Source organism: Mustela lutreola, chromosome 6, assembly GCF_030435805.1.
Source record: "Mustela lutreola isolate mMusLut2 chromosome 6, mMusLut2.pri, whole genome shotgun sequence".
Taxonomy (NCBI): Eukaryota; Metazoa; Chordata; class Mammalia; order Carnivora; family Mustelidae; genus Mustela; species Mustela lutreola.
The window spans coordinates 9443201-9564158 of NC_081295.1; the positions used below are offsets into that span (position 1 = coordinate 9443201).

The following is a 120958-nucleotide window of genomic DNA, read 5'->3' on the forward strand; positions in this document are numbered from 1 at the left end:
GTTCAAACGCCGGTGGAGGTGTCCCACGGGCGGTGGGCTACACAGGCCTGTAGTCCGAGGGCGGGGGCGGGGCGGAGATGGAAATATAGAGGCTATGGGCATCCGATGGCATTTGAAGCCTGGGCCCTGGATGGGTTCCCCAGGGGCTGGGTGCTGGCCTGGGTGGGGGGATGCCCGCCAGGTGGGGGGGCACCCAGCAGGGACGGGGTCCTGGAGTCCCAGGGAAGGAAGCATCTCAAGGAGCAGACGGCAAAGTCTGCGATGGGTCTGGTAGGACAAAGACCGGTCTTTGGGGTCCTGTGGGGTGCCGGTCACGGCCAGCCCGATGGGAGCACTTGCCGAACACAGATGAGCTGACGGTGGTTCTTCTTTACATCTCGATTCTTCCTGCTTCACCCTCGCTGTGCCTGAAGGTCTAGTTACCGACTTCAGAGGATGAAAAGCACACAGGAAACTCGGCGGCAGGGACTCTGAACCCCCTTAGCTTCCCTGGCGAAACCTCCAGGCTCCTGGGGCTGTTCCGCATGCCTCCTGGTCTGCTCCGGTACACTCACTGCTCCCCTGGGCTGGCTTCCAGGGCCCCCACTCCTAGAAGCCCCGTGAACACTCCGGACACCCTTCTCCAGCGAGGCTCTCGACGGCGTGGAGCGTCATCAAGGGGAAGACGGGACTCCGCTGAGTGTGGTCGCTGGGGTTGTTTGCCCTCTGTGCGATCTGTGGCCCGGGGGTGGGGGCGTGAGAGACAGAAGCTCGAGCAGATTCCGACTCGTGGCTGGGGTGTGCGCCTCCCATCAGGAAGCATATGTCTGGTTTCTCCTCGTTGTGACGCAGGGCCCCCACCCCTCCATGCTGTAACCCCTGTCAACAGTTCGGTTCGATTCTCTCATTCCTTCTTCATTTGTAGCCAAGATTCCTCCAGAAATGGGAAATTCCCACAACCGTGTTACCCAGTGGGCGCGCCAACACAACAGGCAGAGTGGGATGCTTCTCCTTTGTTTACCAGCGTTCAGCTCTTGACCGTGAATTACTCCACTGACATCCTCCAATGGTGACCAGCACATAGGAGTCAAAGGCAGCTCTGCAGCCTGATGGCCTGATCTACCCTTTCCCAGCTGGGCAGTCTTGAGCAATTTGCTTACCTGCTTGGGGCTTCACATGCTTTTGCATGGATTTGTGAGAAGGAAGATGCATGGAAAGGGTCTGGGACAGAGCTGGGCTGGAGGGGGCCCTAGGGAGGTGCTAGCCATCACTCCGAGCATCCCCCAACCCCGTCCTGCTGCTCCATAAAGCGAGGGCTGCATCTGTTCGGCTGCCATAGGACACCCGGTGCCTGGTGTTCCAGGGGTCCTTGTTGAACAAAGAGATGAGACCCCGCTGGGCTCTCAGGTCTCCCTGGGAGAGCTGGCCTGGCTCCGTTGGCCTTTACGCGGTGGGCTGGGTGTCCAGGAGGCCTTCGTAGGAGGGTGGTCAGAAGTTCATTATCATGTTTGTGAAAAAGGAGTAAATGCCTCCGAATCTCACACACCCCTGCACGCACACCTGCACACACAGGGCTGCACCTACGACCTGAGCTCCAGGGAATGGGGGAGGGCTTGCTTTGGTTTTTCTCACGGCGCCCCTCCAGCAGCCTGGCCTCCCCGGGGGACTGTCTCAGAGCACGGGAGGGTGCCGGGCGCTGAGCTTCGCAGATCCAGGTGCGGGTGACTCAGAGGCTCTCCCACGAGTTTGTGCGCCGCCTGCCCTCTCTGCCCGGAGGGCCCTGGGCGGCTTCCTTCCCTCCCGGTCTCCGAGTGAAGGTCAACAAAACCTGCTGCTTGGATGGGCTGAAAGGAAGCCTGCCTGCATGGGCGCCTGTGGGCTCTGGGGCCCCGGGGCGCTTTCTTCACTTCTGAGGCCAAGACCAAGCCCCGCACACAGGCAGAGCAGCTGCCCGTCAGGCCTGCATCCCGCATCACAGCTAACGACCCACACAAAGCCCACCGGTCCCAGGTCGGGGTGTGGGGCCAGATGCCACGGACAGCTCGCGTCTGGCTGCCTGCGTGCTCGATTCCACACTCGGGGGGCACCTCCCATGGCGGACGATTATCTGGCCTGGGTTTGGCCGGCTCAGGGGTTGTCGGCTCAAGTGGTTCTGACAACGAAGGTCTTTCTCCCGCACCCCTCCTATGCCCGGAGCTAGAGCCAGGCAGCTAGCTGGGGGGCGGGGCGGGGAGGAAGAGGGCAGGGCCACATTCCCGCTCAGGAGGAGGCTCAGGCCTCTGGAATGTGCTCCCACTTCAGCCTGTTTCCGCCGCATCCTCGACCCTCCTCCCAAATACCTCCTTTCTGAGCGGGTTCCAAGATGCAGAGACAGAGAAATGCCACAAGGGGTTTTGTAATAAGGTCTGCACATCATCACCCCAGAGAGCAGTTTTAATTCAATGTTCAGAAGACTTTTCTAGCAATGAGGGGTCAAAAAAGAAAAAAGGCTGCCCTGTGTAGAGCTAAGTTCCCCATTTCTGGAGGAAGGCAGGCTGGGAGGCTGGGGGATGACCCCTTCTGTGGTTGTGTGAGAAAGGAAACACTTTCTGGGTGCGTGTGTTTTTCTGCATGTTTGAAAACTTTCAGAAAATAAATTTGTAATGGAATTAAAAATAAAATAAAAAATTTAAAAAGATAAATTATATAAAGTATGCATCTACAACCATGCATTTTTCTGTATGTTTAGAAGTTATTGAAATAGAAATTCTCATTTTTTAGATTTATTTGTTTGAGAAAGTGAGTGGGAGCAGGGGAAGAGGCAGAGGGAGAGGGACAAGCAGACTCCCTGCTGAGCAGCGAGCCTAACATGGGGCTCTATCTTCAGACCCTGACATCACGACCTAAGCTGAAACCAAGTGTAAGACACTTACCCCACTGAGCCACTCAGGTGCCCCAAAATATAAATTCTCTTTTTTCTTTTAAGATTTTATTTATTTATTTGACAGAGAGACGGAGAGAGCACAAGCAGGCAGAACGGCAGGCAGAGGGAGAGGGAGAAGCAGGCTTCCCTGGGTCCAGCCCCAGGACCTTGAGATCACGACCTGAGCTGAAGGCAGACACTTATTTGATTGAACCCCCAGGTGCCCCAAATTCTTAAAAAAAATTTCTCTTCAATTTTGCTTCATAATACTGTTTTGAAAAGGACAGTGAAATTTTGGATCATTACATGGTCATTCCCTTCTGGACAAAATTAGTAAAATCTTTCAGTAATAACATATTGTAGCCGGTGTATCAGGAGTACTTTGGAAGGCTTTGGCTGGAAGCAATAGAAAACTCAACTCTAAAAGTCTCAGATGAACCAGGACTCTCGAGCTAGGTCAGCTGGAGGGAAGGTAGCAGCTCTCAGCTCTTTCTTTCTGCACCATAATTCTTGGTGAGGTAGAGAAGCTGAAGGGACTCCGTGTTAGGAAGTTTCCATCTTTGCTGTTTTCTCATGAGGCCCTATTTTCTCATGTTCTAGATGTATATTTTTATTTTTATTTTTAAAAATATTTTATTTATTCATTTGACAGAGAGAGACCACAAGTAGGCAGAGCAACAGACAGAGAGAGAGGGGGAAGCAGGCTCCCTGCTGAGCAGAGAGCCCGATGTGGGGCTCGATCCCAGGATCCTGGGATCATGACCTGAGCTGAAGGCAGAGGCTTAACCCACTGAGCCACCCAGGCACCCCTAGATGTATATTTTTAAATATTTTAGGGCACCTGGGTAGCTCAGTTGTTAGGCATCTGCCTTCAGCTCAGGTCATGATCCCAGGATCCTGGGATCAAGCACCACGTCGAGAAGCCTGCTTCTTCCTCCATCCCCCTCAACCCCATGTTCATGCTCTCGCTCTGTCTCTTTCTGTCAAATAAAGATATAAAATCTTTAAAAAACAAAAAGATTTTATATATTTATTTGCGAAAGAGTGGAAGAGCACACAAGCAGAGGGAGGGACAGAGAAAGAGGGAGAAGCAGATTTCCTGCTGAACAGGGAGCCCGATGTGGGGCTTGATCCCAGGATCCTGGGATGGTGACCTGAGCCAAAGGCAGACGCTTAACAAACTGAGCCACCCAGGCACCCCCTATATTTCTGTCTGAAAACCCAAGAAGCTATGTTCCCACTCCAACAGGGAAGCACATTATTGTCCTAGGCACCCAATACCTCATCACGTCCAGGGAAAGCCGGAACCCAAACGTGTTTTAGAACATTAGCTTTGAAAAACTTCAGCCCACACTGGAATCAACACCCTCTACCTTCCATTATTTATAAAATAACACCTATTACTCAGTCATTCACCTTTGGTCAGACCCTATCAAAGATTTCTGAAGGAACATGTATCCTAGAGCCCCTTTCCAACATACGCCCCTATCCCCAAATAACAAAGAGACTCATTTTCATATCCTCTCCAAGTCTCCCAGACACTCTGTCTGCTATTTTCTACCTGTCACTTATGCTATTCAATAAACTCTGCTTCCACTTTCTTGGCTTTCATTTGATTTCTATCCTGCATAAAATTGAGGACCACCTTTGCGGGTCCTGCTGGGCCCCTTCTGGGTCCTCAGACCCAACCTACTACATCATTAGCATGTTGGCCTGTTGTCCTGATGATCACGAAATGGCTGCTTCAGCTCCAGCCATTACATTGATATTTGAAGTAGAAAGAAGAGAGGGATCTCAAGCAGCTCTGTCTCTTTTGTAAGAAAAAGGCAAAAGGCTTTCTCCGGAAGCCCCCACAAATTTCCACTGAAGTCTCCTTGGCTAGAACTGTGTCACATGCCTGGCATTAGCTATAAAAGGGACTTTTCCCAACTCTTTGGTTGAGATGGACAAGAGAGAAAAAGGAATGGGAAAGAATGGGTTTGTGGTTGGCTGACCAACAGTGTCTCCTGTGTCTAGAACAGCCAGCATAAGATAATCTCTCTTGCTGTTTTTGTGGCATAAGGCTTAGTGCTGTCTTAGAAACAGTTATGTTATTTTAATTTTTTCCAAATGTCATTTCTTTCCTCCCAAAGCAATCCTGAAGTGGAAAGGACAGGAATGATTTCTGATTTGCTATAAGACACTGAAGCCCTGAGAAGACTTGCTATTAGATATCACTCTCCGGACTTCTCACCCTGTGTTTTTTCCTGTTGGCTACATGGTCTCTGATTTCATATTTTCTCTCTTTGAGAAAACTTGGTTTTTCCATGGTGCTGATGATGATTTCAGGCCAGAGTGTTTGTCCTCTTTTGCTGAGGAAGGCACGGATCATGGGTATTTTCTGCACAGCTCTAGAAGCAGGAGGTCACCTTGTCCTGTATTCACAGACGTGTCCCCGCAGGGAGCATGAAAGACAAAGCAGACCACAAGTGAATAAACACGACAGCCTTTCTCAGATCAACCTTGGGGACTGTTTTAACCACAAAACTGAACACAAATCCACCTAAGCTGGAACAAAAATGAGAACTAAGAAAGGGTCTGTCACAGCACTGTGAGCCAGACGGAAAGTAAAAGGGAACTGTGACCTCCTAAGGCCACTTAGCTCCTATCCCTCTTAGGTCCTTATTTCTGCAGTTTCCCAAAGGATTCCTTGTTAAAAGAGGTATTCTGCTTGTTTCTCATTAAGGATGTGGCCTTTTTAAAAAAGATGTATTTATTTATTTATTGGAGCGACAGAGAGCATGGGCGCATGAGTGGGAGCAGAGGGAGAGAGAGAGAATCTCAAGCAGACTCCATGCTGAGTGCAGAGCCCGACTCCGACTCCGGGCTCGATCCCACCACCCTGAGATCATGACTTGAACCGAAACCAAGAGTCAGATGCTCAGCTGACTGTGCCCCCCCAGGAACCCCAAGACATGGCTTTTGACCTATAAAAATGCCCCAGAGTTTGTGCTTCTAAGCCTACTTACATTAGAAATTAGGGGTGACTCCACATCCAGGCTGAGCGCAGTGTCTGCAGTGAGAGTCTCCAAGCTCCGCCCGCTTCCCCGCTTCTGCCCAGCCCCCACCCCCCATCCCCCAGCCTGCACGGATTTATTTAGATCATTACAGGGACAGAGACAGCCGCCAGCCGGGGGTCTTTGCACTCTCCTTACTGCCTTCTCTTTTCCCTTCTCTGCCATAACTTTCTCTCCTTTCCAAAACCCATCCTACAAAAATCTCACACCTTACTTGGAGCCACACAGGGCCACTGGCTCTGAAGCAGAACGAGCCTCTCTTTTCTCCTCCGGCTCAGCTCCTTTCCCGTTCACCTCCCCTTTGGCCAGAGGTGGAGAGCAGATCTCCGCTCTGCCGTCCGTGACCTCTTACCACGAGGTTCTGGGCGTCCGGAGCCCTGGTGCTCTCCACAGTGACCCCACGGACTGAAATACTGGGTCTCGCTCAGACAGCTGACTGGGGGAAACTGCTGGAAGCTTTGAGGGCCAAGAGGGAACTACCTCCTGTCCACTTGCGAGGTGACCCATCTCTCTCTTCGCAGCGCTCCGTCAGTCCGCGCGTGATAAGGAAAGGGAAGGAGGAAGGAGACCGGGATGCGGCGGACGGGACGGGAGCTGGACTCTGTCTGGAAAGCTCCAGCTCTGAATCCTTAGCCGAGTCACCCGTCCCTTTCAAAAGATAATGCAAGGTATAAAGCCCTTTCCCAGAAATGTTAGCATCAGTGGGGGCTCCCCATCTGAGAAAAATGCAAGGCATGCACACGAATAGGAACCCTATAATCGTCTGTGGTTCTGAAGAAGGTTTTCGGCCGCCTCCTTTTGGACCTCAAACTTTCCAGCTGGTCTCTCCGCTCAGACGGAAGACCCTATCTGTGGGCGAAGCCTCCCCGTGATGGGAACCGAAATCCACCCTCGCTCCCCACCCCCAAGTAACTTGGCCTGCCCTGAGCCAGCAAGACCATCCTTGGCCATGACGGACTCCATGCCAGGGACGCACATGGCCTTCACAGCCCACCTGCACGTGCCCACCCACCTTTGCTCCATGTTCTCCTTGGATAAACCTGGAATTACTTTCAGGACTTCAGAGACTGTCTTTGAGATGCTCGTCCACTGTCTTCCCAGCACTGGCCTCACTGGAGTAAATCCCTTTCCTGTTCCACGACCCACTTGTTTCTCTGCCTTTGGGTTTTAGCTGCGGTGAGTGGCTGACCCTGGTCCGTCTGGGACCCCTGCACCCCTACACCCCAGCTACAACTCACTGATGCACACACCTGATATTACGGGGACCACAAGGCCAAGAATTCCTATTTTAGAAGCAAGTTAGAAAAAGCTGCTCACACAAGTACCTCTAAAGATGGTGGGAAGTAGATCTTTCTTTTTTTTTTTTTTCCCCCAAAGACTTTATGTATTTACTTCACAGAAACACAGCGAAAGAGGGAACAGGAGCAGGGGGAGTGGGAGAGGGAGAAGCAGGCTTCCTGCTGAGCAGAGAGCCCGATGTGGGGCTTGATCCCAGGACCCCGGGATCATGATCTGAGCCAAAGGCAGACGCTTAACAACTGAGCCACCCAGGCACCCCAGGGGAAGTAGATGTTAACTACGAAGACATTTCCAAGGTACAAGAAAATGCAGTTAACGTTATCAGAAGAAGAGGGTCAAGCATACAGGGCTCCTCAAGAAAAACCTTAATTCCCCGGGGAGGGGGAAGGCGTCCGTGCTTCCTCTCTTGTAGGTATCTGGCTACGGTTCATGGGAACTCACTGTCCCTTCTGTTTAGAGGTGTGCCGCGGGAACACCAGGCCCATCTGCCCTGCAACAGATCCATCTGTCTGGGGTGACTTAAACACATCAACCGAAGAACTCAATCTCCCCAAAGTGCTTTATTGGCTTTTGTAAATTTTTGTTTTGTTTTGCTTCTTTCTGCTCTTTATTTGGAGGAGGATGGAGAGTTTTCCAAATGGTTCATTTTCAACTATGTCTGCTTCATTGAGCCAACATGTTTCCAGACTCCTGCTTTAGGGTCAGGGTGAGTTCATACGCTGGCGCCATCATGAGCGGCTACACTGGCCTGGAGAGGGGGGGTGGGTGCGGTGTAGCCCGTGCTACGTTAAGACACAACTCCGGTTCAGTGGCTCAACGTGGCAGGGGTTACTTCTAGCTCCTGAAAATTCTGTGGTGTGGTGGTGGGGGGGCAGCCGCTCCCCGGGCCACCTCCCCTCTGTGTGTTCCTCTGCCATCCGTGCACCCTTCAGCGCCCCCTCCCCTTGTCCCTGTGGGCCACGGAGAAGAGTTGGGAGACGCGCTCCCGCCATCCCGTGCGTCCACGAGCAAGGGTGCACAATGCTCTCTGGCTGGCACAGGGACCACAGGGACGCCTGACTTTGTGGAGACGGGGAAGCGGGGTGCCTCAGTGGGCCCAGAGAAGGTGAGAGCCATGACATATTAAACTTGTACTGCCTCCCGCAGGTGTTGTCCAAAATCCACCTCCGGGCCTCGCCCCTGAGCCAGAACTTGAAGACGGAATTCGGAAGAGGAACGCGCTGGCTTTACTGCTTCGCCGGGCAAAGGAGGCCGAAGCAGGTGAAGGCCTTCAAAACTACCACCCCCACCCTGGCCCAGAAAGGGACCGGGGTTTTACAGGCAGATACAGGATCTAGCCGGTTTCGATAGGAATTGTGCACTTGCCGTCAGCCTCGTATGTTTTGGGAGAGGGTGGGGATCCTGGGATCCTGAAACAGAAGGCCAAGGAAGGAGGGGAGGTGTGCAGACGAGAGCGAGAAAAATGGTTACTCAGTTTAAAACTGAGCCCAGGGGCGCCTGGGTGGCTCAGTCAGTTGGGTGTCTGCCTTCGGCTCAGGTCCTGATCTCAGGGTCCTGGGATGGAGCCCCACATTGGGTTCCCTGCGAGGTGGGGAGCCTGCCTCTCCCTCTGCCCCTCCTCCTGCTCATGCTCTCTCTCTCTCTCAAATACATAAATAAAACCTTTAAAAAAATGAAAATTAGGGGCACCTGGGTGGCTCACTGGGTTAAAGCCTCTGCCTTTGGCTAGGGTCATGATCTCAGGGTCCTGGGATGGAGCCCCGCTGCAGGCTCTCTGCTCAGTGGGGAGCCTGCTTCCTCCCCCCTCTCTCTGCCTGCCTCTCTGCCTACTTGTGATCTGTCAAATAAATAAATAAAAATCTTTTAAAAAAATGAAAATTAAAAGAAAACTTAAACAGAGCCCCGCCAAAGCATTCATGCAGCTATTTTGATTTTTGTTCAACTTTATGCTTTTAAGTGGTTTCACAGGGACAGCTGGAACCGGCTTCAAAGTAGAAGAGATCGTGAGGGGTGCACGCGCCAAGTGCTCTCTGTGAGCAGGAAAGCTACCCGGGCCTTAGATTTTAAAAATAAACAATATCCTTTCCATTTTTAGCAACGGTGGTGGAGGAGAGGCCAGCTACCCCTCCTTAAATGAAGAGAAAAATGGAGAGAATACGTGAAAAATGGGTTCAGATATTGGACACCAGGCGGTGCAGGACTTTGATCCCTGACAGAAGAGAAAGAAGCAGGGTGAGCCCCATGTTGGCCCCGAATTCCTGCCTGAACACGGATGCCAGGCCCGGAACGGGGAGGGGGAGACTGGATTGAGTTTTGTGGTCTCGCGGAGTAGGGGAGCCAGAGAATCCACGTTCGGTGGGGGGTGGCGCCCAGGCAGCCAGGATGGGAAAGGCAGCCGGAGGAGAGGATTGGACAGAGATGGGGGGCATGGGGGCGCTGCCCGTGTGCGGCCCCCAGAAAGCCACAGCTGGCCATGGAGGGTGGCCCACGTCTATGCGAGGAGACTGAGCAGATTGTGACGCTGTCGCCAGACCTGCTTGTGCCTCCTCTGCTCCCCCATTCACGCATGTGCGCCTTCTCCCTCTCTGATAAAAAAAATAAAATCTTAAAAAAAAAAAAAAAAAGGCAGGGCGCCTGGGTGGCTCAGTGGTTAAGCCGCTGCCTTCGGCTCAGGTCATGATCTCGGGGTCCTGGGATCAAGTCCCGCGTCGGGCTCTCTGCTCAGCGGGGAGCCTGCTTCCTCCTCTCTCTCTCTCTGCCTGCCTCTCTGCCTACTTGTGATTTCTCTCTGTCAAATAAATAAATAAAATCTTAAAAAAAAAAAAAAAAGGCAACACAGAAAGTAGGAAGGTAACGACCCAGACTCGCAAGTCCCTCTGTGGGCCCGTAGCCGGGACGAGGCCCCCGTCCCGGCCGGGTCAGCTGGCGGCCCTTCGTGTTTGTTGTGTTCAAGCCGTGAAGGAAGGATCTCGGTTCTGTTCCGTGACCGATGGGGCAGAACCTCCTGGGGCCACTGCCTTTTTTTAAGTGACCAGGGTCTGAAGGGTCTGACGGCTGCAAAACCCTCCCTTTGCAAAGGGACCGAGTCAGTCTGGGGCCCGCACAGACCTCCTCTGCTTCTGCTCCTTCTCGGTTGTGGGGCGCTGTCAGCGGGCGCTGGTCCCTGTGATCTGTGGGAGCTGCGGTCCTCTGCGGCCCCCATCATTGCTGGACCCAGGACCCTGCCTGACACAGTGACTCCGGCTTGCTCTTGGCAGCGTCCGGCCTGCTGGCTGTCCCTTCCGTGGACCGTGGCTCTCATGCCTGACACGGGTGAGTCCATAATCCAGCCAGACTACGTCCCATGACCCTGGACTGAAAGTCCAGACAGTAAGCCCAAAGGGCCTCAGCCGATGTGGATGCCCCCCAGGGGGACCGTGGTGTTGCGGGTGCGGCTGGGAAGGCACAGGTGGGCACGCCCACAAGCCTTGGGGAGAAGCAGTCTCCCTCCCTGTAACTCAGCCAACACCAACTCTGGGAAGAGGGAAGGTTCTGGAGCTCCGCTGGCTTTCGTGAAGCATCAGGGTCTGCCAAGGCAAAGGGAATCAGGGAATGCGCTCCAGATGTGGGAGGGGCCGGAGAGGCCTGGGGCAGAGGCGTGCCCCTCCTGGACTCGGACGCCCCCCTGTGTGAAAACAGGCAGTGACTATTCTAGAAGACAGCGTGGGCAGCCACGCCTCACCTCATTACTGCTATGGAGTGAGTTCGTGCTTGCTGACCGCTTTGATATCAAGAAGGTTGGGAACAGAAAGAGGGTGTCCCGACACTCAGCCCAGACGGCACCTGCTCGGAAGGCCCCCTTTGTCTCCTGCTCGGTGACATGTGTCTGGAGCGGCTGGTGCAACTGGCGGCAGGGGTGACAGGTGATGAGAGAAGGTTCTGGGACACACGCCACCCTGCCCTGAAGCCCATTGGGACTGTGTTCCAGAGGTCCCTTGGGGTGGCTGTCCCAAAGAGGTGCTGGCCCCAGCTGAAGCCAGGAGGCCGTGGTCCTCAGGCCCCCAGCCTCCTCCTCTCTAAGCGACTCAGGGAGATTCCCAGAGCCGGGAGGGGCTCTGGGACAAGCCCACGCCCGTCTGGGCTCTCCGCAGAGGAGGGGACTGAGGGCAGAGAACCTGTGAGACTTGTTCAAGGTGACAGACGTTGTTGTCAGACTTGACGCTCCACCTCACAATTCAGGTCTGCAGGGGAAGGCCAGTCTTCGCACTTCGGGGGGCTCCTCGGTGCCGGGGCTGAACTCAGCAGCGTGCGCTGAGGTCTGTGTGGTGTAGAGGGAGTCTGTCCAGCGCTCGGCTCTGCTCCCTGGTCCCAGTGCTGCGGTTTTAGCCTCACCGAATCTCCTGCTGCCTCTATTCCCCATCACCCTGGGCTCTTTTATATTTTATCGATGACCGTGTGCATTTATTGAGCATTACATTCATCCTCATCCACGTGCATTTACTGAGCACCTTCTGTATGGACCCGGGACCATCTATTAGCCCCCAGGCAAAGAGTAATTGTCTGTTTGCTTTATATATTTTTTAAAAGATTTATTTGGGAGAGAGGATGCATCTGAGTTGGGGAGAGGGACTGGGGGAGAGAGCCTTCAAGCAGATTCCCTGCTGAGCGTAGAGCCCAATTTGGGGCTCGAACCCACCACCCATGAGATCATGACCTGAGCTGAAACCAAGACCCAGACGCTGAACCGGCTAAGTCCCCCAGGTGCCCCTTGTCTGTTTGCTTTAAAGTAGGGCTTCCCAGTTTGGGTACTCCGGACATCCTGGGTGGATAATTTTTTATGGTGAGGGCTGTTCTCTACATTGGAGGACGTTTAAGGCCTCTCGGACTTCTACCCACCAGACCAGAGGACCAGCCTCAGGAAATGCATTCTGGAGACACCGTGACCTCAGGCTGAGAAGACTTGCAGGAGAGCCGAGGGGGCTGTGTCCCCGCTCCCTGCCACATGCTGTGACGTCACTTTATCCCCAGGGAGGAGCACATGACTCCGGAATGCTGGTAAACTTAACATTACTTTCAGGAAGTCAGTGGCTTTTCTCCAGAATGAATGACTCACCACCAACCCCACTGCGCGGGCTTCCCCAACTCTGCTCCATGCACTCCCTCTGCAGTGGAACTCCCCAGAACACTACCTTTGCAACTTCAAGCCGCTGGTCTGGCCTGGCCCAAACGACACCCCTTGCTGGTCTCTCTACCCCCCCCACAGAGCTCTGCCAATCCCAAAGACCGATTACTTCCTTCAACTTCCTGTTTTGGTCTAAGATGCGGCCCGTACTTCCACCTCCGGACCTTTGGACGTACTGTTGACTGCCAAGCGGAACAGTCTTCTCCCCAGAGGTTCCACGGCCTTTAGACAGACTGGCTCATCGTCCCCTGCTCCGTCTGGGCCCTTTGCCTGCTGCAGGAGAGGCGTGTGCGGACGGCCTTGGCAAGGAGACTGGCGCCATTCTTTCACTGTGCCTTCACCTCTCCTCTCCAAATACTGATTTTTACAGCGTCGAGGTTTGTAAAGATTATAAATTATTCTGTAATTATTGCTCTTCTGTGATAAAGATTGGTACAAATAAAAATCAAAAGTCAACATATCCTATAGGAACCACAAAATGCACCCTAGGTCATTAAATTTTTGCATCTTGAAGGAGCATTTTCCAAGCATCAATGTTGCAATGGGTAATTTTTTCACTTTCAACTTCCTGTTACTTCCCTGGCTCACAGCCAGCTATAATTTTTCTGAGTATCTCCTGCCATCCTTTTTCCTTAGGTGCCTTTTTCATTTTCCTGGCGCCTTCCTCAGGCCAACAGGGCCACCAATAGGGCCATCTGTATAGGGTGTACAGATACTTGATGTGGGGCCCAGAAAAGAGACGGCTTCCCAGCAGGTCCAGGCCGCCAACACAGGCTGCTCTGCTCCCAGGCTGGGGCCATGGGATCCAGCACCGCCAGTGGCACCTGGAATGTCAGAGCAGTCAGGGATGCCATCTGGAGCCTTTGGCAGGGCCCTAGAGGTGAGTAATAAAGCAAGCCCTTAGGATTTTGGAGCCAAGCCTTGCTATTAACCCCACCCACCCAGATAATGATTCCCCTTGTGAGAAACAGCTCTGGGTTTGCTACTGGGCCTCAGTAGAGACTGAACGCCTACCCATGGGCCCCCCAAACTACCCATCGCGACTGGAGCTGCCATCGTGAACTGGGTGCTATCTGTCCCATCAGGCCATGAAGTTGGGCACACAGGGCAGCACCCCATCAGCAAAGGGAAGTGGAGCGTATGTGAATAGGCCCTGTGGGGACGAGTGGCCCACAGGCCCACGGTCCGCACTCCGCTACACCATCCTCCTCTCCCGGCCTGACCTGTGGCTGCCTGGGGAGTTGCCGAAGGTCAGCCAAGGGACGAAGCGAAGCCTCAGGCCTGGTTTACAGATGGTTCTGCACAGGATGTAGACGCCACTTGAAAGCAGACAGCTACGGCACCATCTTCCCGGGACACCCCTGAAGCACACGGTGAAGGGACAGCCTCCCCGTGGCCAGAACTTCGAGCAGTGCGCCCGGCTGCTCACGCAGCTCGGAAGGACAGATGGCCTCATGGGTAACTGATTTCCTGTCCATTCTTGGGCTGTGGCCATGGTCGGGCTGATGGATGGCAGATACCTGAAAGGAACAGGACTGGACAACTGGTGAGAAAGACATTTGGGGAAGAGGAATGTGGACAGACCTGTCCTCAAAAAAGTGAAGATCTCTGAGTCCCAAAAATGCCCATGAAAGATGGCCTCAGAGAAGAAGATTTTAATCTTCAAGTTGCTAGGATGACCCAGTCTGTGGACACCAGTCCACCTCCTTCCCCAGCTGCCCCGGTCATGTCCCAGTGGGTTCCTGAACAAAGTCCCATGGTGGCAGGGACCGAGGTTATGCGTGGGCTCGGCAACGTCCACTTCGCTCACCAAGGTGGACCCGGCCACAGCCACTGCTGTGTGCCCATGAAAGGATTTTAACTGTCAAATTTCCTTATTTTGTTTGAATACGGTGTGCGTGTATGTAGAGCAAGTATTTGATTTCTTTCCCCTCTTACTCTCTTATCTTGTGACATGAGATTTTTACATCACAGGATTAGGTTACAGCACATGGAGACAAGCCAACATCACTTCTCTCTCTCTCACACACACACACACACACACGCACACCCCCGTCGGCTGCTTCTCTACGGATCGCTAATATGCTCGGTCGGCATCAGGATCTGTGCTTACAGCTCTTTAGTGATTAAGACGTGCTTCTAAGACTGGTGACTCTGACTTAAGGAATTAAAATATTAATTCATATCAGGAGAATTAGGTTTTGGGGAAAAATTCATTATCTGGACTATTTTTAGGAGCTGGAAGCAAGAAGCAATTATCCAAAAAAAAAAAAAAAAAAAAGAAAGAAAAAAAGGAGGAAAATAAATCACACAAACACCAAAAATGTTTTTGAAAAAGTGCTTTCAGAATTTACTGTACAGTCTTTTTTTTTAAACAATTTACTTATATGTTGGCTTCTACATGCTCTTACATTTGTGTAAAACATTTATACATATTCTTTACAATTTGTACATATATTAAATGGCTGTATCATAAACATTGTTCTATGAGATTTTATAAAAGAAAAATCAAGTAGGGAAAATTACTTATAAAACATTAACAAAACCCGTGATATTAAAGAGCAAGAAATTCTCATACTCATGTTCATTCGATTTCCTCTGCTACTTATTTTTTGGTTTCATTTTATTTGTGCTGGCCCAAACCTTCCATCGTCTACACTGTCATCGCTAGGTCAGGAGAATGAAAGCAGTGGGGAGAGGTCATAAGGCAAGTGTGGGGGATGGGCTCACTGGGCTTTGGGGGGGGGCGGTGTGTGTATCTGAGTGCTCGGGTTTAAAGCTGACAGTCGGCCACCATTAGCTTTCGCTGTGTGCCTCCGTCTGGAGGCTGGTGATCAGAAAAATCCCCTCGCAAGTTCCAGATGCGGTCAGGAACACATCACTGACCATCACGCTGTCCTTACAGAGACCAAAAGCTCCAGGGACCGCTGTGCACGACTCAGCCTGTGACCCTTATCAGTCCCTAAGCGCTTCCACCTGGGGGACGGAGAGGCCTACCACGCTGTGGTTTCCACGTTTTCAGGTAAAACCCCCGTTCACTTGTCTACCCTCCAAAGTAAGTGGCAAATCATGGCCTTGGAAACAGGTCTCAGTACCTCTGACTCAACAGCTGAAGACACCAATGCAGGGCGAAGCTCTGTGGGGAGGACGTCTGTTCCCCCGAGCAGAGGCCCCAGCGCAGCAGCTCCAGCCCTGGGAGCAGAGTCAGAGCCCTGTAGACATGTGCCCACCCCTGTCAATGTATTCCTTCTGGCAAGAACCATGCCTTCACCAGGCCTGGGGAGGAAGCCCCCCCCACCCCTGTGGAAGGGGACAGTCAGCAGTGTTCCTGAGGGAAGTGCGGGCAGTGAATGGGATCCTGGGCTTTTGCTGCACTGCTCGCTCTGAGGGGACACGTGAGCCCCCCTCTCCTGCCCTGAGCCTCCTGGGAGGGCGCCGGCAGCCCCCAGGGCCCCTCCCGGCTTCCTCCCTCCTGGAAACAGAAGCACTGGAGTCATAAATATGTCAGTGAAAGGCATGTAGAGCTTCCTAAGTAGATAGGAATCCCATGGGACTGAAAAGAGTTATAAAAATATACAAACATATATATTTTTTATTCTGGTATATTTCATATTTTTAAGAAAGCAATTAGTAATTATCTGACATTGGGTAAGACCCAGAAGATCATGGACGACGTACAAATTACAATTTTATGTAAAATATCAGTGGGGGAACCCCTAATTTTCCATTCAAAATTCTGATAACTTTAAGTACTTTCCAAAAATAGAGACAATTTCCATTGTTTTCAGTAATGGATATGGAAACGAACCAAATAAGACTAACCCCACGAACTTGGTTAATAAAATAGACACAGTTTTTTGCAACTCTTTCTTTTTGGTTTTCGGTCTTTCGTTCCTTTTTGCTTTTGATGAAGGGGTGAAGGGGGAAGAAATAAAATTGCATTGCCCAAAGTCAGAAAGAAGCACTTCGGAGTTCTCTTGGTGTTCTGTTGTGTTCTACATAACCGGGAAGCGGCCGAGGGCCTGCCTCAGCTTTTCTGCGATCTGGTGAAGAAACGAGACAACCTTGAGACGCCCAGTCCCACCAGGGCCCGACAGCATTCGACCCCTCCCACCTCCTCCTACCAGTTAGACACTGCAAACATTTCAAAGGCTTCAACTGGGCTAAGCTTCAAGTCTCCTCTAGCACCAACCAGCCACGGAGCCCTCCCCAACCCCAGATGGTGCCCCCAGCTTGCAGGAGGCCCCCCCTTCTTTCCGGCACAGCCCTGGTCTCTCTCAGGAGCAGCATCTCCAGACCAGGGGTCCGGCGGGCGTGGGTGTCCTACTTGCACGATTGCCCTGTCTTGTCGGACACCCGTGGACTCCCGGGCTCCCGCTGCCGGGCACGCCTCCCAGACCGTCGGCGCCCCCATGACAGAGCCGGCGCGGGACCGCAGCCATGGCTACGTGCCAAGGCCTCCCCCAGGGAGAACACACACTCCCCAAGGACACGGATGTCGCGGCCGTTCTTGGAGCCCAAGGATCTGTGCTTAGTGCTTAGTATATACTACGTGCTTAATACAAGTTTGCTCCACCGAAAAGCAAGTGAACTTTAGCATTCAAGCACTTTCTCCTAAAACTGTTACATCCGACAAGGACACTGATTAAGTGTCATCAAGTCACAGTGTCCTTGATAATTAAACCTCACTTGGGCTTGAGATTATCTAACAAATCAACATGATTGGAGTTTCAAGAGGTGCCCTTCAAGGCTCTTCTACTGCAGAACAGCAGCAACCTGGATTCCAGTATGCGAAGGCAACCGTGGGGCAGCGCTAGTTAACACAGAGAGCCCAGGAACTGCACGCTGGAAGGGACAAGTGTGCTTAAGGGAATTCCTTCTGGAAGCTCAGCTCCCAAACCAGCTGCTTCCCACACACGATTCACACTCTGCGGCAAGCACCCTGGTCACAGCTGCCGTTCAAGGATCTGCTGCGGGAGCCCCACACTTCCCGCACTGTCTCGCCCGAAGGGGACACGTGCATGGACGCTGAGTGTGGGGCTGGTCTGCCATCGCCCTCAACACTCGCGGAGCAGAGCATGGCGCAAGTGGCACACTGAGCATGGTGACCCGCACGGGGTCAGCGATACGGTTCGGGAACTTGCCTTCAGGTGCTGGAGCTTCGGCTTACACGCTACCGCTCTGTTCTCTGCACACGCCAGTAAACAACAAAATTATGCAGGCACAAAAGCTTACATCTCAGTGATGGTTCCCTAACTGAAAATATGTGAGCTTTCTCTCCCTCTCGTTTTCTCTCTGAGGCTCCTCTGATGCACAACGAAAGCTCCTTTGCGAAGTCTGCCCACGGTGCCAGCTCCATCCCCACGGAGGGCCTGCCGAGCCGGGGGCCCTCCTGTCCTGCACTGTCCCCAGGCACAGAGAGGCTGGGGCTGGGGACCTCCCCGTAGGACTTCTAGGGGCCTCACAACTAGCATCCACTACCCCTTCTTCCTTACGAGAAAACTTTTTGAACTCAGTGGGATTCAAAAAGGAAAAGGCAGATATAATTCAAAGGGATTTAAAAACCCCTACTCCATAACTAACCTCCTTTCGTTTATTACGTAGGATTAAAAAATACAGGCAGACTAACTTTATATATGGTCAAAGTTACGTGAGCACGAGTCCTCCATGTGCGTGCGTGTGTGCAAAGGGCCCGGGGCGGGCGGCCGACTTACTGTTTCATAGAACTGCACCTGCTGCTCCAGGTACAGGCGGATGACGCTGTTGTAGTCGTAGATGCGGTTGCTGTGGAAGTGATTCATCTCAGCTACAACAGAAACCAAGGCATCAGTCAGTCCCCCTGGCCTTCCACAGGCCCGCGGGCTTGCTCCGCTGCGTTGCCCCGGTTGGCCTGGGGCAGTCCCTGACATTTCACTTTGCAAAGAGGCTACAAATATCATCTGCATCGCTGAGGGCAACGTACTTCCCCGCAGAGGGATGATTCCTGTTGACGTGCACTGCGCAACCCAACACACACAACCACCCCGTGTGGACTCTGCTTTCCCAGGAGAGACTGAGCAGGAGGCCGGCGTGGGGCTCCCTCTCTGCAGACTGTCGGTGACACAGGACCCAGTGAGGCCCCCAGCGGGTCCCACCCCGTCCCCTCTTACAGCTGCCTGGACAGGTTTCTCGGGGCCCCCTTGAAAGGCTGTAGGGATGGGGGAGATGCAGGGGGACCCTCTTCTGAATGGACTTGGCTGCTCGGAGTATCAGGGCTCCCAGAACCCAACCTCTTGCCAGGTGAGAGGCTCTGGACCCCTGTTCTCCAGCTCTGCTGAATTTATGTCCTCACAGATGGCTCCCTTACCGCCTCTTTCCCTCGGGACCAGCCCCGAGCCCCCCACCACCTCAGCAGAGGCCTCGTCACACCTCCACCTGCCTCTTCCCTCATTCTGTGCACCTAGCAAGCCAGCTGCTGGCACACACGCCCACCGTAAGGGCGCTGTTTTGAGTCTCGTATTATCTGAAGTCATACAAAGCTTATCCTTTATCTGTTCGGAAAACTTCACACACAAGTTCAAAGCCAAATCCCCCGTTTCGACCCCTTCAGAAGCCAGATCTTCTCTCATTTTTTTCCATTCCCGCCCCTAGCTGCCTCGGCTCTGGAACCCGTTCAGACACAGACACTCTTGCCTCTGTCCCACGCACTCCCTAGTCCTGAGGGCTGTTCCTTGGGCAAGTCTGCAAACGCGCTTCCTTCTCTCCCCGAGCACCATGTCTTCTTCGTGCCTGCGACTCTCAGACCACAGAGGCAGCGGTGTCCTGCGTGGGCTTTCTGAAGACTGCCTGCCAACCTCTCCTACCCTCTCCCTGAGCTGTGTACCTCCCTGCCCCTCACCATAGAGCCTTCCAGTGGCCTCTTAATGCCCCCAGTAAGACCAGGCTCTTCTGCCAGCTCTCAAGGCCCGCCACCATCACTGACACTTATCCCCCAACAGCCTGTAAGCTGGTCTTCAGGAGGAAGAACCCTATTTTGTGTGGGTTTGTTCAAACTAGAATATCCTTCCCCTTTCTCCTTTGCCCGTGCCTGCTCTGTCTACCGAAACAGGAAAAACCCGTTCGTGGCTCCGGTGTGCCGGAAAGCACTCAAATATATAAAAATTATTTAGTATCTTTTTACTAACACTCAAATTTTGCTGAAAAAGCCATGTCCAAACTCCCTTCACATTCTCTGGTCCTGAGGGACAGAGGTTACAAACTGCTGAAAGCTGAACTCTGGAACCTAACACAGCATCGCGCAGGAGCAGAGATGAAGGAAGGATCTTCACTGTCTCTGAGACCTGATGCAGAAGTATGGGCTTCGTTAGGCTGGCACTCCCGGCTCTCTCAATCGGGTCCATCTGCATCAACGCTGGGACCCTGCAAACAATGGGCTTGGGAGGAATCTCTAAATCAGCTCTTGTCGGCTTAGCTGTGGTCCACAGAGGGCCTTCTCTCCAGCCAGGGAAACGACAAGGATTGAAACCGTCTGTGTGAGCGACACCCAAACCCGGGCCTTACCTTGCAATGCGTAAGACATGGTGCCAACTCGCTTCACCATGTTCTGTTTGTCCTGGGGGGTGATTTTACTGGTGGCCACCAGCTTATCACTTTCTTTCACTTTCTCTATCGCTCCCTGTGAGATATGAACACAAGAGTGTTAACAGAATGACGTGCAAAGGACCAGCCTTTCATTTCACATGCGACGGCGCCGACGTCTTCTACAACTGACCGGCCACCAAGTGAGAACGCAGGCGAGCGCCTGAATGTAACTTCCTGCAAGTCACTTGGAAGCAAAAGGGTTGCTATTCTTGAAAAACAGAGCTAAGCCAAAATGGACAGTTTTCTGCTACAGCAGCATGAAAAGCAAACAGCACTCTGTTTCTGTAATATCCGAGCCCGTGCCAGGACCAGAGGTGTGCAGGAGATGGACACAGGCATCGGGGTTTAGAATGATGAGGGACAGAGGGCACCTGGCTGGCTCAGAGGGTTAAGCCTCTGCCTTTGGCTTGGGTCATGATCTCAGGGTCCTGGGATCGAGCCCTGCATCGGGCTCTCTGCTCAGTGGGGAGCCTGCTTCCTCCTCTCTCTCTGCCTGCCCCTCTGCCTACTTGTGATCTCTGTCTGTCAAACAAATAAATAAAATCTTAAAAAAAAAAAGAATGATGAGGGACAGTCTGTGCTCGCACCTGTGCGCTCTCTCTCTGTTCGGGGCGTGCTGGCTGGGGGTGCTGGTACAGGTGGGCTGTCACCTTTACTTTGGTTTCTGGGAGGAGCGCTGCCCTGATTTCAAATTGATACTCAGGCGGAAGGAGTGAGAGCACTGCTGAACGTTTCCCACTCCAGGACCATCACAGTGCTCATGAGAGCGGTCTGGGAAGAAAAACTTTATGCTCGTGCATAAGCCAGCCGCCCTGCCCAAAACTCTCAATTGCTGGCCTCAGTCCCTATGACAAGCTGACTATTCTGAGTTGGCTTTTTTAACTAAGATTTTTACTTGTGTTATATTTACTTATGTTAATTCCCCCTAGTTTTATTGAGCTGTAACTGACATTCAGCACTGTGTGAGTTCAAGGTGAGTGCAACCACAATGGCCTGGCGTCTGGACCCTGGACAGCGACCACAGCGACCACAGCGACTGCTGCTCACGTCCGTCACCTCCCACAAGGATGAGTCTGTCTGATGTTTCCTTTGTGGAGACACTTTTTGAGATCTGTGCTCTCTATACCTCTGAGAGACCCTGTGCTCCCAGGCTCACTGCAGCCTTACGCACAACAGCCTTGGTGTGGAAATGCCTTTGAGTGTCCACTGGTGGACGGTTTGGTAAAGAGAATGCTCTTAGTTTTATATTAAAGTATCTGAAGTTGCACACTTCCCCTTCCTGACGCTCGGATCATTAAGCTGAACGCTAAAACGGCCACATGCCAGGACTACCAGGGCTGCAGACCAGCCCTCTGTAGAGATTTTCCTAATAAATCCAAGTACATCACAGTCCCCTGGAGTATGACAGTTGATAAAATGCCCCTATTCTGAACTAATACATAGAGTCTGAAACAAACAAGCCAGAGCTGAAATGCATGGACACCCAAAACATTTCGAAATTCAGTTTAAAAATACCTTTATAGTGGGAATTATATAGTTTTCTTAATAGTACAAAAATATAAAATCTATGTTGATCGTTTAAATTTTTATTAGGAAACCCTTTGTCAGGCCCAGGGGGACAGAATATCTGACTTTGTCTCGACGGGGAAGGGTCTTTGGGGACCTGCCCCAGCAGCTTACAGGGGTCTCATTAATAAGGTCAAACTGTATTCCCAATCTTATCTTGAATTTGCAACAGCGTGATTATTTTGTTTGCTACCTGGCCTAAGTATAGGCATAAAGGAATCTTTTTTCCACACTTTTGTTTCCTCAAAGTAATCTCTTTACAGAATAGAAGAAACCAGAAACTATGCATAGTGTTTCAACAACCCAAGGGGCTCTAGTCGGTTTCAGAAAGCCCCCTCCCCCTGCCCCCCACGCAGGGCCATGCTGAGTGACAGGGCCCACGCGGTGGCCGTGGGCCGTGGCCCTGGCTCTCCATATCATCTTGTCCGCACTTCTGTGATCAAATTACCTTGTGGGCACCGATAATATCAGGGAAGCAGCCGAGGAAACCTTTATATTCATGATTACATTCCATGAGGAAATGGAGATCTTTCTTTGGCTACAACGAGACACAGGTTAGTTATTACTGGCAGAGAAATCTAGACCGTTGAGGATAAGAAAAGGGTCATACTGGAGGACAGTATGGGCCAAGCCCTTGGTACGAGTTACTGTCTATCAAGGGCTAAGGCATTCAGCATAGTTTTCCTGCAAGAAAACAACCCTCAAGGCTATTACATTCTCAATCGTAGTTTAGAGGGAAAATAAAATATCAGATGATTTTTAGGCTGGCTGGTCAAGTTAGTTACTTTGAGGTGGTTTAAAATATGACACTGTATGGGCAAAAAACTATTTATATATAAGCAAATAAGACATAATCATTTAATGTCTACATTTTAACAGAGAATATAAATTATTATTAAAATCTGGTAGTCATCTTAAGTGGCAACTTAAAATTTTTCTATTTTTCTGAATTATAATTTTTAATAGCTATGTTAGGCACAGTTCTAAAAATTCATCTTTTCTTCCAAGCAGCGGTAGTCCGTGACCAACATGAAGGTGTGTGTGCGTGTGTGTGCAGAAGTATGTTATTTCAGGAGGTCACCTGAGAAACTTTAATTCGGGGACTTGGAACAACATCAATGTCTATTCCCCTTAAGGGAATCTATTATCGGTTATCGGTAAAATAAAAAAAAAAACTGGGAACTGGACCACTGAAGGTGCCAGTAAAAGTCACGTGGCTGGAACAAAGACCCGTCCCTTGCCAGGGCCCTCATGGGTCCCTTCTCCTTAGTGGCTGCCGAAGGCGGAGAGCCTGTCACGGCGGGTTCCACGACCACCATTACCAGCCGAGTAAGCAAGCCTCAGACAGGCTACGGGTCCAGACCGGGGGTGGGGGGTGACCGCAGCTCTGCTCTAACATCCCAACACCCCCAAGGTGGTGGAGGGTAGGTCTCAGCCACTGACAGCGGAAGGCATTCGTGTCCACTTCTCCGGGTCAGTGCATCCACCGTCCACCACCGCGGCTTACCCGGAGAAACACGACGGCCATACACAATGAACAAAGAGAAAAGAGGAGATCTATCTGCAAAGTTTGTTCCACCAATCGGCTAACTGAACACGTGGGTCCGACAGCCTACAGTCCGCTCGGGGAGGCCGTGTGCGCGGGGATACCTGCTCCGCCACGAGACCGGCGATTTCTTCGTAAGTCTTTCCTGCTTCTGTTATCGCAGCGTTGAGATCTGTTTCGCCTGGGAATCAGTAGATCTACGTCAGTGCTCAAGAGTATTTTCACTTGGTTGATTTTATTGAAAAATTTCATTACAGCAAACACTGCACTTTTCAAAACTAGAGGCCAGTGTCATGGTCCCCCTCTAGCGACCCCCGGGCTTCCCAACGAACGGCGCGTGGCCAGTATCTCTGCACCTGCACCATCCACCCCTCACGGCCCCCTTCGCTGGCCACAGAGCAACGCACCCATAAACTCTATGTCAAAGATAAGCACCTTCAAAAAACAAGGACGGTACACCACCACCCTGGGGAAGCCAGAACGGCTCCTGACAGGAATGTCGGGTCAGTGAGAGGCTCCTGGTCTCTGGAATCAAGCAGGCTGCTTTCCGGCACAGAGAAAGCCCACGTGGCAGAGCTGAAGTGCTTCTTCCATCTATCTTCCATCTCCTCCCTCCCTCTTTTCCCACAAATTTCTTTTGGGGGCGTTGAAGAAACCAGGCCCTTGCCTTGGTGCCCACAGCCTGGGTTCTGTTGAGGGTGTCTGTGCTGAGAACACAGTCCTTTGTCCCCCGTACCATCCAGATCTTTCATCTTAGGAAAGGTCTGCAAAGTGCTGCTGTTCTACTCCTGGTTTTCCTTCTTGATCTGAAGCGCTTCTATAAAGAGAAACTCTCCTTTATTGACTATCTGGTTACCTTGGGTTATTGGCAGAGAAAAAGCACATGAAGTGTTTTCTTTCTCTTTACCGTTTCAGAATAATGAGCTGATTCTCTAACCATTCCCCGGAGGTAACAGATTAACTTTTTAAAAAAGTATCACTGCAAGTTTGGACTTAAACGTACTTGATAAGCTTCACTGCAGAGAAAGTATTATTTTCACTAATGCTCTAATTTTCTCTTTATTGGAAGGCTTTTCAAATCAGCATCTCGGTTCAGCTAGGAGCTCCGGGTGGAACGCAGTGCTGAGGACTCCCCCTGTCGTGGGCGCTAGAGGGGCTTCTTGCGACTGGCTTGGGTATTTCAGGGACTTTTCAATGAACAGAGCAAGGCAAATTGTATTTTTTTAAAAAGAGGAGAACTATAATGAGCTCATATGGATATTTCCAATTCATATTTAGGACTTGAGGATTTTTCATAATGTATTTTAAAACTCATTTTTATGTTTAGCTCTTTCATTTAAAAAACTTAGTTCCTAAACAACGGAAAGTTCCTAAACAACGGAAATTTAATTACGTTTGCTTTACCGTACAATATGTAAAATAGTTTTTCTTTTAAGATTTTACTTATTTATTTGACAGAGAGAGAGATCACAAGTAGGCAGAGAGGCAGGCAGAGAGAGAGAGGAGGAAGCAGGCTCCCTGCCAAGCAGAGAGCCCGATGCGGGACTGGATTCCAGGACCCTGAGATCATGACCTGAGCCAAAGGCTGAGGCTTAACCCACTGAGCCACCCAGGTGCCCTGTAAAATAGTTTTAGAAGGCTCTAGAATAACAATATTAACATTTTATTGCTAACTATATGATGATTGAAAACAAAAGATTTTTTGAAGTCTTTTTGACTTTTAAGGCATCTGCTGGGATGTATAATCAAAAGCCAGTGTTTTATGGTGATGTGAAATAATTCTCCCCACGTGGCTATGCCTTCACCCTGATGTATCAAGTGATTTATTTTGCTTTTGCTTTTTAGGGATTTTTCTTTACATTCTAATTTAAAATTTTTTCCTAGTAATAAATGTAGAATAGACAAGTAAAACATGCCCATGGTTCTAAAGTCAAGTCTATAAAACAAGCTAAAACCAGAGGTCTTGCTTTTTTTATTTATTTATTTATTTATTTATTTATTTGCCAGTGATAGAGGGAGAGAAAGCGAGCAAGCACAGGCAGACAGAGAGGCAGGCAGAGGCAGAGGGAGAAGCAGGCTCCCTGCCGAGCAAGGAGCCCGATGTGGGACTCGATCCCAGGATGCTGGGATCATGACCTGAGCCGAAGGCAGCCGCTTAACCAACTGAGCCACCCAGGCGTCCCAGAGGTCTTGCTTCTAAACTTGTTCCTCTCCTCTGCTACAGTTAACCACTTAAATATTTTTATCAAATATTTTCCATGATAACCCGTGAGGATTAGTGCCTCATGGATCTGTGCAAAGGCCATGCGCACGGTCTCCGCATGCCTCTGCGTGTGTCTGCACTCCCAGAGGGAGCGTGGAAATTTAACATAATCCGAGACTTTTTCAGGCTGGAGCCCTCCGAATTACTGCAAGATCAAGCATGCAGCGCTGCCGCACGTCACCAGCGCGTCTGAGCAAAGGAGGACGTGGTAAGACACAGCGCTCGGCTCTGCTGACCTTCATCTGCCTTGAGACGTGAAAAGTGAGTCCAGGGGGACTAGTGAGTCTAGGAGAAGTTCTTTGAAAACAAGATCTCTAGGAAGCTGAAGGACAGTCCCCGCACAGCACACTGCGCTGACTTAATACTGTTCACACTTGACCCAGGGCCCCGGGCAGCGTGGATGCTGGATACGCACCGACTGACAGCCCGAAGCAGGGCCAGCCGTAAGGAAGCGAACGGTGCCTCTGTGCGGCTCGCACGGGTGGGTGCGGCCGAGAAGGCGCAGCGCCTTCAGGGTCATCTCTCACTCCACCCCCCACCCCAGGATGTCCCCATCCTGCAGGGGTCTCCCCCCACTGCAGGGAGCAGCCCTATCTATCCTTTCTGCCGGGGTGCTCTGCGTTGAAATTACGGACAGGAAACTCCAGAGAAGCTGACTGTTCTGAAGGTCTGCGGATTCTACGGAAGTTCACCGAATGACAAATTAATGGGAAGATTTATGTAGAGTACGAGGTACCAAAGAACATCTTCAGAACCCATTTCCCAGATTACCAACTGCCTTCTCCTGCCCCCTTTCCAAGACTTCCGGTTCAATTATCTGCACCCTCTACCCACGCCACACTTAGTGAAGGGTGAGTGTTTGTCTCTGCTGGCATCGAGCAGGAGAACAAGTGAATCACTACGAGGTAGCTCTGAATGATTTTTACGTTTTTCTGTCTGACTTCAAGGAATGGAGTCCTCAAGTCTGGGTCCACGCTACCGGAAGGACCTAACAATGGCTACACAGCTCATCTTGGAGTGGTTCCATTTCTAGTTAGGATGGGGACAACTGCAGGACTCTTGCTCTCGGTGTCATAATACCAAATAAGCTAAAACATCAGCCTTCTCCGTCAAGTCTCCTTCATCGTGTGGGGATGAAGAAATCCAAAGGAACTCAATTCAGAAAGGCCTGAGTCTGCGCCCTAGGCAAGCTCCGCAGAGTCTGGAGGCCCCAGGGGAGGAGGAGGGAGCCTTCCACCGGCAGAAGGGCTCTGTTGGGACCAGGAGGCTCTGCTCTGCCTTTACCAGATGGGTGGGGGCTGGTGTGAGGAACCAGCACCTGGGGGAGCCCCAAATGCAGAGCCAATCTGCCCACAGGAGTTTTGGACACTAAGGGGTGATGGCAGGAAGTGGGGGCAGGGCTGGATGGAGAGCCCCCGGGGGAGGCTTAAGGAAGATGAGATTCAGGTGGGCTCCGACATGGACATGATGGGGCCCTGCATCTTCACTCCGGTCGAGATGCCAGAGAAGCACAAAGCCAAGAGCACTCTGGGGGTCCTGCCAGCACCTAAGTGATTGGTGGGGCCCGACACCTGGCTCCTCCATCACCCCCGGCGGCATGGTGGCCGGAGGGCTGGTCATTCCAGGCCCACGTTCCTCACCTTCAACATGAGGGGCCAGACGGACCAAGCCTCAGAGCTCCCGTCTGATCCGAAAGTTGGGATGGTGAGGCACGATTCAGCCAGGACTTACGTGGGAGCCCCGGCTCTTCTGGCCAGAGACTCATTTCTTGTTCCTGAAAATACTCAGACACTCACGTCCACAGACCCATGTCCCCTGAGCATCAGAATAAATACCGAGTCCAAGGTACCAATTCCACCATTTCTGTAAGCGACCGGACACACTCAAATTCAGCCAGTGCCGCTCACCTGACAAATAATACTTTTACTTGCTACCCGCTCCACAGAGCAAACTAAGCAAAAGTTCACCAAAATGTGCTTGTTCTCACGAGTGCTGTCAATGTAAAGAACAATGAATTCCAGACACCATGGGTCAGACAGACGGCACGGGACACGCCAAAAGTAACTCTAGGTCGCGGAGAGGCCTCAGGCAACGTAAATTTGTTACTTAGTCAGAATGTTCCCTCCCAATGGCCTTGACGAGCTCCGGCCTTCGCAGCAGAAAAACCGGCCTCCGAGGTTGGCAGAAATGAAAGCCAGGGCCGGGGGTGACGGGTCACCGCTGCCTGTTCCAACAAAACACAAGAGCCGCCTCCGAGCGCAGAGAAAGGCCAAGAACGAGCAAGAAACATGGACGTAAGCAGCCTCCGCCTCCACTTTCCCAGAAGCAGCGGGGGAGGTCGCAGGAGCACTGGGGGAGCAGCCCAGCCCAGTCAAGGGTCAGTGACAAGGGTCCCCAGCTGTAGCATCCCTGCGGGGGCGCAGGTCCCGAGGGGGGCTGGTCAGCACTGGACGCTACGGGCCCGAAGGATAAGAAAATACGCACGCACCTTGGTACCCGCTGGAGCTGAACACCGTCGCTAAGCTCTGCAAGGCCTTCCCTATCTTCTGGTACTCCTTGGGTAAGGCTGAAAGAGAAGAAGGAAGACGCTGGCGATGGGTCCCCCGAGCGAAGGGCAACAGCATCTATTTCCCCAAAGTGATCACTTCCATCATAAAAGAAATCTTTAGCAAAACTGTCGGCTTTTTAAATTAATGAAATTTTTTTCAGTAAAATTGGCTATTAACCGGTTGTTCAGTTCACGGTGGATGCGCTTATTACGAACGACCACCCCGGTGCACCGCTCACTGCGTGAAGCCGGAGCCGCCGGGGGCTCATCTGGAGGAGAGTTTCTAGCGGCCAGAGTCCTCCCGCACGCCTTGTCTTAGGACCACCACGACAGCCCCTCTACCGGGGGCAGGCACACTGTCTCTGTCCCGCGGGCTAGGAGAACAAGGCTTCGCTAAGTAAATGGGCTTGCTGAGGGTCGCATGGGTAACAGGTGGTGGATGTGGCCTTTGAGACACCTGCTTTCCCTGAAGTTATGTACGCCGGACTGATTATCTGCGAGATAAGACTGAAGGCAACAAAGTGTGCGGAAAAATGCGGCAGAAGGTCCCACAGGGCCAGGAAGGACGGATTTGAGTTTTTTCATCTGTGTAACACTGTGACATGATGAATGAAATGATTTCTGAGGGTCCTTCTAGTGCTAAAATTCTAGGATTCTAGGATCATTCTGGAGAACTTTCTAGAAGAGTCTCTGTATTTTAGGCTATTTTTTGTTTGCATCTATAAATAGTCCCCTTATACACATCTACTGCTTTTCAGCAGAATGCCTTATTTGCATTTGAAGACTTGAAGTGCAGTATTAAGAAGAAAAATTCAAACGTTTCTTTTACAAAATCTAGTTCAGAGAAATCTGAAACATGGTCTTTAAGTTGCAATAATCAGGAGACACGATTTTAAACTCCATTAGCTTAACTTCAATAAATTGTTTGCCTTTTTCTAACTATATACGTGAGGTTAAAGACATTTGCTATGTGTTTCACCGTACTATGTGCTAGATTTCTCACTTTACAGATAAGGAATCTTAAGAAACTCTATTTTGAAAGAAAGGGGGAAAGAATATATGCTTACCTCAAATCCTAAACCAAGTGCTTCAAACTCCTCTCCTCCCAAAAAGGGAGTAGCCTTAAGCCAACATCCTCTATTTCATAGATTTGACCTGATGGGTTATATGGGACATGAAGCTGACCGGATGTTGTCAGACACAGGGATTTAACTCTTTTTTTTCTTTTCTTTTTTTTTTTAAAGTAGGCTCCATGCTCAACGTGGAACCCAATGCAGGGCTCAAACCCAGGACCCCAAGATCAGGACCTGAGCTGAGACGGAGAGTCAGACACTTAACCCAATGAGCCACCCAGGCATCCCACAGATGGAAAGAAATCGTAGGTCCAGATTTCTGTGAGATCCTTTAAATTCTGATTGTTAAGATTTATACTCAAAATATTTCTAAAAATAGAGCACAACATTCAAAGAATATGCAGATTTCAACGAATAACTACTATTATGGCCTCTTAAGAGCTTACAGCTCAAATTTATTATTTTATAACGAAATCACTGTTTGAGAGAAGCACCACTCCCCTTGTTGTTCATGAGTTGACCCTGTGTGACCACAGGTTGGCGGTGGGTTTTGTTCTCTAGCGTTGCATTTGTGTACATTACTGTTTTGGGCCTAATTAGTGCCGCACCGAGGACATGGCATCGCATTTCTGCGCCATGAGAAAGGAGCCACCGTCCTCGAGCGGGAACAGCTGTCCTGCCCCAGCACGCGGTTCTGCTGTATCAAGGCTTATGGGAATGGCACAGGGTCATGCACTGAGAAACAGGGCCTTTTCTCCCCACAGCAGAGGGCCAGACAGTAAATATTTTGGGCTCTGTGGAGCCGCAGGTTTGTGCTGAAAGTACTCGACTCGGCCGCTGTAACAGGAAAGGAGACACAGCTGGCATGTAGGGAAGCAGGCCAGGCTGGGTTCCACCTTACAGAAACAGGCAGGAGGGCGCATCTGGCTGCCAGGCCACGGTCGACCAACTTCTGGTAAGGCTTAGATTTTATTACTATTAACTGTGCCCTGCTATCTTAGTTCAGCCACAAGTCACCCCACATTCAGCTTCCTGTTCACTGAAATTCTTTTCTGACTTCAAATTTTGTTCTTTTCCCCTTCTTTAGAAGAAAAATATCACCTGTTAAAAAATCTTTACAAAACATAAAATCAAATTCCTTCCTATGCTGAGGATCACGGTTTAATAGTGGGTATGTAGGATTTTCATTATTCAAAGTAGAAGCCATTTTTAAGAGAAAGACAAACAGAACTGAATATAAACAGTATTCTTGTAGGGTGTCTGTGTGGAAGGCCAGAACGTTCTCAGATACAGGTCTCACGGTCGGCCTGCTGGCCTCCCCATAACCAGAGCTCAGTTTCCTCTCTGGGACTCAGATGTCTGTGCTGCTGCTAAGGACGGGTTGGGAGAACAGGGGAGGAAACTCTGCAAAGTCAGTGGCCCTCGAAGACAGTGTGAACGCTACGCAGTGGTGACCCGGTCTCCGGAGCCCGTGGGGCCTCCAAGGTGGGAGTGCAGCTGGCTGGTGTGACCCCCGTGGCTGACAGGGCTGGTTTTCAGTCTACGCTATGTGACATGAGGGGCCGGAGAATGTGGGACATCATGGGCCAGCAGAGTGATGGTCTAGACACAAAGGGAAGGGGGGTGTGGCAGGCTGAGGGTCAGGATAAGAAGTCCTCGAGGGTGGAAAGGCATGGCTGGCGGAACCACCAGGGTTCACACTTTCCTAGTCTTACCCAGCTCATGCTCTCCACAGCCAATAAAACCAGCCTTTCCTAAAAATTAGGTTGTAGTGGTTGCCTGGGTGGCTCAGGAGGTTCAGCGTCTGCCTTCAGAGCAGGTCATGATCCCAGGGTCTTGATCGAGCCTTGCGCCAGGCTCCCTGCTCAGTGGGGAGTCTGCTTCCCCTCTTGCTCTGCCTGCTGCTCCCCCTGCTTGTGCTCGCACTCTGTCAAATAAATAAGTTCTTTAAAAAAAAATTAGGGCCGTAGCCAATCCAGACGGCCCCTGACTTAGCAATTTATAGACTTTATAACGGTGTGCGAGATCAGAACGTGCACTCGCGGGAAATTGTACTTGGAATTCAGAATCTGATTCCTGCCTAGGGCTGCTGATCTGCGGGAGGACCCTCTCTGCAATGCAGGGCCGTGGCAGCCCCACCAGCTGGAGACTGTCCTGCACCCAGACAGCCGTCCTGTGCCCCACTTTCAGTATAGGACATGCTCGACACCGGACTATAAAACAGGCGTTGTGCGAGATGACTTTGCCCACGTGCAGGCTGACTTCCGAGTGTCCCGAACACAATGAAGGGGGCCAGGCTGAGCCCTGGCTTGTGTGAGATCAGGCATACTGAATGCATTTTCGACTTGGGCTGTTTTCCACTTAGGATGGGCTTACTGGGCTGCAGACCCCGCGTAAGCTTGGGAAGAGTCTGTATACAACATCTTACCGAGTAAAGACTATGCAGTACCGTCCTGAGAGTACAAACAACAAACACTCTCAAAACACACAGAAAGATGAATCACCCATATGTTACAAACCCCAACTAACTAGAAACGTTTAAGGCAACATGGTGTTTCATGCGGGTTCTAGAACGGGCTTTGTTGGAGACAATTCTCTGCTGTCTGAGGAGGGCTGATAAGCGAGGTTCACCCCCGGGCTGTGGCTGTGACCTGACTTGCGTTCACCATAGGCGTCTCTGAGAGAAGGCTCCTCAGTGCGGTCAAGGTCACAACACCAGTCAAGGTCACAACACCGAGCCCGGACCATCACATGTGGAGCCCGTAGCCCCGAGCCGGCCCGAGGACGGCACTTACGTCCTGTGCACCGCTTCCAGTGCTCCTGCCCCACGGTCAGCAGCTCCTTCACGCCGTCGTCCATGGCTTTGGTGAATTTACCAACGGCATCGCACTTCTGTTCTCTGTGGGGCAAAAACACAAGAACGTGTGTCCTTCACTCTGCTACCAAATGGTCAAACAGTGTGACGTGTAGGAAGAGAAAAACCAATACAGTCAGGGGAGACTTACACCAAACCTGATATGGGGGGACTTGTTTTCTTGCATTGTAATAATTGCTCTTAAACCAGGCTTGATTCGAATTTTTAAAAAAGAGGTGCCTGGGTGGCTCAGGCGGTTATGCATCTGCCTTCTGCTCAGGTCATGATGCCTGGGTCCTAGGATCGAGCCCCTCATTGGGCTCCCCACTCAGTGGGAGGTCTGCTTCTCCCTCTTCCTCTACCCTTCTCTCCCAGTCACGCTCACACTCTCTAATAAATAAAATCTTAAAAAAAAAAAAAAACCCAGCATATTTTTGAAGAATTACTTAAAAACCTACCATTTAAATTTTAACTGTTCCCCTTCACCCCTCAAATCCCTGTGAATTTAAACTAAATTATTCTAAAGTACACCAAATTTCCAGACTATCTGATTGAGCGGAATTCTATCAGTGGTAGTACTGAGTGGGTCTTCATGTGTTCCAGCAGGTACGTTAGTGAATCGCAGGTAACCTCAATACCAACCAGGTCAGGGACACTGAACATCTTAGTTCTTAGAAGATGTAAAAAGTACTAACCTGAAAAACTCATTCCCAAATCACATTAAATGGAAAAAGAAAAACAAAAACAAAAAGAAACCCCAAACAGATTATAAGAAAGAATGCACAGTGTGAGGTCTTTCCTATTTCAACAATTTTTCCCTTAGATACATATGTGCAGAGGACATTTCAGAAGACTACAGAACCAGGCCAATATATTAACATTATTTTTCTCTCTGCATAGTTGCAAGATGGTATCTGTTTTTCTTTTTTCTTCTCTTCTTATGTTTGGTAACAAGTGGTAATTGTATAAGAAAAAATACTTCTTAAAAAACAAACAAACAAACCCAAGATTTCTTGTTAGCCTTTACAAAGAAAAGGAACTACTTTTCAAAGAAAAATAAATTTTTTTAAAAAAAATTACATAATTAAAAACAACAATTGAAAAATAGCACAAAAAAGCAGGCTGACATTTGCTTCTTTCAAGGTGATGTTCAGAGACTTCTGCTTTGTTCACAATTATGTGGGTGTGCGCTGACTCTGGGCTACTTTTATCGTGCTTTATTAAAAATGACTAGAAACCCTGTTGTCTGCTAGGAAACCACAGACTTCAAGGTAAAAAGGAAGCGGATTTTAATCTGATGCTACAGCTAAAAACACCGTGCTTTCCTGTGCAAGGGAAGTTTTCCCGGTCACCCGACTGCGGGCCCCACGCGTTGCCACAGACACCCCCCCGCACTCCAGCTGCCCTCGGTCACACCTGCGGAAGCCTGCGCGCACAGGAGGGCCCGGGCTGGGAAGAAGGCAAGTAGGACCACAGCGCTCACATTTCTATCAAGTCCAAGTCGGGTGCCTCTGGTTCCATGGTGGAAAATATCATAACTCCCACAAGCTCATCTTTCTCGGCCTTCCTCTTCCCACTTTTCCACTCCTGCAAAGAAGAACATCATAATGTCACAGTGGAGATCAGAGTCAAACCGATCTTCAACTCCCTCAGGCAATCAGCTCACTGACGGACTAGCTCTAATTTTCAGCAGCAGCTCCACGCCACTGTCCTCTGTACCGTGGGACATCTGTACGTCCCAAATGCAATCTCGGTATGCGAACAGTGCCGAGGTGCGAGGGGTCCTGGTGAGCTGAAGTTCCATCACTTTCTTTCCCCGTGCACAGCAATGGAACACAGCAAACACGAGCACCCTTACAAACCCTGAACAAGGGCCTCAAAGTTGCAGGTTAAATGTTTTCTGAAAAAGACAAAAACTTTTTAAAACACAAGATAGGAACCAACAGCATAAGCTATTTAAAAAAAAACAAACTATTTTTGCAAGATACACCTATAAATATATAACTCTATATATACATAGAAAATTGCCCCCAAATAAAATCTTTTTAAAAAAAGGGAGGGTGCCTGGGTGGGTCAGTGGGTTGGGCCTCTGCCTTCGGCTCAGGTCATGATCCCAGGGTCCTGGGATCAAGCCCCGCATCGGGCTCTCTGCTCAGTGGGGAGCCTGCTTCTTCCTCTCTCTCTGCCTGCCTCTCTGCCTACTTGTGATCTCTTCTGTCAAATAAATAAATAAAATCTTAAAAAAAAAAAGTGCCCCAAACACTAGTGCACAGCAACCAATTCTTACAAAGTGAGTATGTGTGTAAACTACCCCAAGGCCAAGAGAAAAATGCGAGCATTCCAGAAGCCCCCCTTGTGTCCCTTCCCAATCACCACCCCTTCCCTCCTGGCCTGAGGCGACCAGTTATCTTCTCTTTAATGCCTCCCAGTTCCTCACGTTCCTTCCAAGTCGCATGATCTAAGTGCGTGTCCCTCATCTGGGTCTGCTGGTTTTTCTGAACAAAGACCACTCTGGAGGTGTTCACGGGTGTCCTGGGCTCAGGCCATGCTTAGGAGTCAGGGCCACAGTGCTGTCAGGGCGCCGTCTCTGGACGCCACCGGGGCACGACACTCCATTCTGGGCACATTCCCCAGTTTATTTATCCATCCTCCTACTGGGACCCCCCCCAGCCTGGGCCCCCCACGTGACGAGCACAGCTGCTATTTGCAGGTCTCCCGGGACACACGTGCACCCATTTGCCAGGTGGGTGGAAAACATTCAACTGTGGCAGGTAATGCCGGCCGCTTTCCCGAACTGGTCTGGCCCACTCGCACGCCCGCCAGCCCTGTGGGAAAGCCGCTAAGCCCGCCAGGAGCTTGGTCTCTCGGTCTTTCTCACGTCCGCCGTCCCAGGGGTCCCGCGGGCCCAGGGGTTCCCACTGGAGGTTTCCCTTGCCTGTGCGTGATGACTGAGGAGGTTAAGCTGTTTCCTACCTTTGTGGATGACCCAGACCCTTTCTTTTACCAAAGCTACCTCACCAAACCTCTTCTTCTTCTGGCTTATCTTATGGATCTGTATGGGTTTTCTTATGTTCCAAAACACCGCCCTTTGTTGGTGATAGAAGTTCAGATCTTTAGCTTGTTTTAGCTTTAGAGTCTTCTTCTGACACACAGCGGTTCTTCATCGGAATGTAGTCTAATTTATCAGCCTCTTCTTTTCCGTGTGACCAGTCATTTCTGTGCCAGATTTCAGAAATCCTTCCCTACCTTAGGGGCATGAAGATATCCCCCCACACCCTGTGCTACCTTCTCACAGCTTTATTATGCTGCCTTTCACATTAGACCTTCAAACCACCTAGAACTGATCTTTTTTTTCAAGTTATACAATGGAAACATTCAAAGACGTTTAAAAGTACAGAGAAAAGTCTAATCCTGCCCAGACTCAGCTGTCATAGGTATCAACATTTTGCTGGTCCTGGGTTTTCTATTTTCCTCCATTCTACCTTTTATTTTCTTCTTGCGGGTTTTTTTTTTTTATTGGAACTTCCAGATTTTACTGGAGGTCCCAGACATCGTATCATTTCACCTGCAAGCACCTTTAATAGATAAGGCCATGTTTTAGCAACAGAACCACGATTCCAGGGTCAACCCTAACAAAATCAACAAGATCGTTATGAGGTAGGGACTGAATTTCACTTTTCCCCAATGATGCCATCCAGCTGACCTGGCACCATGCCCTGGACAGGCTGTCCTATCCCCCTTGTACTTAGTCCCATCTTTGCCATAAATCAAGTGTCCATTCTATTCTGTTGCACCGGTCTGTTAGTCTACCCTCATACCAATACCATGCCTTTACCATTAGTTCAGCTTTGTACTGAGTCTTCGGATCTAGGAAAGCCCTCCTCCCTCCCCCTTCATTCTTTTTCAAGAGTACCTTGGCTATTTTTAGTGCTCTGATTTGTCACACGTGTATAACATCGTTTCTGTTCCTCAATCCATGAAACAGTACTGGCACACTTAGCTAGGTCTTATTTCTCTCAAAATGTTTCATAGTTTTTTATGTAGCGTTTCTTTGTACATTTTCTTATACTTATTCCTAGATACATTTTTATGCTGTGATAGTTTTTTCAGACTTTCATTTCGTTTTCATTTATTGTGGGTATGTAAATATGTAATGTCTTCCATCCAGCTACCTTACTAAACATTTATTTCTAGTAACAGAAAAATTATTATCCATCCATCTATATAAGCTACTTCTGGCCAAAGAGTCACAGTTTTTAGTGATTATCTAGTTTTACACAGTCATTTAGCAGGTGAGGAAACTGTGACCAGGGATTCAGTGCCATGGCCAAGATCACAGAAGGAGTAGAAGCAGAGTCCTGACTCCAAGTTCTTTCATTTTCCTATTCTATCAAATCCACCCAAAATCCCAGTGTCTTGATGTATTATTATTATTTTTTTAAAAAATATTTTTCTTATTTATTTATGAGAGAGAGAGAGATAGGTCAGCAGGAGAAGCAGACGCCCTGCTAGGCAGGGAGCATGATGTGGGATTCGATCCAGGTATGACCTGAGCCGAAGGCATTCGCCCAACCAACTGAGCTACCCAGGCACCCTAGATGTATTATTTTTAATAATAATATTTTGTACAAAACACAACTTTCAGAAGTGCTTTCTGAATCAAATCTTCAGAAAATCAGGACTTTTGTTCAAGGCCATCAACTTGGGAGGGGACTGCATGGAGTTTTTTGTCTACAAAGTAACAAAACAGATTGACAGAACTCTCTTGAAAGAACCCAGTTTCACTACTCTGTGATTACAGGACATACTGTGACTAATAATGACAGCTCACCAGAGAAATCACAGTTATCCTGGGCCCCTTGCAAGGCTAGAGCTATGACTAGACAAGAAAGGACGAAGCACCTCCACGTTTCCCATTCCTGGCCTGGTTACATGCAACCCACTCGAGTGAGCCTGCCGAGTATAGAAATCAGCAGCAACTGGAGATGAGGCCCAATTAGTCATACTATGTTACGTGTGTGCCTACGTCTGTAAACACACACAGAGCCCTTACTACACCTAACACATAAATGTGCTCACATGAACAAGGATAAGGAACTACAAAGCAGTTTAGCAAGTAAATCTGTCTGAAAGTTCCAACAAAGTATATAATATTCTGGTATTTGGTTAAACATGAAACTAATCTCATGACTTTCTTAGGATTGTAATGTATTTTGTATCTGCTACTGGCATCTGAGCTAACTTACACTTTTTTACTCTTTGCATTGTTTTCTAAGATATGTGATATTTGTTATGAGAGAAATACGGAGAAAACATCTCTACAAAATAAAAAGATAGACTATAGAGTAAAAGCTTATTGAGAGAGGAAAAGCTATCTCCAAAGCAGACAATAATGAGATGTCAAACAGCCAATGTTTTCTTGATTCTCAACAAAGAACTCACAGCCATTGGCAGAATGAATATCCATGGGGACAAAGACAGAGCAGCATTATTTACTCTGAATGGGCAACTACAGTTCTGGACAAATGACTTGGTTTTGAGAAGGATGGTCCACTTCTGAGCCTTTTTTTTTCATGACGTTATTATACCGCGAGGTCAAAACAGGATCTGAAGGAATCATTCACTCTATCTCCCTCACTTTATGTGGATAATATCCTGCATAGTTTGGGGCCTCTCCTATTTTTAGAACCATCTAGGGAAAAAATTCCTCACCCTATCATATCTTTTACCTCCTGCCCACTCTGGGCCATTCCCAGTTTATGGAAACCACTTGGGCAAGCATTCTTCCTCATAGCGTGACTAACTTCCCACAGTGAGGACTAAGGTTTCGGTCCCCTCTTATCTTTGGAGGAAATGTGAAATAGCTAACCAACATAGTTTTAACTTTCAGACATAAAATTGATGTGAATGTGACGATTCTGAATATGATCTAAGACTATCATAAGAGGGCTTACCTTTTCATCTCGGAAATTAAGAAACTGCTGGAAAAGCTCGCTTTCTGAGATCACTGGGTGCCGACACATCCTGGTCATCCACGCCTGGAGCCTCTCCATGCGCATTTTGATGAACTCTTCTTCGAAGCGACCTGGAAGGGGCACAGCAAGAGTGACTCGGAGCACGCTGTAAAGCAAATTACTGTCACACAAAGGAAAAGCCATTTGTATCTACTGGGTACTTGGTAGAAAGTAATGTAGTAACAGGTAAAGACCATGGCAATTTTTCACTAACTTAAAAACAAGCTGTAACACAGCGAATGCTCAGAGAGACATGGGAAAGGTATGACAGGCATTTTAGTTTTTAAGAAGGAGATTCTGATTAAAAAATTAAGAAACTTTTTAATTGTGACAAGAAAAATCACAGCCACAAAGTGCGATTTTCTTCAAGGATCCATTAAGTACTCAAACTCAAAAGCAAATCTTATCTAGGTATGAAAAGCTTTGTCTGATGAATGAAGAGTATCTCAGTTCTGTGTGACCACATGAAGCTCTATAGGCAGGAAAGGGGGTGAGGAAACGAAATTTAATAGGTAATTATTACAAAGGGCATAAAATTTCTGTATTTATAAAAATATGTCCCAACACAATATAATTTCAGATACACAAGCTTAAATTTAGTATTTATGAAAAGTAACTCAGGACTGTAGCTCTTTATTCTGTTTGGTTTTTAAAAATTACTTAAGCCAAAACCAGAAAAAGACATTTTTCATGAATGCAGTAGTGCAAGCTATCATCTACCATCTCAGAACTTATGACCATTCTAAAACATAGCTTAATGAGAGATATTTCTGTTTTAAGAGCAGAAAGTCAGCTTAACAAGCCTGACACAGCAGTCATTGTGTGAACACTGAACATATTTATAAGCCTTCCAAACAAAAGCACTATTAGGTAAAAGGCTAGCTACAGTCGAGTGAGGCAATCAGCTATCCCCATCCCCCTAAAACAATTCTAAAGCTGGACAGAACCCACCAAAAGTTAAGTGTTCTGGAAATCAACCAAAGGCCAACAGCCATCTGAGAAGTGTTTATATTTGCAAATCTGCTGAACTTTACGCAAGAAGCGTGGAAATCCGTGGCACTCTGAAGTGGGGCGGCTACTATCTCCCTCCGGCTGTCCCTGGGGCTCCCACCCTCTCCTCGGTGGACAAGGAAGGTCTGCCAGTCAAGGCAGGCCGTGAAGGTTATGGCAGGTCCCCCGGTGAGGTGAGAGGTTGGCCTGACGTGGAGTGGGGGGACATGCCCGTGCTCGGTAGTGGTGGCAGGGACAATCCAGAGGCCGGTGAACGGAAGGGGCCAGTGACTCCACTAGCCAAGGTTGCACAACTGGGCCAACCATATTCCAGGCTGAGGCTGTGTGCAGAAACAGTGGAGGCCAGATGGGATCCAAGCCAGCCACACACTCCTGGCCAACTCTGAGGTTGCACACACTTGTAAAGGAGACACAAGAAGGCCCACAAAAAAGTGAAAGCCAGGACAGCCAACTTGAAAATTATCTGAGCTCTGAATGCAGTCTCCTCCCCACACGGAGATCCATCAGCAGAGGACAGAAGTCTTAGTGGCTTGAGGCAGGCTTACCACTAATCTACACAGACACAAGGGTGAACCCCAGGAAGCCAAACTTAACAGAAAAAAAAAAAAAAAAACCCCACAAAGATCATTGAACTTCAGGGAAGAGAGATTTCAGAGACTTGGCCTGAGCAAGTTACTTACCAAATAAACCAATAAACATAAATTAGAAACAGCAACTTTTAGAGACGAAAAATCAGAATCGAGAACTGCTAAAATATATTCTTTGAACTGTTCCGTTTTCAACAAAATATTAAGAGATATGCAAAGAACCAGCAAGGCATGACCCATACTGTCAAAAATGTAGTCAACAGAAACTGTCTCTAAATGCCTCTGGATGTTAAATTTAGCAGACAAAGCAGCTTCTAGAAATACACTCAAAGAACTAAAGGAAGTCATGTTAAAAAATGTGAAGAGGGGGCGCCTGGGTGGCTCAGTGGGTTAAAGCCTCTGCCTTCAGCTCAGTTCATGATCTCAGGATCCTGGGATCGAGCCCTGCATCGGGCTTTCTGCTCAAGCAAGGAGCCTTTAAAAAAAAAAAAAATGCAAAGAGACATATGACATAAAATCACAACAAAGATTCTTAGGAAAAAGAACTTATAAAAAATTAAAATGAAAAGTTGGGGAGTTGAAAATATAATAACTGAAATTAAGAAATCACTCTAGGGCTCAAATGCAGATTTAAGATGACAGAAGAAAGAATGTGGGAACCTGCAGATCATTGGAAGTTACCTAGTCTGAAGAACAGAGAGGAAACAAAAACAAAAACAAAAAAGGAAGCACAATGAACAGGCCTCAGAAAACATAAAGCAGGGCACCTGGGTGGCTCAGTGGGTTAAGCTTCTGCCTTCTGCTCAGGTCATGATCTCACAGTCTTGGGATCAAGTCCTGCATTGGGCTCTATGCTCAGCAGGGAGCCTACTTCCTCCTCTGTCTCTGCCTACTTGTGATCTCTGTCTGTCAAATAAATAAATAAAATTAAAAAAAAAAAAAGAAGAAAACATAAAGCACACCAAGGAACTGGTAATGGAAATCCCCAAAGGAGAAGTGAGAAATAAGAAGAAAAAAATATCTTAAGAAGTAACAGGGGAAAGTTTCCTAAATTTGATGGAAAACTTTAACTGTACTTCTAAGACGCTCAACAAACCTGGATAGGATGAATATGAAGATAACCACACAAAGATACAGCAGAATCAAACTGCTGAAAGGCAGAAACAAAATCTTGGCAGAAACGAATAAAAAATGCCTCATGATGTATGGTGTGTGTGTGCGTGTGTGTGTGGTCAGCAGAAATCTGTCAGTAGTCATCTGACTGACACCATGGGGGTCAGAAGCAAGGGAAAGATAAATTCATCATGCTGAAAGGAAAACTGTCAGCCATGAATTCTACAACCAGTACACCTACCCTTCCGAAATAAAGGCAAAACAAAGACATCCCCAGATAAACAAAGATGTGAGAATTAACTCATAGCAGACCTGTGTTAAAGAAATATTACAGGAAGTCCTTCAGGCTAAAAAAATACTACTTCAGGCTAAAAGGAAATTACCCAAATTCAACAGAGAGAAATGAAGAGCACCAGAAATACATCAATTAACATAAAAGATGAATTTTTTTTCTAATTTCTTCTCTTAACTTCTTTAAAAGACATAAGGCTATAGAAAGCAGAAATTATTATACCATATTGTTCAATTTATAATATATTGTTATAAAATATGCAATGGTAAGAGCATAAAAAGAGAGGAAAACAGAGCTATACTGGAGAGAAGTTTCTAGGAATTCTACTAGATTGAATATGAAGTGCATTTTGACATTCCAGAAAGATGCGTATTGCATCCACTGAGGCAACCACTAAGAAAATAATTTTGAAAATTTAGTAGAAAAATTAGAGGAATTAAAACAGCACAACAGAAAATATTTAACACAAAATAAAGGCAGTAAAGAAGACCAGAGGAATACATAAGACACACAGAAAATATCAAAATGGCAAATGTAAGTCTAAATGGGTCAATAATCATTAAATATGAATGGCCCAAAAACTCTTATCAAAATGTAGAGGTTGCCAAACTTGCGAAAAAAGCAAGCTCCAACAATGTCGTTAATAAGAGACACAGACTCAAAGACACTAACAGACTGAAAGTGAAAGATGGGAAAAGATACTTGCACACAGTAACCGTAACAGAACCAGAGTGACTATATTAATAAATACCAGACAAAACAGATTTTAAGACAGGAAATTTTACTAGAGACAAAAGGATGCATTTCATAATTACAGAAGAGTTACTACATCAGGAAGATCATAACAGTCACAAACTGTATGTACACCCATCAAATAGAGATATACAGATATCTACAAATTGACTCAAATTTATATGGAAAGGCAGATGAAAAAACAGTCCAAAATTATTTTGAAAAAGAACCAAGCTAGAGCATTTACACTACCTGATTTAAAGATTTACTAATCAAGACAGTGTGGTATTGGCATAAGGATGGATACATAAATCAGTAAAACAGAATACAGTCCAGAAATAAAACCACACAAATGTTCAATTGATTTTTGACAAAATGCAAAGGAAATTCAACAGAGAGCATACTCTCTCCAACAGATAGTGCTAGAACTACTGGATACCCCAATGCGTGACATAAACCTCTGCCTTATGATACTTCACATCTTACACACTCACTCACTCAAAACGTATCCAAAACTACAGAACTCTCTGGAGAAAATATCACCAGGAACTTGGGTTAGGCAAAGAGGTTTACATCATGATACCTGAAACACAATCCATAAAAGAAACAACTGGTACTTTGAACTTCATTCAAATAAAAAGCTTTTGTTATGCAAAAGACACTGTTGTGAGAAAGACAAGACCAGACAAATTATTTGCAAATCACATTACATGACAGAGGAGTTGTTTCCAGAATATAAAGATTTCTCAAAATTCAGTAATAAGAAAACAACCTAAAGAGAAATGGGCAAAAGATTTAAACAGATACTTCACCAGAGAAATATGGAAGGGAAAGGATACTCATGAAAAATACTCATGAAAAGATGTTCAGCACGGTTAGTTACAAGAGAAAGGCAAATTAAAACAATGATGTCTAATAGACTTGTTAGAAAAGAGAAAAACTGACACTATCAAAAAGTACAAGTTAGGATGTGGAGCCCCCAAAACCCTCACTCACTGCTGGTGGGGGTTCCAAAATGGTAGAGCCACTCTGGAAGACAGTCTGGCAATTTCTTAAACATGAAACATATACTTGCCAAATGACCCTGTCATTCTACCCTTAGGTATTCACCCAAGAGAAGTGGTAACTTATGTTCATACAAAAACTTGTATGTAAGTGCTTCCAGCAGCTTTGTTTATAAAAGCCCCAAACTGGAAACCCAAGTGTCTTCCAGTGAGTGAATGGATAAACAGATACACACAAGATGCGTGAACCTCAAAGGCATGATTGCCAACTGAAAGAAGCCACCACCAGAACACTACATACAAGATGCTGCCATTTTCCTTTTTTTTTTTTTTTTTTTCCGGAACCAGGGTCTAGTTTCATCGATATGGTCTTTTTTTTTTTTTTTTTTAAAGTTTCTATTTCATTTATTTTTGCTCTGTATTATTTTCTTTTTTCTACTGGTTTTGGCCTTTGTTCTTTTCTAACTCATTAGGTGTACGGTTAGGTTGTTTGAGATTTTTTCTGGCTTCCTGAGATAGGTCTATATGCTTGGATTTATAATAATACTCTGGAAAAGGCAAATTACAGAGACGAAAAGCACATCACAAGTTAGATCTAGGGGGAGGGGCTGAATATAAAGGGGCAGCTCGAGGGAATTGGGGGCAGTGATGGCTGCATATAGTGATGTGTGTTATATAGTGCATATAGTGCATATAGTGCATATAGTGGTAGTTGTCAAAACTCAACACTATACACCAAAAGGAATGCATTTACTCTATAGAAGTTTACAGATTTTTAAATTTGGTCTTTCCTTTAGAAATTACAAGTACAAGTAAGCACAGATTTCTTTTAGAGAGAAGAGCACTACAGATCCACACAGCAAAAACTCATTACTTAAAAGGTATCACATGAACAACATGCTGAGTCTGGTCACTCCTATATACTCAAACACTTCAATTTCTGCACTTCCTAGGGAGAGAGATCAAGTGCTACAGAAGATTAAAACTATCAAGAAGCAAAGTTTCGCCCCCTCGGAAAGAAGACAACCCTCCTCCTGGGCAGAGAAGACCCAGTAAGTTAGCACGAACCTGGGTCACATTCAATTCTCCAATCAGAAGAAAGTGAAGAGTTTATAACCTACTCATCAACTGAAATTAACTAATTCATTGATGATGCTCAGTATTCCTGAAAAATTTTCTGACATTGTTGGTTTGCTTCCAAACTCTGATTTCAGATAGTTATTTTGTGCTCGTTAGGATTTTCCTATCAGGTTCCAGAGAACTAGAAAGAAGGTCGGGAGAAGAGAGGGATTTCTGATTCCCCATTTCCAACTCATTTTAGGTTTTCACCAAATCTGTGTGTATACCAGATTTGCACCCAGGAATAAAACCAGATTCATTCAATATGATTTCACAAAGAATAAAATCTATCAACAAATAAAAAACACCAGCTGGGAGTTTCTCATGGATTGATTATCCAGTCCACAGAAATACCATGACATCATCTACTTGGTGTTCCTTTCTCTTTTCTCCAGGATGTGAGTGAGAGGCGAGTTTATATAATAACGATCTTGTGGGGACCACAGGCAGGAGGCAAACGAGAGAAGGGAGAAATAAAGTAGCTTCTGTGCTTTTCGGTTTCCTCGGCACATATCCCAGTCAGTGAATCAAAGCTCAACTTTCTTCAGACCGAGAGACTGTTGCTTCCTCGCTTTTCTGTGACACCCCCCTGGCTTCAGGCCTGCACTTGAAAAAAAGAAAAAAACCCAAACCTTCGTATGGGGGGAGAACTGTGACTCTACAATGTTTTAAAATAGCACTGAGTTATCTTGATCGAGAATAAACAACGCATTAAAGCCTAAAAGACAGAAGAAATCCCTACAACCCTCAAGCAGCTCATTAGTCTGTTTATCTGGACACCACGAAGCACGTATTGCGCTCATCAAGCTGATAGAGGAGAATGTACAATTCAGGAAAACGGACTGAAATTTGAAAAGAAGGAGAAAGGCAGGACTGAAGTCTTCATGGAAATCAACTTTAATTTGCCAAAGGAAAGCTGTGATGTCGAACAGTAAGGAGGGACAGTGAGTATGGGAACCAGGGGGGCGGGGAACGGTGAGCTCCTGGGGTAGAAGGAAGCAGCGACCCATCTATGTCACCCCGGCTGCCCTGGCTCCGTGAGGGACACGGGGAGCCACCCCAGGTGACGGCCAGGCTGTGTCAGCCACTGGGCAAGGCACCCCGACTCGGTTCTGCAGAGTTTGGAATTTTTGGCAAGTTTTCCAGAAAAAAAAAAACAAAACAACAAAACGCCACAACCAAAACAACTTCTGTAAAAACAAAACTTCAAAAAATTTCAGAGAAACCTAAACATACACCAAAGTAAAGCACAAAGTAAAGTTTTAAGGAGACTGGCGTTCTTATCCTCAGGGAACTTGTTCAAGCTCTGGCATCAGATTCCAGGTCCTGTTTGTGCAGTGTGGAGCAGAGCCTGCCGACCGGCTCGGCTGTGAGATGTGCACCAGCTGTGCATAGGGGATATCCGTCCCCATGACCCTGGAAGCGTCTAGAGCTGGCTCGGCCATCGGCTGCTGGACTTGCTCTCCAACGACCACCTCAGCCCCCACTGAGTGAGGACTCAGCCCCCTCTGTCCTCCCTGACCCCCAGGAAAGAAGCCTTCCTTCACGGACTCCACACGTCCCCACTCTGTGCTTGGGTCAGCCCAGCGAGGTCGCTCTTCCTTCGAGACCCCTCCAGCGCGGACCTTTTAGGCCTTGACTCTCTATACCTATTAGTTTCATTTAGCTGCAAATCTTCTAGCCCCATATTAAAACTCTTCCTCATCTCCAGTAAAGCTCAGCTTCTTTCCATATTAATTCCAAGACAAACATACTGAGCCCTGAGTACTGATATTCCAGGTGTTATACAAAGGCTGGAGGTTAAAAAAACAAACAAACAAACAAACAAACAAACCCACGATACTTCTCAAAGCAGACAGGAACAAATACTCTGTGTTTACAGGGGCTGTGAATTATCTACCAGATGATCATGTGAGGCAGGGGGAGCAAGGGACACAGGACACTTTCATAAGAAAAGGGACGGAGTCATAATCAATGAGAAACAAAAACACTTAGATACTAATAGTTGCCAAAACACTTGAGTGGAAAACCTGGCAACTTCTTACGTTAATGCCTGGAGGCTCTGTGGCTCTTGCACCTGACGCCTCCCTACTTCCAATGAGAGCAACACGGCCAGACCGCACAGCATCATTTGGCTCAGATATTTTTACTTCCTTTTCAGGCTATTTGGATCATCTATTTTCCCAGGTGTTATTTTTCATATTTAAAGAATTCACATATTTCTTTCACAGGACATCGTGTAGCAAGGATGACACAATGACTTCGCTAGAACTTAAGATATGTATACAAGAACTCTGACAGAAAATTTTATGAAACATTCCTATTAGGTGTATATACTATACACAGTATATACGGATGTACAGTATTTTCCAAACTCGCAAGTCTTATTCTTCCAGAAGATGAAAATTCATTACTGATTTACATTAGGACAGATGCTCTACCCACTGTCTCGTTACTTGTCATCCTGAGCGTCGCGCGCACTCACCTGTGACTTGCTTATCTGGAAGAGACGGGATAGGAATGGCTGACCCAAACTTAACCAGGAGACGTTCATATAACCAGTCAAAGTGCTTATACCTGTGGTTTACAGATCGATTAGTGTTCTATAATACAAGGGAAAGAGAAGAAAACGTTACCAATGCCAACTACAGAAAATGAAGAAAAAGCACATTTTTGCTAGGAATGCAAGCATGAGTCTGTTTTTGAAAACTCAGATACTCACAGTAGGTGTTAACTGATATTCAATGTAGCTTTTCAGACCGTACATTTTGGAGCCTTTCCTGGGATCTGCTACTACACAGTCAAACGTAGAGGTAGGATAGACCCACATTGGGCCATAATCTCCAACCTACAAAAACGTTTCAGGGAGAGTTAATTTTGTTATATGGAAAAATAATATGTTTGATATAAATCATCAAATGATTCTTGTTAGGACTCCAAGTCCTTTGGACGGTCTTTCTTGCTCTTTGAAAAATTCTATGAATGCTCTCTGTTCCTGATAATGTTATATTTAGAGAAATACTTGCTAGCTCTCCATGTGGACATCCCAGGCCATGGAGAAGAGAGCTCTGTTTCCCTCTCCTCCATGGTATTGCAGGACAGAACACAATTTCCCCCTCTCCTGTCCAGTTGTCTAGTTATATGTGATGAAGGGCTAGTTTAAAAAAAAATTCCCATCTTTTCAAAGATGTAGGAACAAGTAATAATAAAAAAAAATCCAGTGTGATTTTTGCATTTTATCAAATTTCCCAGGACCTAGAGGTTATAGAGTAAGACCAGATGTTTCCTCCTCCTTGTTTGGGCCTGTGGTGATTACACTCAACCCCGCCCCCAACCTAGAGTTACAGGGGTAAGTCGTTAGGGTCCAAAGACAGCCAGAGTTCTCTTCTCCAGGCTTCATCTGGAAATACAGCACTAGATAATGCTTAGAAAGAAAATCTATCGGCAATCAACATTTGGGTGAACCCAGAGAGCTTGTGTCATAGTATGTAATAATCAAGTTATTCTAAGAGAGAGATTCTTTACGGTGTCACTAACTCCTAGCCTTTATTTGCTCGCTCCTTCTGTGACCTGACAGCTGGTTTACTGGAGGAAAAGACTAATTATTACCAGTGGGAAGGGCATCTTATTTGGATAATATACACATACTTTGCCACATACTTTGAATTGGGTTTACTAAATACACAGAGTTGGTAGGAAGACAGCCTGTAAAAGATAACATCAAGACGCTTCAGAGAAGAAAAATTATGAAAAGACTACATACTACAGATGTGGTTAGTTCAATTACTAGTAGTCTTAGAGATAGAAATTTTAAAATATCTACATACAATGACAGGCATCCCTTGGTGCTAATTATCTTTAGTACTCTTACAACACGAATACGTATCATCAAATGTGTTACCAAAACCCTCCAGAAGACTAATAACCCTCTCAGCTTTAAGGCAGTATAAAAGAGCTTAATTGGAAACGAAGCAAGGAAACAAAAACGAGCAAACTTACAATGATGGGAATTTTCTCTTTGGGTTTTGCTAGCTGCTTGGCCAACAAATACTGTTCCATTCCAGGTTTCGCAAATCCAGGAAATCTGGTCATGAAGATAAATGCCCGTGAGAGTCCGTCTTTCCTTTTAGAATTCTAGGACTCTCGTCCACCTTTACTTAATGCAACAGTTTTAACCTTGTTCTGCCTCTCAGATGCACCAGGACTAGGAAAATGGTAAATGAAACCCAAGGTAATCAGATTGTTCGATGGCCAATTAGTCATTTAATTAAGCTTTATCTGGTAAGAGGACAGTCTGGCTCCAGAAGGTGTGATGTTTATGGATGCTGTTTGCTTAACTGGATCAGAAACACTCTATCGCCCCAAGAAGCGTAAAGGGCGGCCTAGAAAACTGTCCCCTGGGGCATGGGAGGAAAAGCATCCAGCACGGCCGTTAGAACACACGGAGCAGTGGCCACACGCCAGCATTTCTAGATCCAAATTAAAGCCACTTTCCAGCATACTCGCTCCAGGATGCCACAATTATCCCAGAGAAACCGTCACTATTCATAAGCACTTGTGCCATTTTCTTTTCGACTTGTCTCAGAACTGGTTTATGAGACACAAAAGGAAACCAGTCTCCCCCTTAGTAAAGAGACCCCCAAACATTCTAAAACTGGAGAAAAGCTGGGATAAACACACAGCCATCCAAAGCACTACTTCTAAAGAGGACAAGATTAATTTGGGTTTTAGTTTTTTTTTTTTTTTTTTTTTTTAATAAACAGGAAAAAAAGACCCCCAGGAAGCAAAATCCCTACAACAGAAAAAGAAGCATCATTTCTACAAAAAACCGGCGACACTACTTCTTTTTCCTTCGTATCCCAAATTAAAGGCTGATGTGATGGCTTCAGGGGCCTGCCTTTTCCTTCACCCTCACACGACTTACCTCTACCCTCTTTTCCCTAGACAGTGTTTAGACCGAGCTCATACACGAGAGAACAAAGAGGGGTCTCAGAGCTGAACAGTCCTGGCTTTGAGTTCCAACTGCCACAATTAATAGCTACGTGGCCTTTAGAGCTCCAGCCTCCTCATGGGAGGAATGGGACGAATATGACCCGCCTTTTAAGAGGATAAGGGAATTAAACAAACGAGGGAATTAAATGAAGGTGTTATATAAAGAACCTAGTATATGTATTCCTAAATTAAAATAATCTCTAGTTATGCCATCATCTCTTTGAAAGTATTCCTAATAGCCTCACGTACAGCTCTGGGCTTCCTCAACATTCTGAGCACACTTCGGCTCTACAATTTATCGTGCGTAATCACCATAAGCCATTTGCACAGTACAGCAGACTGGAAGCACTTTAGAGAAAGTATCTGTATTTCCCGGACCTAGAGGAGTTATGGGAATACATGAAATGCTTGATGGACTAATCTGGAAGAGTTTTATTAAAGAGCCTATACTTCTGCTAGAAAGCACTGAGGGGACAATGTGGGGATTTCACAGAGTGGCCATTCCCCAGCTAGACTGCAAACTTCTGAGTGCAGAGGTCCCATTCCACACTTCCTTCCGTATTCTCAGGGGTCGCAGCAAACCTCTAGGACCAACTCATTTAATAGTTACTGAACTGCAGTGCAATTTATTAATTCTTTCAGTATTATCAAGACGGATTCTTATAATGCTCGAGTACACTTCAATTTCTAATCTCCTCTAGTGTAAGGTTTATGCTCCATGACTGGACTACGGCTGTCATGTAAAATGGATCAACTGCTAAAAAATGTTAGTACTTAAAAAAAATTTTTACGACTGCTACAAGTGAGTTATTTGTGTATTAGTCTAGTCAAATAATAATAATAATAATAATTAATAATAAAGAATGAACCATAGGATTTTAAACAGCTCTCAGCACCAGAAAGAGAGAGAGAGAGGGATGCCTTAAGAGGTTCTGGATCGATTTAGGATTCCTCTGATTTCATTTGATCCTGAACTGAAATTTTCGATTAGAGAGAGTTTTGAATTAAAGCCAGCCCCTTTCACTCAGAGATGCAGAAACTGAGGCTCAAACGGGTCACTCACTTCCCCACAAAGATACAGCAGAAGACAGCATTAGAGTGTAGGGCATGGGGAGGCAAGGGAGAGCAGGGGCAGGGGTCTGGCAAGAGCCAGAGCCCCCCTAAGGAGCCAGGAAGGCGAGGCCACGCACACCATTCAGAGTCTGTGCTTCCTCGTTTTCAAAATGGGGCTGAGAGACACTTTCCAGGACAATGGGTTTCACTGCAGACCACACTGAGAACTTCACCTTCCACTGTAAGAAACAGGATAGAGTCAGTATGAGTGACTATTTTATTATGCATGCAACTGAGCATGAAAATACCTAATGGAAGGAAGTGGATACAGAAGGAGGAAGAACGTGTAGCTAAAAGGCAGCTCATTTAATCATCTGATGCTACGTAAACCTACTGAGGGGAACTGGAGGGACTCAAACTTCCGTGTGCAGCTCTAGACCCAGACCTTGACAGCCAGGTACACAGCACTCTGTTTACAACTGCTCCTAGACACAGATTAACAGTCCTTCCTGCTTTGAATCATGGACTTGGAACACGGACAAATAGTGGTAGTGATTTTAGAAAAACTCTATTAAGCACGCTGCTGGAAGAAGGGAATTTGAGAATTTCTAGGAACGTCATACAGCGTGTCTCCTCTGAGCTACACCATGTGAACTACCCACTCATGTGGGACTGCCCCTGGGGAATCCCACGGTCCTCTGTCCACACTCACCCCTTCCCACACGCATCCCTGTCAGGTACTGTGCCTCCAAGTACTGCCCAAACTCTTCTTGTTTTAAATCGTAGAGGAATCGAAGTGAAAACAAAGTCTTACAACACACTAGGCATAGTAGCTGAGACATGGCGGGATGGACGGGGATCCTGACTAGATCGCTTCCCGCCTGTGCAAGCCCTGACACTTACTTAACCTCTCTGGGCTTCAGTTCCTCCCACAGTGAACACAGAGGACCACAGAGGGGTATGAGGGTCACATGACAGCACACAGAAGCCACTCTGCACAACGTCTGGCCCACAGTAAGTGAGCAACCAACAGGAAGACATTGAAAGGAGAGTTGTTGTTATTACTTTTTTTTTTTTTTAGCTTTTCTGTGATGTCAGTAATGAGACCTCAATGTGCCAGAGAGTTGACAAAGGTAAAAGCAGTATTTGGCAGATCATTAAACAACAAATTCTTCACTTTCAAATGAAAAAAATATTTCTTTCAATCAGCTCTTAGAGCAAAGAGCCAAACAGAAACAATCAAACGACACCCCAAACTTCACAGATTCCTGAAAAGAGGCAAGCCTCCTTGGATCTCCCGTCTGTTTCTGCGTGTTCATGTTCCCCCACACCCTGTATTTTTAATTTTATTTTACTTTTTAAGATTTTATTTATTTACTTGAGAGAGTGAGCGAGGAAGAGTACACGAGCAGGGGCAGAGGGGAAATGGGTGAGACTCGATCCCAGGACCCTGAGATCATGACCTGAGCCAGAGCCAGACGCCTAACCAACTGAGGCGCCTCGGCAGCCCCATCTGCCCCCCAAACCTACTTGTTGAGTGGCAGCTTCATGGAGGAGGAGCCGGCTCGGCTGTTGCCCCGCTGAGCGCCCCCTGCTTCTGCTGCCTCTGAGTCCTTGAAGTAGGGAGCGGCGGACTTGGGGTCGTCCCAGTCTTCGTCCCACTCGTCATCGTCACCGGTGGCTGGAGGCGGGCACAGAAGATCACCAGTGAAGAAACACAAAAGGAAAACGGAACCACTCATTTTCTGCTAAGACTACTGACTGCATCAGCCAATGAAAGCACGAAGGAGAGAAGGTGTAGCACAGGCTTAGAACGCAGATGCGGCGCGCTGGCTCTCCGGTCAGCGCCGGGCTGCAGTCAGAAAGTCTGCCTTTCCATGCAGAAGACACATTAGATAATGAGGCTGTCAGGGTAACCAAAACCAGGGAAGCACAGGCTAGCGGCGGCTCCCAGGAGGATACACAAGCCAAGGCCTGCGCACAGGTAACTCTCAGTGTAAAGCTGTAAATAAGCAGATCAAATAGCCATGAATATCACGAGTACTGGAGAGGAAGGATGGAGGGCAGATAATACATTTTTGATGGGGATTTCTTTTAATTTAATTTAATTTATTTAATAGAGCACATGTGCACAAGCAGGGGAAGCAGCAGGCAGAGAGGGAAGCAAGCTCCCCGATGAGCAAGGAGCCAGATGCGGGACTTGATCCCAGGAAGCTGGGGTCATGACCTGAGCCAAAGGTAGATGCTTAACTGACTGAGCCACCCAGGCCTCCCAGGAATTCTTTAACACCAAGGTTAATACAGGTGAGGGAAGGACAAGGGGAGGGCGGAAGACGGGGAAGAGAAGAAATGAGACAAGGGGGCATCGACAGACTGCATCCTCCTATTCGAACGCTGGTGTCTGTCGGTGCACAAGCTGCTGCCAGCTTCCCCTCCTCCCCCCTCCTCCTGCGGCCTGCGCCTCTGTCTCCCACCCTGATGACCTCATGTGACCTTTTACTATTAGGCAGAAAAATGCCCTGGGATCTCTGCCTTCGGGGTGCCACTAAGAGAAGCCAAGAAACAGATGCCAAAATGAAAATGATAAAGAACAGAATGTACTGGAAGATCGGGGCTGAGCTGGTACAGAACTAGGGGCTGGCAGTCAGCTCGCAGTCCTTCCACTGGCCCGTGGCTCTTGGCTGCGAGCAGGAGCCACTAGCACATCCATTCTCGGTGTGATGTGCTTACACACCGGTCATGAAAAAATGAGGGGCGGATATCTGTCTTTTTCTTTAATTTCAGAACAGGCATAAACATCCTTTCTCTTAATCCCTGAATTGTTTTCCCACCTATAAATTCCTTTTTTTGCTTCTGTATTTCCATTAAAGCAGGTAGTTCAGGAAAAGGTAAAACCACTAAGTCAGAGATCGTAAACCAGCAGGTGATAAATCACATTCGCTCTGTATACACATATTTTGGGCCCAAAGTGTTAAAACAAATGTGTGTCAGCTGCTAAGATTTTAGAGTGGGAAGAGAACATAAAAACAGAGATGACTAGTCTCTGGCACCGTGGAGGTCCAGGACCACGGGCTGGGTCTCCTGCATTGGCAGCATTCCGCTGGTGACAGGGGGGCTGCCCCTTCTCTCCTGCAGCCATAGGCTGCTCTGCTCTCCTGCCTTGTGAACCTGGCTCCTGCAAGCATTTGCGACTCCGGGACAGATCACAGAGGTGGGACTACAGATCATAATTAACAACTACCCACATTTGGGTCCAGAAATCTAGGTTTGCTATTAATGATAAGGGCAGCTGAGAGCACTCCTCTGATTAAATTCTATTTTTAAAATCTTTTATTTTTTAAAAAAGATTTTATTTCTTTATTATTTGAGAAAGAGAGAGAACAAGCGGAGGGAAGAGACAGACAGAGGGAGAGAAGCAGGCTCTCTGCTGAGCAGGGAGCCCAATGTGGGGGGCTCGATCCCAGGACCCTGGGATCATCACCTGAGCCAAAGGCAGACACTTCACTGACTGAGCCACCTGGGCACCCCTGATTAAATTCTATTTTTAACTTGGATGCCCTCCCCAGTCCCTTCTACCCTGAACCGAGTTCAGGGTGGGCCTGATCACCAGCAGAACCCTCTTCCTCACCTGGTCCTTGGTAGGCCTGCGGGTGACCAAAGGCAGTGTCCCAGTTATTGGAGGTGTTTCTTTGGGCCGCAGCCCCCTCTGGCTTGGCCCCCCAGCCATCCGTGCTGTCCCAGTTTCCAGATTTGGAAGCACTCCAGGCTGACCAGGGGTCATTGCCACTGCTGACCTGTTGTCGGGTTTAAAAAAGAGAGAGAGGAACAATAACTGTTCTGTCTCAAAATCATTACTTAATTCAGAAGAAATCACATAACACTGATAAAAAAATGGATGTTAAGTTTAAAACAATTAAAAAAATATATTCTTAAAAGCTTTTATGTATTTATCTGACAGGGAGAGAGTCAGCGAGAGAGGGAATACAAGCAGGGGGAGTGGGAGATAGAGAAGCAGGCCTCCCGCAGAGCAGGGAGGCTGACTCAGGACTCAATCCCAGGACCCAGGGATCATGACCTGAGCTGAAACCAGATGCTTAATGACTGAGCCACCCAGGTGACCCTAAAACAATTTTAAAAATTTAAATAATAAATTCTCCATTTAAAAAAACAGTTAAGGAAAGCAGAAAGAGCAGCATCAACCTGATTTTTTTATGTTAACCTTCTGCCCTGCTTCCTGGGAACCTGACAACCAGTAACAATGGAACTAGGACACGGGGCCGCCCAACTCTCTCTTTCTTCTTCCCTCCCCCAGCAACTACTCTCTGAACCGCAGCCATTCCTGTGGCTGCGACCGTCCTTCCACGTCACAGTCCACGGTCATGAACAACTGCGCTGGGTTCTTCAAACTGACGTACACGGCATCACACGTGTGTCTCGTCTGCACGTCAGTCATGTTCCTGCCATTACACATACTGAGAAGGATCTGTTTTATTCACCTGAACTGCTTTAGAGTAAATCCACTGTATTTTGGCTAGGTTTTAATTTTTCTATGGAAAAGTCCCACCTTCCCAGTAAAAAAAAAAAAAAAAAAAAAAAACAAACCCAAACGCCAGCAGAATAAAAGGGCACGTACGCCCCTGAAAAAACACACTTGCCGCTCAGGCTGCCAGTCATGTCTCCTGACAACTACCACCAACGAACTCCTTCTAGATACTGCATCGAACCTCCCACAAGCAGGGGCCCTTTTTGTTTTTAAACATTTGTGCTCTGGACTTGTATTCGTTTTTCCCACTTGTGGCCCGACACGTCCTCTGTGGTCCACCAGCACGTCCGGCTGACGTGGCTCTTCGCCGTGGCCTGCTCCGCCGCCTGCAGCTCCCACAGCTCCCCCAGCACATGCTGATGCGCCAGCACAGGTCGCGCGGCTGCGTTTCGCTACCATAAATACCGCCGCAGCGCGCCTCCTTGCACACCCTTCCCCACGTGTCCAACACAACCACTGAAATCCCCAGAGAGCAATTGGGGGTGCTAATGAGGATGGGCTTTTTCAGCGGACAGAGTTTGTCAAACTGCTCTCCAAAGAGATTGTGCAGCCCCATTTGACAGTTCCGTTCCTACGCTCCCCCTGACTTGCCAACAGGTTCTGCCACGCATAAAAGGGGCTGCCATGCTCCAAAATTCATTTTAAAATATTTGTGCCCATTATTCCTTTAAGTAATTTTACCATTTAATTATTAACAGCACAAATAAAATCTTGGAAAAGACAATACATGGCGCCCAATTACAAGGACTATTATGGTAAGAGAACCTGCAGCCCACTTCTCCCCCAGCCCCATTCACTTGAGGTAACTACAGTTGTTGTTGTTGGTTTTTTTTTTTTTTTATTTTCTTGATTTTAAAATTGTAAACCTTTGATTTTCCTGGAATTTACTTTGGTGGAGGAAATAATGTGGGAATCTGATTCAATATTTTCTTATCACCAGTCTGTTGGCTGTTGGCTGAAAAATCTGTCTTTCCCCCACTGCACTGAAATGTCCTTGGACCTATATCTGGGCTCTTTCTTGTCTCCTAGGAATCCATTTGTACAAGTACCAAGTGACTTGCGAGCCCATTAGATAGAACAGCATCAGTACTTTAGCATAAATCTTTTATCAGTTTATTTTTACACATGAACTTTAGCATCAGCTTAATGTTTTAAAAGTAAAACCACCTAGGGGATGTCTCCCTTAGGCTCAGGTTGTGATCTCAAGCTCATGGACTGAGCCCCCTGTTGGGCTGTCTGCTCAGCGGGAGGCTGCTTCTCCCTATCCCTGCCACTCCCTCTGCTTGTAACTCTTTCTCTATCAAATAGATAAATCAAATCTTTAAAAAATTAAAAAAAATTTTTTAAAAAGTAAAACAATCTAAACTTTTGCATTAGAATGTCAAATTTTGAAAAATGTGTTGATTTTTACTTGTATCACCTTAAACTTACAGATAAAATCAGGGAAACAAATAGCGCCTTAAAAAAATTTCAGTATTGAATCTGTTTATCTAAGAACATGGAATAGCAGATTTTCCCCTTGAGTCTTCTTTCTCACATTAAAAAAAAACAAAAAACAAAAAAACCAGTGTTAGTTAAAAAAAAAAAAAAAAGAACAAAGAAAGAGGGGAATCTGCAAGAAAGTTACCCTAACTGTCTAATATACCTAATGCTCTAGAATGCTATTGTGTTGGCTTTTTTTAAATTCTTCACTGACAGATGTGCTGATAACTGCCTGCCACGCACCAGAACCATAAAAAACAGAGTCTATGTTTTACATATGAAGTACAATTCATTCAAACATCTATCTTCAAGAAAAAGAGTGAAGTTACTAGTGATTGGCTCTAAGTCGAATACCAATAGAAGGACATTTCGCCCAGATGCCTGTGATTTTCTCGAATATGCCGCATGGTGATACGCACAAGGAGCTCTCATGGGTTCTGTAGATGGAGGCGGTCGTGCTAAGGGCCTGACAAGCACACTTCGCTTAGAAAAATCCCTTTTTACCAGTATATACTCTGTACCCTCCAAACTCTAAACTGTAAGGTTTTCAGAATAAGAACTTCAAAAAGTACAGAAATTTGGGACAATACGAGGACAGTGAGTATAGGCACTCATTTGTCTAGCAGTTCCATCAAGGCCCGACTGAGCGGGTCCCGCCGTGAAGGGTCCCGAGGGCAGCACAGTGGGGGCATGGGCTCTGGTCAGGCGGCTGGTCAGACATTCTGCTTCTACTTCTTTCCAGTTGGGAAACCTCAGGCTAGAATTCGAAACCAGGCAGCCTGCCTCTGATTCAGAAAGGCTGGTGGGAGTTACATGAGGGAAACAGAGAGGGAACGGAGGGTTATAACGCAGAACAGGAGGACGCTCAGCACTGCTATGACATGAAGACTACAATGTTAGCAGAGAAAGGTTTTCGTCAACACCAAGGAAACAATCAGATGTGAACTATTCAGAGGAAGTATCCTTAAAACAAACAAACAAAAGATGGTTCCTTTGAAAACTACTGTATTTAAACGAAAACGCTGACTTGAAAAGATATATGCACCCCTATGTTTACTGTGGCATTATTTATAGCCCACGTGTCCATGCACAGATGAAGGGATAAAGAACACACACACGGGGGAATATTACTCAGCCTTAAAAAAGTGATTTTTGCCATCTGAACAACACGGATGGACCGTAGCATAATAGTAAGTGAAGTCAGTCAGAGAAAGACAAACACCACAGGATGTCACACATACATAGAATTTAAGAAACAAACAAACAAACAAACAACGAACAAAGGGAAAAAGAGACAAACAAAAAAAAAGACTCTTAACTACAAAGAACAAACTGGTGGCTGCCAGAGGGGAGGTGGGGGAGGGGACCAGAGAGCTGTGTGAAGGGACTGAGAGCCTCATCAAGACGGACAGAAAGAAATGTGCAGAATTGCTGAATCATTATATTTGGAACTAAAATAACACTTCATGTGAATTATACTTAAATTTAAAAAACAAATCAATGAAATTTATAAAAAAATTAATTAGGGTAAGAATATATAAAACAACTTTATTTATAAATTGCTTGTAGTAACTGGTATTATCTGGTCATCTGTATGATCTCAGCTCCTACCTAGATTACGAAATCCCTGTAGGCAAATCTAGTAATTATTTGCTTCCTTTTCTTTGTTTTCCCTGGGACATTCCCTCTATCTTGTTGCAAGGTGACTCCTGCTGATAAGGATTTCAAAGCCTGGCCCACTGGACAGCTCTCCGGCTTCGATCACTGGCTTCTCTCTCACTCGCTCTCTCACTCTCAGATGGCCTCTACTGAGTCCCAGGGCCCCGCCCCCTCTAGGACCAACAGCCGGCAGCAGCTCACACAGTCTGTCTCCTCCTCTGAACCCACCTTGACACGCACGGGTCTCTGACATCTCTGTTTTCGATCCCCAGTACCCCTTCTTGGGGCGCTTGGCACAAACATTTTCTGGGTGCTAGATGCCAGAGCCTTTGAAGTCCAACCCCTCCTGTAACAACCTGCAAAGGTGACCTGGCTTAATGACGCTGTGGCCTCTGACTCTTTTGTCCTCGATCCCAATAACCCTTGTGCCCCAACCACCTGCACTTGGCCAGACAACCCATTCTGCTGAGCCGAGGCTTCAACCCTGGAGTGGCCTCTTCTCTCCTTTCTTCTGGCTTTCCTTCCTCTCTGCCTCTGCAAGGTCTCCATCCTCTCCCCTGCCTGCCCTTTATGGTATCAAACAGCTCCTGACTCTGTGAACCACGTGCTCAAGGCCCCCTCATTAGCGTGCACTGTCCACGGAACAGATTGTCCACCGAGCCTCGGTGACAAGCTCCCCTGGGTGCGAATCCCAGCTGCCCTTCCAATCCCTACCTGTTCCACCCCTATGTCACCGTGCCCCAGGAAGGCCTTCGGTAAGAGATTTCGCCAGAAACTATCACCTCGCTTGGGGAAAAGGGTTACTCTGAGGAGTTTGAAATGTTTATTTCCTCTTGCATTCCGGTTTGACTTTTACCTTATTTATGGTAGGAGAAGGAGAAGATGAGGAAGGTGGTGACTGGCTGAGACGTTCAATACAACCAATCTGAGCCAAAATATCCACCTTAAAACAAAAAGGGTGCTCAGTGAATGCAGGAAAAAAAGAGCATACCAAAGCTTTTAACTGGAAACAGCAAATTCGTGACAGGGCTAAGGCAACCAGAAAATTCTAGCATGCTGTTCATTCACAAGCCTTCCGTGCAAAAGCCAAGCCCTGGCTGTGGGGGAGCAGGTGATAGCCCGTGCACGTTCCGGAGAGCGCTGCTGTCACATCGTGGTATCCTGAAGCGCCAAAAATAACCCCAGGCAGCACAGAAGGGGTGAACAAAGTCATGCATGTCACACAGCCAAAGGAAGAAACTCCAGAGGAAACACAAAGCCAAGCTTTCCAAAATGTTAAGATGCTGAACGAGTGTTTTCAAAGCCACGGGGCACATGAGATGAGCCAAGCCACCCGGCTGGCATGGAGGCGGGACGGTGTTGCCGTGAAGCCCGGCAGGCCCAGAGGTGGGCAGGAGCAGCTGGCCAGGCCATGCCTGCAGGAGCAAAAGTCTCTGGTGTGTGCTCCGGAGGCTCTCACGGGCTCCGTACACGGCGTCCTCGTGACAGCAGGTAACGGACACACTCCCAGGAAGCTAATCGATGGCCACACCAGCACGGTTGGTCAGGACTGCTGTGGGGCCAAATTCCAGCACAAACAGTTTCCCAAGGTGGCTAACTAGCTCCAACAGAGAAAGGAAAAGTGCTATTTTAGGGAAGAAAGCCACTCAGTAAATGTGGAAGAAATCGCTGTACTGATTGAGGCAAGGATGTCAGCGGGGGGTAAACCATGAGGTGACCAGTTAACAGCACTGAATAAACAGCAGACAGATTACCCTCTGGTCCCACGGAGAGGACATGACTAGACGGTTCCACCTGACCAGCGGCATCTTCTGATGTGATGTAGCATAAATATACACTATCCCTATGGTATACTCTTGCCCAGAATGTTCTGTGCCTCCTTTGAGCCTTTAGATTCAACTTCCAATTTATACGACAGACAGAGGCTAGAGGAACAACTTGGACAATACCAAAGGAATCACCAGACAAATCCAAACGACAGCAATTCCACAGGAAAACCTACTAAGAACAGAAAAGTAGGGGCTGTGTTGGAAAAGAAAGGAGATGTGTGAGGGACACAGTAGACAGAACCAGACATAATGCTTGGCCCTACACCGAACGCCAGTTCCTAAATAAGCCGTAAAGGACATTCTGGGGTCTGCTGGGGAAGTTCAAGTTGGTCTGGCTGTTATGTAAGATGAAAATTTACTGAAAAGGATTGACAACTTTCAAAAGGCTACAAACAGCATGTCCTATATGGGTCTCGTATGGGTACACACGTGGATAACCGTGTTCAGCAGGGAAAGTAAGGCATGAGCCATGGCGTAAACGGTAGGGAATGGTGGGGACTGGTGTTTTTCTGTTGTCTAGCCCGAATTTTCCAATGTTCTACAGTGCATACGTACTGCTTCTATAATAATAAAGTATTCTAGTTAGACACTGCTTTTACAGAAAATAAAAACCCTAGTGCATAAAAATGACAGGCTCTGGCTTTGTCCTATGTGGTGTTAACTGGCTTGCCGGCCATGAACGGTCCCGTGCTTGGAAGCACAGATGGAAGCTTCTAGTCACAAAATTCCTCCCTTCCAGGGCAAGACTTTGTCCAGGAATTTGCTACAGGAATGAAAAGAAAGTTGCATGCTCTGTGAAGACTGAAGTGATTTATGTTTTTTTTCTTCTTTTGTTCTGACAACTCATCTGCATGACTGGGCATCAAAGTCTTTAGCTGACATTTCTCCATCAGACACATAATGGCCACGTGCCAAAGGTGTCAGAAGGTAGGGGCAGAAAGCAAATATTGTGATGCCCAAGAACATTCAACAGTTCCTGACAAACACTGAACTCTTCTTAAAAGGGCCCACAGACAGCACAAAATTCTCTTATGTAGAGAGCCCAGCCATCTCCACTTAGACTGTAGAAGAATATGCAAAATTTCCTGTTTTGTTCCTTACACATCTTTTGCTCAAAGGATATTATCTAACTGTAATTCATTTAATTCAGATGAACCTGTACTATCTTCACAAAACCACTGGTCAGAATATAAAACTTGTACGTTCTTTAAAAAAATGAGTCTAGATCACAAGAACCAATTAAACCTGTTTGTGCTGATTGGAAATGACCCAAAAAGCTTAACTGGTTTAACAAACCCTTTGTTAACTCACATTCTGAACCCATCGGTGTCAACCGCAGGTATCTATTTTTTAAATACAGGAAACGAAAACTTATTAATTTGTCCTAAGAAGTGGGAAATATTTGTATTAGAGCGTTGACTTATTTTGTTAGCACAAAGTCTTAAAATAGGTAACTTTATGTCCCAAACAGGAAGATGCTACAAGCAGCTTCCAGATGGGTCTAATAAAAGGCCATGAGAGATGGGCTTACAGACAGCTCTGATGACAGGCTGTGTTGTAACAATGCTCACTGGCCCCTCATCAAAGCAATATTCAGGTAAAAAACACAACAAACCCTTCCCTTTTGTCATTTGTTTCCTGTTAGACGAAAACAAACAACAATGACAAACCACCCTCAACAATGAATGTCACAGCATGTACTTTTGGAAAGGTTCCCTAGACTTGTAAAGCAGTCTTATTCAAAGCAAGGATCCCAGATCAAAAAAGCATGGAAAGTTAGTATCACTAGCCTGATGCAGTTCTAGAGAAAAATGTCAGCAAATCCTTTAGACAGAGGTCTACAGCCTTCTTTACAAAGCCCTGTAACCCATTAAAAGGGGTTCGTCTGGGGGGTGCGGAGAAAGAGAGAACCTTTCCAACAGGGTTTTGTAAAGAGGAAATCTCAACAAGCAATCGTGAGAAGTCTACGGCATTACAGATCTTATCTGAGATAATGAAATAATAAGTAAACTTAATACCCATGTAAAGCATTCCTTTGCTGATTTATTTTTAAATGAATTACAAGACAGCCTTAAAGTGGCCTAAAAATGGATTTTTTTTTTTTTAGAAATGAGAAAGCAAAATGTAGTTCCAATGTAAAATTACTCTTGCCTTCTTTATCCCTTAACCAATTAAAAGTCCTTCATAACAAATATCATTACACTGAAAATCTCTGAATAAAAAGATGTCATTTCCCTAAATACCCACTTAGTTTTGAGCATTTGTTTAATATCTAAATGGTTTAAAATAATTAGCAATCCCAGTGGATTTCCTGTAAGGGAATGAACCGCTTCTGACTGGGTAAACCAGCAGACGGCAGAATGAGGTGTTAGACGGTTCCTAGCCCTAGGCCGATGTTGAGAACGACACTACCTCTCCTGACAGAATTCAGGCTGAATGAATTAAGTACAGGAAATGAAAACTTATTTTATTAATTTGTCCTAAAAAGTGGGAAGTATTTGTATCAGAGCGCTGACTTGTTTTGTTAGCACGAAGTCTTAAAATAGGTAGCTTTATGTCCTGTTTGGGATATAAAGCTACATCTCATAACATTTTCCACCGTGGTATACTTTTGCTGGATTTAGAGAAGAAGGACAACAACACACCATTCCAACGTGTGCGGAACACGATTAGGTGCGACGCCTCTTACAGGTTACGGGAATGGGAAAAAAAAAAAAGACAAAAATCTCTGCTTCTCACCAAGCTGGCAAGTTCACAAATAATTTGCTGGAAGAGTCAGAAATAGCGCTAAGGGAATCGAGAGAAGGAAAGACCAAACGAGGCTTCATAAGGGACGCAGTACTGGAGCTGAACCTTGGGGGCTGTGCAGACTTGAAAGGCAGAACAAGTCATTCCGTCCTTCTTGGAGGAGAGAGTAAGAGATGCAAAGTCAAGGGCGGCTAGCACGGGGCACATCTGGAGAAGGGCCCGTCTGGCTGGGGCACATCTGGAGAAGGGCCCGTCTGGCTGGAGCCCAACGCAGAAGGATGTGGCCACACTGGGGGGTCAGAGCAATACCACCGAGGTTGGGAAATTATCGGTCATACAAGCGCAGCTGAATTTCTTACATGATTTCCCCACCGTGCACCATGCCAGGTCTGCCCGATCACTGACAGGACGATGACCTATCCCTGGACATGTGCAATTGGTCACTTGGTTGAGGAGGCAATGAGGCAGCCCCAAGAGTTTCTCAAGCAAACAGCTGACACACTGAATGTCTTGTTTTAGAGGCAGTGGCATCTAGGATACCAAACCAAACAGTTACGAAGCCCTGCTGAGTACCCAGTACTGCTCCCAACACTCCGGAGCCGTCTCTCCATCTGTGTGTTCCTGCTGTCCTGTGGAAGTTTCCAGATGAGGATCTGCAGGCAGAGAAGCGATGGGGCCCGCCGAGTCACACAGGAGCAGGAGTCCTGGCTCGAGAAGCCACGCTTCCCTGCCCTTCCCCATCTGTGGAACGCAGGCCAGGCCCGTGAGAAACCGTCCCCGTGAGGGTCTCACAGAGGAACGAGAGCAGTGCGGTAAGAACATTCCAGAGAAATGACACAGGAAGGTGAGAAAGAGAAGCCAGTTTTATGGGGGAAAGGCCAGAACAAGAAGCCATGAATGCAGCAAACTGAAGAGAAAACTCAAGACTGGAGAGACGTCTCCGTGGCTGGGGGAGAGGGAGAAAGGCTGGAGCGAACCCAGCTAAGGCCTCGGGAAGACCCCCTTGGAGAAGGGCGGCGGGGAGGCGGGAAGGGCAAGTATCTACGGAAGGTCTCTCGTGTGCTGACAGCACTTCCTCCCATCCAAGTACTAACCAGGCCCGACCCTGCTTAGCTTCCGAGATCAGACGAGATCGGGCGCGTTCAGGGTGGTATGGCCGTAGACCTGACAGCACTTCCTACGAGGGGTCCAATCCTCCCATTCCAGAGGCTGGGACAGAGGAGCCAGCCTGTCCCCCCACGTGTGACCCCCAGGCTCAGGCCCGTGACCCCGTCCGGCCCCAGGGCAGAGCGCACAGCTCAGGGTGAGGACGCTGCAAGCCGGAGACCCGAGCCTCCCGGGGACGGGGATGCGGCACAGGGCACAGAGCAGCAGCTGGTGCCGGCTCGGGGGTTCCTGCGGCATCTGATGAAGACAGAAAAAGCCTCTCCCAAACCTCCAGAGGAAACGTCTGGGTTCCCAGAATCTTCCATTAACGCACAATCTGGGGGCAGCCACGGAGGAGGTTCGGAAAGATCTACCGTGAGCAGCTTTTCAGAACCAAGGCGATGGTGTGATTTAAACACGGGGAACCGGGTGCAAATCCAGACGGGGACAACTGTCCACACGTCCCTGAAGGAGCTGGTGGCCCTGCCGCCCACGTGGATCGCCCCTGAGGCTCTAAAACCCCAGACAGAAGGAACAGGGAAGCCAACGCGAACCACTAGAGGCGATTCTGCCTTTCTAAAGGCGCTGCGGGGGCGGTCCTCGTGCAACTCAGAATCTGTATTTGAGTAAGAAAACACTGGGAATTTGATGATTCGTTCCTGAATATTCTGCAGCTGGCGTCTGTGGCGTGTGTATGCTCCAGCCCGGGAAAGGTAACACGATCCCTAGTGCTGTGCCTCTGGAAACAACCACACGCCCACATCGCTGCATCCCGGTGGAGACTCGCGCTCCCCCAGGAAGCCGCCTCCCCCTGCGTGGCGGCCCCGGGGTCTGCCTGGCCAGGCCCCTCCGGGTGACCCGCGTGTCCCAGCCTCCCGCTGCCGGAACTGCACGCGGTGAAGCTTCTGCCCGCGAGGCTGTGTTCCCGGCTCCGCGAGCCACTGCCGGGTCAGAGAGTGCGCGCGTTTTCAGTATGAACGCCCGTTATCAGACTGCCTTCCAGAAGCTTCTTCCACTCATCCTTCCCCGAGCTTCGCGTCGGAGCGCCTACCTGCGCGTGCCTTTCCTCACAACTCGGCCTTAAAACAATTTAATTCTCTGGCCATTTAACAGTGGCCTCTGCAAATGAGTCTTTTCCTATGTGTACTGGCTGTCTGCAGCTTGCCTGTGCGGGGAGAAGGCCAGATTCAGGAACACCGGCGCTGGGAGAGCAGGCGCGCTGGTTCCGAGTGAGCGGCGCGCTGCGGGGCAAGGGGGTGCGCCCTGCGGGGCCTGACCGGGGAGGGCCAGAGCAGGCCCTGCTGACACACTTGCCCTCCGAGTAAAACTGACGTCTGGGAGAGAACATACTGCCGGGGCAATGAGAAAATCCCGAGAGGCAGATCTCTGGAACAAAAATAGCATTTTCCTATTGACATTCAGAGAATGAAAGAATGAGTAAACCTGACAGCAAAATTTTGAAAAGCCACCAATTAAAAATGCCTGCCTGGCTTCTCATTCGTGACATTTTTCATGGTATTTATAAACATATCACCATTTTGGCCTATTTAAATTATTCTTCTATCCCAAATTACTGAAAGCACAGATGGCTATTAAAATCGTTTTTACTTGAGAAGGGGGCCCCTGGATGGCTCAGTCGGTTAAGCGCCCGACTCTTGATCTGGCTCAGGTCATGATGTCAGGCCTGTAGGACACGGCTCTGCACTGGGTGTGGAGCCTGTTCAGGATTCCTTCTCCCTCCCCCGGCCTCTCCCCACCTACTCTTGTTCAAAAAAAATTTTTTTTTTACTTGATTTAAATTAAATCCAAATGCTCAGTTAATTAATTATGGTCATGCTTTCTGTATTTTGTTAGTTCTAGTTTCAGTTCACTTTTTCTTTGCTTTTAAAGGATCTGTTAGATTTAATAGTAGAATGGATTAGTAAAATCCACCTTCAAAAAGTTCGTTTTATTTTTTTCTAAATAACCTGGAAGAAAACACATTTTGACTTAAGTTACTCGGTCCCTGCTGCTACGTCTAAATGCCGAGGAAGCTGCTTCGTAACAGACCAAGACTAGAGCCGGACGGTGAACTTGTGGTCAGAATGGTTCGGTCCATCCTGGACAGTGGCAGGCGTAGGTCCCTGAGTTAAGACAGGGTGAGTGTTCGTCCACCTTTTGCCTCCTTCGCTGATTCCTTTGCTTATTCTATTCTAATGTCCACCAAAAGCTATTTAAAAATGTATAAAGTCGGGGCGCGTGGGTGGCTCAGTGGGTTAGGCATCTGATTTCAGCTCAGATCATGATCTTGGGATTCGGGGACTGAATCCCCTCAACCCCCACCACGTCAGAGCTCCCTGCTCAGCGGGGAGTGTTTTCTCCCTCTCCTTCTGCCTCTCCCCCCACTCATGCTCACTATCTCTCTCAAATAAATAAAATCTTTAAAAAATAAATAAATAAAAATGTATAAAATCTACAGTTAATATATGGCAAAAGCACTTGGATAAACTCTCTTGGATGGTTAAAATATAAATATTCTGTAAGCAAATAATTATTAAGTGATAGGACTGTGAGGCTTCACATAATTTAAAACCTTCTATGTAGTTAAAGAATATCAAGAAATAACATCCCCTAAAGCCCATTTGTTTCTGAAGATGTAGGAAGTGGTAACATTTTGCTCTCCATCTTCTGACTTTCCTTGTTGCCGCTCACCCAAGGTAATCCCTTAACAATAACTGAACTAGGTAAAGTCATCTAAGATGGTCAGACTCTCATTAAAATTAATGCCGAATTTCAGTGTAATCTTCTCAAATCGTTCCACAATTGTGAATTTCCTAGAGGCAACACAACGGCAGTGCTGAGCACTGAGCACCAGATCTGCGGCCACGTTCACCTGCCCTGCGACTGTGAGAGTGTAGGAAACATGCCAAGGTCAGAGAAGTCATTTCCTGTTTCAGCCAGAGCTCTGACACTCATCGCCTGAGTGTGGGACCCTGCCTTTCCTCCCCCTGCTTGGGAGAGTATCTGCACCTCATAGTGTCTATGTTCATATCATGCCAGACTTCTAGAAGCAACTCTCAATGAACACCCTGCATTCTCTCTCATATTCAGCTTTAGAAACAGGCGTTAGCCAGTTTAACAGGCAAGTTCTTTGTTAATGCCCCACAGCAATGCCACACAGACATCTACCAGCTACTTTACGCTGTCAGGGAATGGCACCCGCGAGAACGCACCACAAGCCCTCACAGATGTGCTGCTCTCAGTCCAGCCAGAGGACAGGAGACTCACCTGGTTGTTACTGTTGGCAGCTGACGAATTGGCTTGAGCTGTACTTGCTGAGAGAGAATCGAGGAAGGCTTGGTCAGCCACTGAGTTTCCACAAGAAAATGGGTCTTTTCCATCGCTGGGTAAAATCTGAATATTAGAAAGGGCATAGATTTTTCAAAGATTAGGGGCATTTCAGTGTTAGAGCCTCTAAAGACAAGCAAAAATTGTGATCTACTACGGAAAAGGGGTTTATGTTCTTAAAAGGTAAGTAAGCCTTTGAACATCTCTATTAAATGTTCCCTTCCAGAAGCATGCAGAGTTCTAGGAAATGCAATTAATGCCAGCACCAACTTAAACCCTCAGATTTCTCTCTTTCTTGTCCATTTTTTTTTTTAAGAGTTTATTTATTTATCTGACAGAGATCACAGGTAGGCAGAGAGAGAGGGGGGCAAGCAGGCTCCCTGCCAAACAGAGAGCCCAACGTGGGGCTCCATCCCAGGACCCTGAGATCATGACCTGAGCCAAAGGCAGAGGCTTAACACACTGAGCCACTCAGGCGCCCCTCTTGTCCATTTTTAGGATCCTGCCTACACAGTGCACAGAGGTAAAACACGACAAAAACCTAAGAGCGGTGGGCTGAGTCCAGGGGCCTGTGAGCCCTCTGGACCTGCACAGGTGAGCTCGGGGTGCAGGCACACACACAGATTTCTGAGAAGAAGGGCCACAGTTTCATCAGATTCTCCAGAGGGTTCAAAACTCCCCACCACTCGTCTCCACGAGGAACAACAGGCAGACAGTGCCCAGGTCAACACCCGCCCAGGGCAACATTCCCCTCTGCTGGAGGGAAATCAGAGGCACCTTGTTCCTGATCTCACTCCTGTTTCACTCACAGGGCACCAGGCAACCTTGGTTTTGGTTGGTCACCTGAAGTGGGAGAGGCAAGCTGCCCAGGACTAGGGACCCAGGATGGAGTTTGAGCGACCTGCGGGCAAACAGCAGGGGGCGCCGGGAGATTTGCTCAGAGTGGGGTTGTCAGCTGAGTGGGTGTGTCCCAGGTGGGAGGCTCCTTCCAGGGGCGGGTACACTAGCCTTGCTTGGCCTATAGGGGCACAGAGCTTAAGCCAGGCAGCAGCTCCCAGGGAGCTCATCCAAGACCCTCTATGGGGAAATGAGAAGGAGTTGAGGGATGGGGCCTAAACCAGCAAAGAGCAAAGGGAGCTACTTCAAAAGAGATCTTTTTAAACTTTGTAAATGAATCCTGTAATATAAACAGCGATTACACAATATAAAGAGGAAAAATACGGACATTTATTCAGAATAACAGAAGGGACTTAATCTACATACCTGGAGTCACTCCTTGGAGCTTGCGTCTACAGGTAATATTTTTTTCTTAGTTCTACTTCAATATATTTTTCACACTTTACATAATGAGCACATATTACTTTTACAGCGTAAATTTTTTTATTAAAAATGAAGTTGCTACTTTCCATAATTCATAAAAACATGTCTGAAAGACCAGGTTTAATTATTGTAAGACAGTGAGTTCTTACTTCAACATAGTCTGTGGGAACAAGCCCGCGCTCTCCTTTGCTGTTTCTTCCTTCCAGCCACCCTCCACCAACATCCTCATAAAAAGAGAAAAGAAAAGAAAAGAAAAAAAGATGACATTATAGTTGAAATTTCCTACAGGAATTTTGCATTTTTATACATGAAAAGTAATTAATGTTAAGCTCTTTATTACTGCAGAGGTAACACTGTTCAAAGTTATAAACACTTTTTTAAAAGGTTTATTTGAGAGAGAGGAAGTGTGTGCGAGCGAGGGTGAGTGAGCACAGAGCCTGACACGGGGCTCGATCTCACAACCCCGAGATCACAGCCCGGGCCAAATTGAGAGTTGGGTGCTTAACGGACTGCTAAGGCACCCAGGTGCCCTCAAAGTTATAAATAATTAAGGCTTCTCTTTACTCCAGAAAATGACATCATCTAAAAAGAAGAAAAATCAAACAAGTGATCAAAGACTGAAAAGTAGCCCATTCAACAGACAAGAGTGCCGTCCACGTGCAATTCCTCTCGATCCACTGGTTGGGGGCAGATGACAAAAATGGCTTATAGCCCCAACTGTCAAGAAGCGGAATGACACCCCCATTTCTGTGGGATGAATTTGTGTTGTTCTTTGTTACCCCTGTGGCCAACAGAACGAGGTGAGGTGGGAATAATATGGGGTGAATTGAGTCTGGCCTCAAGAGGCTTTGCACACTTTTTCCAAAAGAGCTGTTGAATAATGTGGGTTGCAGAAGACAGAGAGAAGGCCCGGTCTCCTGAACACCCCACCTCAGGCCAGCCAACCTTCAGCAGGGGACCCGCCAGACACCTGAGTAGCACGTGTGAAAGCACTCAACCCCTAGCTGCCCAAGAGCTGACTGCAGACACGGGAGGGAGCTCGGGTCAGCCAATCTGGAGGTTCCTGAGCAAGATAACAAATGGTTGTTCTTTTAAGGATTGCCTGTTACCTAGGGAAAGCTAACTGACCCATGGTTCCTTTGATCTTCTGGATAAACAATGTTCAATTATAAAATATTGGAATTCCCACTTTTCAATCTATTATCTCTACAAAGTCCTACTTTTTCACCTTAAAATAAGAGTTGTCTTAAGTTCATAAATCATGTCTCAATTATCTGAATCTAGACAACACTTTTTTTTGCTAAGATTTTATTATTTATTTATTTAGAGAGCAAACACGCTTGCAGGAGAAGGGGCAGAGGGAGAGGAAAACAGAGTCTTACGCTGACTCAGCTGGGAGCCTGGCATGGGGCTGATTCCATGAACCTGAGATCGTGACCAGAGCCTAAACTAAGAGTCGGATGCTTAACTGACTGAGCCACCCAGGACCCCCGATAACATATTCTTTTTAAAAAATCATTTTAAGGGGCATCTGGGTGTCAGATGGTTGGCTGTCTGCCTTTGGCTCAGGTCATGATCTCCAGGTCCTGGGACTGAGCCCCGAGTCAGGCTCCCAGCTCAGCGGGGAGTCTGCTGTTCTCTCTCCCTGTGCCTCTCCCCTTGCTCATGCTGTCTCTATCTCAAATGAGTAAAATTTTTTTTTTTAAATAATAAAAATAAAAATCACTTCAAGTCCCAACTTTGTCCATTTTTGTGCATAACAGCAACTTAAAGCCAATACTATTCTACCAAGAAATGAAGACTATTTCTTCATTTAAAAAAGTCATAGGGATAAAGAATCTTTAATCTCTCTTATGATTAAAAATACACCTATTTACTAACACACACCTAGCATATTATCTAAAACTATATATACTTTTCTTACCCAGTAATTCTTTTTTATATCTAAAACATATAGAAAAGGTTTTGAAAATACTTCCAGTATCAAGAAGCTTCCGCCCTCTCTTGGTCGCTCCCCACTCTCCCTCCCGGTGTCTGCACTGCCCCAGCTCCCTGGCCCCCCCCCTCACCTGGAAGAACACCTGCATCACCTCCTTCCCTTCCCCCCATGTCCCCGGCTGTCCCCACAACCTTCCTCACATGCTACTCTCAGAGGTGTTCCAGAGCCAGCCTAGGCCCAGCCCTTGCCTCCAGCTCCGCATTTCCATTTTTAAACTGATACAAAGCTGTAGGGAAGAGTTCATTATTTACCGTTCTTCAAGATTCCCATATGTAACAGTAAACTCATTTAATCTTTCCGGAGAAGCTTTTCTCCCTGACTCACGCACTTTAATACATTCACCATTCACTCAGGCCAAAGGCCAAAATCTCTGGGATCCTTGCCTCTTTTCTCCCCAACAGTATCTAATCTGGCATCTGGCATCGAGTCCTCCAGGCGGGACACGGCAAGGCCTCCTGTAAGGCCTCCTGTATTGCGCTTTTTCAATTCCTGTTGCTATGACCCCAAGGGGGATCTCCAGGCTCCAGCCACACCAGCACATTCGATAAGCCTGTGCCAGAGTAATCCAGAAATGCAAGTCTCACCACATCAATGAGATGTGCCCTTACATCAAGGGGATGTTACAGCCTAATAGCAATGAGAACACCCTTAAATGAATCTGCTACTTAAAAATGAAATCCAAGGTCTACATCCTGGCCCACAGGTTCTGTCTGACTGGACTTGGAGAGCCAGTTTTCTTAGGCTGTCTGCTACTGGCCCAGATGCACCCTGTACCCCTGGGATGCCTGTTTACATGCCGTGTTCCCAGCAGAGAGAAAAAGCAGAGGCTCAGAGGTCGAACAGATGTGTCCTTGCTCTGCCACTTACAAACAGAACGATCGTGGGCAAGTGTGCTTGCCCTCTAGGTCTCATTACCCTCCTCTGTACAACACAGGTTAGGAGGCCCTAGCTCGCAGAGGTCATGCAGAAAATGCACCAAGAATACAGGTGAAGGGCTCAGCTATACACCTGGCTCACAGGCTGTTGTTCGTCAGCCACAGCTGCGACTTCCCAGAAACACAGAATGGGTTCCCATCTCGCCACCTGTGATCAGGCTGAGACCTGACCGGGACATCTCTTTCCATTTCTGCCTGATGGAGCCCCATCCGACTACCTTTTGGGGGCTTAACTTTTATTTACCATCAGTACTTCATAAACAACAGGGCAAAAATCTGTGCGGGTTTTAAGATCAACTTATTAAAAAAAAATAAAATCCTAAAAATGAGTCCTTAAGAGACCATCGGATTTTTTTAAAACCTCTTACCGGATTTGTAATTGTGATGATTTCTCCTTCACTAACGGTCAGTTCATTATTTCCGGGCTCAGCAGCAAAATCATACATAACCCGCGCCTATTGGGAACAGAGACGAACAGAGGAAGTTACAAATGTAAACTTCACAGTAAAAACCCAAACAATCTCTATCATATACTTTGTAAACATGCTCATGACTGTGGCTGTGGTCGTTCTGAAATAAAGGAAGACATATTACCAAAATGATTCATCAGCCCTATTGTGAGGAAAGAGGACACCAACAGTGAGAGCCCCCCACTCTGTTGTGGAAACGGGGAAGGTTCCTCGTAGCTGCCCACACCACCTTCAGAGATGAGCTCTCAAAATGGTCTCAAAACACACCCACTTCACCAAGGTGGGGGCGGGGCGGGGAAGGAAGTGTGACTTTTGTTTGATTCTTTTTTTTTTTTTTTTTTTTTTAGAGATTGATTTATTTGAGAGGTGGGAGGCCAGGGGCAGGGGGAAGAGAATTGCGAGCAGATCCACCCCAGGCACCGAGCCCAACACAGGGTCAGACCTCAAGACCATGAGATCACGACCTGGGCCCAGACCAAGAGTCAGACGCCGAGCCAACTGCGCCACCTAAGCACCCCAACACCCGTTCCTTACAGAGGTCAGAAGTGAAAGCAGAGATCATTCAATCCAGGCACACTCACTCTCAGGGACTGAAGGAACCCACAGATGCACTCATGCGTTCACTCATGTAAGATGCACACGTGTTCCGATGACTCCCTGGCCGTGAGAATGCTCACTATTATCTAGAGCTACTGGGATGAATTTAATAGAGCTGTACCCCTAGCCAACTCACCTCTGAATATAAGATCCAGGGAGCAAGATATACTTAGGTTCTTCCGCTAGAATACTACCCACTCTACAATGGCCTACATGGCTGTGCACACTGGTCAGCTAGCCTAACAGCTGGGATTTTCAAACTTTTCCTACAATAAAATCTTAATTCCGTGGAAAACAAACTAAAGGGAAGCTGTTCTGGGTGAAGGGAGGTGGGGCTGCTCCTTTAGCCTCTTCCTCAAGAGGCTCCTCGTGGAGTGCCTCAACCCGGACACACGATTCCCACAAACACCACTATGTGCGTATTCCGAGACGATCACTGCTGTGAGCACCCGGGTGGCTCAGTCCAATAAGCACCTGCCTTTGGCTCAGGTCATGATCCCAGGGTCCTGGGATCGAGTCCCGCACTGGACTCCCTGCTCAGTGAAGAGTCTGCTCCTCCCTCTGGCCCTCCCTCCCCAACTCGTGCTCACTTTCTCACAAAAATAACTAAAATTTTTATGTATAGTACTTAATATAATTTTTAATCCATTTCAAATTCTAAATAATTATCTTTCATTGAACTATCTCATTAGAGAAGGTCCATCTTACCCAATGGAGGTAACATGTACCTAGGAAACCGACGATTTATTTGAAATATAACTGTCCTTAAGTGGCAAGTTCAGGCATATCACAGAGCTAGTCAAATAGGACCAATGGACCTGCACTCATTTAACAAATATTTACTGAACACCCACCACACGGTCAGGACTGGAGGCCTTCCTGCCTGCCAGTGCACTCGCCCCACACTTGCTTAATGATGCCTGAAATCCTCAGAACAAGGAGGAAGGATTCATAGCTACTGGAAAAAGGTTAATAAGAAAAAAACCCCCCAAACCTCCAAATACTAATTTATTTTGACATACATCAAAAGTAAGAAGACGGACTGTAGGATGAATGTACAACAAAGAAGGGAGAGTGAGGTGTTGTTTTCAGGTGCTAGGTGGTATAGGTTGATGGTGTTCAATGGAAAATGATTTTGAGTTTTCTACATGTTTGAGGTTTTTTCCGAAACAAAATGTTAGAAAGAAACAAATGGTCCGGTCTGTCAGTCACAGAAGGGCATCATCGCTCCTGGCCTTCCGGGACTTTGTCCTGAGAGGCTGGGAGGGGGGGGGGGGCGGTAGGCTGCAGGCATGGAGAACTCCAGGGGTCAGCACATGGGCCTTTCTCCTACTGCTGAAAAAGTTGATACAATTCTGCTGGACATGTTGTGGGGTATTTTTTAAAAACCACGTCACCCAAATCTCAAATCTCATGCATGGAGGGCAGATGCAGATAAATGTATGAGGCGGGTGAGGAGGGTCCCTGGGCCAGGCAGGCCCCCAGGACTGCAGACTTCCTGGGAAGGGCCTGGTGTGCACACAAGGGCCAGATGAGTAACCTGTCGTTTGGTTATTGCTCCTTAGGGATCCTGGCTAACAATTTGTTTTTTAAATGCAGCTAAATCCAAATAAAAACCACTACAGATTTCTAAGTCCTCTTGTGTACCAAATGCACAACTTGATGGAACAAGTTAAAAACTAAAACTGGAAACTCCCTTCCACATTTAAATATTACTGAACTTCAGCCATGGAAAAATGTATATAAACATTGTAGGTTTGTGTAAACATTGATTTAAGCCTTAAAAAGAACCCTAGAGAGGCTTCTTAAAAATTAGAATTGAGAGAAATTTTAGAGAACAAAAAATGTTAAAAAGCATATCCCCAAATGAGCGTAACATGTCAACAGAAAACAAATTTGAGCAACCATTCGTACCAAGCTTAGCCTGGAAGCCTCTAGAATGGAAATCCTCGGGGCGCTGTCTTCCTTTACCTGCATTTCTGGTCCCCCATCAGTTCCCCTATGCTTCATATGGCCTTGAGAAAGGGTCCATTTTTTTTTTTTTTTTTTTTAAAGATTTTATTTATTTATATTTGACAGAGAGAAATCACAAGTAGATGGAGAGGCAGGCAGAGAGAGAGAGAGGGAAGCAGGCTCCCTGCTGAGCAGAGAGCCTGATGCGGGACTCGATCCCAGGACCCTGAGATCATGACCTGAGCCGAAGGCAGCGGCTTAACCCACTGAGCCACCCAGGCGCCCAAGGGTCCATTTTTTGATACTGCTTTCCCCTGTGTTGGCTACATTTTGAGAAATGACTCAAGTATTTTCAGGAGCTAACTCTCTGCACGGTTCCTGGGAAGCAGGGAACAGGATTCTCTGTGTTGAACACATACTGTCAACAGCAATCTCTTCAATGCCAATACCAAAAAGTCTTACAGACAAAGGTGAAGGAGTAATAGACAGCAATCTTAAACCCAAGTTCCATTATTTAGCTATAGTAAAACAGACATCAGCAGATCCAAAGCTGTCCATGTCCCAGGCACTGGAAGAGACCTGGTGTGTGGATACTCCATCACCCTTAACACATATTTCCCAAAGTATTCAATCTCCTTGACCACACTGTAAACATCTGTCTGCTCCATATCCCTTCCTTCTGGAAACTTCCTGCTAGACTCCATGCCACTGGTAAGCATATAACCCAAACAGGGATAATCAGAACTTTTTCCCAGAAAATGATACAGATGCTGGGGAGCATGGGTCTTTTCCCCTGAAGATGCTGCCAGTGGCTAACCAGCAGAGGTATGGAGAAAGTCCACCTTTGGTGGAGTGGAATGGCAATCCTGCGGAGATCGCTGAGGAAGCCTGAGGCTGCTCTCCTGCTCTCAGATAGAGTCAACGGCTCTCCTTTCATGCCTAAGCTGAGTTCAGATTCTATCGCACAACGCACAACAGAGGGAGTCCAAGTTGATACGAACCAATAGTCCCAAACCAAAGAATTTATTAAGAAGACATTTTCAGGGGCGCCTGGGTGGCCCAGTGGGTTAAAGCCTCTGCCTTCGGCTCAGGTCATGATCCCAGGGTCCTGGGATCGAGCCCCCTGTCGCTCTCTGCTCAGCAGGGAGCCTGCTTCCCCCACCCTCTCTCTCTGCCTGCTTGTGATCTCTGTCTAATAAATTAAGACTTTAAAGAAAAAAAGAACAGACATTTTCAATAAAGAGAAACACTGGATATAGTAAGTACACTACTGTGTTTCCAATTCTGCAAAACAAAATACTAGAACCTAAAATGAACAAGAGAAATAAACAGTTCAAAATGACAAAAAACCTGGCAGCAGAAAGTTCCTGTGGGGGTCAGAATGTAGAGGACAGGTCCTCATCCTTAAGCATCTGCTTCTCTGGGTTTACATAAATCACAATCAAATCTTGGGGAAAAGCAGTAAATCTTCAGCAATGTAGCCCTCTCACTTTAAAAACAGAGACACTCAAAAATTAAATTGAAAAATTTCAAGGGATGGATAGATCCCCTGACAACTGAAGTTTTGCATGTGATATTTCTATGTAACTAGTTCACCTTTTCAGATGCCAAGCTTGCTTAAAAAAAAAAAAAAAGATTTTTAACTTATTCATTTGAGAGAGAGCCCGCATGTGCGAGGGAGCATGACAGGGGAGAGCCTGAGGGAAAGGGGGGGAGCAGACTCCTCACTGAGCAGGGAGGCCTAATGCAGGACTCAAATCCAGGATCCTGGGATCATGACCTGAGCCAAAGGCAGAGACTTAACCAACTGAGCCACCCAGGTGCCCCTCAAATGCCAAGCACGTTTTACTTAAGCATGCCGTTTGCTTTCTGTGAAATCGTCTACAGTTAATGCCTTCCTCTATCTTGTTTTTACACAACTATCCAGACCATCAGAAGAAAAAGAACTTCATTTAATAGACTCAGAGTATTATTATAGCCTTAATATACGCAGATGTATTTGTCCTTATTGTAAATAATTAAGACTTAAATGCTTTTCAGTTTACAACAATCTGTGATTTTAGTTCAATCCTGGCCTGTAATTGCTCAGTTGTTAATTTGCATCAAACAGAGAATCTTATTTAAATTACCCCTCTAAAACATCCTGTTAGGTTTAGCCACTGCTCCAACCTACTAAGTTTTCTGAATTCTGAAGCCATCGTCAACTATACCCAACTACTGCTTCTCCCTTCCCACCCACAGTCCTCAGAGAGCCTGGTAATGCAAGCTGTCCACAGCTCCTCCTGGGTCATTACCAGAACTGTTAAAGTAGGGCACCGCTGAGGTCCCAGGTGGCCAACCACGCTAAGAAACTCCTTCCGAGAGGACACGGATCGATTATCTCATTTTGGGTAGGTGGCTCTTAAAATTTCCGAAGAATGCAGGGGCCAAGGGCAGGCCGCCCCCAAGATGGACCTCGTGAGCATGAAGATTTTCTGAGCTGAAGGTAATCAAGGCCCTGCAGGTCGAGAGAACTTGAGAGAACGGTCTGCCCTTCCCTTAACTTCGGAGAAGAATCCACGCTGGGGGTCTTTCTCAGAAGGACGGTTATCAGCAGAGATAAATTTTATCCGAGTGACCCACCCGGACAGCAGGGCAACCAACTAATTACGAGGTTATCCACTCTTCTCATGCCCTGGGAAGTAAATTCCTTTCCCCTGAAGCCCCAGACCCCTGGCCCTGTCTCCTTAGGCCAGAACAATCTACTTGAAGGAGAACGTCAACCACCTGCATTTTGACCTCAAACTTTCTAACTGATTAAGTTCCTCTATCCAGCTTATCTCTTAGCTCAGGCAAAAAAAAACAAAACAAAAAAAAAAAAAAAAAACAAAAAAAAAAACAAAAAAAAAAAACCCAAACAAACCACAAAACCAAAAACCAAAACAAAAAAACAAAAAAAACCCTGTGGGCAAAGCATGATGAGAACCAAAACTACCACCTTCAGCAATAAGGTCTGCCCTGAGCCAGTAAGACCCCACATGCCTGGCCCCAACATGTGGGGCCTTCAGGGCCCACCTGCATGGGTCCAGCCACCTTTGCCCCCCAGTTTCCTTCTATAAACCTGGAAGTACTTTCTGCACTTTGGAGACCGACATTCAGATGCTAGGGTGCCGTCTTCCTGGTTGGGGGCGCTCAGTGAAATCAATCCCTTGTTTTTACCTCGGCTCCTTTCTCTGCCTGCGGATTCTGTCGGTGGCGAATGGACAAACCCAGTCTGTCTGGCCCCCCTGCACCCCGGCTACACAGATGCCTCATTTTGCCTGTGTGGATTCCCTGTACGGATGCTACTAAATTTCATTTTCTCTTGTTACTCCCTCTTCTTGTCCAGCTAGAAGGACAGGAATGTCCCTAGAAAGGGACGGGAGTTCTTGTCTGGGACAGTTGGCATAGTTGGCAGGATACTTTAGTCGCTGGCCACCTCACGCCCTGGACACAGCTGCAGCTGGGAGATCCTGGGACATGTGACCAGCAGCCACAGAAGGTGACATTTCTTAACCATGTCAGCCTCCCGGAATCTTTACCTGCAGAATGTTGGAGGAAGGCTGGTGAGAGCCCTTTTCTTACTTTCTAAACTTAGATTAGCAGGAGAAAATGTTTGTGGAACTAGTTCTTTGGGCTTAGTGACTCTGGGTCTAGTTGGTTCCTGATCCATTTCCTCCCAGAGATGGTCTCTGTTCTCCTTTGCGTCTCATCATCTGTTGCCAACAGACATCTTGGAAGCGCAAGCACAAAATGAGTGGGCAGGGGTCGAGCACATAAAAGCTGCTGGACCTCTGGCCCCTCAAGAAGACTCTGTGATAGAAGTTGGTCCCAGAACCGGGTAGACTGACACTAGGTCACCTGCTGACTTCAAGGAAGCTTCTGCGCAATGAGGTATGCTGTAAGACAACACAGGGTCCCCAAGGGCACAGCATGTCTCTCCCAGGAATCAGCGTGGCTCCAGCAGACCAAAGGCTCACATAAAGTTGTTAAGAGTTTTCCTTTCATCTGCTCCGTGTCCCAAAAACTTGGCTTTATATCAGTGGGAATATTCTCTTTGGTCTCCACCATCCAGAGCATGCACCTTGGAGGCCAGTCAAACTGACTGGGGATCCGAGTCGCTCTTTCTCTCCAGCTGTGCCCGCTTCGGGGTGACTGTCCCGAGAGGTTCTAGGCCAGAGGAACTTTTGTCATCTCAACCACCACTGCTTGATCAGAGCTTGAGAGTCCCATTCCAGAAGCACCTGCCTGGTGTTCCAGATAGCAGGCCTGTGACGGGAGACATCTCCCATTCTCAGGGGACACTGGAGACACACACCATTCTTACTGCCTGTGCCTCTGCTTTCTCATACTAGCTTCAGGAGTAAAGCTTTTGGATCATGGGGTCCGCATCACCTATGCCCTTCTCTGGAAACCTCTTGCAACTTTGCTTAAGCCACTAAAAGGCTTATTAATTTGAGTTGCTATTAATAGATCCTACTCACCAGTGGCCAGACAATGGATTCTTAAAATTGGCTATATTAAAAGAGAGAGAGAGAGAGGGAGAGCGAGCTCTCTGTGGTGTTATCAGTATAATGCCTAGCCTCGGGGACTTCCCTGACAAGATAAAAGGACAGAAATTAGCCTTAAGACTTAAAAATAAATGTCTTCACCCTAAGTAAATTCCCCTTCTTAAAATCCAGGCTCATCTGCCTGTTTTAACTTCCCTTTCCCTACAAGGTTTACAGGGATCTTTCTGGTCTAATCTCTAGGCTCTAAGCATCTAGGCTGCTCATGTAAAAGCTGAAAGCCAGAAGATAAATCTAACAGAAGCACCTGAGACTGGCACTGAGGCTGGCCTGGCTCCTCCTCCCCCTGGGCTCTGGGACCCCTCTGCCTGCTTTGGGCATTCTGGGACAACGTCCTTTTCTGCAGCTGTCTCCTAGACGACCCTGCTGGGAAAGAATTCGAATCCCCTGGACAGCTGCAGATCTTTTATATTATAAAATCCTTTTACCTCTACTTTCAAAAGACCCTACCCAATTTAGAAAGTAATTAGATAGATTACTTGACTATATTGACAACTTAGCCTTCACTGAGGAAACTGACAACCAAAATTTCTCCTTGGCTGTTATACAAATGATCTGTGAAAGGCCAGTGTCTGGAGATTAACTGAAGCTAAGGGTAAATTTTTTGCTAAAGAAGCAGATTTAGTTAAAATATGGGCCAATCCCTTGATAGTGTCAGGTTATAATCCAGGTCTTTGGGGAATTAGGAACCACTGTCTTTCATAGATAAATCAAATCTCTATAAAATCAGAACAGCAACTCTAGAAACACATTAAAGCTCACCAATCTTTACCAATCCCCAAGCCTCACCTAGTCCTCTCAAAATGTTTGTACATGTTATAAAAGATCAAGATATTGGAACGTAGTTAGTTGTTCTATACCTAAAAAAAATATAAATAAATTTTAAATAACAATTAACAGCAATTACCCTGAAAGTCTAAGAAAAAAAATTTTTTTTACATTCTTTCTCTATCCCTTGAAATTATAACTCTTATCATGTCTTTGAAATGTAAACACAATCTCCTGAGACTGAAGGAAAAAATAAAAGAGAAATATTTAAAAATTGGGCCTGTAATGTCCTTTCCACAAATAGTGGAAATAAAATTAAGATGCTGCTCGTATCTTGTCTGTGTATTTTTTTGTGTGTACATGTACACATACATGGTAAATGTGAGATATTTTCTCTATCTCCGGATGGTATTGCTAAAACGAGCCTATAAAAGAGCTTTAGTTGATTTGGAGTAAGCACCTGTAAGGACTGGCCATCCTAAAGCTAAGATGGAAACTAACCCAGTGCTCCTGGGTGGATCAGTGGGTTAAGCCTCTGCCTTCGGCTGGGGTCATGATCTCAGGGTCCTGGGATCAAGCCCCACATCGGGCTCTCTGCTCAGCAGGGAGCCTGTTTCCCCCTCTCTCTCTGCCTGCCTCTCTGCCTACTTGTGATCTCTCTCTGTCAAATAAATAAATGAAATCTTAAAAAAAAACTAAAAAAAGAAACTAAGCCAAATATTTTTCAAGTTCAAGTGATCTGGGGCAATATTTGGTATTAAAACTAACTGCAGGTTGCTGGTTTAACTAAAGCAGATATGCATTTAGAGTTAAATATAAAACGTTTATTCTGCTTGTTTACTAGTTTACTAAAAGTCAAATAAGTTCATGGTATCTCTGTTGCAAAATCTCCCAGAGGGAAAAAAAATACTTAGAATAACGGCTGACTTTGTCTGCTGCCTCATCAAGTTTTATGGGCAGTCTAAGCATAAGTGTTGAGAACAAGTAAATTAAACAGATATCAATAAAACAAAAAGGTTTGTATGTAAACTTTTAAATAGCTTCCAAAATCTTCCATCACCTAAAAATTTCAAAGTCTTACTAATAAGTTCAATGATGAGTTAAGTTCACTGATTATCTAAGATCATTTCCAGTAAGATAAAATAAGGAAACATTCAGTAATGAACATGGCTTACCTACTTCTGTCTTACAACGCAGAAACTAAGGATAAATTTAGGTCTGCTAGTAATCATACTTCATGCTTTACTGAAAGACTATTATGAAAAAAACCCCTACATTTTTAAAAATATAAATCCGCCAATCTAAAGAATTCTGGCATGACAATTCACAATTGAGTACTACTTAGTTTCCACTAGAAATTAAGATTGCTAAGCATCAAGAATTCTAACAAATATAATCAAGATGACTAGAAACAACAAGGGAAACAACTTGGTAGCAAGGAAAATGGGAAGTGCTTTTCGTAAGAAAAAATATGAGGAATGAAAATACATATTTTTTGGGGAAAAAGAAAATAATTTTGTCCTCGGGTGGGGCTGGTTATTTAAAGAGGGAAAATAAACTTGTTGAAGGTTTATGAAAAAAACAGTCTTCAGAAGGAATTTTATTTGTGGTCAATACTGGTTGAGGATAAAATTTAAATAAGTAAATGAGTTTTAGTATCAAAAGTACCCTGGTACAACTTCTTTTTTTCTTTGTTAAAAGTACAAAGTTCTCTTGAACTATTGGTCTGCTCTTCATAAGATATAACAAAGGTTTTTCTTTACCTATTAAGTTTACCTGCAGAAGAAACAACTATTGTTTGCCAAAATAATTTCCTATGCTTATCAGCTCTTTGATTACTTAAGAAAACAGAGTCTTAACAGGAAAAGAACTAAATTTTGCTCACAACTATGAACCTGTATTCTCCTCTGAAATCTTGTACTCTCATGGTGGTTAAATGGATGATTATGGCTTCATAATGACTTGTGATTCTATTAAGCTGTCCAAACCTTTGGATACTTCTGACATACTTCCCCCAAACAATTTCTAAAATAAAGTCTTTTGACCACATAATCTGAGGTGTTCCAAAGGGCCCAAAGAATGTTTCAAAGATTTTTTTTTTGAGAAATTAAAGTAATCAGGTTTATTTGGTATGTTAAATTAAATCAGGTTTATTTGGTATGTTAAATTAAATGGGAAGCACTGCCAAATAAGTGATATTCAACCCTGCTGCATTGCACTTACATAGACATGTTAATAAAAAATAACATAAGTGTTTTAAAAATTATATGAAACTCCTAGAAATACAATGCCCTGATACATTATTATCTTGAAGCATGTCACGAAAATAATCAAATTTCCCTGTCAACTGCACAGTAATGAATTATAATCAGATCTTCAACCATGGCTATTTTTAAGTTTCTTATCATTTACAGACAGTTATACTTTGTAACTCAGATACCTCTATAGGAAGTTCCTGCAAAAGTGCTGCATCTTTGATGAGACGCATGGAAAAAGCTGAGCAACGGTAATCTGGTAACCTTCGGCTCCTAAAACAGTACTAGGTAAAAATTTCTGGGGATCTGAGAAGACAAATTAATCATGTGGAACTGAATTAAGTTGAGGAAGATAATGGCACTCTTTATGACTTTTTGTTTGGACCACTGCTGACTTTTTATAAATGTTTTGTTTTTCCCAGATTTAAGAAAACTTTTTCTCTTAAACCAACTCATTGTTATTTGATAAAACACACCTTTTTGTACAAATGGAAACATTTATACTTTCTCCTTAGCTGAACCCTCCAGAATTCAGAAACTTAGTGAGTATTCTTATATGTTCATAGCAATCTATTTGCATAGGTTCAGTAATAATCTGTTCTCCTTATGACAAGACACCACTGGAAACACTGACTGTATTACCAAAGTCCAGACTGGAATGCCATATTTGAGAGAAACACGCATAGACGCAGATGGGACCAGACAGTTTTAGCGAACCAACACTGATTTTCTGTATCCAATCAAGCTCTACTGGACACAGCAGCCGGGTACCTTGCTTACAGAGTCCCTAGAAGCCTGACTACCATAGGCCTACCTTTGATAACACACCTGCCTCACCACCTCCCGAGATGACTTTGTCCCAACTGACCTACTGTCAGGACTAACAACCTACCAACTCAACACTTTCTAATTAGGTTCCATGTCCAGCGTGGAGCCCAACACGGGGCTTGAACTCAGGGCCCCAAGATCAAGCTCTGAGCTGAGATCAAGAGATGGATGCTTACTGGGCCACCTGGGCACTCCCTGTATCAACTTTTAATGTGTGAAACTGCAGGGAAGTTTCAGAGGAGGAACTGTACGGGCTGAGGGCAGGCCACCCCGAAATGGGCCATTCTGGCACTTGGATTATTCTGAGCTAAAGGAAACTGAGACCCTGAGGGCTCAAGAGAAAGTTCTGCCTCTCCATTAACTATACAGAAGAATCCAGTTGGGGGTCTTTCCCAGAAAGTGGTTTATCTGTTGAGATAAATTTTATCTGAGTGACCCATCTGTACCACCAGGCAACAATCTAATCACCAAACACCTACACAACTTCTCAAGCCCTGGGAAGAGCATTCCTTTCCTGGAAGTCCCAGACCCAACCCCGTCCCCTTAGCTCAGAAGGGCACATACCCTTCATTTTGCCTGTCACTGGAATTTCCACATCTGTGTGGACTCCCCCGGGTGTATGCTATTAAATTAGATTTCCTCTTGTTAATCTAGTCTCACGTCAGTTTGGTTCTTAGTATAGCTAGAAGGACCCTTGAAGGGACAGAATTCTCCCTTACAAAGGAAATAGCCTGGGGCATCTGGGTGGCTCAGTCTGTTAAGCATCGTGATTTTGGCTCAGGTTATGATCCGAGTCCTAGAACCAAGACCCACATCTGGTTCCACTCTCAGTGGGGAGTCTGCTTGAGGTTCTCTCCCTCTGGCCACGCCCCCAATTTGTGCATGTGCATGCACACACATGCTCCCTCTCCCAAATAAATTAAAAAAAAAAAAAAAAAAGTCTCCTTAAGTATTCACAATGTATTTACTATCTATTCAAGAATACAGTCAGGATGATAAAGTTCTGTTAAAGTTTTATTTTAATAGCTGCTCTAGTAAAAGATCTTCTCCCAAAATAAGAAATTTCTACAAAGAACTGTAGCAGCCATAAAGAATGGCTGAAAACTTTTCTTATGTGAAAATTTCAGAACTACCAGTGAAATTGTTATGTTCTTTAAATGTTTTTCCTAAACTGGGCTTATATCTGTTTTCCTGAAATATGATGCACTTAGAGGAATTTTTTCACTAGTGATCAATTCGATGAGGAATTAGGGAAATTTCCAAGACAAACAGAAGTATAAATAGAAATTCACTGAGTATAGGAATATAAACTTCCAAGACATATTTAGAATAATCTTAAATCTGACTGTAACAAAGGGCAATTATACAATCACAAGAGGAAGAGAAAAGTTCTGAGGAGCCATCATAAATAAATCACATTGTACGATCCACTTCCACACTATTTCCTTTCTCCCTATATCCCGTGCATGAAGCATGGTCCTGGAAAACTTTGGGACCAAGGAAATCCTTGCAACCAAAGCAAACTGCTAGAGACTCGGATGATTCTAAGAGACTTTCTACCCAAACTCACCCTGACTAAAGCTTCTGTATGTGCTGTGTATAAGAACAATTGGACAAAGGTGTTTTAATAGTTACTTGGTTAGGTGACAACAAACTGGCCATATCACACATCATGTGTGATGTGTGTGTGTGTGTGTGACATCACTATGATCAAGTAACGTGGCAAAACAGCCAATTCTGATGCCCACATGTGACTGCCCGTTCTGCCCACAGGTCCTTCATAACTGCACATGAACATGAAAAGTTAACTGAATTTTTTTTTATTTTTAAGGCCGTATCAAAATGGCTGCATCATACTAAACAATTTGATATAGTTGCTTTAAATTGGGGTTGATTAACCTTTTACTGTAAAGGGCACGATACTAAACATTTTAAGTTTTGCAACTGATACAATCTGTCTCTGCGGCCCTAGTGCAAAAGCTACCAGACACATTATGCAAATGAGTGTAGCTGCATGCCAATAAAACTTTATTTACAGAAAACACATGGCAGGCCAGATCTTGCTCCTGAGCCATAATCTGCTGATCCCTGTAACACGGGTAGGAACAGAGTTATAAAAAATCACTAACATATATCGCACAGCGTATAAAGGAAAGAATCTCTGTAATTCACATGACAAAGGGTTACTCTTTCTAATACAAAGAGCTTCTAGAACTTCAAAAAAGACCAGCAATCCAGAAAAACGGGCAGAGGAACAAACAGTTCATAGAAAAATATAAATGGTACTTACACTATGAAAAAGAAAAAGCTCAATTTCACACATAAAGAAAGATAAATTAATTTGGAAGATACTGCCAGATTTCCATTAGGGGCTGTACCATTTACATTACTGCCAGCCATGAATGTATGTGTATATATATATATATATGAGTAATGGTTCTCTGTAGCTTCACAGACAGAATAAATTACCCAATGTTTGGATTTTCTGCCAAACCAGGGAGGGAGACATGCTATCTCAATACAGCTGCAGAGATAAATTGATCCTTTGACTCAAAATCTCATTTTGGGACTTCCCTCCCTAGATGCACTTCTGTCCACAGGGTATTTATGACAGATGGCGTGGTACACGACCCCAGCGTCTAGTCACAAGGAACTGGTGAAGTGAATCACAGTCTGTCCCCACAAGGGAGTACCAGGCAGCAACAGAGAACTGGAACAGTCCGCAGGTGCTGGCCTGCAAGGAGACGAGCACTGAGAGAGGACAGCTGCTGCGGAACAGAGCACTGTTCCTAGGTAGAAGGATATTTGTATTTGGCAGCATTTCCACCAAAAAGCACTAGAGGAACAGATTATTTTAAAACTGGTTACCTACAGAGATGGGAGTGGAAGGGAGTGCATTACTCAGTGGATTTCTTTTCACAGCATTTCCATTTTTTAAAAAAGATTTTATTTATTTATTTATTTGTCAGAGAGAGCGCACAAGCAGGCAGAGAGGCAGGCAGAGAGAGAGAGAGAGAGAGAGAGAGAAGCAGACTCCCTGCTTAGCAAGGAGCCTAACATGGGACTTGACCCCAGGACACTGGGATCATGACCTGAGCCGAAGGCAGCAGCTTAACCGACTGCGCCACCCAGGCGTCCCATGTCATTTCCATTTTAACTGTGTACATGTACCACCCGCCCAAGAATTCTAGATTAAAATGGGAGGAGGGAGACACCATTTACAGTAGGAGCAGAAAGCAGAAAGCGACCTGGAAAAAGCTTTACGATGTTCCTGAAAGACAGACAACTAGAAGAACTGGGCAGTACAGCAGATTATTTGCAAAAGCGGCCACAATAAATCCTCCTCGCCCTGCTGGGACACCACTTCTGCCACGTGACTTCCATTCCTCCAGCACGTGAGGAAGTAAAGGCTATTTACCACCTCTTGACTCTGGTCTTGTTCATGTGCTTGCCTTGGCCAACAGAGTAACAACTAATATGACAGAAGAAGGCATGACAAGCACTTGCCCACGGAGCCTTGCCCGCCTCAGTGACCGCACCCAGTCCGGGCTGGCCTCTGCAGATGGGGCCATCCCACCCCGGCCAGCCCAGCGGCCCCGAGGAGAGCCCAGTGCTGTGGAGGGGGCCGCTCAGAGCTTCTCCAGCCTCAGCCAGGCTTTCCAAATTACTGGACCCACCCACCACCTACCCACAGAACTAAAGAAAAAAATTCTGTCTCTGTTGTCTTAAGTTACTGAGTTTGGGGGGAGGGGTGTACTTTCTTATGCAACAAAAATTTAACACATACAGGAACCCTCTCATGTTTTTAGATGAGAAGCCCCAGGATTAGCGAGATAGCAACTCCAATTTGTTCACTGATTTTAATAAAAATGTGAACAGATTTTTTCCCCCTGAAACAGAACAAGCTGATCCTAACATTTGTTTGGCCATATAAATACACTAGAAAAAAAAAAAATCAGCAAGAAAACAAGCAGAGACTAGAAAAAGTAGAAAGTCCACAACTAGTCCCAAAGACATGTATAACAGTGCTTATGCAGTAGTATAACAAAGTACTATGAGGATATTATACTGTTACACAGTAACAAATAGATCTCTCTCAAAAAACCAAAGTGGGGCGCCTGGGTGGCTCTGTAGGTTAAAGCCTCTGCCTTGGGCTCTGGTCATGATCTCAGCAGGGAGGCTGCTTCCCCCTCTCTCTCTGCCTGCCTCTCTGCCTACTTGTGATCTGTCAAATAAATAGATAAAATCTTTAAGAAAAAAAACCCAAAAAACAAAAACAAAAAAAACAAACCAAAGTGAATCCCTACCTCATGCCTTATCCCAATATAAATTCCAAGATGGACCAAATACTTACACGAAGGGGAGGGAAGGAGGAATCCCAGAGCAAGTGCCCAGAATACAATTTTCAAATAGCATTTTTCATTAAAAGGAATCAGATTTACATAAAGAAATGGCTGATTTCAGGTTTTAAAGAGAAAAAACAAATAAACAGGAACAAAACCCATAACAATATACAAAGATGGGCCTGGAACATCTTTTCCTACCCGTTATCAAAGACACTAGCAAAACCTGCTACGACCTAATCAAAAGTACACAAAGCTCCAACTCGCAAAGGAGCTTGCTGTCCAAATAAGGGACAGTACGAGCCACAGTAGGGATAAGGCCTGCGGTATATTTATTTAAATATATTTAATTAATATTTATTTAAATATGTGAGCTCAAAATGATAAAAATAATTGGTCACCATTATAGAATATAGGGAACCAAGGCATTTTGAAAACTGGTAAATACAGGTGAAAAAAACGAGGCATTTATCCTGCCCCTCTTTTACAAACTGTAGCATTAACTGATCAAGTAACAGATAGGAAGTTTCCCTCTATAAAAACAATCCAGCTAATGCAAAATGGTGTAGCCACTATGGAAATCAATGTGGAGATTTTCTTTTTGGGGGATGGGGGGATGCGCAGAATGTCTTACACTATTAAAACCTGAACTACCATATGTTCCAATAATTCTACTTCTGGGTATTTATCCAAAAGAACTGGAATCTGGATCTCAAAGAACTATCAGCACTCCCACATTCACTATAGCATTACTGATAATAGCCAAAGTACGGAAACAACCTAAATGTCCTTTGACAGATGAATGGGTGAGGAAAATGTGATATACATACATATATGATGGTGCTTTATTCAGCTTTGGAAAGGAAGGAAATGATTTTTTTGAAAAAGATTTTATTTATTTATTTGAGAGAGATAGAGAGAGCATGAGAGGGGAGAGGGTCAGAGGGAGAAGCAGACTCCCTGCTGAGCAGGGAGTCCGATGTGGGACTAGATTCAGTGACTCCAGGATCATGACCTGAGCTGAAGGCAGTTGCTTAACCAACTGAGCCACCCAGGTGCCCGAAAGGAAGGAAATTTTGCAACATGTATAAATGTGGATGAAACTTGAGGACAAGTAATAAACGAAATAAATGAAAAAGGAATAACAGAACTAGAACTGCCAGTACTGCCAGTTACGAAATATACTTGAAAAAGCAATTTATGTCTTACTGCCGCTCTAAATCCTCATACCAACTTATAGGAAATATACAGGAATATATTCAACTGTGCGATGAGGATGTGGTAAGAAAATCCAGGTGTAGGAAGTTGCAGAATCCATTTTCTCTAACAAATCTCAAAGACAAAAGCAAGCCTGTCGGGGGAGGGGATGGAATAGGGGAACCCATAAATTACGAGATTCACGAGACTGATCCCCAATGCAATATACACAGACTTTATTTAGATTCAGAGTCCAACAAAATGCAAAAAGATTATGATATGGCAACCAAAAAGTTGACCACTCAAGAGGTATGTGATATTTAGAAGTATTCAATTTTTAGCTATCAACATGGTATTGTGGGTATATTTTTATTTTTGTTTTTTTAAAAAAAATCATTGTTTTAGAAGATTCATTTATGGAGAGAAAGAGAGGAAGGGAGTGTGGGGCGCATGTGCACAGGGAAGAGGGAGAAAGCTGCGCAGACTCCATGTCGAGCGAGGAGCCAGACGTGGGGCTCGATCTCACAACCCAGAGATCACAACCCGAGGGGAAATCAAGTCTGAGACCTAACGGACTGCCCCACCCAGGCACCCCTGTGGTTATACTTTTAAAGGACTATCCATCTTTAGAAACAGATTCTAAAATATTTATGGACGAAGTGATAAAAGATCTGGGATTTCTTCAGAAATTGTGTAAAAGCAGGGAAATGGATGCAGCCTGGACGGTACGAGATGAGCGGACAGTGAAGCTAGGGAATGGGCACTTCGGCCTCATTACGCTATTCTCTGTTCTTGAGTATGTTTGACCTTCTCCGTAACAGAAAAGGCTTTTCAGGAAACTGTAAAAAGTACTGAATGAAATTTTAGGAGAATTTGAAAAAGAACCCTGCGGTAGAGGTAGACTTCGATGTGAAACACAAATCCTTAAGTCCTCCAAAGGCAGGGAGGGAGACATTTCTCTTCGCCCAAGTAAAACATACCTGCCTTGCCTGGCAAAAGCCAATATAAATAAGATAAAAACTAAATGACAAACGGGGAGAAGAATATTTGCAATTCCTATCACAGACTAAAGGGTAGTTCCCCTACTCTCCAGAGGGCACCTCTAAGTCAGTTAAAAAAAGGATGGCTCTAAAAAATGTAAAACCTCACTTACAAAACTAAACAATATTATTTTTCACTAATCAGCATGGCTGGGAAACAAAAATGAAACTCCTAAAATGAAACTCCTAACAGCATCACGGTGATGAAGGCGTAGGTCCAGGGAAGCAGGTTACTCCTATCCCCCGGACGGAAGCAGAAGCAGCGCTCGGCATGTCCTCAAAATTAACACACACAACCTCTCTTACTCAGAAATTCCCCTTCTAGGAATTTATCCTCGTAGTCACCACCGCGCAGTTCACAGCAGCGAGTGTCCCAGCACAGTCAAAAGGAGCACCCGCTAGGTCAGGAAAGAACCAGCGGTGCAATTATCTCTAATGAATATGTTAAATACAAAAATAAAGCAAGTGTACCATTTGTGTGAGAGAGGGGGAGATGCCCCTGCTTGTCTGGCCACGGAGTATCTCTGGACGGACAGAACGAACTGGTAACACTGCCCCCAAGGAGAGAGGCTGGCGGGCTGGGGGAGGAGACAGACAGGAGGAGATCTCCAGCCTCATCTCCTCTGCACCTCTTAGCGGGTGGTTATTGTTGTTTATTTAACATAAAGCTATTGCCTGGTCAACAAAATTAAAAATGGAAAGCACTGCTCTGTACCTCCCCCTAGAAGGCTCAGAATGCTGCTGAAAATCCCAGGGTCCAGGAAGGAAGACTTCCTTGGTTGTAACAAACGCAAAAGGCTCCAAAGTGCAATTGAGGAGAGGACTGGCTACATCTTCCTGGAGCTCTGTCTGAGTCCAGTTACTTTCACCCCACAAAGATATATACATAATACATTTTACAAAGCAGTACAATGAAGTTTAAAAAACGAAAAGTTCAAAAATCTCCTCCTGCTCCTGAAAGGGCACAAAGTGCTAACAGAGGTGAAAGGAGCCTTCAAAGACGTCATGCATTTGGACACGTGTTTGCACACGTGAGAACCAACTAGCACCACAGTACCTACGTTCCTCTACGCTCCATGTTTTATTTAATCTTGGGGCTGTTCGTACTGGCACATCTACCTTGTCCCCTAGGGCAGCTGCAAGGTTACTAACCCACTCGGCAACCTCCAGGGCAAGGCATATGAGAGCTGACCTAGCTGTGGTTAGGAAGGTAACTTCACCCCACCCCGAATTAAGTTTTATTGTTTTCCTGATTGTTAAAGGTCACATGCCTTGTAGCAAAAAAGGGACAGAAAAGTATAAAAGAAAGCTGTACCCCAAATTCCAAAGATGACTGGGAAACTCACACACTCCCAGGAACAGGGTCTGTGCCCCCCTCCCCTGGGACCCCAGCACCGTGTTGAGAATGTTCTCATTCCCCCCCACAAAACGGAGAGGAAACGCAGTCACTGACACCACCAGGTGATGAGTGGACTTCGGAACCAGGCCACGCAGGGACAACTCCTTACTCTACCATTTCAACAGCTTTCTGAACTTGGTCAAATTCCGTCCAGTCTGCCTCAAATTCCTCCAGAACAAGTTAAGGATAACAGCATATGCCTCGTGACACGAATGATAAATGAAGTCATAAATGCAAAGTGCTTAGAATAGTGACTGGTACCAAGGGCCCAATAAATGTCAGTCATTGTGACCTTTGGGTTTTTGGAACATTATACACACATTCTGTATTGGGCTAAAAGTTGTTGTGTAACTGTGTCCTCTTTCCGGCCCGCCAAGTATTCTGAACTAGACTTGGGCTTCAAGACAGAGCTGAGTACCAGGTTCCTTACTCCCACAAAAGGTCCTTCTGTCATCTGTTATGTCACCAGGTGTTGCGAGGACCAGCCCCACCTCCCGGCACAACACATGCCGCCCCCTCACCCCATGTCTCCACAGTACCACATGCAGGTAGGGATATTAGGGCAATGCTGAGGATGGTCAACCCTGATCATTTGCAAAAATAATAGAATAATGAAAAATTAATAAGAAAACCAATTCTAAAATAAACTGGCAAAGGACAATAGTTTCTCTGTAAATAACTTGATAAAAATACAACTGGGAGGGTATTCCCAAAAGTCACAAAAACCAAACTACAAAGCACAAGAGAGAGAACGACAGGAATGAAGAACCTTCAGGAAGAAAGTCCCATCAGTGAATCACATCATGTACCTGAAAAAAAGGCATGACACCATCAAGATGTCAGTCTACATGAACACTGTGGTTTCATCCAAAATCCCAAGGGGATATTTGGGGAGAAATTACAAATAAACTCACCCTAAACACACTGTGATCCCTTTATAAACAGCACCCGAAACACACTATGACTTCAGAAATACAGAGTGACAACACTTTGTTTTCAGCATTTTAAAGCCACAAACAAAAAGCAAGGAGCATGTTTAAGTCTGTCAACATTTCATCTGGCTCTTTAACACAAATTCAGCACAGTTTCCAAAAGGGCACAAGTACTTTGATATATTTATTTTCCCCATGAGAGTAAATACTTAGTTCAGATTAAACTGTCCTGTAAGATAAACTCCTATTTCAGCTGTTAGCCGCTTCTATCCAGTGCACGTACTACTTACTTAGCCCTTTACTGTACTGATTACTTTGTGCTAAGACTCCAACAATCCCACTTGGGAAAAAAATCCATTATCTCATGAAAGTTAAGAGAAAAAGTCATCACAAAGGAATCTGTCAAAATATTGTACTATTTTCCATGCCTTCACTTCCTCAGTGAACTGAAATTTCCCCTAAAATCAGTATTTCTTAATACAAAGACTCCCAGAGGGCTCGCTTGTGCGCCAGGGAAAGGTCCAGGTGAGGGTCGATCTGAGCTAACATGCAGCGTTCCTGGTCATTGGAGACCTGAAGGGAGACGCTGCAGGTAACCCTGGAGACACTGCATCTAAGCAAGGTGGTAGAAATAATCAGTCGTGTGCCCTAGAACTTCAGCATCATTTCCCTGGGATAACCTGCATCCACTGAGGGCCGCAGAAGGATTCAACTACTGAAAGTGAAATGAAAGAGGCTAAAGTACAGACCAAATAAAATACAGAAGAACAAGACTAGTCCATTAAATGATTAAGTCACACACCAAATTTTAGCAGTTAAAATAACAAAATTAATCAAAATCAAGGAGAAGGCCACAGTGGAGTGACAGGTACTCAACTTTCCATCTTACCATATACAGCTAGAAAACTGGTCAAAACACATGAAACAACAGTTTCCAGATGTTGAGCAACAGGGCAGCAGGGGACAGTGAACTGTGCGAGAAGGGAAGCCGATGGGGTGAACCCCAGGACGCCTCCAGCTTTCTGCCTAGAGGAACCTTCTGACCCAAACACTATGGGAAGAGTCCAAGAGAAGAACCCCAGGCAGAAAACATAGTCCTGCGAAGGTGAAGGCCCACCAAGACCAGAATTCTGGGAGGCTCAGCAACTGAGGACAGACTCTGAAAGCCACTACTCCGAGAAAAAGCTGCAGAGAGCCGCAGAGAGGTGTTCTGGGGCCTGCCCATGAATACTAAGTGGCACGCAACAGGGTAAAGTCTTTAAGACCAAGCACATAACAACTACAGGGGAGCTGTGGGCTGAGAAAATGCTCAGAGGTCAGGCAGAGCTGGGGGCTGCAAGGAGCTGTCGGGGGGGGGGGGGCGGGTAGCTTCACTGAACGCACCCAAAGCATTCACTGTAGAGACCCCAACAGGGCTAGGGGGGCTCAAATCACCTTAGGAAAAAATTACTCTGGACGAAACTGAAAGAACTGGACTAATTGATAAGTAACTCGAGTGCCTACCAAACACACCTGGACACTCTTTAAAGGGAGAACACACAATCCAGACACTCAGCAACACGCCAACACAATGTCCATGATCCAATAAAAAATCAATAGACAAGCCAAGAAAGAGAAAAATGTGACCTAGGACAAAAACATCAGTCACCAGAAACACATCAGGAAATGACAGACATAATAAAATTGGCAGACACTTTAGAACAGCTACTATAAATATGTTTAAGGACTTAAAGGAACATATGATTATAATGAGAAAAATGGATGTTATAAAAAAAGATCCAAATGGAATGACTACAGGTGTAAAATGCAATTTCTGAAAAATAAAAATTTATCGCATGGGCTCGACAGATAATTAGACATTCCAGAAGAAAAGATCAGTGAACTTGAAGAAACAGCAATAGGATGAAAAGAGGCTCTAAAACACGGGTAGAGCCTTCGTGGCCCGTGAGACAGCCCCACACAGTCTAACACACATGTGACTGGAACCCCAGAGAGGCAGCAAGGTATATGGAAATTTCTGAAGAAGTAATGGCAAAAAACTCTCCAAATTTGATGACCTGCAAATTCAAGGACCCGAGTAAATCCCACAAACACACACACACATTCACACATACAGAACCACAGAAAGAGACATTATAATCAAATCAAAGAACATCAGCAATGAAGAGGAAGGTCCTAAAAGCAACCACAGCAAAAAAAGAGATACATGACCTACAACGGGACAGAGAGCAACCGAAGACTTCCCACCAGAAACAACACAAGTCAACATCCATCTCCCAAGTGCTGAAAAATAACAAAGACTATCAACCTGGAATTCTGTATATAGCAAAAACTGGTGAAATACAGCCATTTTCAGACAAACAAAAGCTGAGAGAATTTATACCACAAATTGACACTGCTAGAAATCTTAAGGGAAGCTCTTCCGCAGAAGGAGAATGACACTGGATAGAAACCTGAATGCACATGTGTTCGTGCACGCACACACCTCCCCCTCATCAGAAATGGTAAATATGTGGGTCATGTAAAAAAAATTATCATTGGGGCGCCTGGGTGGCTCAGTGGGTGAAGCCTCTGTCTTCGGCTCAGGTCATGATCCCAGGGTCCTGGGATCAAGCCCCACATCGGGCTCTCTGCTCAGCAGGGAGCCTGCTTCCTCCTCTCTCTCTGCCTGCCTCTCTGCCTACTTGTGATCTCTCTCTTGCTCTGCTGAATAAAAAAATAAAATCTTAAAAAAAAAATTCATTGTTTACTTTCCTTAAAAGATAACTGACTTTTAAAAGACGACTGACTTATTTTAAGATTTCTTTATTTGAGAGAGACAGAGAGAGAGGAAGTGGGGCGAGAGGCAGAGGGAGAGAATCCCCAGAATCCCCACCGAGTGCAGAGGCCACCACGGCTTGATCCCAAGACCCACAGGATCACAACGTGAGCCGAAACTAAGGGTGGGATGTGTACCCGATGGAGCCGCCCAGAGGTGCTGACCTTTAAACCAAGAACAATGCCAGTGTATTGGGGGTTTACAGTATCAAGAAATACAACGTCCCAGACAACCAGATAAGGGACAGGAGGGAGGCGTGGGAGTACCCCGCGACCGCATTCCTCTATGTGACACCAGATGGTGGAGTCAGAACGTGTAAGGCACAGGTGCATACTGCAAGCCTGGAAGCAATCAGAGGAAGAAAGGAAAAAAAGGAGAAAAAGAAACATGTATGAATAAACAGCTAATAAGCCAACAATAAAGATAAAAAGGAGATTTAAAGATTAAATAATCTTTAAAAGGAAAAGAAGAAATGGAAACAAAAGGTACATGTAGCAAATGAAGAAACAGCAAGACGGTGCACGTGAGTTACAGCAAGGCAATCATCACACAGAATGTGAGGGGTCCCAACTCGGATTATGAGACACCGTCGACTGATAACAGAGCAAGACCCAGACGACATGCTGGCTACAGACAGAACTGCCTGGAAGCCAATGGAACAGAAGACCGAGGAGTAAAAGAACGAAGCTGCAAACAGAGGCCCTCGCTGCTGTGGGGCCCCAGCTCGCATCAGGATGCAGGCGAGGGAGAGGCAGAAGTGGATGCAGAAGTGGATGCAGACGGCCCGCCAGGACAGACTCCCTCCACCAGCCGGGAAGGCCGGGAAGCCGCATCAGACACGCGCCCGATCCCACCAGAGCCCCGGATCCACACACACCTGGGGCACCGGACGCGGGCTGTGCGTGGAAGCAGCAGGCAGGCAGGGGTCCCTGCAGAAGGGCTACGCAACACGGGTAAGGTGAGGAGGGAGGAGGGAAGGGGGACACCAGGGCCCCCCTTCTCTGAAGATAATCGGTCCTGCGTAAAGGCCAATCTGACAAAACATACTTCAGAATGTCGTAATAAATAGGGGACAACTTCCGCTCCCTAGAAGCTAGAATATCAGGTCCTGGATCCACCCTCCCATCTTTCCCAGCTCAGACACGGAACAGAGTAAGTGAAGCAGCAGTTTTCAGGCCGTGGACAACAGGGAGCCCAGGACAGTGCTCTCTGAGAGGCAAGACAAGATGAAGCGGCCACGGGGACTGCAGGCCACAGGCTGGAAGGAAGCCCGGGCAAAGCCTGTCATCTCTGCACTGAGGACGCGAAGGCAGCACTGGGGGAGGGTGGGTGGCAAAGAGGGAGCGGAAACAGCTGCACAGAGACTGTGCTCTGGAGATCTGCAGAGGCGCCCTTCCTCTGAGTCTCCCGCGGAGACTGGTCAGCACGTGCACCGAGAAAACCGCCCAAACAGGGAAGAACCACAGAAGTGAACCATCTCCGAAGTTCGCTCTGGGGGGACACAACGAGGGTTCCCACCGGCCATAGTGGAAAAGGCTTGTGACACAGGACGCTGGATAATTATTCAGACAGGTATCCCCCCCGCGGTGGGGAGAAAAGCCCCCGAGAGGCTACCCTCATCCCAACCTGCAAAACTTACAGCAAGCGGCAGAGGGTCCAACTGTTTCCAAGGAACTTCACTCTATTCTGGAGAACGGCTCAAGAAAGTTTTGAAAAACAGGCAATTATCTAGCACCCACCAAGGTAAAATTCACCAAGTCTGGCGTCCCACCAAAAATTACCAAGCAGGAAACTAGACCCCAACGAAGAGAGGAAATCGATGGAAATCAACAAGTTCCATCATCTGTGACTCAGCTAACATTAAGCATTAAATCAGTTATTGCAACAGATACACATTAAAACTAAACATTAGGGGCACCTGGGTGGCTCAGTGGGTTAAGCCTCTGCCTTCAGCTCAGGTCATGATCTCAGGGTTCTGAGATCGAGTCCCCACATCGGGCTCTCTGCTCGGCAGGGAGCCTGCTTCCTCCTCTCTCTCTCTCTGCTTGCCTCTCTGCCTACTTGTGATTTCTGTCAAATAAATAAAATCTTTAAAAAAAAAAAAAAACTAAACATTAATTTCACATTGTCTGAACACTGCTACAGCAATTATTCACAACAGCCAAATCAAGTGTCCATCAACAGTGAGGAAACCAGCACGGCGGACTATTCAGCCACACAAAGGAATGACAGTCTTAGACACGGATGAACTTAGAAGACGTCATGCCAAGTGAAGGAAGCCAGATAGCAAAGGACGAGAATCGCCGGACTCTACTTCCAAGGGGCACCTCGAACAGGCAAATGTGGAGACACAGAAAAGAGCACAGGGGCTACCCCGGGCTGGGAGGGGAGAGGCTGAGCTACTGGTCAGTTCCAGTGTGGAGTTCCCACTCGGAAATTACTGACGGTTATGCAACACTGGGACTGTACTGAGGCCGCTGAATCACACACTTAAAAATGGTTAAAATGGTAAATTTTATGGATATTTTACCCCAACTTTGGAGCCTGCAATAAAAATGTACAATTTGGGGGGGAGGGAAACACATGGCCCCCTAATCGCACTTTTCTTCCTTCTGCGGATTAATCTTCTGTAGCTGACGGTTGGTGCTAGAGGCACATTCACGGCCGGCGGCTAGCACTGCTGGGCCTGGAAAAGTCACAGAAACAAAGTCAGGCTCCCAGAGAGGTGGACAGAAGCCTTAAAGCAGAGTAAAATACTTTCCATACTTTCACCAAGCACTGTAAAGCAGATGTGATAAGCTTCGCTGTCGATGTCTGCTACAGTGCCTCTGTGGGAGCCACCGGTAAGCCCCGAGCCTGGGCTCCAACCTCAGAAGACAGAAGACAAAGAAAGAAAGGAAGAATTATGAGAGGCTGGGAGAAAACTCCCTGGGGGGGTTCCTGGAGGGTTCAGTCAGTTGAGGGTCTGACTCTTGATTTTGGCTCAGGTCCTGGTCTCAGGGTCCTGGGATCAAGCCTTGAGTTGGGCTCTGTGCTCAGTGGGCAGCCAGCTTAGAAGTCTCTCCCCCTTTCTGTCCCTCCCTCTCAAATAAATAAAGTATGTATTTTTTTAAAGATTTACCTATTTGACAGAGAGAGAGCAGAAGCAGAGGGAGAGGGGAAGCGGACTCTCCAGTGAGCAGGGAGCCCAAGGCGGGACTGGATCCCAGGATGCCCACTGGGATCTTGACCTGAACCAAAGGCAGATACTTCACCAACTGAGCCACTCAGGTGCCCAATAAAATAAAATTAAAAAAATAAAAAAAGAAAGTCTCTTAGGGAACTACAGCAATCATCTGCACCGGACCCCCAGGCCCACCGGGACAACGCTCCCCAAGTTCCGCTTTCCAGCCCCTCTCCCATCTCCAAGTCTCCTTTGACCAATGTTTCTCTTAGTCCAAGGAATGACAATTTTAAGAAGAGCGGTCCATGTTCAGGGCATCTGCTGCACCTGCTCCTTGCTCTTCAAGCCTGGGAGGCAAGCTTTGCCAGCTGGTGCCCCTGGCATGGCTCTGGCCGAGGACACTGGCAACCTTCGAACCCCCTGTGCCCTCCTCTCTGCGGGCCTCCTGGCTACACTTGACTCTGCTGTCTACTCCTTCCTTCCCCAAACTTCCTTCTCCCTCTGGCTTTGCACACGTGCCTGCTACTTCCTCTCTTTCTGCTGCCTGTCCTCTCTCTGACTCCCTTTGGAGCCAAGCCCCCCATAAATGTGTGTGCTCCTCCAGCCCCGTGCTCTCCTTACCCTATACCCACCCCGACAATGTCATCTGCCATCCGTTTACTGATGAAGCCCAAATGTGCACTGACCTTCCCTCTTGCTTTACCTAAGTCCCATTCACCTCTCGGGTCCCAGCTTAGACTCCACCTATGGGAAGCGCCCTCAGATCTCCGAGGTCTATTACGCACCCCTCCTGCGGACCGCTGCTGGGCCTAGGAGTGCCTCCCCATCCCTGTATTTATATGGCACTTTTTGCTGATTAACTTATCCGGATCCTCTACTACATTGCCAGTTCCTTCTCTATGTCGTTTGGCAGGACGCCTGATGGCAGTCACTCAAACACATGCGGGATGGATGAGTTAGTAATCCATTCACCACACAGCACAGCAGCCACCACCTCACAGGTGTTCAGGTGCTCAAGCTAATGAATTCTCTGCCATTTCCAAAAAAATCCAATCGCCCTCTTTCAGTGATGAGATTACAGGGGTGCGCTTTTCTTGAGATGAAAAACTTCATTAGTCCAGGTTTACTGACTCAGCTCCAAGAACCAAAACCAATCCTTGACCAGGCAATCATAAATCCCTCAAGTATATACATGAAACATTACCTTGCAAAATGTCAATGCTTAGCCCTGTCACTTCTTAATGACTTTCCCAAAACTCTACCACAGTTTTGGTGAAGAATTTCCCCCCAGATCCTAGCCTTCCAGCTTAATGCCATCAGTGGCAATTCTCTGGGGACACAGGGCAATCACTGGAACCGATGGCGGACAACCAGACTGAAGCCAGACAGTGGACAGGCGTTCCTGTGGTCATCAAACGTCACAGGCGGTCACCACTGCTGGCCCCGTTCAGGGAGATACAGTGGTGAAAAGCGTGACGTCACATCTGCCCTCAGGGCCTGTTAGCAGAGACAACCACTCAACACACAGGCCAACGCCAGCTGGTGGTAAGGACAAGGAGAGAAGATGAGACCGAGTCATGGGCTGGTGGAGGGCTACTTTGAGAGCAAAAGAATGAGGGAGCCGGCTTGTGACGAAGCAGGATGACGGAGGACGTAAAGGCGGGGTAGGGCAGGAAGGCGACCTGCGCGCTAACACCCCAGCGAAGGGCTATTCCTGCCAAGTGGAAACACACCAGAGGGCAAGTAACACAAACGTACGTTTACAAAAGTTTTTAAAATCCACACCTTAGGGAAGCCTGGGTGGCTCAGTGGGTTAAGCTGCTGCCTTCAGCTCAGGTCATGGTCTCAGGGTTCTGGGATCAAGCCCCGCATTGGGCTCTCTGCTCGGCAGGGAGCCTGCTTCCTCCTCTCTCTCTGCCTGCCTCTCTGCCTCCTTGTGATCTCTCTGTCAAATAAATAAGTAAGATCTTAAAAAAAAAAGCCACCTTATTTTAGCACGACTTCCTTGACATGTCTATGCAAAAAAAATAAAACACAAACCAAAAAAACAAAATAAAAACCCAAAAGACAAAAAACCCACAAGCATTCAGGAGGGAAAAAGGGGATACCATGTAATATAACCTACAAATAAAACATACCCAAGAGCAGATTAGAGAAATCAAGCAGGACTGAACCAGAACGGAAGACACAGGGCCACCAGCCACATCGCTCCCGGCTCCTTCCTGGGCCCGGGCACAGATCACGACTGTCCCAGCAGAGCCTGTGTGTGGCCTCTGTCCTCAGCAATGCCCTCCCAGCTCCCTCCTGCCTGCCCTCTATGTCTGCAAAGCTCACCAAAATGGATGGAATTTTTAAAATATCTATATTTCATGGTCCTTCTTTGGTAAGTATTACATATTTTCCTGGTTTCAAAAAGATTACCCTGCAAGTATAACTCATCAAAGAAAGTCTTTTCTTAACACCGGGTCCTCATCATAGCCATGATTATTGTATAAAGTAAAAGACACCGAATACTGAGCTCCTAGGCCTCAGCTTTCAAACATAAAAAATGATAGGGTTAGACTAGATGACCTGCAAGTCCCTTTGGGCCTATTTGAAGAATTTCAGTGAAATATTTTACACTGGCAGGCTCTCGTGCATCCGCACCGGCCAGGCAGGGGTCTGGATCCACAACAGCTACTGGGAGCTCCGTTCCCTGGAACGCGGCGTCCAGCCCGACGGTCAGATGCCAAGTGACAAGCCCACTGGGGGAGGAGAGGACGCCTTCGACGCGGTCTTCAGTGAGACGTCTGGGGGCTGGCGAGCAGCTTTGCGGGTAGCATCTGTAGACCCGGGACCCACAGTCAGCGATGAAGTTCGCACGGCGCCTGCCGCCAGCTCTTCCGCCCCGTGCAGCTCATCACAGGCAGGAAGATGCTGCCGGTAATGACACCATCGGCAAGGACATCACTGACCTTGTCTTGGAAACTGGCCGGCCAGTGCACAGGTTTTCGGGGCTCCCTGGTTTTCCACGGCTTTGGAAGGGGGACTGGTTCCAGGTTCGCCTCCCTGCTGACAGGAGGTATGTCGCTCACGGCGAGCGGTCCATGCCAGAGGTCTCCGTGTGCCCACCACCCCAGCCCGGGTCCCCCCAGCTGCAGCTGCGCCCCACGACCCCGCCCTCACCACCCACCCCACCCCGGAGCGCTCGGACTTGCCTTCAGGGTGGCCAGCGAGCCCATCTCCGACATGTGGAAACCCCCACACTGAACGCCGACCCTACACTGACCTGAACAGGCTGAAAGGTCAAGCTGTGTCCTCCGTCACCGCCCCCCTCAGAGCACCCGGGGCCCAGAATTCCAGACCAGCCTGGTGCCCCAGCCCCGCACACGCTTCCCTCTCGTCACAGACTCTGTCATCTCTGAGAAAGCCTCCCACGGACAGCTTTCCAGCAGCGCTCACCGGTGTGCAGGCCGAGCCAGCTGGAGGGGGACACGGGACCCTCCGCGTGGCAAAGACACGGCCCGCTCCCTGCTATACTGTGGCGGCACGGTTCCCGAGGATGTTGGCGTGGTCACTGCCACCGTCAAGGCCATCTTAGAGCCCCATCCAGTTTGTGGACCAGGGCCTTGCTGGCTTCAAAGGCAGCGTAATTACCAGGCCCCACTAGGGGACCTGGTGGAGACCTGGGCGAAGCCCGGCGAGCTATGAGCCGGCGAGCACGGCCATCGCTGAGACCTGGGCTCCCGGCGACCCAAGTTTCACCCGATGGACGCCACGTGGGCCTTTGTTCACTGGTATGTGGGGGAGGGCATGGGGGAAGGAGGGTTTTCTGGGGCCTGAGAGGACATGGATGCCGCTGAGAAGGACCGTGAAGAGGACGGTGTGCGTTGCTGCAGGGGAGGGTGAGGAAGGAGGGATACTGAGCTCTGCCCTGTGCTCTCCAGTTAATCTGTCTGTAGCAGGGCACACTCTCATGTACAACTACCGACCTTTCCACGTATACGATTACAATATACAATCATAAATATTCTCATATACAAGTACCGTCCATTACTCTGACAGGTTTGAATTAAGTATCCCCTGCCTTAAATGAGAAAAAAAATCTTTATATTAAAGTATTTCAAGAACACTACTATAGTTAAGTGAACTATACAGATCTTTAAAATTAAACGACTCAAAATGACGCTTTTCCTTCAACACCACACACACACACACACACACACACACACACACGAGGACTGTGGGTGTCTGCTCCCAGCTGCTACCTGGATGGACAGCAGCGCTCTGAACCAGGACTTATTTTTAACAGTGGTTTCTCTTGAGGACAATTTCTCTTCTAGATTTTTACAGCTAACAGAAAACCACAAAACTAGAGCAGGTTTTTACTGTATCACAAGGCTGAGGTAGTAAAATAAGACTGCCAGAGTTAGCAAAATAAAGCACAATGCCAAGAGTGAACTTGAAGTTTCTTAAGCCGAGAACAGAAGAACGAATCGCATGCAGTCACATGAAGCGATTTAGACTATGCAGCAACTGAGAGACAGGAAGACCATGCAAGATTGAGCAGACAGGAAAGCTCCATGTGGCCAGGTCCCAACAAGGCACTTCTACAAAGCATGACATGTACCCCTAAACAGATTTCTGCCAGCTTCCTCTTTCTCCTCTTCCCGTTGGTCCTTCCTGCAAATTAGTAACATGACCAAGAGGGAAAACCAAGTAGATGAGGAAAGGTCAGATGGACCAGCATCCCGAGGACTGAGGCAGTCACACATGTCCTTTATTTTCAAAACAGCCCTACAGGAGCAAATGACTGGGCTTCACCAGAGGAACAGCAGCTCAAACCAATCACACACACTCAATAGCTGGCCTTGAGGTCAAATGACCAGTAAGTGGAAGAAGTGCCATCCAGTCTCTACCCTGCACCCTCCGCGCTATCGGAGCTCCTGGACTGACCTTCCTGCTGTGACCTTCGGTCTCACTCCGCCACCTCCGCATGCTGCTGCAAAGCTCCCTTGATCACACAGGCATCACTCACACATCAAAAACTTCTAATAACACCCCATCACCTACGATCACACTCAATTTCATTCCCTGGCATTCAAGATCCATGATAATCTAAAAATCTCCCCGGCGCCCATGACTCTTTCTCACTCAGTAAGACACCTTCAGGATCCACGACATTCATGCCCTCTTCTTCCCTCTTCACTGGACCACGCCCCGCCCCATTTTGTTAAGGTTTTTGTCCCTCCCTCTTGTGAGTCAGGTGATGTGACCCCGTCTACCCTAGGGACTGATCTAGGCCAGGCCAGGGTCTCCTAGTGGTGACGCAACTTGTACTGGGGCAAGAGGAGGATGATTCTGCATAATCTCTGAGACCTTCGGGCACATCAGAAGTTTAACATGCCTGCACAGTTACAGACGAGGAACCCTAGCCTACAGTGACTGACTGGTGGCCTGCGCTCAAAGAGCAAGAAAGAGGTGAAGCCCAGATCTCCAGCCAGTGATGTCTGATGCAAAGCCTGGCCTTTCTGACACCCCCAAGGGACTCCTGGCTCCTACTCAAAATCATTTACTGAGTATCTACTCCTTACCACTCCACAAGGATACGCAAAGGAGCAAGGAAGAGTCATCATCTTCCAAGGCTAATGGGAAAGACACACAGTGTCTGCAGAAATGGTAACAATCAAGGTCCCTATACTTGTAAGGTCTCTAAATTTAAAGAGCTATACCGTTCTCATCTGCAAAACAGGAAAAGAAAATGGTCCTCCCTTACTTTAGTAAACTACATTCTGTTGTTTTTCAGGTAATTGCCTAAAACCATTTTCACTGAAAACGTCACAAAAGCACTTCTGATCATTGTTTAAATCATGATACAGGCCTGCTGGGACAGGGATTTACTCAAGGCAGCTGGCCAAGGTAACAAGAGGAAGGGAGAAACACTGAATCCGGCATGTCCCATCAACTCTCCTCAAAGCCCATGGGTCCAGGAGAACCAGTCCAAGCCAAGCAGCCTCAGGAAACCAGCCACAAACGTCAATGACGAGAGGGTCATTCAGCCTGTACCTCCTAGGATCACCTTCCCGGATTCACCCACGTGCTCTGCGCAAAACGCGCAGCCTGTGTAACTTTTGCATTTAGTGCGCTACTCCCTTTTATCCATACCGCAAGGGTTCTGAACCCTGTTTATGTAGTTGTACTGGTGGCTGCAGCTGAGCAACTGAAATATCATTGTCTTTCACACAAGACTGTGAGAAAGGAGTCATTGTTTCTAAGAAAATAAACTGAGTGTTTGGAGGAACCTTGACAAAAAGTAAGCTGCTAAAAAGTTTACTGTCAAAGTAAATATAGCTGAGACAACAGTTAAGACAAATGGGAAATCATCATTTTTAAAAATCTAGAATTCTGTATTTACAGTGCTTTGAAACTGTTTTTAAATTCTTAAAGCTCTTCACAAGAAACTAAAAATGGAAATCATTAGCAATGCATTCGGAGATTATACAAGATGGATTGCTTAGAACTCCAATCAGACCTTGGCTTTCTATCACAGGATTGGTAAATAATGGTATATTTATGGATTCTTAAGTTAAAATAAGATGGTATTTTCATTCAACACTTTCATCAATTGTTTAACCAACTACAGATATTACTTGGAGGTCACATTTGATGTAATAAATGACTATATAATCCCATTTTTCCCTAATCTTACCATTCACCCATTGCTGGCACCACCTAAAACTGCACAGAAAGGCTTTCAAAGGGCCTTGTCTGCTGAGAACTCTGGTAAGGGCAGTGAATTGACTAGAGGAAAGAAACGCTCAGATTCTAAAACCTGTGGTATGTTTGCTGCAAACACCCTACCTACAGCCAAATCTGCTTCAATTCACACCAGCAGAGACACACAAATGCCATCAATAATCATTTTAACCATCGCCTAAGCATCTAGTTAACCAGATGGCAGGGTCTTTATCTTAATGCATATCAAGCCATATAAATACAGTGAATTATTAACTAATGAAAATGTTCACAAGCCTGCTTACCATCAGACTGGGTATTTCAAGATATTAAGGATTTATTCTCAATTTTTAATATGATAGGAATCATTGCTATATTTTTAAAAAGTCTTATTTGGGGAGGCTATATATAACTGCAGCATTTTTAAAAAATATATTTTATTTATTTGAGAGAAAGAACAAGAGCAGGGGGAGAAGCAGAGGGAGAGGGACAAGCAGACTCCATGCTGAGTGTGGAGCCTGATGCAGGGCTCGATTCCATGACCCTGAGATCATAACCTGAGCTAAAATCAAGCTGGATTGAGCCACCCAGGTGCCTCTATACCGGAAATATTTATCATGAAATAACACATCTGGAATCTGCTTCAAAATAATAAAAGAAGGGGGAAATGGGAGAGGAAGTTCTGAGGAAAGAACCTGGTCAGGGGTTGGGAGCTGTTGAGGCTGGTGATGGGTATGTGCTGAGGGGGTTCACTGTATTAGTCTTCTTTTGTCTATGTTCGGAATTTTTATAAATAAAAAGTTAAAAATACTGCATCAGGCCAAACTGCTTAGACAAAATCCTAAAAATTACAGACATGAAGTTTTAAAGCATAAATAATATAAAACTTCCCTAATATATTTCATATTACCCCCCCGCCCCCGCAGAAGAATAATCACTCACGGAACCAGGAAAAGAATAAAGATTCATTGAATCTCAAAATCCTAAGCCAAGATGGTGCCATTTCTTCTAAGCTTGTGAGAACATTCTGACCCAATTCTCGGTGTTCCCGTTGGTTTCTTACACTACTGTTCTCAAAATTGCTGAAGCTTCAGAAAGTTTACTGTGTTAGCAAGCAGTGATTCCAGTTAGAGGAAGAATGATGTTGGGTAACTGATAATAAATATTTTCATATCTGTTTAAAACCTGTCAGTCTGGAAATATTTTACTTATTGTCTGGGTGAACACTCATTAAGCCAATAGGATGATGACAGCCAAACCAACTATCCTATACTCCAAATAAGCAAGTGGCCTGACAGGTCTATGTATCTCAGGTTAACCAGGAGACATCCAAGAAGTTCTACCGGATAGAATCCTGCCACCTCCTCCACCAGAAAGGAAGGTTCACGAGAGCCAGGGATTTTTAATTCTTTCCTTCAAAGTTGTATCCCTACTGTCCCAATGGTTTCTGGCCCACGGCAGGGGCTCCACAATGTACCGAAGGAACAGGGTGACGTGGTGACCCGCCACTGGAAGGATTCGGCGAGATGCGCCATCTGAGACCTCAGTGAAGGGATGTGCTCGACTCACTCGGGCTGGGACAGCACACTCCGTGGTCTCACTCACACTTCTGTCCTCCCTGCCTCTAGCGTTTGGCCTCATTTCTACCTTGTTTTGGTGTATGGAAGGTAAATTACCAGAATTAATAAGGCATGCCATGGCAAAAGAATCAAACTCAAACTGTCAGACACTGCAATCTGGGAAATTTACCCAAAGTTTTGGATAAATATGAAGCAGACAGGCTGACTGCTGCCACGAGTGTCACATGAAATCAGAGAGATTTGTTTCAGCTCCCTGAATACAGTTAAGATGGATTCTTGATCTTGGGGTCTAAAAGATCTTAGTTTATAGTTTATTTTTGCAATAATATGAATAATACCACTCGACCATAACAACTCTCCATTACTATAAGTCAGACATTTGGTAAGCCCTTTGCATGAATTTTTACTTAATTCTTGAGATAATTTGGTAGAGACAGTGGTTTTGAAATGTCATTTTTCATCCTTTGCGTTTTCATTTCCTTTGTCTTTACTCCCACCTCCCCAACCCAAACCAGCAGTGCCCACTGCCTCAGGAGAGCGACAGGCATGGCAGAACACTGCGGCCTTCTTGGCTGCAAGTTTCAAAGGCCCTAAGAACAGTGGGAACACTAGGTCTGCACAGAGAACACAGCTGTAAGAGACACTGCACAGGAGAGATGAGGCAAGGCCTCCGTTGCTACCACTGCCACCTCCACCTTCCAAAGCCTGGGGCAGACGCGGCAGCGAAGTCCAGAAGCAAGTCCAGAAGCAAGGGTGAGCCCTGCCCAGGGCCCGCACCAGGGAACCAGAGCCCCCAGGGAAACACAAATCAACCCAAGGGGAAGCAACAGCTATTTATTTACTGCTTTAGGACAGAAAGTGTCTGAGCTCTGCAGAGATCTGGGTCCCACTAGAGCATGACAACAGCAAAAATGGCTCCCATTCCTTCAGGCACAGCAAGTGTGAAGAGCACTACCTCACCGAGGGCCCAGACTGTAAGAGCAAGCAAGGCCTCCCGCTGCGCAGAGAGGTGACGGGAGGGCGAGATGGGGTCCCCCCAGGCCATGACATCAGGAGGGGAATCCCCATCCTCAAATGAGACCCAAGCTTAGGCAAGATGAGGAGGTCCCTGAACTCCCAGATTCAAGTTCTACTTCCCTGGTAGGATGGGGACATAATTTGCTGTCAATTATTAATGGAAAATAAAATGCTTTTTTTTTTTTTTTTAACCCACCTGGACTGTGGAATTCACACTTGAGTTCATATTATTACTTGCATTTTACAGATGAGGAACCTGAAGCATTAGGTAACTTTCCAAAGTAACGTAGCTGGATTTGACTGGGATTTGAGCCCAGACTCGCCATTTCTGTGCTATACCAGCACCACTGCACTGACACACATGAACCTCACAATCACATGAAACTGACTTTATTTGTTCATTGCACCTCTAACAGAAAACCCAACAATATCTCTCTCCTAAATAGAAAAGTTAAGGTAAAGCAAATACTAACAAGGAAAAGGGGCTTTTATGCAATAACAACCTTGAATCATAGAGGGATCCCAACAACCTCAAAATCATTTTTTAAAAGATTTATTTATTTATTTATTTGAGAGACAGAGCGAGAGAGAGCACATGCACATGTGCACGCTGAGGGGAGGGGAGGAGGGAACAGGAGAAGCAGACTCCCCACTAATGAGGGAGCCCTACATGAGGCTTGAGCCCAGGTCGCTGAGATCTTGATCTGAGCTGAAGGCATACGCTTAACCAACCGCACCACCCAGGTGCCCCTCAAAATTAATACATCACCCCACAAGTAACAATAATTATATAACACTGTAATTCGCCGAGAAGAACATAATGTCAAAAAAGTACCGTGAAGTCGTTAACTTTTTTAAAAAGATTTTATTTATTTATTTATTTGACACAGAGAGAGAGAGATCACAAGTAGGCAGAGAGGCAGGCAGAGAGAGACACACGGGGAAGCAGGCTCTCTGTTCAGCAGGGGCTTGATCCCAGGACCCTGAGATTATAACCTGAGCCGAAGGCAGACGCTTTAACCCATTGAGCCACTCATGCGCCCACGTTAACATTTTTAAATGTATCCATATTTAATTAATAACAAAACTGGACATATATTTTTAAAACAGAACCAGCAAAAGTGAAGAAGACACACAGTCTATGACCGTGTCTGATCCCCTGAAGCCAGGAATCCCTAAACCCAGAATAAACCAGAGGTACTATGAACCAGGCACATCAAACATTCCAGACGTTGTAATTAAACTGCTAACCTGGAGATCAAAAGGAGATCTGTTGGAACCACCGTGAGACTATGTCCACGACCACAGGGTTTTGGGAAGAGCCATACCCACTCTGCGTGGCACGTGCCACTCACGGATTCCTGAAAGTGGCTTAGTGTGATCAGTCTCAGACGAAATTTTAGACCACAACCAGGGAGACTGGAAACATCTGCTTTCTGTGAAATGTCCTGTAAGGGCAGCCGCTAATAAAGAACGCTTTAAAAGAGACCTCGGACTGAGTACATGTCCTCACTTATCCAACGCCGCTCCCCAATCCTCCAGCAGAGAAACGATCCTCCTCTGAATTATTATGACTAATGTATGTCAGAGTACTTAATGCTTATATTATTTTTTTAAAGATTTTATTTATTTATTTGACAGATAGACACACAGCGAGAGAGGGAACACAAGCAGGGGGAGTGGGAGAGGGAGAAGCAGGCTTCCTGCCAAGCAGGGACCATGATGCCATGTGGGTCTTGATCCCAGGACCCTGGGACCATGACCTGAGCCAAAGGCAGATGCTTAACAACTGAGCCACCCAGGCGCTCCTAATGCTTTCCATTTTTACACAAACTTTTCAAACTATCGTCTCTTTATTGACATAAATTCATGTTTACTCTTAAGTTTCCAATGAAAGTCAATGCAGAAACGTGGAGGGTCTCATTTCTGACTCCAGATACTGTGCCATCACTGTACATGGCATGTACCTCTACAGCAGCACCCGGAACATTTAAACACACTGAAGTGTCTTCCCCACTAGTCTGTAAGTTCTTCCAGAGTACAAAGATATACATGCATGGGCACTTACAGAATTTTTAAGTTCTGGGTAAAGGCTGATGAATGAAACAAACGAAATGACAACCCATGCATTTGATTTTTGTTGGCATACTTAACAATTCTCATACATATTTATATGTGTAATATTTAAACGTTAACATTAGACAGTGAAAATTAAATGTATTCCTTCCATAATAGCATATAATGTTTACGGATCTAACAAAAGACTCTGAATGGTGTAAAGGCTGACAAAGATTTTAAAGTAGCTGTCTGCAGCAGTCTGATTGATTTAGAGGGGTGGTAATTCTCAGAGATACTGCAGGCAAGTTATGGGAACAAAGGCAGGCTCTCACTCGCAAAGCTAGCCTCCAAAGCACACCTTTTTTTCCTTCATGCATGGGTCCAAGACCAATCAATTATTCAAAGGTGGACTTTCTAGTTCAGGGATTGCACTCATCCTTTTCTTTCGCTTTAATAAATTCTTTAACAAAATTCTATTTCTTTAACGCTTTTTCAGGGGCCTCAGAGGAACCTGGATAGTTAGAGTTCCTCAACGAAAAATAGGAAAACTAAACCTGATGCAATTCGAATTCACCAAAATTAACAGGCACATACTACACAAATAAGATTTTTTTAAAGCTTAGATTTATGCAAATATCATAGATTATCTGATTTCTAAAATAATTTAAAAATGGGATTTTTCACACAGTAATACCCCCCTCCCATGAATTAGAAAGTGTTATCATTACACAACCACATTAGGAACATACTACACAAAGCAAATAAATGAAGGCTGATTACTGTGAACTCTAATGATACACACAACTGTATGGCTCAGTTGTTAAGCGTCTGCATTTGGCTCAGGTCATGATTCCAGGGTCTTGTTTGGTGGGGAGCCTGCTTCTCTCTCACCCACTCCCCCTGCTTGTGTTCCCTCTCTCCCTGTCTCTGTAAAAGAAATAAAGTCTTAAAAGCAACAGGAAATAGTTAATAACCAGCTGCAGCCACCTTGCCACCATAATAATCAGACACCCATTTGCATAGAATACAAATGACCCAGCAATAGGACCCTGAAAAGTTACTGAAAACCACAAGTTGACCAGAAACCAGCCTTTCCTTGAGAATACCAATCTTTTGATTTTCAGCATCACTGAATGCAGTTAAAGTCCTTGAAACAAGAAACCATACTCACTGCTCACAGGCAGGCTAAAGTAGGCGCCCCCCGCCCCCCCATTTAAGAGCCCACAGGAGGTTTTCAGGATGAACCAAGAACAGAACTCAGATTCTAGCTCTTCTTTTTCCATCTTCCATAGGGTGGTTCTCAAAGTGTGGTCCCAAACTAGCAACATCAGCATCACCTGGGCACTGGGAGAAATGCACGTTCTGGGCCCCACCTCCTGAATCCCAAACTTGAGGTGCGGGACCCGGGGTGGGGGGGGTGGGGGGGTGGAGCCCAGGGATCTGCGATTTAACAAGCTGGGGGGGGAGCCGGGGGGGGGGCAGGGTGCGATGCAGCTGGGGTACCACAGCTCTACCACCAGTGCCTGAAGCCTCGGAGACACGATCATAGCTCATAAAACATCCAGGCACTTTGGTAAGAGTCCAATTTCTGTCTCAAAAGGATGCTTATTACCACTGCCATCATCTTCCTTTACAGCAGATTGCTAATGGGTCAGAGGAGAGTTTGAGGAACAGTACTACTTGCATTTTAGAGACCTACCTGTTATTTTCATAATACAAACTACAGAAACAGAATGGGATATTTTTACTTATCAAAAAGGGGAATGGTTTTTAAATGTTATAAATATAGCAGTCAATACTAGGGGCAGTTTAGATACCAGAATTTTAAAACACAATCTCCATGCTCTTTGGTATCCTCTTGGCTTTAAATGATTAAGACAAATCAATATAAGGTAACTACAGATCTCAGTAATCTAGAAGCTACTGGGCTTTCTAAATTGGGGAGGTGGTTTGAGGACACTGAATGTATTTTACTTACTGGGCAGGGCAAATCACAAAACAAAATCGGACACATCAATAAATAGGCTATAAAATCTTCAATTTAACTCTTGATTCCAAAATCTTATGAAGATGGGGAATGTAGGAAGTGATGAAAACCCATGTTGGCCCATCGAGAGCGAGGGGCTCTGCTTCCTTCAAGCTCCTGAAGGAAAGGGTACAGTGAGGCTGGTGAAAATTACAAAAGTATGTATAAAGCAGCAATTTTTTAAGAACTTCGGTTCAGTGCTGGTTTTTAGTAAGTTTTTAGTTATTTTTAAAAATTTTAAAAACCATACTTTCTCCCCTGTGGAAGAAGAAAAAAATGGTCCTTCAGAAAGTAAAATAAAATTTTAAGTTTCCATTTGTAATCCTGCATGCATTAGCATTTTTCTACTGAAGTGCCACTTACTATTTATAAGCATTAGTTAAAAACACTTTTTTCATCTTAGTATAATTCAAAGCAAATTAACAGAAGGTGGATAAGTCTGGAAATCTGTGTTCAGGGCCCGGTTAAAGACAATAAGCTTTTAAATCGGGGGAAAAAAAAATGAACTTGGTTTCTTCCTCATTACAAAAGCAACAAATACTCACAACTCAAAATCTTGAGAATTCAAAACAGGTTGAAAGATGAAAAGTGCAGCCACCATGAAAGAGACAAACTGCATTAACACGAAGATCCGCATTTTCCAGCCCTCTTCTGTGATTTTGGGTTAGAGAATACACTTAAGCTGACATTTAACTGCTGCGTTTCAGACAGCTCGTTAGTTTTTGACTGTCCACCCTCTCAGGCAAGGATCCAGATGTTAGCAGCACAGAGAGGCTGTGGAGTATCTGCTGAACTGGGCGGCTTGGACCCTATGCAGAGTCTGGTCACGCACACCGCCAAGATGTGTCATAGACCCATCTTCAAAGTGACCGATGTGATAGATAAGGGTAAAAATTGACTCCTCAAACCAAGCATTTCGAGACATGGTTCCTTAGAAAACCCTGTGGGCTGGAGTGGCTGCACCAGGAGCCGCCACTGTGCAGGGAGAAAGCCTGTGGTCCAGGAGCCGGAAACTCTGGGAAGTTCTCTCTGAGGCTAGGACGAGGTGATCCACGCAATCATCCCAAGCGGTCATCCCAAGTGTGGTGGAGGGCCTGGGACTGAGCTCGTTCAGAGGTCACAGGAAGGAGGCCTGGAATGAGGAGAGGTAACAGCTCCCAGATCGATGGGGCGTTTTTCACCCCTGAAGTTTACAAGTCTCTCCGACGTCAAGAACCACCACCAACAGGTGATTTGCCTCCTGCCTCTGCAGGTAATGATACTACAGGACTTCACTTTCAGAGACTAAAAATAGCTTAGAAGAATTGAGTCATACTGAGTAACATCCTCAGGCACTGTATTTACAGTATCGAAAAATGAATAAGCAGGGCTAAACCCATCAGGTGCTCTTAATAGTCAACAAGGGGAGGGAAAAGAAAAGAAACCCCGACTGGAAAGTCAAATATGCCCACAGTCTGTTATTTTGATCGCTTGACTTAAGGTCTGGTTTCCCCTAAAATGTGTTAACTACCTTGCTTTTTCGCATTTTTCCCTCCAAAGACGAGACTGACTCTGTGTGCACATACTCCCTTCATTCACTTTTGGCCTGTTACAAAGAATGCTGTGACTTGGGGCACCAGGCTGGTTCAGATGGTGAAGCGACTGTGTTCAGTTTAGGTCATGATCCCAGGGTCCTGGGATCGAGCCCCACCTGGGGCCTCCTGCCTGGTGGGGAGCCTGCTTCTCCCTCTCCCTGGTGCTCCCCCTGCTTGTGCTCACTCGCTCTCATTCTCTCCCTCTCCCTCATCAAATAAATAAATAAATAAAAATCTTTTAAAAAATGAAAAAGAGAATGCTATGACTTGGGAGAGAGCCTGGCTGGCTCAGTCCTTTAAGCGTCTGACTCTTGATTTTGGCTCAGGTCATGATCTCAGAATCCTAAGCTGGAGCCCCACAATGAGCTCTGCACTAAGTGGGGACTCTGCTAGAAGATCCTCTCTCCCTCTGTCCCTCCCCCCATGTGCACACTCTCTCAAATAAACAAATCTAAAACAAAACAAAAAAAAACGTGACTTGGATTTTTGTTCCAGTACACATGGCAGGCCAACACCCTGAACCACTACCAGACTAAACACTAACGTGCTGAATAAAATATAAAATCAAAAGACACACAAACACACACAAACAAACACCTTTTAAAACACATTGCTGAGTCAGCACAAAAAGAAAGCCCTCTAGAGAGGTCACAGAGGAACAGAGCAGAAACCCTTGGAGAAAAGTATGTGCTGAGACTCTAGGATTCCACTCTAGGAGTCTCCTCCAGACCCTGAGACCCCAGAGATCCTGAGTTTGAGTCCGTATGCAGAAGGCGTACTAGGACAGGTGTAAGAGAGAGATGCCCGTGTTAAGCTAGACACTGGCACCCCAAAAGGACTTCAGTATGGGGCACCTGAGTGGCTCAGGGAGTTAAAGCCTCTACCTTTGGCTCAGGTCATGATTCCAGGGTCCTGGGATCCAGCCCCGCATCAGGCTCTCTGCTCAGCAGGAGCCTGCTTCCCCCCTTCTCTCTCTGCCTACTTGTGATCTCTGTCAAATAAATAAACTAAAAAAAAAAAAAAAAAAAAAAAGGACTTTGGTATAAGGGGAACAGAGAAAATCTGTCATTCCAAAGTGAGCAGCAAGGAAAATTGTTTTATCAGTAGAGGAACAAGGGAAATTTCCCCCTGACATCCATTCTACCAGAATGCAGGAATTAAAGTGGCCACAAGAATGTAGTGTCCCCCCAAGACCAGCATAAGCAAAGACAAATTCCCCCCGGAAGACCAGGACTTCAATCTGGGTATCAGCACTCCCTCAGATGAGGTTCCAAGGCAAATGAGCAACTCACAGGAGAAAAAAACAAAACAAAAAACACAAACATACAAGACACACAAGAAAACAAGGCACCTTGAGTAAGAGTGAACAGACACAGATGGCTGGGTTAGACTGCAGACACCAGAACAGACACAAACCATAAATGTTTAAGATGCTTAACAGAAGCTTAAATGTATGAACAAAGCGTAAGACTATAAATGACCAAGCACATTTGAAAGAGAACCAAATGTAATTTCTAAAAACAGAAGAGAACTGAAATAAAAGTAGTGGATAAAAGAGAGGATGAGGCCCAAAGAAAGAGAGAGTACTGAACCAAAGGTAAGAGCCACAGAAATGATCCAGAAGGCAGCACAAAGAGAAAGAACATGGCACGCTGAAGTACCAAGTTAGAGGTCTGCTGGACACTGTCATGCTAATTCAAGTTCCAGCAAGAAAGAACGGGGACAAGGCATGTTTGTGGAATAATCATTTCTGGGAACTCTCTACAACAGCTACATTACCCATGTGTAGCTATTTGGGTTAAAATTTACAATAGTTCCTCAGTCACACTAACCACATTTCAAATTCTTGTTAGCCACACGTGTCAGGCAGCTGCCATGTGGGACTGCACAAATGTAGAATATTTCCATGGTCACAGAAATTTCCATGAGTTCCAGAAAGTTCTAGAAAAGTTCTGCACTATCCTAGAACCACTGAAATTCCCATCCTCAGAGCCAACATACCCAATAAAGTTCATATGATGTCAATACCATCCACACAAGGATGGACTGCGGTAACAACACTGCAAGGTAGGAATGCTACACAGAAAATCTTGAAAACAGGCAGAGAGAGGAGTCAGGCCATCTTAAAGAAACAACATGAGACTGCTAACTTCTTAGGAGTAACTTGGAGAGCCCAAGGAAGACAGGGGACCACCACCTGCAAATAGGCTGAGAGAAAACACCGTCAACCTAGAAACCTATCTTTCAAGGATAAGGCAAAAATACATTTCCACACACAAAAGATTACCAACAACAAATCTTCCCCAATGGAAATTCCAAAGAATCCACTTTAACCAGAAGGAAAATTATCCCAGAAAGGAGGACTGTAATGTAAACAGAAATAATAAGCAAAGATATGGTAAAATCCAATTAAATCTAAATAAACATTAGCTCTATAAAAAAATGAAAAGAATGTCTAATTTCTGAGGGAAAAGACAGAATTCTAATACTGGCAGTAACTGACCATACTGGGACACATGATCAGAGTTATGTATCTGAAGACCTTTTTGTAATTTAGAAGGGTAATGATGGTGAGTAACTTCCAACTTTAACTTCGAAATGGTAACATACATGCTTATGATAACCACTGGAAAAAAAACTGACATATAGGACAAATCTTCCCAACAGCTGGGAAGGGGACAGGTAGAATAAAAGGAAGAGGGAAAAAAATCCTCATTTAGTCCAGAAGATGGGAGCCAGAAACCCAAACACATCAGTGAACACAAGTAAAAGCAGACAAAACTCTCTAGTCACAAAGGTCACCAGACCAGCGACAGAGGTTAAATTCAGCCATAGGCTCTTATATACCAGGCAAATACTTACCAAAAGAAAGCTAGTGAGGGGCACCTGGGTGGCTCAGTGGGTTAAGCCGCTGCCTTCAGCTCAGGTCATGATCTCAGGGTACTGGGATCCAGCCCCGCACCGGGCTCTCTGCTCAGCAGGGAGCCTGCTTCCCTTCCTCTCTCTCTGCCTGCCTCTCTGCCTACTTGTGATCTCTGTCTGTCAAATAAATAAATAAATAATGTTAAAAAAAAAAAAAAAGAAAGAAAGAAAGCTAGTGAAACTACATTAACTTTAGACAAACTGTCCTTAGGAAAAAACACATTGAAGATAAAGAGGGTCCCTACGCACTGAAAAAAACTCAATTCACCTGGAAGATGATACTACTTTGAAACTTAGAGAAATATTTTTTGAAGATTTTATGTATTTGAGAGGGAGAGCACGAGGGTGTGCAGTGGAAGAGGGAGAGAAAGAGGGAGAGGGAGAAGCAGGCTCCCCTCTGAGCAGGGAGCCTGATGCAGGGTTTGATCCCAGGGCCTTGGGATCATGACCTGAGCTGAGGGCAGACACGTAATGGACTGAGCCACCCAGTTTAATCTCTAAACTTAGAGATTTTTTTAGAACACTATCTTAATTAACATCTCCATCAAGTAGACAAAAGATCAGCTAGATACAACAGATCACGTAGAGTTTGTAAGGATACAGATATGAACAACACAGTCAATAAATCCAATCTAATGGTCATACACAGAACACACACATTGAGTAGTGGATATACGTATTCTTTTTACGAACAAGTGGCACATTTATGAAGGAGCCCATAGGACAGGTACAAAGAAAGGTTAGCCTCAACAAATTTTCAGTTATAGTATGACTATCAATCAGATTCCCTGTTCACTATGCAATTAAGTTAGAAATCATTAACAAAAAGACAAATAGGAACACCCTCTACTTTTGGAAATCAAACACACTTCTAACAACCATGGGTTACAGTCTCAGAAGTATGAGGTCTGTTTTAAGTACCTGAAAACAGAAGAACCAACTCCTCATTAGTAAAACAGAATTGTTAGATTTTAAAAAGATTTCTAATACCTGAACTATAGATGTGTACTTTCCATTTGTGCATGGATACTTAAAAAGGAAAAGTCTGCTAACACACGATTATAGGCGCCTGGGTGGCTCAGTCGGTTAAAGGTGTGTCTTCAGCTCAGGTCATGATCTCAAGGTCCTGGGACTGAGACCCACCCACATCAGGGTCCCTGCACAGTGGGGACATTTAAAACTTACTTTTATGCAAAAATGAATAATTAGCATTTTCTACAGTGTTTTTTAAAAATGATCAGATCCACCATTAATCCTTAAGGCTTAACATTAAATTTGAATAGAAAGAATTCTATTCTGTCACTCAAAGAGGTTTTTGCTCAGGAGAGACTACAAAAGATGCTTTTTACTGTTCTCACTAATGTGTATCCCTGAACAGACCTGAGCAATTCACTCATTTCCTACCAGTATTTTCAATACTCCACATCCACTCAATTCAACCAAGCACTACCACAAATATTTCACTTCAGATGCTGGAGATAGAAAGAAAAGGAAAAAAGTGCATCCGGGACTCCCAGAGTCTGGTTAAAATGATTACTCCTGAAAGTGACTATGTAAGCACAAAAGGTTAACTCTGACATGGAAATTACAGCTAAATTATACAGCCATGGATTAACTTCCATTAACTATTTTCATGCTCCTTTTGATATATGTAGGCCAAAAAAATTTTTTTTTCTTTCCCAAGATTTAATAAATAAGACTTAATTTACTCCCAAATCCACATGGGATTGTGATTAAAATACAACCTTCTGAGGTTTTCAGTAGAAGCCAAGACTTCACAGGCTAAAGTTAGCCCCGCACAGTGTTTGTTAAGGGAGATAAGATTGGAGTGAGAATAAAGTACCTGCTTACAACTGAATTCAGCATCCTCCTGAGTAGCGATTAGAAACAAAGAAGATAATCCCTTTAAAATGTGCGGTTGCTGATTAACTTTCTTCGGCGGCAGCGAAGAACTGCCCAATTAAAGTTTTTTTTTCTAAAAGATAATTTCTTTCCATTGTGAACATGCCAGATTTTAAAATTCACGACAGTTCCAAGATAACTGCATCTTTGTAAAAAAAAATACATCAGAGCAATACATAAGAAAATTAGTTTCTGGAAAGAACAGAGGCCATTCTCTGGTAAATTCAAAGGGAAACTCACACCACCCAACCCAGCCAGATACTGTGTTTGTTTTTCATCACTTGAGGCTTACAGCCAGAGTTCAAGTGCCACAGAAAGCTGAAATTTCATAAAAAGTTAGAAGTTATTACTGAGGGCATTCTCACCACCGACCCAACTAAAGCGAGGAAAGGAAAAACCCCAAACTACTCAGATGTCAGCAAAGGCAGGGGTGTGGTTGCAGGGGGTTGGAAAACAGGGACAACTCTCCTCCCTGGTAACAATGGGAAGAACAAAAAAGAGAGAGATAGAGAGACAGAGACAGACTGGTTTGACACAAGGATCACCAGGAAGTAGGAAGACCAGAAATCGGAGTTAGGGTCCTCTTTTAACACATGCTTCTCTGCTCTTCCTTTGCTTTTTCAGTTGGAGGTGGCTTGCCATCCTGTGAATATGGAGATGAATCCCATCGGGCAGAGTGATTAGAAAGGAGACAGACAGACTTGGAATCACAGGAATTTACCTCCAGAGTGGTGTAGGTAATAAGGTAGGAAGGGCTGACACGTGCTTTAAGGTTTGGTTTAGGAAGGACACATGCAATTCAAGTTTAGTAAAAGGATCACTGTTCTTTTCACCTTTACAGAAAAACTAAGTTTGGTTTTAACTATCAAGTTTTCATTATGCATACCTCACTCGTGCCTATCCCTAACCCTAGCCCTACTGAAAGGACCCAGTACAAGCCATGAGATCAGAGTGCAAAACACCACAACACTGACCTCCACTGAACACACATCTACCCCAAACAGCTTTTAAGAACACACATCTACCCCAAGATGAGTGCAAAACAGGTCATTTCTGGAATGTTTGGCAACAAACCTCAAAATCAAATTTCCTTAGAGATCCCTGACTCCAGTTTTGTTTTTAAAAAGATCAACACAAAATTATCTAGGTTAAAAAGTTACCGAGTTGGACCACATCTTACAAAACCAAGGAAGAGCACAGCCATTAATGTATTAACAAGCAGGTAATTATTTCAGTAAGAGCGGAGGACAGGTTCCCTGGTGGAAAATCTCCATTTTTTTTTTTTTTTTTTTAAATAAACGCTGCACCTCGGCAGATTCGGAGGCACTAATTTTAAGGCTGAAATAACATAAGACAATCTGATCTTTCAAAGGGATTTCAAACTGCATATCCTTTCCTAAATTACCCGGGATCCCAAAACAAAAACCCAACAACAACAACAACAAATAAGGTTTTACCCAACCCAAAGGCTCAGAGATTTCAAACATAAACATGGGAGAGGGTGCCAGCGCTGAAAAAAGGCGACATCACAGAAACTATTTGCTAAAGTCAAGCCATTCCTCACACCACATCGCTAGCTCTAGGAGGGGTCTCCCACTAGGAGTCCCCGGCGCCCGACTTTCCCAGTTACCACTTTGCAGGAAGAACTAAAGAAAACGCCCCAGGAAAGGCAGGCGGGGAGGGGGACTCCTGGACGCTCAGGTAGCAAAGGCTGACCGCTCCGGCCCCGAACAATACCCTAAGAGAAGCAAACCACCACTTCTGGCCAATTACCAAGCTCGAGTCAAAGTTCCACCACGTAACCGAGGCCTGCGCCTTTTTCTAGCGAACTCGTTACTGAAAGCACAGTCATTTCCCTCTTCGTATTTTCTTCACGCTGGAAATGCCATTCAAACCGAAAAGGTAGCAAAACAAAAGAAAGAAAAAACACACACACAAGAAAAATGAAGGAAGCGGAGGCGCGGGGCGTTCAGTCGGCCTCGTCCCCCCAGCGGGAGCGCGAGCCCGCGGGCCGTCCTGCGAAATGCCCCGTGCTCCCCCGGCGGGGCTCGGGTCCCCCCAGAAGCGGCCGGCGCGGCCGGGGTCCCACCCTCCGGCGGAGGGAGGGGCGCTCCCCGCGGCGGCGGCGGGCAGTGGCCGCCACTCGGGGCAGGACCCGGGGATCCCGGGGGCCGGGTGGCTGTCCCAAGCCGGCTCCCGGGCTGCGGGAACTTTCCCTCGCTCCGGCCCGGCCGCAGCCCGCGCTCCGGCGCAAACTTCGCAGACGGCGCGGCGGCCGTCCGGGGGTCCCGCCCCGAGACCCTCCCGCGCCGCGAGCCGAGCCCCCGAGAGCCCAGCCCCGTGGGACCGGTCCGGCGGGCTCTGGCTGGGCCCCGCCGGCGCCGCCGCCGCCCGCGCCCCCGGCCCGGCCCCGACCCTCCCCTGCCGCCGCGGGCCCGAGCGGCCGACCGGGCCTGCGCCGCGAGCCCCTCACCTTGGTGGCCATGGCGGGCGGCTCCCGCGGCCCGGGACGGCCGGCTCCTCTCCGGCGCCGCGGCTGTCGGCCCCAGGCGGGCGAGGGTGGCGGCGGCGGCGGCGGCTACGGCTGGGCCCCGGCGCGGCTGCGGCGGCGGCGGCGGCGGCTCCGCCTCGGCCCCGAGTCTCGGCGCTCAGGCCCCGCCGCTGAGCGCTCGGCGACTCCGGCCGCCGCCCGCTCCTCCAGTTCCTGAAACTCCCCGGCTGCGCGGCCCCCGCCCCTGCCGGCCGAGCCTCCCATTTACCGCGGCGTGCGCGGCGCGGCCGGCGGAAGCGCGCCCGGTGCCCTCGGCCGGCCCGGCCTCCTCTCCCACTTTCCGCCCCCGCCCCGAGCCTCCGCCCCGGCCCGCGCCGCCGCCGCCGTCGCCGCCGCCGCCGGGCGCCCTTTGTTCCGGCGCCCGCCGCGTCCCGGGAGGCGGCCGGGCCGGGGTCGGCGCCCCGCGTGGCTGCCCGCGGGAAAACTTGAAGGGCCGTGAGGACTCGCCTGCGTGCCCCCGCCTGACGGAGCGGCCCGACGGGGTCTCGAGACCGCGCGGTGGGCGGCGGCTGAAGTTTCTGGTGCCCAGTGTTCCGGGCTCGGTAATAACTCCGCGCCCCCCTGGCAGGGCCCGAGTCGCCCGCAGGGGGACCTCTGCTCCGGCGGGGACCGCTGTTGGGCGGGTTGTGCTCCCCGCTGAGTAAACTGAGTGCCAGTCAACAGCCAGCGCGGAGGGGAGCAATGGCTTCCCGATCCCAACGGCCCTGAGGAGAGAACAAGATGGAGTCACTCGTGTCAAGCAGCGAGCTAATCGGGAAAGCCGCCAAGGGCCCCGCAGCTGACCCCAGCTCTCACCCCAACCGGCACTGACCGGCAGCACCAAGGGCTGACCATCGGTGAGGCCACAGCACCTGGAAGAACCCGGGGCTGATAATCACTGGAACCAGAAGAGGCCTGCAAAGGCCCACGACTGATCGAACTCCTTCAAGAAGGGAGGATCTATGCAGCGAACTGTCGGACTCTCCAGCCGCTGACCTTCCCCGTCTGACCCCGCGGGAGAGGCCGCTGCCCCGGCAGGCTTGGGCTGCTGGGTCTCTGAGCAGAACGGAGATCCCCCGCGGTGTGATCACAGCCAGCGGCGAGCACGGAGGGCTGATCCGGGACCAGGCAGAGGTCTCCCCTCCGTGGTGCCCAGCGACTGACTTCGCTTTGGTTCATTAACTTCTTGCCTTTCTGGTGTCTTGTTTGTGGTGTGACTTTGTATTATAGCTTGTCTCGTGCGACGTGTATGAAGCCCAGTTAAATGCGTAGTGAAATGTCACGGAGTTTGGAAGCCTGAACCTGCTTCACAATCATGCCAACCTTGCTCTGCGGCTGAAATAAAGCTGACACTGTGGAAAGACACCACTTGTGTACCGGCCTTTATAGCGCGCCCGCAAAAGTTGGCTTAGTCGGCAGGATTCCTTGTCACTGACTCACTAGGTGCTTTTAGAAAATTTGGGAAAATTGGGGTGAAAAAACCAACAAAACCCTTCTTGAATCTTGCTGGAATT

The 120958-nt window shown here is 46.5% G+C and overlaps 1 protein-coding gene across 1 annotated transcript; it reads right to left on the reverse strand.

Moving 5' to 3' along the window:
• Positions 1-14721: 14721 nt before the first annotated feature.
• Positions 14722-119527, reverse strand: SNX9 (sorting nexin 9). The gene is made up of 18 exons (XM_059176668.1): positions 119388-119527; positions 71141-71227; positions 67988-68062; positions 66459-66584; positions 53413-53578; positions 51315-51465; positions 47739-47823; positions 46462-46587; positions 46225-46342; positions 37822-37952; positions 33351-33454; positions 31809-31912; positions 27881-27958; positions 23234-23310; positions 22032-22121; positions 19937-20051; positions 18112-18203; positions 14722-16440 (listed from the first exon to the last, which is right to left on the reverse strand). The coding sequence occupies exons 1-18, from the start codon at positions 119397-119399 to the stop codon at positions 16393-16395; spliced, it is 1785 nt and encodes a 594-aa protein (XP_059032651.1). The 5' UTR covers positions 119400-119527; the 3' UTR covers positions 14722-16392.
• Between the last annotated feature and the right edge of the window lie 1431 nt (positions 119528-120958).

What these genes read in the sequence shown, in the direction of transcription:
- SNX9 (XM_059176668.1), bottom strand. An exon ending in TCATCACAATTACAAATCCG is followed by an intron (nt 68,063 to 71,140) that starts GTAAGAGGTTTT and finishes TCTTTTTATGAG; the next exon opens with GATGTTGGTGGAGGGTGGCT. An exon ending in CTGGAAGCGGTGCACAGGAC is followed by an intron (nt 27,959 to 31,808) that starts GTAAGTGCCGTC and finishes CTTCTCTTTCAG; the next exon opens with CCTTACCCAAGGAGTACCAG.